Below are 121,896 nucleotides of genomic sequence, written 5' to 3' on the forward strand. Positions count from 1 at the left end.
TCTTCCCTCCTTTCCCGTCTCTTCCCTTTGGACCGCATGACCATTTCTTCCGGCTGTGACTTGACTCTGTAAAGTTTAAAAGACAGACATCTTTGACTCCACACTTCTCCATGCACCCAACCCCTCTATCTATCTATCTATCTATCTATCTATCCCACTTAGCTACTTCCCTTTACCTAATTCACATAATTTAGGTTACTTACCTTGCTTTTCTAAGTATATCTTGGGGTATCTTGGCTAGACCTGTATGTAGATTTGGATGGATGACAGGAGCTGCAGCTGAAGTAGGCACATCTCTGTGTCGACAGGACAAGAATGCAGCAGGTGCACTGTGTGTGCGGAATACAGAATGTGGCATTATGACATCACATCAAGAGCTAATAGTTGATGATGTTCTTAGTAGCTGAGCTCTGATTGGTCACTGTGGGCAACATATTTCTTAGCTTAGCTCTGATTGGTCACTAGGCAGCAATGGCAATATTACTGTTTTGGCACATCCAGACATGTAACATGCACATTTTCTGCCAGGCACAAAATCTTTAGCATTATTACAGTGTTGTATAGCGGCTTAAAAGGAGTCTATCATTAGAAAAACACATATTTTACTAATGGCACATTCAAATAGCCTTTAATGGGATCCTATCATTCACAAGGTATTTTTTCTTCCTAAGGGTGCATTCACACTAAGTATACGCTGAGCTGATTCTGAACGTGAAACACGTTCAGAATCAGCGCGTACAAAGCAGATCCCATTCATTTCAATGGGAGCCGACATATGTGCGCTCCCCATAGAAATGAATGGGCTGCTTTTTTCCCTATTGGTTTCAATGTGATACACTTATAGCAGGAGCTTTGCTGCCCCTCCCTGCACACAGTATTATGTCCCCATAGTGGCCTCTGCACACAGTATTATGTCCCCATAGTGATCCCTGTACACAGTATTATGTCCCCATAGTGGCCCCTGCACACAGTATTATCCCCCATAGTGGCCCCTGCACACAGTATTATCCCCCATAGTGGCCCCTGCACACAGTATTATCCCCCATACTGACCCCAGTACACAGACCCGAGACTGCCTTCCTCAGACGCCTCCGCAGATCCCGCCCGAGACAGCCTTCCTCAGACGCCTCCGCAGATCCCGCCCGAGACAGCCTTCCTCAGACGCCTCCGCAGATCCCGCCCGAGACAGCCTTCCTTAGACGCCTCCGCAGATCCCGCCCGAGACTGCCTTCCTCAGACGCCTCCGCAGATCCCGCCCGAGACAGCCTTCCTCAGACGCCTCCGCAGATCCCGCCCGAGACAGCCCTTCTCAGACGCCTCCGCAGATCCCGCCCGAGACAGCCTTCCTCAGACGCCTCCGCAGATCCCGCCCGAGACAGCCTTCCTCAGACGCCTCCGCAGATCCCGCCCGAGACAGACTTCCTAAGACGCCTCCGCAGAACCCGCCCGAGAATGCCTTCCTCAGACGCCTCCGCAGATCCCGCCGAGACAGCCTTCCTCAGACGCCTTCGCAGATCCCGCCCGAGACAGCCTTCCTCAGACGCCTCCGCAGATCCCGCCCGAGACAGCCTTCCTCAGACGCCTCCGCAGATCCCGCCCGAGACTGCCTTCCTCAGACGCCTCCGCAGATCCCGCCCGAGACTGCCTTCCTCAGACGCCTCCGCAGATCCCGCCCGAGACTGCCTTCCTCAGACGCCTCCGCAGATCCCGCCCGAGACAGCCTTCCTCAGACGCCTCCGCAGATCCCGCCCGAGACAGCCTTCCTCAGACGCCTCCGCAGATCCCGCCCGAGACAGCCCTTCTCAGACGCCTCCGCAGATCCCGCCCGAGACAGCCTTCCTCAGACGCCTCCGCAGATCCCGCCCGAGACAGCCCTTCTCAGACGCCTCCGCAGATCCCGCCCGAGACAGCCCTTCTCAGACGCCTCCGCAGATCCCGCCCGAGACAGCCCTTCTCAGACGCCTCCGCAGATCCCGCCCGAGACAGCCTTCCTCAGACGCCTCCGCAGATCCCGCCCGAGACAGCCCTTCTCAGACGCCTCCGCAGATCCCGCCCGAGACAGCCTTCCTCAGACGCCTCCGCAAATCCCGCCCGAGACAGCCTTCCTCCGACGCCTCCGCAGATCCCACCCGAGACAGCCTTCCTCAGACGCCTCCGCAGATCCCGCCCGAGACAGCCTTCCTCAGACGCCTCCGCAGATCCCGCCCGAGACAGCCCTTCTCAGACGCCTCCGCAGATCCCGCCCGAGACTGCCTTCCTCAGACGCCTCCGCAGATCCCGCCCGAGACAGCCTTCCTCAGACGCCTCCGCAGATCCCGCCCGAGACAGACTTCCTCAGACGCCTCCGCAGAACCCGCCCGAGAATGCCTTCCTCAGACGCCTCCGCAGATCCCGCCGAGACAGCCTTCCTCAGACGCCTCCGCAGATCCCGCCGAGACAGCCTTCCTCAGACGCCTCCGCAGATCCCGCCCGAGACTGCCTTCCTCAGACGCCTCCGCAGATCCCGCCCGAGACAGCCTTCCTCAGACGCCTCCGCAGATCCCGCCCGAGACAGACTTCCTCAGACGCCTCCGCAGAACCCGCCCGAGAATGCCTTCCTCAGACGCCTCCGCAGATCCCGCCGAGACAGCCTTCCTAAGACGCCTCCGCAGATCCCGCCCGAGACAGCCTTCCTCAGACGCCTCCGCAGATCCCGCCCGAGACAGCCTTCCTCAGACGCCTCCGCAGATCCCGCCCGAGACAGACTTCCTCAGACGCCTCCGCAGAACCCGCCCTAGAATGCCTTCCTCAGACGCCTCCGCAGATCCCGCCGAGACAGCCTTCCTCAGACGCCTCCGCAGATCCCGCCCGAGACAGCCTTACTCAGACGCCTCCGCAGATCCCGCCCGAGACAGCCTTCCTCAGACGCCTCCGCAGATCCCGCCCGAGACAGCCTTCCTCCGACGCCTCCGCAGATCCCGCCCGAGACAGCCTTCCTCAGACGCCTCCGCAGATCCCGCCCGAGACAGCCTTCCTCAGACGCCTCCGCAGATCCCGCCCGAGACAGCCCTTCTCAGACGCCTCCGCAGATCCCGCCCGAGACAGCCTTCCTCAGACGCCTCCGCAGATCCCACCCGAGACAGCCTTCCTCAGACGCTTACGCAGATCCCGCCCGAGACAGACTTCCTCAGACGCCTCCGCAGAACCTGCCCGAGAATGCCTTCCTCAGACGCCTCCGCAGATCCCGCCGAGACAGCCTTCCTCAGACGCCTCCGCAGATCCCGCCCGAGACAGCCTTCCTCAGACGCCTCCGCAGATCCCGCCCGAGACAGCCTTCCTCAGACGCCTCCGCAGATCCCGCCCGAGACAGCCTTCCTCAGACGCCTCCGCAGATCCCGCCCGAGACAGCCTTCCTCCGACGCCTCCGCAGATCCCGCCCGAGACAGCCTTCCTCAGACGCCTCCGCAGATCCCGCCCGAGACAGCCTTCCTCAGACGCCTCCGCAGATCCCGCCCGAGACAGCCCTTCTCAGACGCCTCCGCAGATCCCGCCCGAGACAGCCTTCCTCAGACGCCTCCGCAGATCCCGCCCGAGACAGCCTTCCTCAGACGCCTCCGCAGATCCCGCCCGAGACAGACTTCCTCAGACGCCTCCGCAGAACCTGCCCGAGAATGCCTTCCTCAGACGCCTCCGCAGATCCCGCCGAGACAGCCTTCCTCAGACGCCTCCGCAGATCCCGCCCGAGACAGCCTTCCTCAGACGCCTCCGCAGATCCCGCCCGAGACAGCCTTCCTCAGACGCCTCCGCAGATCCCGCCCGAGACAGCCTTCCTCAGACGCCTCCGCAGATCCCGCCCGAGACAGCCTTCCTCAGACGCCTCCGCAGATCCCGCCCGAGACTGCCTTCCTCAGACGCCTCCGCAGATCCCGCCCGAGACAGCCTTCCTCAGACGCCTCCGCAGATCCCGCCCGAGACAGCCTTCCTCAGACGCCCCTGCAGATCCCGCCCGAGACAGCCTTCCTCAGACGCCTCCGCAGATCCCGCCCGAGACAGCCTTCCTCAGACGCCTCCGCAGATCCCGCCCGAGACAGCCTTCCTCAGACGCCTCCGCAGATCCCGCCCGAGACAGCCTTCCTCAGACGCCTCCGTAGATCCCGCCCGAGAATGCCTTCCTCAGACGTCTCCGCAGATCCCGCCCGAGACAGCCTTCCTCAGACGCCTCCGCAGATCCCGTCCGAGACAGCCTTCCTCAGACGCCTCCGCAGATACCGCCCGAGACAGCCTTCCTCAGACGCCTCCGCAGATCCCGCCCGAGACAGCCTTCCTCAGACGCCTCCGCAGATCCCGCCCGAGAGAGCCTTCCTCAGACGCCTCCGCAGATCCCGCCGAGACAGCCTTCCTCAGACGCCTCCGCAGATCCCGCCCGAGACAGCCTTCCTCAGACGCCTCCCCAGATCCCGCCCGAGACAGCCTTCCTCAGACGCCTCCGCAGATCCCGCCCGAGACAGCCTTCCTCAGACGCCTCCGCAGATCCCACCCGAGACAGCCTTCCTCAGACGCCTCCGCAGATCCCGCCCGAGACAGCCTTCCTCAGACGCCTCCGCAGATACCGCCATGCATTATTACAAGTTACAATTTTACTTTTCGTTATACTTTTGTATATTAATATATGCAAGAATGATTATATTACAGAAATGTGTTATATACAATACTGTCATGGTTATATTAAATATATGTGTAATATAGTCTACTGTACAATTTATATTATTTAAATGTATTATATACACCACTATACTGATCATGTCTGGAAACACACGTGTCTATGATGTCACACGGTTGCAACAATTACTTTCATGGTTGTCATAGCAACCAGTCAGAACACTGCTTTATCTAAAAGCTTGCAATGAAAAAGTGAACCTGGATTCTGATTGCTATAATATAGGCACATTTTCTTACACCAGAGTTTATACTTGTCATATGTTTTAGAAAATGTTCTACTTAGTTGCACAACTGTTGGTGATGGTACATCTGAAGCTATAACCATGGATACCTGAAGATCCAGTAAGGGTCTGTTCACACGGTGGAAAATGAAGAGGCAATTCCTCTTCATTTTCTGCCGTCTGCATTTTCGCTGCGGTCTAGGCACGGCGGAATTCCAGTGCAGTTCATCAGCATTCCGTTGCGGCACTCTGCTGCTGATTAGGCCAGGATGGATGGGCCCAATGAGCAGAGAGTCTCGAGATGAGGATACCCACAGGTGGAATCCACGGCAAGATTAAGCAGGACGCTTCTTTTTTCCACGTCCTACTATGATCTCTACCTCCCATTGTAAACAAGGGGAGAAATCTGCTCTGGATTTTGGTCTGAAATCTGCCCCTAAATCAGCAGCAAATTTCACCATGTGAACTGACCCTTAGACAGTGGTGAACCTAGCCTCACTGCTGCCTGAGGCGCACAATTAAACAACGCCCCCCCCATATTAAGTTTGGGGCGGGGGGCAGGTGTTGTTCATCTATTGATCGTCCGCCTCAGACAGCAGGGGGGTTGGGGATGCTAGCGGTAACATTACAATAAATATAATGCAGTAACATTATGTGCAGTAATAATCACAGGAGACGTCTTCCCTCCTTTCCCGTCTCTTCCCTTTGGACCGCATGACCATTTCTTCCGGCTGTGACTTGACTCTGTAAAGTTTAAAAGACAGACATCTTTGACTCCACACTTCTCCATGCACCCAACCCCTCTATCTATCTATCTATCTATCTATCTATCTATCCCACTTAGCTACTTCCCTTTACCTAATTCACATAATTTAGGTTACTTACCTTGCTTTTCTAAGTATATCTTGGGGTATCTTGGCTAGACCTGTATGTAGATTTGGATGGATGACAGGAGCTGCAGCTGAAGTAGGCACATCTCTGTGTCGACAGGACAAGAATGCAGCAGGTGCACTGTGTGTGCGGAATACAGAATGTGGCATTATGACATCACATCAAGAGCTAATAGTTGATGATGTTCTTAGTAGCTGAGCTCTGATTGGTCACTGTGGGCAACATATTTCTTAGCTTAGCTCTGATTGGTCACTAGGCAGCAATGGCAATATTACTGTTTTGGCACATCCAGACATGTAACATGCACATTTTCTGCCAGGCACAAAATCTTTAGCATTATTACAGTGTTGTATAGCGGCTTAAAAGGAGTCTATCATTAGAAAAACACATATTTTACTAATGGCACATTCAAATAGCCTTTAATGGGATCCTATCATTCACAAGGTATTTTTTCTTCCTAAGGGTGCATTCACACTAAGTATACGCTGAGCTGATTCTGAACGTGAAACACGTTCAGAATCAGCGCGTACAAAGCAGATCCCATTCATTTCAATGGGAGCCGACATATGTGCGCTCCCCATAGAAATGAATGGGCTGCTTTTTTCCCTATTGGTTTCAATGTGATACACTTATAGCAGGAGCTTTGCTGCCCCTCCCTGCACACAGTATTATGTCCCCATAGTGGCCTCTGCACACAGTATTATGTCCCCATAGTGATCCCTGTACACAGTATTATGTCCCCATAGTGGCCCCTGCACACAGTATTATCCCCCATAGTGGCCCCTGCACACAGTATTATCCCCCATAGTGGCCCCTGCACACAGTATTATCCCCCATACTGACCCCAGTACACAGTATTATACCCCATAGTGGACACCCATAAACAATTATTATACTCTGGGGTCTTTTCAGACCCCAGAGTATAATAATCGGAGACCCGGGGGAATAAAAACATAAAAAACTACTGTTACTTACCTGTCCCCCAGCTCCTACGTGGTCTTCTCCGCTGCCTTCCTTGTTCAATGACGTCGGACGTCACATGACCCGGGACGCAGGCCGGGTTCATGTGACGTCAGAGACGTCAGGAAGGAGGCCTGGCAGGATCGTAGAGAGGTAAGTAACATATTTTTTATGTTTCTTACCTCTCCCGGTCCGCCAATCATTATACTCGGGGATCCGGCATGTGGTACTGTGTGCAGATGTGCGTATCTAAAACTACGGCATGTGGTACTGTGTGCAGATGCGCGTATCTAATCCTCCCCTGTGTGGTATTGTGTGAAGAGGTTTGCATCTAATCCTACGGCGTGTGGAACTGTGTGTAGACGTGTGTATCTAATGCTACGGCTGGGTCGGACTGGCCCGCCAGGGAATTTCCCGGTGGACCTACGGCATGTGGTACTGTGTGCAGATGCGCGTATCTAATCCTCTGGTGTGTGGTACTGTGTGCAGACGCATGTATCTAATTCTCTGGCTTGTGGTACTGTGTGCAGAGGCATGTATCTAATCCTCCAAAGTGTGGTACTGTGTGCAAAACACGTATCTAATCCTCCCCTGTGTGATATTGTGTGTAGATCCGCGTATCTAATCCTACGGCATGTGGTATTGTGTGCAGAGGTGCATATCTTATGCTCTGGTGTGTGGAACTGTGTGCAGATGCATGTATCCAATCCTTTGGCATGTGGTACTGTGTTCAGACGCATGTATCCAATCCCCTGGAGTGTGGTACTGTGTGCAGACGAGTGTATCTAATCCTTTGGCACATGGAACCATGTGCAGATGCATGTATCTAATCCTTCGGTGTGTGGAACTGTGTGCAGAAGCGCGTATTTAATCCTCTGGTGTGTGGGACTGTGTGCAGACGCGTGTATCTAATCCTATGGCGTGTGATACTGTGTGCTGATCTGTGTATCTAATCCTCTGATGCGTGTATCTCAGTTTGGATACCAGTGTTGTATTGTGTATGTGGAGTGACCGTGTGTATTGCAGTTGGAATATGAGTGAAAGACTTGCAGGTTTGTGGGACATACTAAAAAGAATGAAGAAAAAGAATAAAGAAAAAGAATGAACATTATTACCAATGGGGAAAGATGTAAAATAAAGATTTAGTGAGCTTTCTAGGTTTAAAAGAACTGGAATGAACAGGATATATATGTAGTCTCTACTGGAATGAACATATATTCCATAGAAACAGGTGTATAATACTTTTCCTGTGCTAAATAGAGTAGGAATGAATAGGATATATCTGTAGCCTATAGTGGAATGAACATATATTCCATAGAAACAGATGTATAACACTTTTCCTGCGCTAGATACACCAGGAACGAACAGGATATCTCTGTAGTCTATAGTGGAATGAACATATATTCCATAGAAACAGATGTATAACACTTTTCCTGTGCTAGATACACCAGGAATGAACAGGATATATCTGTAGTCTATAGTGGAATGAACATATATTCCATAGAAACAGATGTATAACACTTTTCCTGTGCTAGATACACCAGGAAAACAGGATATATCTGTAGTGTATAGTGGAATGAACATATATTCCATAGAAACAGATGTATAACACTTTTCCTGTGCTAGATACACCAGGAATGAACAGGATATATCTGTAGTGTATAGTGAAATAAACATATATTACATAGAAACAGATGTATAATACTTTTCCTGTGCTAGATACACCAGGAATGAACAGGTTATATCTGTAGTCTATAGTGTAATGAACACATATTCCATAGAAACAGATGTATAACACTTTTCCAGTGCTAGATACACCAGGAATGAACAGAATACATCTGTAGTGTATAGTGGAATGAACATATATTCCATAGAAACAGATGTATAACACTTTTCCTGTGCTAGATACACCAGGAATGAACAGGATATATCTGTAGTCTCTAGTGGAATGAGCATATATTCCATAGAAACAGATGTATAACACTTTTCCTGTGCTAGATACACCAGGAATGAACAGGTTATATCTGTAGTCTATAGTGTAATGAACACATATTCCATAGAAACAGATGTATAAGACTTTTCCTGTGCTAGATACACCAGGAATGAACAGGATATATCTGTAGTCTATAGTGGAATGAGCATATATTCCATAGAAACAGATGTATAATACTTTTCCAGTGCTAGATACACCAGGAATGAACAGAATACATCTGTAGTGTATAGTGGAATGAACATACACTCACCAGCCACTTTATTAGGTACACCATGCTAGTAACGGGTTGGACCCCCTTTTGCCTTCAGAACTGCCTCAATTCTTCGTGGCATAGATTCAACAAGGTGCTGGAAGCATTCCTCAGAGATTTTGGTCCATATTGACATGATGGCATCACACAGTTGCCGCAGATTTGTCGGCTGCACATCCATGATGCGAATCTCCCGTTCCCCCACATCCCAAAGATGCTCTATTGGATTGAGATCTGGTGACTGTGGAGGCCATTGGAGTACAGTGAACTCATTGTCATGTTCAAGAAACCAGTCTGAGATGATTCCAGCTTTATGACATGGCGCATTATCCTGCTGAAAGTAGCCATCAGATGTTGGGTACATTGTGGTCATAAAGGGATGGACATGGTCAGCAACAATACTCAGGTAGGCTTTGGCGTTGCAACGATGCTCAATTGGTACCAAGGGGCCCAAAGAGTGGCAAGAAAATATTCCCCACACCATGACACCACCACCACCAGCCTGAACCGTTGATACAAGGCAGGATGGATCCATGCTTTCATGTTGCTGACGCCAAATTCTGACCCTACCATCCGAATGTCGCAGCAGAAATCGAGACTCATCAGACCAGGCAACGTTTTTCCAATCTTCAATTGTCCAATTTCGATGAGCTTGTGCAAATTGTAGCCTCAGTTTCCTGTTCTTAGCTGAAAGGAGTGGCACCCGGTGTGATCTTCTGCTGCTGTAGCCCATCTGCCTCAAAGTTCGACGTACTGTGCGTTCAGAGATGCTCTTCTGGCTACCTTGGTTGTAACGGGTGGCTATTTGAGTCACTGTTGCCTTTCTATCAGCTGGAACCAGTCTGGCCATTCTCTTCTGACCTCTGGCATCAACAACGCATTTCCGCCCACAGAACTGCCGCTCACTGGATGTTTTTTCTTTTTCAGACCATTCTCTGTAAACCCTAGAGATGGTTGTGCGTGAAAATCCCAGTAGATCAGCAGTTTCTGAAATACTCAGACCAGCCCTTCTGGCACCAACAACCATGCCACGTTCAAAGGCACTCAAATCACCTTTCTTCCACATACTGATGCTCGGTTTGAACTGCAGGAGATTGTCTTGACCATGTCTACATGCCTAAATGCACTGAGTTGCCGCCATGTGATTGGCTGATTAGAAATTAAGTGTTAACGAGCAGTTGGACAGGTGTACCTAATAAAGTGGCCGGTGAGTGTATATTCCATAGAAACAGATGTATAACACTTTTCCTGTGCTAGATACGCCAGGAATGAACAGGATATATCTGTAGTCTATAGTGGAATGAACATATATTCCATAGAAACAGATGTATAACACTTTTCCTGTGCTAGATACACCAGGAATGAACAGGATATATCAGTAGTCTATAGTGGAATGAACAAATATTCCATAGAAACAGACGTATAACAAATTTCCTGTTCTAGATACACCAGGAATGAACAGGATATATCTGTAGTGTATAGTGGAATGAGCATATATTCCATAGAAACAGATGTTATAACACTTTTCCAGTGCTAGATACACCAGGAATGAACAGGATATATCTGTAGTCTCTGCTGGAATGAACATATATTCCATAGAAACAGATGTATAACACTTTTCCTGTGCTAGATACACCAGGAATGAACAGGATATCTCTGTAGTCTCTGCTGGAATGAACATATATTCCATAGAAACAGATGTATAACACTTTTCCTGTGCTAGATACACCAGGAATGAACAGGATATATCTGTAGTGTATAGTGGAATGAGCATATATTCCATAGAAACAGATGTATAACACTTTTCCTGTGCTAGATACACCAGGAATGAACAGGTTATATCTGTAGTCTATAGTGTAATGAACACATATTCCATAGAAACAGATGTATAATACTTTTCCTGTGCTAGATACACCAGGAATGAACAGAATATATCTGTAGTCTATAGTTGAATGAACATATATTCCATAGAATTAGATGTATAACACTTTTCCTGTGCTAGATACAGCAGGAATGAACAGGATATATCTGTAGTCTCTGCTGGAATGAACATATATTCATTAGAAACAGATGTATAACACTTTTCCTGTGCTAGATACACCAGGAATGAACAGGATATATCTGTAGTCTATAGTGGAATGAACATATATTCCATAGAAACAGATGTATAATACTTTTCCTGTGCTAAATAGAGTAGGAATGAATAGGACATATCTGTAGTCTATAGTGTAATGAACACATATTCCATAGAAACAGATGTATAATACTTTTCCTGTGCTAGATACACCAGGAATGAACAGAATATATCTGTAGTCTATAGTTGAATGAACATATATTCCATAGAATTAGATGTATAACACTTTTCCTGTGCTAGATACAGCAGGAATGAACAGGATATATCTGTAGTCTCTGCTGGAATGAACATATATTCATTAGAAACAGATGTATAACACTTTTCCTGTGCTAGATACACCAGGAATGAACAGGATATATCTGTAGTCTATAGTGGAATGAACATATATTCCATAGAAACAGATGTATAATACTTTTCCTGTGCTAAATAGAGTAGGAATGAATAGGACATATCTGTAGCCTATAGTGGAATGAACATATATTCCATAGAAACTGATTTATATAATATTTTTCATGTGGTAAATAGACAAGGAATGAACAGGATGGAATATATGTTCATTCCACTATAGACTACAGATATATCCTGTTCATTCCTGGTGTATCTAGCACAGAAAAAGTATAATAAATCTATTTCTATGGAATATATTCTCATTCCACTATAGACTACAGATACAGTCCTATGAAAAAGTTTGGGCACCCCTATTAATCTTACTCATTTTTAGTTCTAAATATTTTGGTGTTTGCAGCAGCCATTTCAGTTTGATATATCTAATAACTGATGGACACAGTAATATTTCAGGATTGAAATGAGGTTTATTGTACTAACAGAAAATGCGCAATATGCATTAAACCAAAATTTGACCGGTGCAAAAATATGGGCACCTCAACAGAAAAGTGACATTAATATTTAGTACATCCTCCTTTTGCAAAGATAACAGCCTCTAGTCACTTCCTGTAGCTTTTAATCAGTTCCTGGATCCTGGATGAAGGTATTTTGGACCATTTCTTTCTACAAAACAATTCAAGTTCAGTTAAGTCTGATGGTCGCCGAACATGGACAGCCCGCTCTCAAATGATCTGAAAACAAAGATTGTTCAACATAGTTGTTCAGGGGAAGGATACAAAACGTTGTCTCAGAGATTTAACCTGTCAGTTTCCACTGTGAGGAACATAGTAAGGAAATGGAAGACCACAGGGACAGTTCTTGTCAAGCCCAGAAGTGGCAGGCCAAGAAAAATATCAGAAAGGCAGAGAAGAAGAATGGTGAGAACAGTCAAGGACAATTCACAGACCACCTCCAAAGAGCTGCAGCATCATCTTGCTGCAGATGGTGTCACTGTGCATCGGTCAGCAATACAGCACACTTTGCACAAGGAGAAGCTGTATGGGAGAGTGATGAGAAAGAAGCCGTTTCTGCACGTACGCCACAAATAGAGTTGCCTGAGGTATGCAAAAGCACATTTGGAGAAGCCAACTTCATTTTGGAAACAAAGATTGAGTTGTTTGGTTATAAAAAAAGGCGTTATGCATGGCGTCCAAAAAGAAACAGCATTCCAAGAAAAACACTTGCTACCCACTGTAAAATTTGGTGGAGGTTCCATCATGCTTTGGGGCTGTGTGGCCAATGCCGGCTCCGGGAATCTTGTTAAAGTTGAGGGTCACATGGATTCCACTCAGTATCAGCAGATTCTTGAGAATAATGTTCAAGAATCAGTGACGAAGTTGAAGTTACGCCGGGGATGGATATTTCAGCAAGACAATGATCCAAAACACCGCTCCAAATCGACTAGAGGCTGTTATCTTTGCAAAAGGAGGATCTACTAAATATTAATGTCACTTTTCTGTTGAGGTGCCCATACTTTTGCACCGGTCAAATTTTGGTTTAATGCATATTGCACATTTTCTGTTAGTACAATAAACCTCATTTCAATCCTGAAATATTACTGTGTCCATCAGTTATTAGATATATCAAACTGAAATGGCTGCTGCAAACACCAAAATATTTAGAACTAAAAATGATTAAGATTAATAGGGGTGCCCAAACTTTTTCATAGGACTGTATATCCTGTTCATTCCTGGTGTATCTTGCACAGGAAAAGTGTTATACATCTATTTCGTTGGCATATATGTTCATTCCACTAGAGACTACAGATATATCCTGTTCATTCCTGGTGTATCTACTGCAGGAAAAGTATTATACATCTGTTTCTATGGAATATATGTTCATTCCACTATACACTACAGATATATCCTGTTCATTCCTGGTGTATCTAGCACAGGAAAAGTGTTATACATCTGTTTCTATGGAATATATATTCATACCACTATAGACTACAGATATATGTTGTTCATTCCTGGTGTATCTAGCACAGGAAAAGTATTTTACATCTGTTTCTATGGAATATATGTTCAGTCCACTATACACTACAGATATATCCTGTTCATTCCTGGTGTATCTAGCACAGGAAAAGTATTATATATCTGTTTCTATGGAATATATGTTCATTCCACTATACACTACAGATATATCCTGTTCATTCCTGGTGTATCTAGCACAGGAAAAGTGTTATACATCTGTTTCTATGGAATATATGTTCATTCCACTATACAATACAGATATATCCTGTTCATTCCTGGTGTATCTAGCACAGGAAAAATGTTATACATCTGTTTCTATGGAATATATGTTCATTCCACTATAGACTACAGATATATCCTGTTCATTCCTGGTGTATCTAGTGCAGGAAAAGTATTTTACATCTGTTTCTATGGAATATATGTTCAGTCCACTATACACTACAGATATAGGCGGAGGAATTGCAATATTTGTCAATGAGAGATGGTGTAATCCAGGACATATTGTGGTTAAGAAACAATTGTGTGGAAAGGATATTGAACTGCTAGCCGTGGGCATGAGACCTTTTTACCTGCCAAGGGAACTATCACATGTTATTGTACTAGCTGCCTATGTCCCCCCCTCTGCTAAAGCTGACGCTGCCTGTGAAGTCCTCCATGCTGTTGTGAGTGAGCTGCAATCATCTCACCCCCATGCCCTGCTCCTAGTGTCTGGAGACTTCAACCATGTCTCAGCATCCACTCTACCAGGCTTCACACAGTATGTAACCTGCCATACAAGAGACAACAAGACGCTGGACTTGCTCTTTGCCAATGTAAGGGATGCATATAACTCATCTGCCCTACCACCCCTAGGCAGATCAGATCACAACCTGGTACATCTGCGACCCACATACATTCCACTGGTGCGCAGAGAACCGGCGGTTACCCGTACCGTGAAGATTTGGTCAGAGGGAAGTGTCGAGTCTCTAAGGGACTGCTTTGATATAACTTTATGGGAAGTGTTTCAAGACTCATTTCCAGAGGACATTGAGGGACTCACACATTGCATAACGGACTACATTAATTTCTGTGTGGACAGCACGGTACCAACTAGGAAGGTGAGGTGTTTCTCCAATAACAAACCATGGATTAACTCTGAGATTAAAACTCTCCTCAAGCAAAAAAAGAGAATTTTTAGGTCTGGGGACAAAGATGGCCTGGGGGCGGTTCAGAAACAGCTGAGACAATTGATCAGGGAAGGGAAAGCCAACTACAGACGGAAGATGGAGCTACAGATGGGGGAGGGTAGAATCTCTGAAGTGTGGGACAGCCTTAAGGCAATTTCAGGACACAAGGAAAAGACAAGGCACCGAACAGTAGGGGACAGGAAGTGGCTTAACGAGCTTAATCTATTCTTCAATAGATTCGACTCCAAGCAAATGCTCCCTCCACCAGCATGTCAGCCAACCGCCCTCCCCTCACACACCAAGACCCAACCCCCACCGACCTGCGGTCAACTGCAATCTGACTATCTGATCCTGCAGGAGTCTCAAGTGTGTAAGGAAATGAAGAACATTAGAGCGAACAAAGCGGGGGGACCTGATGGTATAAGCGCAAGAGTTCTTAAAATGTGCAGTGACCAGCTGTGTGGTATTATAACGCACATGTACAATATGAGCCTGAAGCTGGGGGTGGTACCTCAACTGTGGAAAACATCTTGCGTGGTACCAGTCCCGAAGAAACCCAACCCGATGGGCTACAATGACTACCGACCTGTAGCACTGACATCACACCTAATGAAGGTCCTAGAGAGACTGGTCCTGACACACCTACGCCCCCTAGTGAGCTCCGCTCTGGACCCCCTCCAGTTTGCCTACCGGCCAGGCATTGGGGTAGATGACGCCATCATCCACCTTCTTCACAGAGCTCTCTCTCACCTGGAGAAACCCGGGAACACTGTGAGAATAATGTTCTTTGATTTCTCCAGTGCGTTCAACACCATTCAGCCAGGGCTACTGAGGGAGAAGCTGAACCTTGGTGGTGTGGACCATCACCTGTCCAACTGGATCCTAGACTACCTGACAAACCGCCCTCAGTATGTGAGAGCCCAGGACTGTGTGTCTGACACTGTGATCTGTAATACGGGGGCACCTCAAGGTACAGTTCTTGCCCCATTCCTCTTCACACTGTACACTGCTGACTTCAGGCACAACTCATCCAGCTGTTACTTACAGAAGTACTCCGATGACTCTGCTATAGTCGGCCTTATCACTGATGGCGATGATAGGGAATACAGAGACTTAAACCGGGATTTTGTTGAATGGTGCCAGCAGAACCAGCTCAGGATTAATGCTGGGAAGACCAAGGAGATGGTGGTGGACTTTAGTAAACGGAGAGGTGCTCCGACCCCGGTGGAGATCCAAGGAACATGTATTGAGATAGTCAGGACCTATAAGTACCTGGGCGTGCTCCTCAATAATAAACTAGACTGGGCTGATCACCTGGAGGCGCTGCACAGAAAGGGCCACAGCGGACTCTACCTGCTCAGGAGGCTGAGGGCCTTCGGAGTCCAGGGGACACTTCTTAGGGCCTTCTTCAACTCTGTGGTTGCCTCAGCCATCTTTTTCGGTGTGGCCTACTGGGGAAGCAGTATATCAACCAGGGACAGAAATAGACTTGACAGGCTGATCAGGAGGGCCAGCTCTGTCCTGGGGAGCCCCTTGGACCCAGTACAGGTGGTGGATGACAGAAGGATACTGTCTGTGGTGACCTCCATGCGGGAGAACAAATCCCACCCCATGTATGGGACCCTGATGGGACTTGGCAGCACTGTAAGCGACCGTCTGCTTCACCCCAAGTGTGAGAAGGAGCGCTATCGCAGGTCCTTCCTTCCAACCGCGACCAGGCTGTATAATCTACATCAGACCAAACGAAGAGCTCTCCGCACAGAGAACTAATGATTATGAGGATGACCATGAGGTCTTCCTCTTTCTCTTCTGTTTTTCCTTAGCTGCCATGGACTCCTAGTATATCTTCTCTTCTCAGCTTATCTGTGTCTACGTCTGTAACATATTACTCTGTATTATCCTGTATCTGTATTACTATGCTGCTGTAACACGCTGAAATTTCCCCAAGGTGGGACTATTAAAGGATTATCTTATCTTATCTTATCTTATCCTGTTCATTCCTGCTGTATCTAGCACAGGAAAAGTGTTATACATCTGTTTCTATGGAATATATGTGCATTCCACTAGAGACTACAGATATATCCTGTTCATTCCTGGTGTATCTAGTGCAGGAAAAGTATTTTACATCTGATTCTATGGAATATATGTTCATTCCACTTTACACTACAGATATATCCTGTTCATTCCTGCTGTATCTAGCACAGGAAAAGTGTTATACATCTGTTTCTATGGAATATATGCTCATTCCACTATAGACTACAGGTATATCCTGTTCATTCCTGGTGTATCTAGCACAGGAAAAGTGTTATACATCTGTTTCTATGGAATATATGTTCATTCCACTTTACACTACAGATATACCCTGTTCATTCCTGGTGTATCTAGCACAGGAAAAGTGTTATACATCTGTTTCTATGGAATATATGTTCATTAGAGATGAGCGAACACTAAAATGTTCGAGGTTCGAAATTCGATTCGAACAGCCGCTCAATGTTCGTGTGTTCGAACGGGTTTCGAACCCCATTATAGTCTATGGGGAACAGATACTCGTTAAGGGGGAAACCCAAATCCGTGTCTGGAGGGTCACCAAGTCCACTATGACAACCCAGGAAATGATGCCAACACCTCTGGAATGACACTGGGACAGCAGGGGAAGCATGTCTGGGGGCATCTAACACACCAAAGACCCTCTATTACCCCAACATCACAGCCTAACAACTACACACTTTACACACTCAATACCACCTCTCTGACAGTAGGAAAACACCTTGAAACATGTGTATTTGGCACTTGCAGTGAGGAGAGCTTGTCACCAGCAGTGAATTTGGCCCTTGTAGTAAGTTGAGGTTGGCACCAACATTTGTTTTGAAAATCAGGGTGGATTGAGCCTCTAACCAGCAGAGTTTGGGCAAATTCATGGTGGAGGGAGCCTCTAAAAACCCCAGTTTGGACCAATTCATGGTGGAGGGAGCCTCTAAAAACCCCAGTTTGGACCAATTCATGATGGAGGGAGCCTCTAAACAGCCCAGTTTGGGCAAATTCATGGTGGAGGGAGCCTCTAAAAACCCCCAGTTTGGACCAATTCATGGTGGAGGGAGCCTCTAAAAACCCCAGTTTGGACCAATTCATGGTGGAGGGAGCCTCTAAACAGCCCAGTTTGGGCAAATTCATGGTGGAGGGAGCCTCTAAACAGCCCAGTTTGGGCCAATTCATGGTGGAGGGAGCCTCTAAAAACCCCAGTTTGGACCAATTCATGGTGGAGGGAGCCTCTAAAAACCCCAGTTTGGACCAATTCATGGTGGAGGGAGCCTCTAAAAACCCCAGTTTGGACCAATTCATGATGGAGGGAGCCTCTAAACAGCCCAGTTTGGGCAAATTCATGGTGGAGGGAGCCTCTAAAAACCCCCAGTTTGGACCAATTCATGGTGGAGGGAGCCTCTAAAAAACCCAGTTTGGACCAATTCATGGTGGAGGGAGCCTCTAAACAGCTCAGTTTGGGCAAATTCATGGTGGAGGGAGCCTCTAAACAGCCCAGTTTGGGCAAATTCATGGTGGAGGGAGCCTCTAAAAACCCCAGTTTGGACTAATTCATGGTGGAGGGAGCCTCTAAAAACCCCAGTTTGGACCAATTCATGGTGGAGGGAGCCTCTAAACAGCTCAGTTTGGGCAAATTCATGGTGGAGGGAGCCTCTAAAAACCCCAGTTTGGACCAATTCATGGTGGAGGGAGCCTCTAAACAGCCCAGTTTGGGCAAATTCATGGTGGAGAGAGCCTCTAAAAACCCCCAGTTTGGACCAATTCATGGTGGAGGGAGCCTCTAAAAACCCCAGTTTGGACCAATTCATGGTGGAGGGAGCCTCTAAAAACCCCAGTTTGGACCAATTCATGGTGGAGGGAACCTCTAAACAGCTCAGTTTGGGCAAATTCATGGTGGAGGGAGCATCTAAACAGCCCAGTTTGGGCAAATTCATGGTGGAGGGAGCCTCTAAAAACCCCAGTTTGGACCAATTCATGGTGGAGGGAGCCTCTAAAAACCCCAGTTTGGACCAATTCATGGTGGAGGGAGCCTCTAAACAGCCCAGTTTGGACCAATTCATGGTGGAGGGAGCCTCTAAAAACCCCAGTTTGGACCAATTCATGGTGGAGGGAGCCTCTAAACAGCCCAGTTTGGGCAAATTCATGGTGGAGAGAGCCTCTAAAAACCCCCAGTTTGGACCAATTCATGGTGGAGGGAGCCTCTAAAAACCCCAGTTTGGACCAATTCATGGTGGAGGGAGCCTCTAAACAGCTCAGTTTGGGCAAATTCATGGTGGAGGGAGCCTCTAAACAGCCCAGTTTGGGCAAATTCATGGTGGAGGGAGCCTCTAAAAACCCCAGTTTGGACCAATTCATGGTGGAGGGAGCCTCTAAACAGCCCAGTTTGGACCAATTCATGGTGGAGGGAGCCTCTAAAAACCCCAGTTTGGACCAATTCATGGTGGAGGGAGCCTCTAAACAGCCCAGTTTGGGCAAATTCATGGTGGAGGGAGCCTCTAAAAACCCCCAGTTTGGACCAATTCATGGTGGAGGGAGCCTCTAAAAACCCCAGTTTGGACCAATTCATGGTGGAGGGAGCCTCTAAACAGCCCAGTTTGGGCAAATTCATGGTGGAGGGAGCCTCTAAACAGCCCAGTTTGGGCAAATTCATGGTGGAGGGAGCCTCTAAAAACCCCAGTTTGGACCAATTGGTGGAGGGAGCCTCTAAAAACCCCAGTTTGGACCAATTCATGGTGGAGGGAGCCTCTAAAAACCCCAGTTTGGACCAATTCATGATGGAGGGAGCCTCTAAACAGCCCAGTTTGGGCAAATTCATGGTGGAGGGAGCCTCTAAAAACCCCAGTTTGGACCAATTCATGGTGGAGGGAGCCTCTAAAAACCCCAGTTTGGACCAATTCATAGTGGAGGGAGCCTCTAAACAGCTCAGTTTGGGCAAATTCATGGTGGAGGGAGCCTCTAAACAGCCCAGTTTGGGCAAATTCATGGTGGAGGGAGCCTCTAAAAACCCCAGTTTGGACCAATTCATGGTGGAGGGAGCCTCTAAACAGCCCAGTTTGGGCAAATTCATGGTGGAGAGAGCCTCTAAAAACCCCCAGTTTGGACCAATTCATGGTGGAGGGAGCCTCTAAACAGCCCAGTTTGGACCAATTCATGGTGGAGGGAGCCTCTAAACAGCCCAGTTTGGGCAAATTCATGGTGGAGGGAGCCTCTAAACAGCCCAGTTTGGGCAAATTCATGGTGGAGGGAGCCTCTAAAAACCCCAGTTTGAACCAATTCATGGTGGAGGGAGCCTCTAAAAACCCCAGTTTGGACCAATTCATGATGGAGGGAACCTCTAAACAGCCCAGTTTGGGCAAATTCATGGTGGAGGGAGCCTCTAAAAACCCCCAGTTTGGGCAAATTCATGGTGGAGGGAGCCTCTAAAAACCCCAGTTTGGACCAATTCATGGTGGAGGGAGCCTCTAAAAACCCCAGTTTGGACCAATTCATGGTGGAGGGAGCCTCTAAACAGCCCAGTTTGGACCAATTCATGGTGGAGGGAGCCTCTAAAAACCCCAGTTTGGACCAATTCATGGTGGAGGGAGCCTCTAAACAGCCCAGTTTGGGCAAATTCATGGTGGAGGGAGCCTCTAACCAGCCCAGTTTGGACCAATTCATGGTGGAGGGAGCCTCTAAAAACCCCAGTTTGGACCAATTCATGATGGAGGGAGCCTCTAAACAGCCCAGTTTGGACCAATTCATGGTGGAGAGAGCCTCTAAAAACCCCAGTTTGGACCAATTCATGGTGGAGGGAGCCTCTAAACAGGCCAGTTTGGGCAAATTCATGGTGGAGGGAGCCTCTAAACAGCCCAGTTTGGGCAAATTCATGGTGGAGGGAGCCTCTAACCAGCCCAGTTTGGACCAATTCATGGTGGAGGGAGCCTCTAAAAACCCCAGTTTGGACCAATTCATGGTGGAGGGAGCCTCTAAACAGCCCAGTTTGGACCAATTCATGGTGGAGGGAGCCTCTAAAAACCCGTTTGGACCAATTCATGGTGGAGGGAGCCGCTAAACAGCCCAGTTTGGACCAATTCATGGTGGAGGGAGCCTCTAACCAGCAGAGTTGGTGGAAATCAGGGTGGAGGGAGCCTCTAACCAGCAGAGTTGTGGGAAAGCAGGGTGGAGGGAGCCTCTAACCAGCAGAGTTGGTGGAAATCAGGGTGGAGGGAGCCTCTAACCAGCAGAGTTGTGGGAAAGCAGGGTGGAGGGAGCCTCTAACCAGCAGAGTTGTGGGAAAGCAGGGTGGAGGGAGCCTCTAACCAGCAGAGTTGTGGGAAAGCAGGGTGGAGGGAGCCTCTAACCAGCAGAGTTGGTGGAAATCAGGGTGAAGGGAGCCTCTAACCAGCAGAGTTGGGGGAAATCAGGGTGGAGAGAGCCTAGTATTAGCAGAATTGTGCAACGCTTATGGTGGATGAGTATGAGGATGCGGAGGAATTGGAGAGGTTGAGTACAGACATGGAGTTTCATGTTGGGGTGCTTTACACAGGTGGGCACAAAAATGAAGGCTCTATCCAGTGGTGGTTCATTTTTATCAAAGTGAGCCGGTCGGCACTCTCAGCTGACAGACAGGTGCGCTTGTCAGTGATGATGCCACCGGCTGCACTGAACACCCTCTCAGATAGGACGCTGGCGGCAGGACAGGACAGCACCTCCAAGGCATATAGGGCAAGTTCAAGCCACAGGTCCAACTTCGACACCCAATACGTGTAGGGCGCAGAGGGGTCGGAGAGGACAGGGCTGTGGTCGGAAAGGTATTCCCGCAACATGCGCCTATACTTCTCACGCCTGGTGACACTAGGACCCTCCGTGGCGGCACTTTGGCGAGGGGGTGCCATCAAGGTGTCCCAGACCTTAGACAGTGTGCCCCTCGTTTGTGTGGACTGGTGAGAACTTGGTTGCCTACTGGAGGAACTGCCCTCCCTGCCGCCAACGTCACATGCTGGAAACATCTCCATCATATTCTGCACCAATTGCCTGTGGCAAGCATTGATGCGATTGGCCCTCCCCTCTACCGGAATAAAAGACGAGATGTTGTTTTTATACCGGGGGTCAAGGATAGCAAAGATCCAGTACTGGTTGTCCTCCATGATTTTGACAATACGCTTGTCGGTTGTAAAGCACCCCAACATGAACTCAGCCATGTCTGCCACAGTGTTAGTTGGCATGACTCCTCTGGCCCCACCGGAAAGTTCAATCTCCATTTCCTCCTCATCCTCCATGTCTACCCATCCACGCTGCAACAATGGGACGATTCGAAGTTGCCCGGAAGCCTCCTGTATCACCATCACATCATCGGACAACTCTTCTTCCTCCTCCTCCTCCTCCATTAAACGCAGTGAAGCGGACAGATGTGTGGACCTACTCTCCAGCTGTGATGGATCGGATGCTATCCCTAACTCCTCTGTGTGATCTGAGTTATCCCTGATGTCAATCAGGGATTCTCTCAGAACACACAAGAGCGGGATTGTAAGGCTCACCATCGCATCCTCAGAGCTCACCCTCCTTGTGGACTCCTCAAAGACCCGTAGGATGTCACAAAGGTCTCTCATCCATGGCCACTCATGGATGTGAAACTGAGGCAGCTGACTTTGTGGCACCCTAGGGTTTTGTAGCTGGTATTCCATCAAAGGTCTCTGCTGCTCAACCACTCTATTCAACATCTGAAACGTTGAGTTCCAGCGTGTGGGGACGTCGCACAAAAGCCGGTGTTGTGGCACATGCAGGCGTTGCTGGAGAGATTTTAAGCTAGCAGCGGCTACTGTCGACTTGCGAAAGTGGGCGCACATGCGCCGCACTTTCACCAGTAGCTCTGGAACATTGGGGTAGCTCTTTAGGAAACGTTGCACCACTAGGTTGAAGACGTGGGCCAGGCATGGAACATGTTGGAGTCCGGCAAGCTCCAGAGCTGCTACCAGGTTCCGGCCGTTATCACAAACGACCATGCCTGGGCCCAGGTGCAGCGGCTCAAACCATATTGCCGTCTCATCGAGGAGGGCATCCCTCACCTCGGAGGCAGTGTGCTGTCTGTCCCCCAAGCTGATCAGCTTCAGCACAGCCTGCTGACGTCTACCAACGCCAGTGCTGCAACGTTTCCAACTCGTAGCTGGGGTCAATCTAACAGCGGAGGAGGAGGCGGTGGCGGAGGAGGAGGCGGTGGCGGAGGAGGAGGCGGTAGAGGAGGAGGAGGAGGGGGGTGTTCTTCTCGTGTCCCTGCCAGGAATGTTAGGCGGGGAGACGAGGTACACCGGGCCAGTTTGGGAAGCAGTCCCAGCCTCAACTACATTCACCCAGTGTGCCGTCAGTGAAATGTAGCGTCCCTGTCTGCATGCACTTGTCCACGCGTCGGTGGTCAAGTGGACCTTTGTGCAAAGCGCGGAACTAAGGGCCCGCCTGATGTTGAGTGACACGTGCTGGTGCAAGGCGGGGACGGCACACCGGGAGAAGTAGTGACGGCTAGGGACGGCATAGCGAGGTGCCGCAGTTGCCATCAGGTCCAGGAAGGCGGGAGTTTCAACAAGCCGGAACGCCAACATCTCCTGGGCCAGCAGTTTAGCGATGTTGGCGTTCAAGGCTTGCGCGTGTGGGTGGTTAGCAGTGTATTTCTGCCGCCGCTCCAATGTCTGAGAGATGGTGGGTTGTTGTAAAGAAGCGCTTGATGGTGCCTTTGATGGTGCAGGAGAAGGAGATAAGACAGGAACAGGGGAGGATGAGGGAGAAGTCAACAAAGTGGCGGAGGCAGATGAAGTGGTGTCCTGGCTCGTCCTCTGGAGTGCATCGCCAGCACAGTCAGCAGTGGCAGTTGCAGAGGCAGAGGCAGTGGCAGAGGCAGTGGCAGTGGCGTGAACGGCAGGCGGCCTTTGTCCTGCCGTTGCTGCCTGCCACTGATTCCAGTGCTTGGATTCCAAATGACGGCGCATTGAAGTGGTGGACAGGTTGCTCTTCTCAGAGCCCCTAATCAATTTCGAGAGGCAAATTGTGCAGACAACACTATATCTGTCCTCGGCGCATTCCTTGAAAAAACTCCACACCTTCGAGAAACGTGCCCTCGAGGTGGGAGTTTTTCGGGGCTGGGTACGAACTGGAACATCTTGGGAGATTCCGGGTGTGGCCTGGCTTCGCCTAAGCTGCTGACCTCTGCCTCTGCCTCTAGCTACCCTTTTTGGTGCTGCACCTGCCTCAACATCCACACTACTTTCCCCGCTTGACATCCCCCCTGTCCAGGTCGGGTCAGTGTCCTCATCATCCACCACTTCCTCTTCCAACTCCTGTCTCATCTCCTCCTCCCGCACAATGCACCGGTCAACTGGATGCCCTGACGGCAACTGCGTCACATCATCGTCGATGAGGGTGGGTTGCTGGTCATCCACCACCAAATCGAACGGAGATGGAGGAGACTCTAGTGTTTGAGCATCTGGACACAGATGCTCCTCTGTTAGGTTCGTGGAATCGTGACGTGGAGAGGCAGGTTGAGGGACAATGAAAGGAGCGGAGAACAGCTCTGGGGAGCAGGGACAGTTGGGGTTATTGTTCTGTGAAGCTTGGGAATTTTGGGAGGAAGGAGGACAAGACTGTTGGGTAATAGGAGGAGAGGAGGCAGAGTCTGACTAGCTGCTGGACAATGTGCTGTTAGCGTTCTCTGACAGCCATTGCAAGACCTGTTCCTGGTTCTCGGGCCTACTAAGGTTTGTACCCTGCAGTTTAGTTAATGTGGCAAGCAACCCTGGCACTGTGGAGTGGCGCAATGCTTGCTGCCCCACAGGAGTAGGCACGGGACGCCCTGTGGCTTCACTGCTACCTTGCTCCCCAGAACCATTCCCCCGACCTCGCCCACGGCCTCGTCCACGTCCCTTTGAGCCTTGCGCATTTTGAATTCCCAGTTAGAAATTGGCACTATATACCAGTAGCAAAAATTGTGGGTGCACGTAACCCCAATATATTCTTTGAATTCCCAGTCAGACAATGGCACTATATACCAGTAGCAAGAAATGAGGGTATTTATAACCCCAATATATTCTTTGAATTACCAGTCAGAAACTGGCACTATATGGCAGTAGCAAGAAATGAGGGTATTTATAACCCCAATATATTCTTTGAATTCCCAGTCAGACAATGGCACTATATACCAGTAGCAAGAAATGAGGGTATTTGTAACCCCAATATATTCTTTGAATTCCCAGTCAGACAATGGCACTATATACCAGTAGCAAGAAATGAGGGTATTTGTAACCCCAATATATTCTTTGAATTCCCAGTCAGACAATGGCACTATATACCAGTAGCAAAAATTGTGGGTGCACGTAACCCCAATATATTCTTTGAATTACCAGTCAGAAACTGGCACTATATGGCAGTAGCAAGAAATGAGGGTATTTATAACCCCAATATATTCTTTGAATTCCCAGTCAGACAATGGCACTATATACCAGTAGCAAGAAATGAGGGTATTTGTAACCCCAATATATTCTTTGAATTCCCAGTCAGACAATGGCACTATATACCAGTAGCAAGAAATGAGGGTATTTGTAACTCCAATATATTCTTTGAATTCCCAGTCAGACAATGGCACTATATACCAGTAGCAAAAATTGTGGGTGCACGTAACCCCAATATATTCTTTGAATTACCAGTCAGAAACTGGCACTATATGGCAGTAGCAAGAAATGAGGGTATTTGTAACCCCAATATATTCTTTGAATTCCCAGTCAGACAATGGCACTATATACCAGTAGCAAGAAATGAGGGTATTTGTAACCCCAATATATTCTTTGAATTCCCAGTCAGACAATGGCACTATATACCAGTAGCAAGAAATGAGGGTATTTGTAAGCCCAATATATTCTTTGAATTCCCAGTGAGACAATGGCACTATATACCAGTAGCAAAAATTGTGGGTGCACGTAACCCCAATATATTCTTTGAATTACCATTCAGAAACTGGCACTATATGGCAGTAGCAAGAAATGAGGGTATTTGTAACCCCAATATATTCTTTGAATTCCCAGTCAGACAATGGCACTATATACCAGTAGCAAGAAATGAGGGTATTTGTAACCCCAATATATTCTTTGAATTCCCAGTCAGACAATGGCACTATATACCAGTAGCAAAAATTGTGGGTGCACGTAACCCCAATATATTCTTTGAATTACCAGTCAGAAACTGGCACTATATGGCAGTAGCAAGAAATGAGGGTATTTGTAACCCCAATATATTCTTTGAATTCCCAGTCAGACAATGGCACTATATACCAGTAGCAAGAAATGAGGGTATTTATAACCCCAATATATTCTTTGAATTCCCAGTCAGACAATGGCACTATATACCAGTAGCAAGAAATGAGGGTATTTATAACCCCAATATATTCTTTGAATTACCAGTCAGAAACTGGCACTATATGGCAGTAGCAAGAAATGAGGGTATTTATAACCCCAATATATTCTTTGAATTCCCAGTCAGACAATGGCACTATATACCAGTAGCAAGAAATGAGGGTATTTGTAACCCCAATATATTCTTTGAATTCCCAGTCAGACAATGGCACTATATACCAGTAGCAAGAAATGAGGGTATTTGTAACCCCAATATATTCTTTGAATTCCCAGTCAGACAATGGCACTATATACCAGTAGCAAAAATTGTGGGTGCACGTAACCCCAATATATTCTTTGAATTACCAGTCAGAAACTGGCACTATATGGCAGTAGCAAGAAATGAGGGTATTTGTAACCCCAATATATTCTTTGAATTCCCAGTCAGACAATGGCACTATATACCAGTAGCAAGAAATGAGGGTATTTATAACCCCAATATATTCTTTGAATTCCCAGTCAGACAATGGCACTATATACCAGTAGCAAGAAATGAGGGTATTTATAACCCCAATATATTCTTTGAATTACCAGTCAGAAACTGGCACTATATGGCAGTAGCAAGAAATGAGGGTATTTATAACCCCAATATATTCTTTGAATTCCCAGTCAGACAATGGCACTATATACCAGTAGCAAGAAATGAGGGTATTTGTAACCCCAATATATTCTTTGAATTCCCAGTCAGACAATGGCACTATATACCAGTAGCAAGAAATGAGGGTATTTGTAACCCCAATATATTCTTTGAATTCCCAGTCAGACAATGGCACTATATACCAGTAGCAAAAATTGTGGGTGCACGTAACCCCAATATATTCTTTGAATTACCAGTCAGAAACTGGCACTATATGGCAGTAGCAAGAAATGAGGGTATTTGTAACCCCAATATATTCTTTGAATTCCCAGTCAGACAATGGCACTATATACCAGTAGCAAGAAATGAGGGTATTTATAACCCCAATATATTCTTTGAATTCCCAGTCAGACAATGGCACTATATACCAGTAGCAAGAAATGAGGGTATTTATAACCCCAATATATTCTTTGAATTCTCAGTCAGACAATGGCACTATATACCAGTAGCAAGAAATGAGGGTATTTGTAACCCCAATATATTCTTTGAATTCCCAGTCAGACAATGGCACTATATACCAGTAGCAAGAAATGAGGGTATTTGTAACCCCAATATATTCTTTGAATTCCCAGTCAGACAATGGCACTATATACCAGTAGCAAGAAATGAGGGTATTTGTAACCCCAATATATTCTTTGAATTCCCAGTCAGACAATGGCACTATATACCAGTAGCAAAAATTGTGGGTGCACGTAACCCCAATATATTCTTTGAATTACCAGTCAGAAACTGGCACTATATGGCAGTAGCAAGAAATGAGGGTATTTGTAACCCCAATATATTCTTTGAATTCCCAGTCAGACAATGGCACTATATACCAGTAGCAAGAAATGAGGGTATTTATAACCCCAATATATTCTTTGAATTCCCAGTCAGACAATGGCACTATATACCAGTAGCAAGAAATGAGGGTATTTATAACCCCAATATATTCTTTGAATTACCAGTCAGAAACTGGCACTATATGGCAGTAGCAAGAAATGAGGGTATTTATAACCCCAATATATTCTTTGAATTCCCAGTCAGACAATGGCACTATATACCAGTAGCAAGAAATGAGGGTATTTGTAACCCCAATATATTCTTTGAATTCCCAGTCAGACAATGGCACTATATACCAGTAGCAAGAAATGAGGGTATTTGTAACCCCAATATATTCTTTGAATTCCCAGTCAGACAATGGCACTATATACCAGTAGCAAAAATTGTGGGTGCACGTAACCCCAATATATTCTTTGAATTACCAGTCAGAAACTGGCACTATATGGCAGTAGCAAGAAATGAGGGTATTTGTAACCCCAATATATTCTTTGAATTCCCAGTCAGACAATGGCACTATATACCAGTAGCAAGAAATGAGGGTATTTATAACCCCAATATATTCTTTGAATTCCCAGTCAGACAATGGCACTATATACCAGTAGCAAGAAATGAGGGTATTTATAACCCCAATATATTCTTTGAATTACCAGTCAGAAACTGGCACTATATGGCAGTAGCAAGAAATGAGGGTATTTATAACCCCAATATATTCTTTGAATTCCCAGTCAGACAATGGCACTATATACCAGTAGCAAGAAATGAGGGTATTTGTAACCCCAATATATTCTTTGAATTCCCAGTCAGACAATGGCACTATATACCAGTAGCAAGAAATGAGGGTATTTGTAACCCCAATATATTCTTTGAATTCCCAGTCAGACAATAGCACTATATACCAGTAGCAAAAATTGTGGGTGCACGTAACCCCAATATATTCTTTGAATTACCAGTCAGAAACTGGCACTATATGGCAGTAGCAAGAAATGAGGGTATTTGTAACCCCAATATATTCTTTGAATTCCCAGTCAGACAATGGCACTATATACCAGTAGCAAGAAATGAGGGTATTTATAACCCCAATATATTCTTTGAATTCCCAGTCAGACAATGGCACTATATACCAGTTGCAAGAAATGAGGGTATTTATAACCCCAATATATTCTTTGAATTACCAGTCAGAAACTGGCACTATATGGCAGTAGCAAGAAATGAGGGTATTTATAACCCCAATATATTCTTTGAATTCCCAGTCAGACAATGGCACTATATACCAGTAGCAAGAAATGAGGGTATTTGTAACCCCAATATATTCTTTGAATTCCCAGTCAGACAATGGCACTATATACCAGTAGCAAGAAATGAGGGTATTTGTAACCCCAATATATTCTTTGAATTCCCAGTCAGACAATGGCACTATATACCAGTAGCAAGAAATGAGGGTATTTATAACCCCAATATATTCTTTGAATTCCCAGTCAGACAATGGCACTATATACCAGTTGCAAGAAATGAGGGTATTTATAACCCCAATATATTCTTTGAATTACCAGTCAGAAACTGGCACTATATGGCAGTAGCAAGAAATGAGGGTATTTATAACCCCAATATATTCTTTGAATTCCCAGTCAGACAATGGCACTATATACCAGTAGAAAGAAATGAGGGTATTTATAACCCCAATATATTCTTTGAATTCCCAGTCAGACAATGGCACTATATACCAGTTGCAAGAAATGAGGGTATTTATAACCCCAATATATTCTTTGAATTACCAGTCAGAAACTGGCACTATATGGCAGTAGCAAGAAATGAGGGTATTTATAACCCCAATATATTCTTTGAATTCCCAGTCAGACAATGGCACTATATACCAGTAGCAAGAAATGAGGGTATTTGTAACCCCAATATATTCTTTGAATTCCCAGTCAGACAATGGCACTATATACCAGTAGCAAGAAATGAGGGTATTTGTAACCCCAATATATTCTTTGAATTCCCAGTCAGACAATGGCACTATATACCAGTAGCAAAAATTGTGGGTGCACGTAACCCCAATATATTCTTTGAATTACCAGTCAGAATCTGGCACTATATGGCAGTAGCAAGAAATGAGGGTATTTGTAACCCCAATATATTCTTTGAATTCCCAGTCAGACAATGGCACTATATACCAGTAGCAAGAAATGAGGGTATTTGTAACCCCAATATATTCTTTGAATTCCCAGTCAGACAATGGCACTATATACCAGTAGCAAGAAATGAGGGTATTTGTAACCCCAATATATTCTTTGAATTCCCAGTCAGACAATGGCACTATATACCAGTAGCAAAAATTGTGGGTGCACGTAACCCCAATATATTCTTTGAATTACCAGTCAGAAACTGGCACTATATGGCAGTAGCAAGAAATGAGGGTATTTGTAACCCCAATATATTCTTTGAATTCCCAGTCAGACAATGGCACTATATACCAGTAGCAAGAAATGAGGGTATTTGTAACCCCAATATATTCTTTGAATTCCCAGTCAGACAATGGCACTATATACCAGTAGCAAGAAATGAGGGTATTTGTAAGCCCAATATATTCTTTGAATTCCCAGTGAGACAATGGCACTATATACCAGTAGCAAAAATTGTGGGTGCACGTAACCCCAATATATTCTTTGAATTACCATTCAGAAACTGGCACTATATGGCAGTAGCAAGAAATGAGGGTATTTGTAACCCCAATATATTCTTTGAATTCCCAGTCAGACAATGGCACTATATACCAGTAGCAAGAAATGAGGGTATTTGTAACCCCAATATATTCTTTGAATTCCCAGTCAGACAATGGCACTATATACCAGTAGCAAAAATTGTGGGTGCACGTAACCCCAATATATTCTTTGAATTACCAGTCAGAAACTGGCACTATATGGCAGTAGCAAGAAATGAGGGTATTTGTAACCCCAATATATTCTTTGAATTCCCAGTCAGACAATGGCACTATATACCAGTAGCAAGAAATGAGGGTATTTATAACCCCAATATATTCTTTGAATTCCCAGTCAGACAATGGCACTATATACCAGTAGCAAGAAATGAGGGTATTTATAACCCCAATATATTCTTTGAATTACCAGTCAGAAACTGGCACTATATGGCAGTAGCAAGAAATGAGGGTATTTATAACCCCAATATATTCTTTGAATTCCCAGTCAGACAATGGCACTATATACCAGTAGCAAGAAATGAGGGTATTTGTAACCCCAATATATTCTTTGAATTCCCAGTCAGACAATGGCACTATATACCAGTAGCAAGAAATGAGGGTATTTGTAACCCCAATATATTCTTTGAATTCCCAGTCAGACAATGGCACTATATACCAGTAGCAAAAATTGTGGGTGCACGTAACCCCAATATATTCTTTGAATTACCAGTCAGAAACTGGCACTATATGGCAGTAGCAAGAAATGAGGGTATTTGTAACCCCAATATATTCTTTGAATTCCCAGTCAGACAATGGCACTATATACCAGTAGCAAGAAATGAGGGTATTTATAACCCCAATATATTCTTTGAATTCCCAGTCAGACAATGGCACTATATACCAGTAGCAAGAAATGAGGGTATTTATAACCCCAATATATTCTTTGAATTACCAGTCAGAAACTGGCACTATATGGCAGTAGCAAGAAATGAGGGTATTTATAACCCCAATATATTCTTTGAATTCCCAGTCAGACAATGGCACTATATACCAGTAGCAAGAAATGAGGGTATTTGTAACCCCAATATATTCTTTGAATTCCCAGTCAGACAATGGCACTATATACCAGTAGCAAGAAATGAGGGTATTTGTAACCCCAATATATTCTTTGAATTCCCAGTCAGACAATGGCACTATATACCAGTAGCAAAAATTGTGGGTGCACGTAACCCCAATATATTCTTTGAATTACCAGTCAGAAACTGGCACTATATGGCAGTAGCAAGAAATGAGGGTATTTGTAACCCCAATATATTCTTTGAATTCCCAGTCAGACAATGGCACTATATACCAGTAGCAAGAAATGAGGGTATTTATAACCCCAATATATTCTTTGAATTCCCAGTCAGACAATGGCACTATATACCAGTAGCAAGAAATGAGGGTATTTATAACCCCAATATATTCTTTGAATTCTCAGTCAGACAATGGCACTATATACCAGTAGCAAGAAATGAGGGTATTTGTAACCCCAATATATTCTTTGAATTCCCAGTCAGACAATGGCACTATATACCAGTAGCAAGAAATGAGGGTATTTGTAACCCCAATATATTCTTTGAATTCCCAGTCAGACAATGGCACTATATACCAGTAGCAAGAAATGAGGGTATTTGTAACCCCAATATATTCTTTGAATTCCCAGTCAGACAATGGCACTATATACCAGTAGCAAAAATTGTGGGTGCACGTAACCCCAATATATTCTTTGAATTACCAGTCAGAAACTGGCACTATATGGCAGTAGCAAGAAATGAGGGTATTTGTAACCCCAATATATTCTTTGAATTCCCAGTCAGACAATGGCACTATATACCAGTAGCAAGAAATGAGGGTATTTATAACCCCAATATATTCTTTGAATTCCCAGTCAGACAATGGCACTATATACCAGTAGCAAGAAATGAGGGTATTTATAACCCCAATATATTCTTTGAATTACCAGTCAGAAACTGGCACTATATGGCAGTAGCAAGAAATGAGGGTATTTATAACCCCAATATATTCTTTGAATTCCCAGTCAGACAATGGCACTATATACCAGTAGCAAGAAATGAGGGTATTTGTAACCCCAATATATTCTTTGAATTCCCAGTCAGACAATGGCACTATATACCAGTAGCAAGAAATGAGGGTATTTGTAACCCCAATATATTCTTTGAATTCCCAGTCAGACAATAGCACTATATACCAGTAGCAAAAATTGTGGGTGCACGTAACCCCAATATATTCTTTGAATTACCAGTCAGAAACTGGCACTATATGGCAGTAGCAAGAAATGAGGGTATTTGTAACCCCAATATATTCTTTGAATTCCCAGTCAGACAATGGCACTATATACCAGTAGCAAGAAATGAGGGTATTTATAACCCCAATATATTCTTTGAATTCCCAGTCAGACAATGGCACTATATACCAGTTGCAAGAAATGAGGGTATTTATAACCCCAATATATTCTTTGAATTACCAGTCAGAAACTGGCACTATATGGCAGTAGCAAGAAATGAGGGTATTTATAACCCCAATATATTCTTTGAATTCCCAGTCAGACAATGGCACTATATACCAGTAGCAAGAAATGAGGGTATTTGTAACCCCAATATATTCTTTGAATTCCCAGTCAGACAATGGCACTATATACCAGTAGCAAGAAATGAGGGTATTTGTAACCCCAATATATTCTTTGAATTCCCAGTCAGACAATGGCACTATATACCAGTAGCAAGAAATGAGGGTATTTATAACCCCAATATATTCTTTGAATTCCCAGTCAGACAATGGCACTATATACCAGTTGCAAGAAATGAGGGTATTTATAACCCCAATATATTCTTTGAATTACCAGTCAGAAACTGGCACTATATGGCAGTAGCAAGAAATGAGGGTATTTATAACCCCAATATATTCTTTGAATTCCCAGTCAGACAATGGCACTATATACCAGTAGAAAGAAATGAGGGTATTTATAACCCCAATATATTCTTTGAATTCCCAGTCAGACAATGGCACTATATACCAGTTGCAAGAAATGAGGGTATTTATAACCCCAATATATTCTTTGAATTACCAGTCAGAAACTGGCACTATATGGCAGTAGCAAGAAATGAGGGTATTTATAACCCCAATATATTCTTTGAATTCCCAGTCAGACAATGGCACTATATACCAGTAGCAAGAAATGAGGGTATTTGTAACCCCAATATATTCTTTGAATTCCCAGTCAGACAATGGCACTATATACCAGTAGCAAGAAATGAGGGTATTTGTAACCCCAATATATTCTTTGAATTCCCAGTCAGACAATGGCACTATATACCAGTAGCAAAAATTGTGGGTGCACGTAACCCCAATATATTCTTTGAATTACCAGTCAGAATCTGGCACTATATGGCAGTAGCAAGAAATGAGGGTATTTGTAACCCCAATATATTCTTTGAATTCCCAGTCAGACAATGGCACTATATACCAGTAGCAAGAAATGAGGGTATTTGTAACCCCAATATATTCTTTGAATTCCCAGTCAGACAATGGCACTATATACCAGTAGCAAGAAATGAGGGTATTTGTAACCCCAATATATTCTTTGAATTCCCAGTCAGACAATGGCACTATATACCAGTAGCAAAATTTGTGGGTGCACGTAACCCCAATATATTCTTTGAATTACCAGTCAGAATCTGGCACTATATGGCAGTAGCAAGAAATGAGGGTATTTATAACCCCAATATATTCTTTGAATTCCCAGTCAGACAATGGCACTATATACCAGTAGCAAGAAATGAGGGTATTTGTAACCCCAATATATTCTTTGAATTCCCAGTCAGACAATGGCACTATATACCAGTAGCAAGAAATGAGGGTATTTATAACCCCAATATATTCTTTGAATTCCCAGTCAGACAATGGCACTATATACCAGTTGCAAGAACTGAGGGTATTTATAACCCCAATATATTCTTTGAATTACCAGTCAGAAACTGGCACTATATGGCAGTAGCAAGAAATGAGAGTATTTATAACCCCAATATATTCTTTGAATTCCCAGTCAGACAATGGCACTATATACCAGTAGCAAGAAATGAGGGTATTTATAACCCCAATATATTCTTTGAATTCCCAGTCAGACAATGGCACTATATACCAGTTGCAAGAAATGAGGGTATTTATAACCCCAATATATTCTTTGAATTACCAGTCAGAAACTGGCACTATATGGCAGTAGCAAGAAATGAGGGTATTTATAACCCCAATATATTCTTTGAATTCCCAGTCAGACAATGGCACTATATACCAGTAGCAAGAAATGAGGGTATTTGTAACCCCAATATATTCTTTGAATTCCCAGTCAGACAATGGCACTATATACCAGTAGCAAGAAATGAGGGTATTTGTAACTCCAATATATTCTTTGAATTCCCAGTCAGACAATGGCACTATATACCAGTAGCAAAAATTGTGGGTGCACGTAACCCCAATATATTCTTTGAATTACCAGTCAGAATCTGGCACTATATGGCAGTAGCAAGAAATGAGGGTATTTGTAACCCCAATATATTCTTTGAATTCCCAGTCAGACAATGGCACTATATACCAGTAGCAAGAAATGAGGGTATTTGTAACCCCAATATATTCTTTGAATTCCCAGTCAGACAATGGCACTATATACCAGTAGCAAGAAATGAGGGTATTTGTAACCCCAATATATTCTTTGAATTCCCAGTCAGACAATGGCACTATATACCAGTAGCAAAAATTGTGGGTGCACGTAACCCCAATATATTCTTTGAATTACCAGTCAGAATCTGGCAATATATGGCAGTAGCAAGAAATGAGGGTATTTGTAACCCCAATATATTCTTTGAATTCCCAGTCAGACAATGGCACTATATACCAGTAGCAAGAAATGAGGGTATTTGTAACCCCAATATATTCTTTGAATTCCCAGTCAGACAATGGCACTATATACCAGTAGCAAGAAATGAGGGTATTTATAACCCCAATATATTCTTTGAATTCCCAGTCAGACAATGGCACTATATACCAGTAGCAAGAAATGAGGGTATTTATAACCCCAATATATTCTTTGAATTACCAGTCAGAAACTGGCACTATATGGCAGTAGCAAGAAATGAGGGTATTTATAACCCCAATATATTCTTTGAATTCCCAGTCAGACAATGGCACTATATACCAGTAGCAAGAAATGAGGGTATTTGTAACCCCAATATATTCTTTGAATTCCCAGTCAGACAATGGCACTATATACCAGTAGCAAGAAATGAGGGTATTTGTAACCCCAATATATTCTTTGAATTCCCAGTCAGACAATGGCACTATATACCAGTAGCAAAAATTGTGGGTGCACGTAACCCCAATATATTCTTTGAATTACCAGTCAGAAACTGGCACTATATGGCAGTAGCAAGAAATGAGGGTATTTGTAACCCCAATATATTCTTTGAATTCCCAGTCAGACAATGGCACTATATACCAGTAGCAAGAAATGAGGGTATTTATAACCCCAATATATTCTTTGAATTCCCAGTCAGACAATGGCACTATATACCAGTAGCAAGAAATGAGGGTATTTATAACCCCAATATATTCTTTGAATTACCAGTCAGAAACTGGCACTATATGGCAGTAGCAAGAAATGAGGGTATTTATAACCCCAATATATTCTTTGAATTCCCAGTCAGACAATGGCACTATATACCAGTAGCAAGAAATGAGGGTATTTGTAACCCCAATATATTCTTTGAATTCCCAGTCAGACAATGGCACTATATACCAGTAGCAAGAAATGAGGGTATTTGTAACCCCAATATATTCTTTGAATTCCCAGTCAGACAATGGCACTATATACCAGTAGCAAAAATTGTGGGTGCACGTAACCCCAATATATTCTTTGAATTACCAGTCAGAAACTGGCACTATATGGCAGTAGCAAGAAATGAGGGTATTTGTAACCCCAATATATTCTTTGAATTCCCAGTCAGACAATGGCACTATATACCAGTAGCAAGAAATGAGGGTATTTATAACCCCAATATATTCTTTGAATTCCCAGTCAGACAATGGCACTATATACCAGTAGCAAGAAATGAGGGTATTTATAACCCCAATATATTCTTTGAATTCTCAGTCAGACAATGGCACTATATACCAGTAGCAAGAAATGAGGGTATTTGTAACCCCAATATATTCTTTGAATTCCCAGTCAGACAATGGCACTATATACCAGTAGCAAGAAATGAGGGTATTTGTAACCCCAATATATTCTTTGAATTCCCAGTCAGACAATGGCACTATATACCAGTAGCAAGAAATGAGGGTATTTGTAACCCCAATATATTCTTTGAATTCCCAGTCAGACAATGGCACTATATACCAGTAGCAAAAATTGTGGGTGCACGTAACCCCAATATATTCTTTGAATTACCAGTCAGAAACTGGCACTATATGGCAGTAGCAAGAAATGAGGGTATTTGTAACCCCAATATATTCTTTGAATTCCCAGTCAGACAATGGCACTATATACCAGTAGCAAGAAATGAGGGTATTTATAACCCCAATATATTCTTTGAATTCCCAGTCAGACAATGGCACTATATACCAGTAGCAAGAAATGAGGGTATTTATAACCCCAATATATTCTTTGAATTACCAGTCAGAAACTGGCACTATATGGCAGTAGCAAGAAATGAGGGTATTTATAACCCCAATATATTCTTTGAATTCCCAGTCAGACAATGGCACTATATACCAGTAGCAAGAAATGAGGGTATTTGTAACCCCAATATATTCTTTGAATTCCCAGTCAGACAATGGCACTATATACCAGTAGCAAGAAATGAGGGTATTTGTAACCCCAATATATTCTTTGAATTCCCAGTCAGACAATGGCACTATATACCAGTAGCAAAAATTGTGGGTGCACGTAACCCCAATATATTCTTTGAATTACCAGTCAGAAACTGGCACTATATGGCAGTAGCAAGAAATGAGGGTATTTGTAACCCCAATATATTCTTTGAATTCCCAGTCAGACAATGGCACTATATACCAGTAGCAAGAAATGAGGGTATTTATAACCCCAATATATTCTTTGAATTCCCAGTCAGACAATGGCACTATATACCAGTAGCAAGAAATGAGGGTATTTATAACCCCAATATATTCTTTGAATTACCAGTCAGAAACTGGCACTATATGGCAGTAGCAAGAAATGAGGGTATTTATAACCCCAATATATTCTTTGAATTCCCAGTCAGACAATGGCACTATATACCAGTAGCAAGAAATGAGGGTATTTGTAACCCCAATATATTCTTTGAATTCCCAGTCAGACAATGGCACTATATACCAGTAGCAAGAAATGAGGGTATTTGTAACCCCAATATATTCTTTGAATTCCCAGTCAGACAATAGCACTATATACCAGTAGCAAAAATTGTGGGTGCACGTAACCCCAATATATTCTTTGAATTACCAGTCAGAAACTGGCACTATATGGCAGTAGCAAGAAATGAGGGTATTTGTAACCCCAATATATTCTTTGAATTCCCAGTCAGACAATGGCACTATATACCAGTAGCAAGAAATGAGGGTATTTATAACCCCAATATATTCTTTGAATTCCCAGTCAGACAATGGCACTATATACCAGTTGCAAGAAATGAGGGTATTTATAACCCCAATATATTCTTTGAATTACCAGTCAGAAACTGGCACTATATGGCAGTAGCAAGAAATGAGGGTATTTATAACCCCAATATATTCTTTGAATTCCCAGTCAGACAATGGCACTATATACCAGTAGCAAGAAATGAGGGTATTTGTAACCCCAATATATTCTTTGAATTCCCAGTCAGACAATGGCACTATATACCAGTAGCAAGAAATGAGGGTATTTGTAACCCCAATATATTCTTTGAATTCCCAGTCAGACAATGGCACTATATACCAGTAGCAAGAAATGAGGGTATTTATAACCCCAATATATTCTTTGAATTCCCAGTCAGACAATGGCACTATATACCAGTTGCAAGAAATGAGGGTATTTATAACCCCAATATATTCTTTGAATTACCAGTCAGAAACTGGCACTATATGGCAGTAGCAAGAAATGAGGGTATTTATAACCCCAATATATTCTTTGAATTCCCAGTCAGACAATGGCACTATATACCAGTAGCAAGAAATGAGGGTATTTATAACCCCAATATATTCTTTGAATTCCCAGTCAGACAATGGCACTATATACCAGTTGCAAGAAATGAGGGTATTTATAACCCCAATATATTCTTTGAATTACCAGTCAGAAACTGGCACTATATGGCAGTAGCAAGAAATGAGGGTATTTATAACCCCAATATATTCTTTGAATTCCCAGTCAGACAATGGCACTATATACCAGTAGCAAGAAATGAGGGTATTTGTAACCCCAATATATTCTTTGAATTCCCAGTCAGACAATGGCACTATATACCAGTAGCAAGAAATGAGGGTATTTGTAACCCCAATATATTCTTTGAATTCCCAGTCAGACAATGGCACTATATACCAGTAGCAAAAATTGTGGGTGCACGTAACCCCAATATATTCTTTGAATTACCAGTCAGAATCTGGCACTATATGGCAGTAGCAAGAAATGAGGGTATTTGTAACCCCAATATATTCTTTGAATTCCCAGTCAGACAATGGCACTATATACCAGTAGCAAGAAATGAGGGTATTTGTAACCCCAATATATTCTTTGAATTCCCAGTCAGACAATGGCACTATATACCAGTAGCAAGAAATGAGGGTATTTGTAACCCCAATATATTCTTTGAATTCCCAGTCAGACAATGGCACTATATACCAGTAGCAAAATTTGTGGGTGCACGTAACCCCAATATATTCTTTGAATTACCAGTCAGAATCTGGCACTATATGGCAGTAGCAAGAAATGAGGGTATTTATAACCCCAATATATTCTTTGAATTCCCAGTCAGACAATGGCACTATATACCAGTAGCAAGAAATGAGGGTATTTGTAACCCCAATATATTCTTTGAATTCCCAGTCAGACAATGGCACTATATACCAGTAGCAAGAAATGAGGGTATTTATAACCCCAATATATTCTTTGAATTCCCAGTCAGACAATGGCACTATATACCAGTTGCAAGAACTGAGGGTATTTATAACCCCAATATATTCTTTGAATTACCAGTCAGAAACTGGCACTATATGGCAGTAGCAAGAAATGAGAGTATTTATAACCCCAATATATTCTTTGAATTCCCAGTCAGACAATGGCACTATATACCAGTAGCAAGAAATGAGGGTATTTATAACCCCAATATATTCTTTGAATTCCCAGTCAGACAATGGCACTATATACCAGTTGCAAGAAATGAGGGTATTTATAACCCCAATATATTCTTTGAATTACCAGTCAGAAACTGGCACTATATGGCAGTAGCAAGAAATGAGGGTATTTATAACCCCAATATATTCTTTGAATTCCCAGTCAGACAATGGCACTATATACCAGTAGCAAGAAATGAGGGTATTTGTAACCCCAATATATTCTTTGAATTCCCAGTCAGACAATGGCACTATATACCAGTAGCAAGAAATGAGGGTATTTGTAACTCCAATATATTCTTTGAATTCCCAGTCAGACAATGGCACTATATACCAGTAGCAAAAATTGTGGGTGCACGTAACCCCAATATATTCTTTGAATTACCAGTCAGAATCTGGCACTATATGGCAGTAGCAAGAAATGAGGGTATTTGTAACCCCAATATATTCTTTGAATTCCCAGTCAGACAATGGCACTATATACCAGTAGCAAGAAATGAGGGTATTTGTAACCCCAATATATTCTTTGAATTCCCAGTCAGACAATGGCACTATATACCAGTAGCAAGAAATGAGGGTATTTGTAACCCCAATATATTCTTTGAATTCCCAGTCAGACAATGGCACTATATACCAGTAGCAAAAATTGTGGGTGCACGTAACCCCAATATATTCTTTGAATTACCAGTCAGAATCTGGCACTATATGGCAGTAGCAAGAAATGAGGGTATTTGTAACCCCAATATATTCTTTGAATTCCCAGTCAGACAATGGCACTATATACCAGTAGCAAGAAATGAGGGTATTTGTAACCCCAATATATTCTTTGAATTCCCAGTCAGACAATGGCACTATATACCAGTAGCAAGAAATGAGGGTATTTGTAACCCCAATATATTATTTGAATTCCCAGTCAGACAATGGCACTATATACCAGTAGCAAAAATTGTGGGTGCACGTAACCCCAATATATTCTTTGAATTACCAGTCAGAAACTGGCACTATATGGCAGTAGCAAGAAATGAGGGTATTTGTAACCCCAATATATTCTTTGAATTCCCAGTCAGACAATGACACTATATACCAGTAGCAAGAAATGAGGGTATTTATAACCCCAATATATTCTTTGAATTACCAGTCAGAAACTGGCACTATATGGCAGTAGCAAGAAATGAGGGTATTTATAACCCCAATATATTCTTTGAATTCCCAGTCAGACAATGGCACTATATACCAGTAGCAAGAAATGAGGGTATTTGTAACCCCAATATATTCTTTGAATTCCCAGTCAGACAATGGCACTATATACCAGTAGCAAGAAATGAGGGTATTTGTAACCCCAATATATTCTTTGAATTCCCAGTCAGACAATGGCACTATATACCAGTAGCAAAAATTGTGGGTGCACGTAACCCCAATATATTCTTTGAATTACCAGTCAGAAACTGGCACTATATGGCAGTAGCAAGAAATGAGGGTATTTGTAACCCCAATATATTCTTTGAATTCCCAGTCAGACAATGGCACTATATACCAGTAGCAAGAAATGAGGGTATTTATAACCCCAATATATTCTTTGAATTCCCAGTCAGACAATGGCACTATATACCAGTAGCAAGAAATGAGGGTATTTATAACCCCAATATATTCTTTGAATTACCAGTCAGAAACTGGCACTATATGGCAGTAGCAAGAAATGAGGGTATTTATAACCCCAATATATTCTTTGAATTCCCAGTCAGACAATGGCACTATATACCAGTAGCAAGAAATGAGGGTATTTGTAACCCCAATATATTCTTTGAATTCCCAGTCAGACAATGGCACTATATACCAGTAGCAAGAAATGAGGGTATTTGTAACCCCAATATATTCTTTGAATTCCCAGTCAGACAATAGCACTATATACCAGTAGCAAAAATTGTGGGTGCACGTAACCCCAATATATTCTTTGAATTACCAGTCAGAAACTGGCACTATATGGCAGTAGCAAGAAATGAGGGTATTTGTAACCCCAATATATTCTTTGAATTCCCAGTCAGACAATGGCACTATATACCAGTAGCAAGAAATGAGGGTATTTATAACCCCAATATATTCTTTGAATTCCCAGTCAGACAATGGCACTATATACCAGTTGCAAGAAATGAGGGTATTTATAACCCCAATATATTCTTTGAATTACCAGTCAGAAACTGGCACTATATGGCAGTAGCAAGAAATGAGGGTATTTATAACCCCAATATATTCTTTGAATTCCCAGTCAGACAATGGCACTATATACCAGTAGCAAGAAATGAGGGTATTTGTAACCCCAATATATTCTTTGAATTCCCAGTCAGACAATGGCACTATATACCAGTAGCAAGAAATGAGGGTATTTGTAACCCCAATATATTCTTTGAATTCCCAGTCAGACAATGGCACTATATACCAGTAGCAAGAAATGAGGGTATTTATAACCCCAATATATTCTTTGAATTCCCAGTCAGACAATGGCACTATATACCAGTTGCAAGAAATGAGGGTATTTATAACCCCAATATATTCTTTGAATTACCAGTCAGAAACTGGCACTATATGGCAGTAGCAAGAAATGAGGGTATTTATAACCCCAATATATTCTTTGAATTCCCAGTCAGACAATGGCACTATATACCAGTAGCAAGAAATGAGGGTATTTATAACCCCAATATATTCTTTGAATTCCCAGTCAGACAATGGCACTATATACCAGTTGCAAGAAATGAGGGTATTTATAACCCCAATATATTCTTTGAATTACCAGTCAGAAACTGGCACTATATGGCAGTAGCAAGAAATGAGGGTATTTATAACCCCAATATATTCTTTGAATTCCCAGTCAGACAATGGCACTATATACCAGTAGCAAGAAATGAGGGTATTTGTAACCCCAATATATTCTTTGAATTCCCAGTCAGACAATGGCACTATATACCAGTAGCAAGAAATGAGGGTATTTGTAACCCCAATATATTCTTTGAATTCCCAGTCAGACAATGGCACTATATACCAGTAGCAAAAATTGTGGGTGCACGTAACCCCAATATATTCTTTGAATTACCAGTCAGAATCTGGCACTATATGGCAGTAGCAAGAAATGAGGGTATTTGTAACCCCAATATATTCTTTGAATTCCCAGTCAGACAATGGCACTATATACCAGTAGCAAGAAATGAGGGTATTTGTAACCCCAATATATTCTTTGAATTCCCAGTCAGACAATGGCACTATATACCAGTAGCAAGAAATGAGGGTATTTGTAACCCCAATATATTCTTTGAATTCCCAGTCAGACAATGGCACTATATACCAGTAGCAAAAATTGTGGGTGCACGTAACCCCAATATATTCTTTGAATTACCAGTCAGAATCTGGCACTATATGGCAGTAGCAAGAAATGAGGGTATTTATAACCCCAATATATTCTTTGAATTCCCAGTCAGACAATGGCACTATATACCAGTAGCAAGAAATGAGGGTATTTGTAACCCCAATATATTCTTTGAATTCCCAGTCAGACAATGGCACTATATACCAGTAGCAAGAAATGAGGGTATTTATAACCCCAATATATTCTTTGAATTCCCAGTCAGACAATGGCACTATATACCAGTTGCAAGAAATGAGGGTATTTATAACCCCAATATATTCTTTGAATTACCAGTCAGAAACTGGCACTATATGGCAGTAGCAAGAAATGAGAGTATTTATAACCCCAATATATTCTTTGAATTCCCAGTCAGACAATGGCACTATATACCAGTAGCAAGAAATGAGGGTATTTATAACCCCAATATATTCTTTGAATTCCCAGTCAGACAATGGCACTATATACCAGTTGCAAGAAATGAGGGTATTTATAACCCCAATATATTCTTTGAATTACCAGTCAGAAACTGGCACTATATGGCAGTAGCAAGAAATGAGGGTATTTATAACCCCAATATATTCTTTGAATTCCCAGTCAGACAATGGCACTATATACCAGTAGCAAGAAATGAGGGTATTTGTAACCCCAATATATTCTTTGAATTCCCAGTCAGACAATGGCACTATATACCAGTAGCAAGAAATGAGGGTATTTGTAACTCCAATATATTCTTTGAATTCCCAGTCAGACAATGGCACTATATACCAGTAGCAAAAATTGTGGGTGCACGTAACCCCAATATATTCTTTGAATTACCAGTCAGAATCTGGCACTATATGGCAGTAGCAAGAAATGAGGGTATTTGTAACCCCAATATATTCTTTGAATTCCCAGTCAGACAATGGCACTATATACCAGTAGCAAGAAATGAGGGTATTTGTAACCCCAATATATTCTTTGAATTCCCAGTCAGACAATGGCACTATATACCAGTAGCAAGAAATGAGGGTATTTGTAACCCCAATATATTCTTTGAATTCCCAGTCAGACAATGGCACTATATACCAGTAGCAAAAATTGTGGGTGCACGTAACCCCAATATATTCTTTGAATTACCAGTCAGAATCTGGCACTATATGGCAGTAGCAAGAAATGAGGGTATTTGTAACCCCAATATATTCTTTGAATTCCCAGTCAGACAATGGCACTATATACCAGTAGCAAGAAATGAGGGTATTTGTAACCCCAATATATTCTTTGAATTCCCAGTCAGACAATGGCACTATATACCAGTAGCAAGAAATGAGGGTATTTGTAACCCCAATATATTATTTGAATTCCCAGTCAGACAATGGCACTATATACCAGTAGCAAAAATTGTGGGTGCACGTAACCCCAATATATTCTTTGAATTACCAGTCAGAAACTGGCACTATATGGCAGTAGCAAGAAATGAGGGTATTTGTAACCCCAATATATTCTTTGAATTCCCAGTCAGACAATGACACTATATACCAGTAGCAAGAAATGAGGGTATTTATAACCCCAATATATTCTTTGAATTACCAGTCAGAAACTGGCACTATATGGCAGTAGCAAGAAATGAGGGTATTTGCAACCCCAATATATTCTTTGAATTCTCAGTCAGACAATGGCACTATATACCAGTAGCAAGAAATGAGGGTATTTATAACCCCAATATATTCTTTGAATTCCCAGTCAGACAATGGCACTATATACCAGTAGCAAAAATTGTGGGTGCACGTAACCCCAATATATTCTTTGAATTCCCAGTCAGACAATGGCACTATATGGCAGTAGCAAAAATAGTGGGTGTATATAGCCCCAATTCTATTGCTAGGGGACTTGCAGTGTATTTCTGGGGTGAAGGTGGGGGGGCACACCGTTGGAACGGGTATCGGGGGTATATATCGGGTATACGGGAATACACTGTCAGTGTATTCCATTCAGGATCCTGGGAAAGCTGGGTTGCGGCGATTGAGCCCGTCAGTGCCACGTTACACTGACAAGCGTCTCCCTGGAATTGAAGTTATATGTAAGCCCAATATATTCTTTGAATTCCCAGTGAGACAATGGCACTATATGGCAGTAGCAAAAATAGTGGGTGTATATAGCCCCAATTCTATTGCTAGGGGACTTGCAGGGTATTTCTGGGGTGAAGGTGAGGGGGCACACCGTTGGAACGGGTATCGGGGGTATATATCGGGTATACGGGAATACACTGACAGTGTATTCCATTCAGGATCCTGGGAAAGCTGGGTTGCGGCGATTGAGCCCGTCAGTGCCACGTTACACTGACAAGCTTCTCCCTGGAATTTAGCTCTTACAAGAGCTGTTGGTTGTCTTCTCCTTCCTATCCTAGCCTGTCCCTGCCTACCCAGAATCTAAGCCCTAGCTAACTGGACGGAAACCTCCATCCCCGGTGAATTGCAAGCTCAGAATGACGCGAAGCTGGGCGTCGCTGTTCTTTTAAATTAGAGGTCACATGTTTTCGGCAGCCAATGGGTTTTGCCTACTTTTTTCAACGTCACCGGTGTCGTAGTTCCTGTCCCACCTACCCTGCGCTGTTATTGGCGCAAAAAAGGCGCCAGGGAAGGTGGGAGGGGAATCGAGTAATGGCGCACTTTACCACGCGGTGTTCGATTCGATTCGAACATGCCGAACAGCCTAATATCCGATCGAACATGAGTTCGATAGAACACTGTTCGCTCATCTCTAATGTTCATTCCACTAGAGACTACAGACATATCCTGTTCATTCCAGTTCTTTTAAACCTAGAAAGCTCAGAAAATCTTTATTTTACATCTTTCCCCATTTGTAATAATGTTCATTCTTTTTCTTTATTCTTTTTCTTCATTCTTTTTAGTATGTCCCCAGGTTTGTATTGGCTAAGGGAGGGGGGGGCATTGTGTTTGGAATGCTGTATCTCAGCAACGGTATGTCTGAGTGAGTTGGAGTCTAGTGTTAAAACTTCCCGGATACCTGAAGTATCTCTGTACCAAATTTGGTGAAGATCGGTCCAGTCGTTTGGTTTGCATTAGAAGACAGACAGACAAGAATTCATTTTTATTATATATCCACAAATGGTTGAGACTGCACATCCCAGTGTGAACAGGTGCTCACTGTGAAGCAATATATGTAAAAATACAAAAAAAATTGCAGGGCTCTCCTGACACGGCTCAAGGGCATGTAAAAACACTAAAGGGCAACACTAATATAAAACACCTAATATGCTATATAATATAGAGGTACTTAGTTATACAAATTTGATCAAATAGTATGAAGCCCACCTGCCACAACAAGGCGACCTCATTTAGATGGGAACCTACACTAAACAGACATGCCTGTCTTGGACCTGGACAGGTCTACAGTATGAACACAGGGTGAGTAGGATCCAGAGCACACTGTACTTCAAAATAGCCTAAGGCAGATGGGGGAAGTGAAGAATATATATACTACTAGTAGAATACCTGCGGCTTCGCTCGCGGAAAATATGTTGAATTGTTGGTTATGCTAAAGTAAAATTTTCAGTATCACACTGAAATGACATTTTCAGAGTGCTACAGTAAATCTCCCACTTTACATTTTTATTTTGAATTTTACTAATTTACTCATTTGTTGTAACATTGATGTGAACGACTTTTTTTTTCTCCATTTCAACATTTTTATTGATTTTACATATTCAATACATATTATGTAGCATAAATTATTACAACTATATTAACTATTTTTTGTCAAAAATTTAAATTTATGCACATTACACAAACATAGAAAACATTTACACCCAATTAACAACTTAGTACAGTGATGGCGAACCTTTTAGAGATCGAGTGCCCAAACTGCAACCCAACACCCACTAAGTTATCGTGAAGTGCCAACACAGCAATTTATCCTTAATACTATTGCAGACAGAAAGAAAAGATTTTTCTGGCACTCAAATTGGAAGTATAATATATTTATTACAAGCATCAAAAGTTACACTAATAGACGTTTCGGTCCAAAGACCTTCATCAGTATAACTGAAAAAAATATATACATATAATCCGTGAAACACATAGACAAAGTCCACAATAATAATAAAAAAAGCTTGACGTCATTTCCGGTTTCTCGGCATTTTAGATGCATTTATGCATCTTTCTGACTTCTCCTGCTCTCCCAACTCTCTGCCTTTTGACACCACTGTCTACCAATGCTTTCCCCATCTTCTATATATCTCTCACCCACCATTTTATGTATTTACAGCCGGGTATCCTTGGACCGGGGGTGGCGCCACCCGTTGTGACGTCACTTCCGGTCTGATGATTTCCTGACGCCCCTCTCTCCCTATTTAAAGACCCTTGGCTCTTCCTCTCTCCACTGGACTTTCTCCCCATTGGACTTTCTCCATACACCATGTGTTCACTTTACCTGCATCTGGTGAGATTGTATAGGTTGCTTATTTTTTCCTCAGATGACCATTGTACTAGAAAGCTGGGCACCACCCTCTAGTCTGAATTTGGAAAACCATCACTTTTTGTCCATATGTTTTTTGCCTATTGATATATATTTCATGGTACATATGTCCTGCTCATTTGTATATAGTCTTTTGTTTTGTACTCATGACGAATACACTTTCATCACTTTTGTATAATGCCCTCCCCCATCCCCCATAATACTACTTTGATGTATTTATCCTCTGTGATATTATACCGTGTACTTTTTGTTTTTATTGTGGACTTTGTCTATGTGTTTCACTGATTATATGTATATATTTTTTTCAGTTATACTGATGAAGGTCTTTGGATCGAAACGTCTATTAGTGTAACTTTTGATGCTTGTAATAAATATATTATACTTCCAATTTGAGTGCCAGAAAAATCTTTTCTTTATGGACTATGGCGGTGAGATGCCTTTTCTGAGCACCTAATCCCCTCATACCGAGTGACGGATCATTATATCCAATCTACTATTGCAGAAAGTCACAGAATCACAAATTACAGTTGTGTGAATAGGGCTTTACAGAGCTTCTAATAATACAAACAACTTTGTACTGAAATGTAAAGGTCTCTGCATTTGGTACTTTGAACAATTAATGTTCACTATTTACATCGCACAGGATCTCCGTGCAATGTTATTACATCTTGTATTAATAGCACGTCTGCTATAAAACTTATAATGTGTGAAATAAATAGTGAGGGGACCCCAGATAGTATTATATGCTCTGCATTCCCCCCCCCCCCCAGTATTATATGCTCCACAGTAGGCCCACCACACAGTATTATATTTACCACAGTAGCCCCCCACAGTGTTATATGCACCACAGTAGCCCCCCACAGGATTATATGCTCCAGTGGCACCCACACACAGTATTATATGCTTATCAATACTCCCCCCAGTATTATATGTTCCTCAGTACCCCCCCACACACAGTATTATAGGCTCTTCAGTTTGACTGACAGACACACTCACACGCACTCTTATACTTACCCATGAAGAGCTGCCGGCGTTCACCTCCTTTTGACTGCGAGCGCTGATGAGTCACGTCATCGCGCCTGCATCGGGGCAGAGGTCAAACTCTGCAGTCAGTGTAGGCCGCAGTCGCGTGATCTGTGGCCTACACTGACTGCTTTCAGCTGTCAGAACTGAAGGCAGCGATTGCTCATCAATGGGGAATCCTGTACCGGATTCCCTGTTAGTGATCGATCTGGGCGACCGCACACGTGCCAGCATAGAGAGCTCTGTGTGTCCTCTCTGGCACGCGAGCCATAGGATCGCCATCACTGACATAGTGCAACCCTCCTTCCAGTATAATCTATAAGTAGTTCACAGACAAAAGAGTAAAATTGGTTTACAGTTACACTATCTATTGTAGTTCTTCAGTGATGAAAGCTCCATGTATAGTCAGCAATAATGACAATCTTACTATGAGGCAGTTTTCGCCTGACCAATATTGCTGCTCAGTATGGCTGCTTGCACACTACAGTAACACTATAGCCGGGCCGTGGATCTTACAGCTCCATAGACTTCTATGGAGCCTGCAAATTTCACAGCTTTGCGCACAAATAAGTCTATGGAACCTCCAAATCCAAGGCCCGGAGGCCAAAATACTGTAGTGTGCAAGCAGCTACTAAAGATACCAGACGTGTGTGTGTGTCCCTCTCCCTGCTCTTACTTACTTCTGGTGACATATATCCTAATCCTGTACCTCCCCAGCAAATCTCCACTGTCGGCCTTTTCCCCATACCTGGCGTTAGCCCACGGAACCCCTGAAATCTCTGCCTTTTTCCCATACCTGGCGTTAGTCCATGGAACCCCCGAAATCTCGACCTTTTTCCCATACCTGGCGTTAGCCCACGGAACCCCTGAAATCTCAAACCAATCTCACTCACTCCTACCCCTCCCCGATGCACTATGGAATGTCCCCTCCGTATGTAATAAACTAGACTATATCCAGGACCTTTTTATTGTTAACCGGTTAAGGACCAGGCCCAGAAGTACATTAAGGACCGGGCCTCTTTTTTCAAAACTGACATGTGTCACTTTAAATGGCAATAACTTTGAGACGCTTTAACTTACACAAGTGATTTTGAAATTGTTTTTTCGTAACACATTATACTTCATGTTAGTGGTAAACACTAATCAATATTTTTGTATTTATTTATAAAAAAACTAGCAAATTTGATGGAAATTTGGAAAAAATTGCAATTTTCAAAATGTGAAATTCTCTGCTTTTCAGGCAGATAGTCATACCATCCAAATACATGAATAAATATTATCTCCCATATCTCTGCTTTATATCGGCATCATCTTTTGATCGTCTTTTAATTCATTTTGGACGTTACAAGGCTTACAAGTGTAACAGCGATTTTCCAGATTTACAAGAAAATTTCTCAAACTAATTTTTTAGGGAACACTTCAGTTCTGAAAGGAATTATAAAGGCCTATATAATAGAAACCCCCATAAATCACCCCATTTTCAAAACTACACCCCTCAAATTATTCAAAACAGCATTTGGGATGTTTGTTAACCCTTTAAGCATTTCATAAGAATAAAAATAATATGGAGGTCAAATTTAGACATTTCATTTTTTTTCACTAATACATTCCTTTAGACCTAAAATTAACACATTCACAAAGGGTTAAAGGAGAAAATGCATCTCACATTTTGTTATACAATTTCTCCCGTGCACAGAAATACCCCACATGTGGGTGTAAACTGATTTTTGGGCACACGGCAGTGCACGAAAGGGAAGGAGTGACACTGGGTGTTTGAACAGCATATTTTGCTGGAATAATTTTCAGGCACCATGTCACATTTGCAGAGCCCTTAGCGTACCAAAACAATGGAAACCCCCCAAAAGTGACCCCATTTTAGAATCTACACCCCTCACAGAATTCATCAAGGGGTATAGTCAGCATTTTGACCCTACAGTTGTTCCACAGATTTTACTAACATTGGAATGTGTAAAAGAAAAATTACTAAAATGTCACTTTATCCCCAAAGTTTTCATTTTCACAAGGGGTTAAAGGAGTAAAAGCCCCCCAAAGTTTGTTAAACAATTTATCCTGAACACGGCAATACCCCATATGTGGCCATATTCTGCTGTATGGGAACATGGCGGGGCTCAGAATGGAAGGAGCGCTATTTGGCTTTTGGATGGCAGATTTTGCTGGAATAATTTTAGGTGCCATGTCTGATTTGCAGAGCCCCTAGAGAACCAATACAGTGGAAACCCCCTAAAAGTGACCCCATTTTGGAAACTACACCCCCCACAAAACATATCAAAGGGTAGAGTGAGCATTTTGACCCTACAGCTGTTTCACAGATTTTATTAACATTGGGACATGAAAATGAAAATTTACTTTTTTTCCAACAAACTGTCAATTTAGCCCCAAATTTTTCATTTTCACAAGAGGATAAAGGAAAAAAAAGCTCCCTAAAGTTCGTTACACAATTTCTCCTGAACACAGAAATGCCCCATATGTGGTCATAATCTACTGTATGGGAACATGGTGGGGCTCAGAATGGAAAGAGCGCTATTTGGCTTTTGAAGGGCAGATTTTGCTGGAATATTTTTCAGGTGCCATGTCGAATTTGCAGAGCCCCTAGTGTACCAATAAAGTGGAAACCCCCTAAAAGTGACCCCATTTTGGAAACTACACCCCTCATAGAATTTATCTAGGGGTTTGGTGAGCATTTTGGCCTCACAGCTGATTCACAGATTTTATTAACAATGGGACGTAAAAATGAAAAATTACTTTTTTTTTCCAATTAATCGTCCATTTAGCGCCATATTTTTAATTTTGCAAGTAGCTGAAGAATTAAAAGCCCCCCAGAGTTTGTTACACAATTTCTTCTTAACACGGCAATACCCCATATGTGGCCATAATCTGCTGTATGGGTATACGGTGGGGCTCAGAATGGAAAGAGCGCTATTTGGCTTTTAGAAAGCAGATGTGGCTGGAATAGTTCTCAGGTGTCATGTCGCATTAGCTGAGCCCCTAAAGTATCAATACAATGGAAACCCCCCATTGTGACCCCATTTTAGAAACTACACAGGTGACAGTAAACTGGAATTCACCAAGAAGTGACCCCATTTTGTAGGGACAATTTTAGGGCCTCTGCAAATGTGACGTGGTGTCCAAAAACAAAGAATCTACATCTGCACTCCAAAAGCACATATCGCTCCTTCACATCTGCGCCCTGCTGGGTACCCAAATAGCGGTGTATGCCCACATGTATGACACTGGTGTACCCCGGATAACGGACTTAATGCCATATGTGGGTATAAATGGCTGTTTGGGCACAGCCGGGCACAGAAGGGAAGGAGCGCTATTTTGGTTTTTGGAGCACAGTTTGGTTTTAGGACACCATGCCACTTTTGCAAAGCCCCTGAATTGCCAATAAAGTGGAATCCGCAGACATGTCACCCCATTTTGGACACTAGCCCACTGATGGGATTTATGAAGTGTTGTAACGAGCGTTTTTAACCCTTGAGTGTTGCATTTATTTAGTTTCCAGAAATGAAATCACAGCTGATAATGAGAAGTTAAAAAAGAAAAATTTCCAGAGATTCGCCATTTTAGTGCCCGATATGTTGTGCCCAACTTATGTCAGCAGAGACACTCCAAAAACTGGTAAGCGGGTATCCCGGGCACAACAGCTTTTAGAGCGTTCATCTCTGATACAAGGCGGGCACAACATATTGCGCACTGAAATGACGTATTCCTGGAAAAATTGTCATTTTCACCTCTCACAATCAGCTTCGTATTCATTTATGGATAATAAGTTATAGCAACACTTGGGGGTTAAAAATGCTCTCTGTACCCCTGGAGAAATCCTTCAGGGGTGTAGTTTCCAAAATAAGGTCACATATCAGGGGATTCCACTTTACTGGCGTTTCAGATCTACAAAAGTGTCATGGCATCCAAAAACCAAACCGTCTGTGCTCCAAAAACCCAATAACCCTTCTTCCCTTTTGCGTCCAGCTGTGCCCTAATATCAGTTTATACCCACATATGACATTACGTCCGTTATCCTGGGTACACCAGTGTCATACATGTGTCATAAACTGCAGTTTGGGCGCACAGCAGGGCGCAGAAGCGATGGAGCGCGATGCGGCTTTTGGAGTACAGATTTTGATGTTTGGTATCTGGACGCCATGTCATGTTTGTAGAGCCTGTAAGGTACCAGAAAAGTGGATTCCCCAAAGGAGTGACCCCATTTTGAAAACTGCACCCCTCAAAGAATTTATCAGGGGGTGTAGTGAGTATTAGTATCCCAGACGTGACTGCACAGCGGATGGCGAAGAGGGAATGTATAAGCTGTGCGGAGAACATTGCAGACACCAAATTCCCTACTATGTCCCAGTAGCTCCTATGATTGGGGGAGTCACTCTGGGGGTCACTTTGGGGGTCACTTCTGGTGTTTTTTCGCTCATAAGCTGTAAATCTGGGGTGTCCCCTGATATTCGCTCGCACAGCTTATATATTCCCTATCTGTCGCAGCCAGTTGTGTTCTAATAATTTGGCGATTTTTGGGGGGTTTTGCCTTGACATTGCTAGATGCTATATTTTCTTTATTTTTCTGGTGACGTGGCCATATAAGGGCTTGTTGTTTGCAGGATGAGATGCATTTTGTAATGACACCATCTTTGGGTGCCTACAACTTACTGATTACATTTTATTAACTCTTTCTTGCTGGATTAAAAAAAAAAAAAATCAATCCTGCATTGAGTTTTACATTTTAAATTTTTCGCCATGCAGCGTACAGCATAAGTAACATGTGTCCTTTATTCTGCGGGTCGGTACGGTTACGGCGATACCTCATTTATGTTATTTTTTTATGCGATACTAAGTCTGCAGAACAAAAACACATATGGGGACATAAATCAATGTTTTTTGCATCGCCATCTTCTGAGACGTAACATTTTTATTTTTCGGTTGACAGTGTTGGTTGAGGGCTTATTTTTTGCGGGAAAATGTGCGCTTTTTATTGGCACTGTTGTGGGGTGAATATGACTTTTTGATCACTTTTTATAGCATATTTTGTAGGATGAGATGGCAAAAAATCATTATTTCCGGCGAGTTTTTTCCGGTTTTTTTTTCCGACGTTCACCGTGTACATTAAATATTATTTCAGTTTTATTGTACAGGTTGTTACGGACGCGGCGATACCAAATATGCATTGCTTTTTTTAATTTTTAGTGCTTTTTTTTATATAATTCATTTTGTATAGAAAAAAAGGGATTTTTGGACTTTAGAACTTTATTACTTTTTTCATACACTTTATTTTTTTTTTTTTAACTTTTTTTTTACTTTTTCATGTGTCCCTTTAGGACACTTGAATCAGTTGATGCTTTGATGAAAGCATCAGCTGATTCTACACAGTAGCAGACAGGACACGAGCAGGACATGAGCCTGCTCGTGTCCTGTAAGCTGCAGAGGAAGTGAGCTGCATCGCTCACTTCCTCCACCGCCTGGCAGGATCACCAGGTATGTGGGGGCTCCGGTAGTCTGGGGTCACTGGCCAGACTCCAGACTACCTGTTACTGACATCGGCACCCCTCGATCTCGCCGCGGGGGGTGCCGATCACTTTAAATTATCGGCGGATCCCTTTCGATCGCGCCGTGATGTTTCACGGCGCGATCGAAAGGGTTAACACGTCCAGTCGGACTGAGTTCCGACTGGACGTTATGGAGGAAGGGGTTAGGTGTTAGTAACACCTAACCCCTGTCCCCCCCGCACCCCTCCCCCCGCCAGAAAGGTACCTAAAGGCCGGACGTATTTTGACAATAGTCCGGTCTTTAGGTACCAGCACATGAGGCCGTAAATTTACGTACGGCGGTCCTCATGTGGTTAATGAATTTACATTTCTCGGTCTCACAGAAACATGGCTGACACCCTCAGACACCGCCCCTCCCGCCGCCCTATCCTATGGAGGTCTGCAATTCTCACATATCCCCACCCCGACAACAAACCTGGTGGAGGTGTAGGCGTCCTCCTGTCAGACAAGTGCTCATTTGCCCCTATCCAAGCGCTATCTGCCCTCACCCCCCCCCTCCTTTGAAGTGCACTCTGTTCGTATCTACTCAACCTCCAACCAGCCGTCATATACCGACCGCTGCCTTTATCGACCACTTCACCACCTGGCTCACACACTTCCTAGCCTCAGACACCCCCACCATCATCATGGGTGATTTCAACATCCCCCATCAACACAGACTACCCCCCTGCTTCCAGCCTCCTGTCCCTCACCACCTCCTTTGGTCTCTCCCTTTGGTCATCCTCTGCCACCCACATAAAGGGGGGCACACTAGACCTCATATTCACCCGCCTCTGCTACATATGCAGCCTCTCTAACTCTCCGTCTATGCTCTCTGACCACAACCTGCTGACATTCTCTGCCCTATCCTCTCCAATAGACCCCCCCCCAATCTCTAAACCACCACGCCCCTGCAGGAACCTCAACCGCTTTGACACCTGCACCCTCTGAGACTCTCTCCTACCACTCGCTGACATATCCTCACTCCAGGACACAGATGCCGCTGCTGCCTTCTATAATACCACCATTACCTCAGTACTTCCCTCTGTGGCCCCCTACGCAAACACCAGAGCCCGACTGATCAATAGAAAACCCTGGCACACCGACCTGACTAAAAAACTGAGACGTGCCTCGCGGGTTGCATAACGCCTCTGGAAGAAAAGCCACTCCCAGGAGGATTTTCTCAGTTACAAAGAGGCAGTTCTCACATTTAAGAACACACTCACTTCCGCCAAGCAGGTCTACTTTACCACACTCATATCTGCACTCTCTCGCAACCCCAAACAGCTATTCTCCACCTTCAACTCCCTCCTCCGTCTTCCTGCCCCCCCCTCCAACATCACTTATCTCAGCTGACAACTTCGCCTCTTACTCTAAAACTAAAATTGACACCATCAGAGACAGTCTCACCCTACTCCCCCGACAACCCCTCTACTCAACTACTCGCTGCTCCCCATCCCTGACCTGTTTCTCATCCATCACTGATTAAAAACTCTCCTACCTAATCTCCAAATCCCACCTCACCTCCTGCGTGCTTGACCCGATCCAGTCACATCTCATCCCCAAGCTCACTGAAGTCATTACTCTGGCCCTAACCCATCTCTTCAACCTATCCCTAGCCAATGGATCCTTCCCCTCCGCCTTCAAACACGCCACAGTCACACCTATACTTAAGAAACCGTCCCTCGACCCGTCCTCTCTAGCCAACTATCGTCCCATCTCACTGCTCCCGTACGCCTCAAAACTACTTGAGCAACATGTCCACTCCGAACTCTCCTCCTATCTCTTGTCCAACCTGCTCTTTGACAGACTAAGTCAGGCTTCAGACCCCGGCACTCCACTGAAACTGCCCTAACAAAAGTCACTAATGACCTGCTAACCACCAAAGCCAAGCGCCATTACTCTGTCCTCCTCCTCCTTGACCTCTCCTCTGCCTTTGACACAGTTGACCACTCCTTCCTATTAGAAATTCTCTCATCCCTTGGCATCTCAGACCTGGCCCTTTCCTGGATCTCCTCATACCTCACATTCAGCGTCTCCTACTCACACACCACCTCCTCACCGCGCCCACTCTCTGTAGGTGTCCCCCAAATCTCCATCATAGGACCCCTCCTGTTCTCCATCTACACCCTTGGCCTGGGCCAACTCATAGAATCTCATGGTTTCCAGTACCACTGTTATGCCGACGACACCTAAATCTACATCTCTGGACCAGATATTACCTCCCTGCTGGCCAGAGTTCCAGATTGTTTAGCGGCCGTAGCCTCCTTCCTCTCCTCCCGCTTTCTCAAACTCAACATGGAGAAAATAGAGTTCATCATTTTCACCCCATCCCGTATGGCCCCTTCACCCGACCCATCTATCAAAGTTAACGGAACCCCACTTACCCCTGTCCCACAGGCCCGATGCCTTGGGGTAACCCTGGACTCTGACCTATCCTTCAAGTCACATATTCAAACCCTCAATACCTACTGTCGCCTCCAGCTCAAGAACATCCACCTAATCCGCTCCTTCTTCACCCTGGAAACTACCAAGATGCTCGTCCAGGCCCTCATAATCTCCCACTTAGACTACTGCAACACCCTTCTCCATGGACTCCCAGCTAACACCCTCAGCCCCCTCCAGTCCACCCTAAACTGTGCTGCTCGCTTAATCCACCTCACCCCCCCCCCCCCCCCCCGATCCTCATCGGCTGCTCCCCTCTGCCAGTCCCTCCACTGGCTACCCATAGCCCAGCGAATTGAGTTCAAGCTACTAACGTTAACATACAAAGCGATCCACAACCTGTCCCCTCCATATATCTCTGACCTCATCTCCCGCTACCTGCCCACACGTAACCTCAGATCCTCCAATGACCTCCTACTCCACACTGCTCTCATCCACTCCTCACACAACCGCCTCCAAGATTTCTCCCGTGCATCCCCCATACTCTGGAACTCCTTACCACGACACATAAGACTGACCCCCACAATCACAGGCTTCAAGAAGGCCCTGAAGACTCACCTATTCAGGAAGGCCTACAACCTCCAATAACACTATCACCTCACTGCCATCTGTACAGTCTCCCCCTCTCCTTCTGTCTCTACCCCCCTTCCCTCATCGATTGTAAGCCCTCGCGGGCAGTGCCCTCTACCCCACTGTGCCAGCCGATCACTGTTAGTATTATATCTACCTGTATATTTTGTGTATTGTATGTAAACCCCCAAACGTAAAGCACCATGGAATTAATGGTGCTGTATAAATAAACAATAATAATAAATAATAATGTGCTAAGTTTGTCCGTGTGCATAGTGTGCATCCATCTGAGTGTGTGTGTGTGTATGCGCGTGTGTGGTGTACATGTGGTATTTATGGGGTGATGTGGTATTTGTGGGGTGTTGTTTGTGGTGTGTGTGTGTCTAGAGTGGTCTGGTATTTGTGTGGTGTGTTGTGCTATTTGTGTGGTGTTGTGGGTTGGTGTCTGTGTGATGTTCATATGGTGTTTGTGAAATGTTTGTTTTGTGTGTGGTGGTTCGGCCCCTTTAGCAGCAACTGGCGTCATTGCTATAATCCATCCCTGTCAGTCACAACTGTTTTCCCCATTACATGTATAGGGCTTTTACACTTTTTACTCATTTATTACACGTATAATAAAACATTTAAAAAAACACGTCACTTTTTTTACGTGTTTTTTTACATGTGTAAAAAAAAAATGTAATTGAAGTCAATGGGAGTCTTATTTTTTTACATGTGTATTTTGTCAAAATGAGCACGCGTTTACTCCGTGTGAATGGACCTTCACTATGTAATATAAACAAAAATGGTTAAGACTGCACATCCCAGTGTGAACAGGTGCTCATTGCGAACTAATATATGTAAAAATACAAAAAATTGCAGGGCACTACGCACACAGCACAAGGGCATGTGGAAACCCTAAAGGGCAACAGTAATATAAAACACCTAATATGCTATATACCGTATTTTTCGGACTATAAGACGCACTGGACTATAAGACGCACCCAGGTTTTAGAGGAGAAAAATAGGGAAAAAAAATTTTCAGGCAAAAAATGGTAAAATATGTAATATATGGGAGTTGTAGTTTTGGAACAGCTGCAAGGCCACATTGACAAGTGACCCTGCAGCTGTACAGGGATGTATAGGGCGTATTTTTTGTGGGGCCAGGTGTAGACCGGGCATTTTCAGACACAGGGATACCTAATGTATATGTTTCACAGTAATGTTATACTTTTATATGTATTCTAGGGAAAGGAGGTGAACTTTTATTTATTTTATTTTTTATTATATTTTTTTAAGTGTTTTTTTTTTTTTTTTACTATTTTAATATCCCCCGCCTAGGGGGCTTGAACCTGCAATCATTTGATTGCAAGTCCCATAGACGGCAATACAAGTGTATTGCCGTCTATGGGAGATTCTATACATTACTATCGCGGAGGGTCATAGACCAGCCGCGATAGTAATATATATCTATGACAGGCCTGGGAGCCTTCATTAGGCTCCCGGCTGTCATCGGAACAGGCCGGCTCCTGCGGCCTCGCCGTGCAGGAGCCGGCCTGCATCACTAAAGGTATGGGGCCGGGGGGGGGGGGCTAACTAACTGTCGGGACCTGCGGAGGAGCAGTGGGTTTGCAGCATGGCCGTGCTACTGCCACTGCTGGTTTTCTTCAGCGGCAGTAGCGCGGCAATCCGCAGGCCCCGGCAGCTAAGACAGTCCCCGGCATCTGCTGTAATAGACTGGCGGATGCCGGGGAGTGTCTTAGCTGCCGGGGCCTGCAGTATTGTCACACTCCTGCCGCTGAAGAAAACCAGCGGTGGCAGTATCGCGGCAATCTGCAGGCCCCGGCAGCTAAGACACTCCCCGGCATCCGGTCTATTACAGCAGATGCCGGGGACTGTCTTAGCTGCCGGGGCCTGCGGATTGCCGCACTACTGCCGCTGAAGAAAACCAGCGGTGGCAGTAGCGCGGCCATGCTGCAAACCCACATTCAGACTATAAGACGCACCCTCATTTTCCTCCGAAATTTGGGTGAAATTTGCGTCTTATAGTCCGAAAAATACGGTAATATAGAGGTACTTAGTTATACCAATTTGATCAAATAGTATGAAGCCCACTTGCCACGACAAGGCGACCTGTCCAGGTCCAAGAGAGGCATGTCTGTTTAGTGTAGGTTCTAATCTAAATGTGGTCGCCTTGTTGTGGCAGGTGGGCTTCATACTATTTGATAAAATTGGTATAACTAAGTACCTCTATATTATATAGCATATTAGGTGTTTTTATATTAGTGTTGCCCTTAAGGGTTTTCACATGCCCTTGTGCTGTGTGCGGAGTCCCCTGCAATTTTTTGTATTTTTATATATGACATTTTCAGAGTGCTACAACTAAATCTTTTTTTCCAGTTTACATTTTTATGATTTTGGCATTTTACTAATTTGTCGGAATATTGATGTGAACAACTTTTTTTTTATTTCAACATTTTTATTGAGTTTACATATTCAATACATATTATGTAGTATAAACTATTACAACTATTTTTTTAACTTTTTTTTATCAAAAAAAATTTATGCACCTTACACAAACATATAAAACATTTCAAGCTGCAAGTCATGTTATTCACTTGTCGCAGCTATTTGACACAATTTTGCAGTCTTTGCTTTTGGATGAACTTGCCCAATAGGTGGTCGAGTTTTGGGCGGCATTTTAAAAAACAGTCCGTAGTATTATGACCCTTTAGCCTTTAGTATTCAGCTGACACTGATAAGAAGAAATTGTCAAAAGACAGGATCACCATAAAAATATTGTATTTATTAGTAATCAAATATAAAAAAAATCAGAATTGTAGTTCATATAAATATCAAAATACTGGCTAGATATAGGAGGACCAACACACCACAAAATACGGTGAGTGGCAGGCAACAATAAACAGTAAAATATAAACATGCAAAAGTGTAACAAAGTGTATAAAGCAATAATATTATAATAATGTGTCAGCTAGCTGAAAAATATATGCACAAAAAAATAAAATAATTAAATATATAGTAGCAATACCCCTAAATAGAGATAGAACTCAGTGTAGGTGCATAAGGGAATACACACATGTAGCCATATACACAAGTGGAAGCATGGTATCTAAATAATGAAGTGAGTGCAAGGCTGAAAAAACATTACAAGTAAGGCATGACACAAAGATTAACAGATGAAAGACTTTGAACACAATATATTGCAAAAATAATAATGAATATGCCTACCAAAGACCGGAATGCCCGACGCGCGTTTCACCATGGATGGCTACACTGAGTTCTAGCTCTAGTAAGGGGTATTGCTACTATATATTTATTTATTTTTTTTGTGCATATATTTTTCAGCTAGCTGACACATTATTATAATATTATTGCTTTATAAACTTTGTTAAACTCTTGCATGTTTATATTTTACTGTTTATTGTTGCCTGCCACTCACCGTATTTTGTGGTGTGTTGTGCACAGAGCACAGTGTTGTTATCCATTCCAGTGCCGCCTCTGTCTTCTGCGTCTCCTCCTTTTTAATCCTCTTCTTACTCAAGACCACCACTGTCTGACCACAATTACTATAATGAAGAAAAGAATTAAATTTCAAAAACGGCGATGGATACATGCGTAGTATAGATGGATTGCTATCTCTACTACGCATGTCTTGAACTCACCTCCAGACTTTGCAGGTGCTGGAAGAGGAGGACCCGTTCCGGACACAGGAAGACATGTAAGCATTGATGGGGGAGGGGGGAAGTACTGGTGATGTTACGTTTCAGAAGCGGTGAAAGGCAACATCAGCGGATTATCAGAAAGTGTCCCTGGGGCTGTCACATGACCACCTCAGGAATATAATTATACATTTTTTTTAATTTTTTTTTAATGTAAATAAGAGGTTAGGTGGGGAGAGAGTTTAGTTTATAGGTAGAATTTATGTTTATCCCAGACAACCCCTTTAATCCAAAATGTATATTTACCCATATGACCGCCCCGTCCCAGTACTGTCTGAGCGCTGGGGCCCACCCCCAGTGCTGCGAGACAGCTAATTTACATACTGACAAGAACCAGGATTGTAGGCGAACGGTGTGGAGAAGACGACAAAAGGTATTAGACGAATAGCCTTTCTTAAGGCTATTCCGACGTGGTATTTAGAAAGAATGACGTCCAAGTTATAGGATCCCTTTAAGTGGGCCTTTAGCCCACTAGGATTTAGGATTCTTATATAGAGCAGCCTAAGTCCTTCTGCTCAAAACTAGCTATGTGACATGAGCTGCTATCAGGTCATGCGATTTACGTCATAGGGAGCGGGTCTCTGCGAGCGCCCCTGCAGCTTCAAACAGCTGATCAAAGCCCCACAGATCTTATAAGTCATCATTAAGCCTGAAAAAAATCAAGACCCTGAAAAGCGCTTTGGAATACATTGGCGCTATCCAAACATACTAATAAATATAAACCATTTTTATGTGAAAAACACAACACTATTATACTTCTGTATATATTACATGTCCTTTAGCCTGATTGGATTTAGTTTTCTAGTGTGTCTGATAAGCGGGTCTTATCCCAATAGCCGTACAATGAGTCAGCTGTGTACACAAGTATCGGTATAAGAACAAACAAGGCTGTACATCCACATAAGTATAGACTGATGTGCAGCAGCCATGTTATAAGGCCCGGAGGCTCCTACAGTAACAGCTGACACCGTGCAAAGGAATGAGAAGGAATGACTGACAGGCGGACTTCCGTTTCTGGCCGTCTCCATGGTGATTACATTTCCCTCGACTGCTTGACTGAACCGGAAGATGTCCGTGTTCTTTTCCTTCCCCTATTGGATGCTCTGACTTTAGTTCCTAGCGGAGTTCTGTCTTCCTGCTGTTTATGCGGTGTGGATTCCAGGCAGCCTCGGAAGAGGTTAGTGCCGGGGATGTAGCCGGGGGGCAGGGGGTCCTGTACATGGTGGAGATGGGGAAAGGGGACGTGTGGTTAATGTACTTAGGGCATGTCCGGAAGTCTGCAGTGACTACAGCTGTCACCTCTACAACCCTGCAGTACATGTATTCAGAACCATGGGAGGATATCATATACATACAGCAGTGTACAGTGAGGGCCTCCTGTATACACAAGTGCTGTCACCTATACAACCCTGCAGTATATGTATTCAGAACAGTGGGAGGATATCATGAAATACCTCCTGCATATACATTCAGCAGTGTACAGTGAGGGCCTCCTGTATACACAAGTGTTGTCACCTACACAACTCTGCAGTATATGTATTCAGAACAGTGGGGGATATCAATAAGTACTGCCCATTTATGCACAACAATGTATAGTGATGGCTTCCTGTATATACTACAAGTGCTGTCATCTATACAACCTCAGTATATGTATTCAGAACCATGGGGGGATATCATGAAATACCTCCTGCATATACACAGCAGTGTACAGTGAGGGCCTCCTGTATACACTACAAGTGTTGTCATCTATACAACTCAAAATAGAAAAAACATTGTATGCTAAAATGTAACTTTTAATGATATGCATTATATTTAACCACTTAAACACATCACACCCAAGTGTCACATCCGTGATGAGTTTAAAAGGAAGGCTTGGAGTTGCTGTAATCCCCACTGGGCTTCGCAAATGCACCCAATGGCTAATAATGGCATGCACTGATTTCTATGGATCTGGACTGTTGTCTAAGTATATAGCAAAAGACAGCTATCTGTTTGTGCCCCAAAGTTAGTCTTATAATATCTGGGTTAATATATTGGCGTACATCTCAGTATTATCAGTATGGCCAATAAACTCACATTACACTCTGCTCCCCATTTAGATTAAAGATAATCTCCCCACCTGAAGTTTTTTTTTTGCTGGTACACATAAAAAAACAGCTCATCAGAGGTATTTTTTAGAATCAGTCATTTGCTATAAGTATCTACGTGTTCTGCCATGATGGCCATGTAAGCTCTCCTCGGGGCATGTGGCTGTATTTGTGTGAGCCACATTTTATCTGTAGATTTTCGTGTGTGGGATAGCCAGCAGATAGGTGGTGAGTGCATTATCAATAGTCCAACCTGGCTGTAAATACCACATTGAATCCTTCAGCTTCAGTAAGGAGCTTGTGCTGAGAGTTTAGAATCATGGGGGAATATCATGAAATACCTCCTATATATATATATATATATATATATATATATATATATATATATATATATATATATATATATACACACACAGAGCAGTGTACAGTGAGGGCCTCCTGTATGCACTACTAGTGTGATCACCTATACAGCACTGCAGTATATGTATTCAAAACATTGGTGGAATATCATGAAATACCTCCTGTATTTACACAGTGGAATGTATAGTAAGGGTTTTCTGTATTCCCTACTAGTGTGAGCAACCAACAAGACTGTAAATAGACATATGAAAGCAGGAATGTGATTGGTTGCTGTGAGAATGCAGTTCTAATATTTGCACTAATTTTCCTACATGTTATGCTGGGTTCACACCTGTGCCCCGGTCTCTGTTCTCAGGTTTCTATCTTCTGCAGACAGAAGATGGAAACCTGTCAAGTTCTATTGTATTCAGTGTAGGAAAAACATGTGTTCTGTTGGATGCCATGAATTTTGTGGATGATTTATATGCAGTCTGTGTCTCAGGACTCCCTGCTTTTTAGGCCCACTCATCTTGGAAACACCATGTTCTGCATCAGCATTCCTCCTAGGAGAGGCAGAAAATTAAGAGCCATCTTTGGTGGACCGTCACATCAATTCCCTCCTCTTTTTCTGTACTACAAATGTAGCCTTAGTGCCATATCCTTTAACCAGTGGCATTATAAGTCAGGATGACATTGATGCTAAATAATTCATGTGATTCAAGTTCATATCTATTAATCGAGCTCACTTTCATTTGGTTTGTGATTAATTTCCTAACTGTAGGACAGACATCGACTTCGCTGATTCTAAGTCTTTCTCTTGTAGGTGGATTACTAAGAAAGGGCAGTAATGGCATCAGAGCGACTAGATGCTCCAGAGCTTCCTGATTTCACCATCCTAAAGAGGCTGGCACGAGACCAGCTTATTTATCTTCTAGAGCAGGTAAGTGTCTGTTTAGAGTCATGCATATGTCATGAAGTTTTCTTCACTTGGCGTCCACATGCATAATACGGTGTTCTCTTCACACCTGCTATTTATATAGACGCTTTTGTTTCCTGTTGTCTTATACTATCAACATCATTACTGGCAATCCGGGTCTGAGGAAGGTCCATCAGAAGGACCGAAAAAACGTTTAACCCTTTTTATGGGTTGCATGTTCTTGGCTTTAATAAAAATTGGATTCACTTTTTGCACAAAATATTGAGTGCCTGATATAATTTTTTTTCTACTATATTTTGGGTTGAAACCCTGTCAGTGCACCTACTTCATAGGAGTGCCGTGGTTCTCTACAAAAAAAATATACTGTGAGCTGGAGAAGAGAAAAAAAAAAAAAAAACGCGGCAAAAAAGTGTCCAAAAATGCATCATGTTATAAAAAAGTTTCCTAATTCCTGAAGCAGGTTTTTTTCATCTTACAAAAAACTCCATAAGTTTTTACTTATGCTTTTGCCTACAGCTCCCTGGAAAAAAAGACTTGTTCATTGAACCTGAGTTGATGAGCCCATTAGACCGGATAGCAAATGTCTCCATTTTAAAGGTACCATAAAATACATTTGGGATGGGACATTCACTGAAGTCGGTGAACATAACATAATATTAAACCTGAGAAATTAAATGTGTATTTTCTTTTATCACCTTTCAGCAACATGATATTGACAAACTGTATAAGCTGGAGAACAAACCTATTTATTCCAATGCTGACCAGTAAGTAATAGCTATTTATTTATCTTCTTCTAATATTCTATGACATAAGTATTGCATGAGCTGTATTCCTAAATAACTGGAAAACACAACTAAAGCACCAATAAAAGAGGTTTTGAAATTTTGACCAAAAAGCTCACAATGTTATAAGATAACAAACTGTACTTCTCACCTTGCCAGTTCTTCATTGCTCCCTTGTTGTTGCTTCCCATGTCCCCATCATTCTCCTGGCCTCCAGCAATGAGGTCTCAACATGGACATGTAACTGTTACAACTAATCTATAGTTACAGTGGAAACGTCTGAGATTACCACTGCAGTTAGTGTGTCTAAAAGTAATGGCTGGAGGTAGTGGTTGGTAATTAAAAAAAAATATATATATATATATATATATATATATATATATATATATATATATGTATGTATATAGATCAGCATGTTAAGCAATTCCTTTAAAGTGGTTATCCAGCTTTCAAAAATATCTCAAAATATATCCTCACCAGTGCTAAAGCTTCACTGTTTCCTTTGCTTGGCTTTGTTTTACTTTCTACTCCTTGTACCACTATTATTTACATGCAGTGAATATGTGGACAAACTACATCTCCCATGATTCATCTGCCTGATCTCCCTCTCTGTGTTTGCTGCTCACAAGAAGGATAGGAGTGAGCTTGCAAACTAAGCATCACAGCAGTATGTGACCTCAGATGTGTTGTTTCATTGTAGGAGAGAGACGGAGAAGAGGGGCACACAGAGAGTGAAATCAGGCAGATGAGTCATGGGTAATGTGGTTTGTCCACGGATTCACTACATATCAATAACAGTGATACAGGGAGCAGAAAATGAAATAAAGCTAATAGATAACAGATAATTTTTGGAAGCTGGATAACCCCTTTTATTCTTTTAAGGTTGATAAGTTGTCCTCATTAGAGATGAGCGAGTACTGTTCGGATCAGCCGATCCGAACAGCACGCTCCATAGAAAAGAATGGATGCACCTAGTACTTCCGCTTTGACGTCGGCCGGCCGCTTAACCTCCCGTGTGCCGGCTACGTCCATTAATTTCTATGCGAGCGTGCTGTTCGGATCGGCTGATCCGAACAGTACTCGCTCATCTCTAGTCCTTATGTTTAAAGGGTACCTGTCAGGGCTATTTGTGACACTAAATTGCTCACAGGTCCTTATGGATCAGTAGTTTAGTGCCCTAAATAGCCCTATACTAATGCTGTCCATGGTCGGGATAAAATAAAACTTTATATCCTGATGTTAGGCCATACAAAAATTAAGGCTGGACAACTGCTGCATGTGAAAAGCCACGCAGGGACTAGTAGCACCACAGATGAGTCTGATGAAGCTCCTTGGATTCATGTCTAGTTTAAGTGTTAAAGGGGTATTCCCACCTCACATACTCATCAGTCTTTACTGCTGTAAAATCTTCTTTCTTCCTGGTTTCTTGCATCATTTGGTGGGCGGGGTTTCACATGCAACCTGCTGTTTAGCTCCGCCGCCCAAATTTGTGTGTAGCTCCGCCCACCCATGTTGGACTATGAAGTACAGGCAGCAGCAACTCCATTCTGTGTTACATACAGAGACTGCCTGTCTCTGCCATAATGAACACAACTGAATTAGCTAGCCTGATAACTGGGAGAACAGAAGAAATGAAAGCAGCTCCTCTCCCCTATCTGAGATCAGGGAGCTAGGTCACGTGGTGTAGACACAGGAATAGCTAGAAAAACAGGCTCGTTCCTGTGCACTTAGCCCCTCCTCCCTCCCCCCTGAGAGCAGGCAGCTACATCACTTGACTCATGAGCAGCTAAGTCAGGGCTGTTGCCACAAAGAATTGTGGACAAACAAAGCAGTTTTGCTGAAGCAGTGTATTTAGGAAAAGTCTTACATCCACATTAACAAGCAGTATAGATAGGATCCTTGTGATGGGACAACCCCTTTAAGGTTTGTTTGTTTGTTTTTTGAATATGGCCACAAACAGAACTAGTAGATTATTTGAGACACTAAGCCACCTGTCTGTAAGAAGGGTCGGAGAAGTTTTGTACTCGTACATACACCAGACTTGTCAATTTTGTTTGGTGTCTATTTTTATCAGTTATGTTAGCTGAAAGGCATAATATATATTTTAGGAAAACAGACCAATCCCCATTCTATGTTACCTTCATATAGATCAGCATTGTTTTATCTGCTCCCTTCTTCTGCATGATGAAGCAACACTTGCACGTTATGTACCATTAAAATGCACTGTAATTTGCTAAAAGTGTGATTCATTGCAGTCAAATCAGGACGTTTATTAAAATTTTCTGGTTTACTCTGTAAGTTAAGTTTTTTATTAAAGTTGTTTGCAAACAATCTTCTTCTCACTAGCATGGCTGGTGTTCACACACATCCTGTTCTCTCTGCCAACAATCCATCTTTACAACATCTCACACAGCCTCCCACCACTGCCGTAAGTGGTGGCATTTTACTCCTAATGCTGTATCTCCTAGCCTTAGAGACCTGCTGCTGCCCACTGACACATCATTGTCAACCAGAGCAGACTAATGTATTGTGAGAATGGTGCAGGATTCCTAAGTGGATTGTAGTATATCTTGACATTGAAAGCCTGCAGAAACCAATTTTAATAATAAGGAATAACTATTTAAGTATTTGTGAATGTGATATACAGTGTCTTTGACTGAGAATACTGAAAACCTTATGCTGTATGTATTCTGCCAACTGGTGTTCAGTCCATGTGGGATTGTAAACATTGTTTTTACATCATATTATGGATTTTAATGAAACCTTTATGGCCAACATCTCGTATAGGTCTGAATAGCCACAAATAAACCACATTATTTTACTATTTTATAGCATACTTTGCTGTGTCTGTTATTTATAATTCTGATATGTGTATGATACCTACACATTACACTAGCAAGAACTTTTATGACATCCCATTCTAAATCCATAGGCTTAAGCAGGAGTCCCATTTTTGCAGATAAAACATCTTCCACTTTCTACAAGATTCCAGATTTGGCCAATTTATGTAGAAGAACATTGGTTAGAGGGCACACTGATGATAGATGAGGGGGCCTGTCTTAATCTTCATTCTAGTACATACCAAAAGTGTTCTTTGGGGTTGTGATCATGGCTCCGGACAGCACTGGTCCCGCACACTCATTTTAATGGCGGTGGTGCTTGTGGAAGGGTTCTCTAACCCACTATGCACTGGTAGAAAGTCATAGCACATGAATGCTTAATCAAATGGTGTTCTTTATTTTCAATATTATAAGTAGTTGTAAAGTAATCACATCACAAAGCTATGTGTTGTAATTAGAGAGGAGCGAATAGTATTCGATCGAGTAGCTATTCGATCGAATACTACGGTATTCGAAATATTCGTATTTGGTCAAATACCACACGTAAAAAATCGATTCCTTTCCCACCTTCTCTGGCGCATTTTTTACACCAATAACTATGCAGGGGAGTTGGGACAGGAACTAGGACAACGTAGGCATTGAAAAAAAAACGTATACAGTGTTTATTTATAGTGTGAATTTTTACTGCGTTTACCACGTGGTATGCGACCGAGTACAAGTATTTTGAATATCGAAGTATTTGATCGAATACCTACTCGATTGAATACTATTGGCTCATCTCTAATTGTAATATAAGCCTGTACAAGCTTAATTGCAGATCAAAAATTATTGTTAACATTTAACTCTATCACCTTCTTCTGGCTTGATCTGGAAACATAATATACAAAAAGAATAATAAATATCCTGGCGTATGATGCAAATGATGATAAACATAGGAAAAATCGATGATAAACACAGAGAAAAAGTCAAGGAAGCACCAAATAAAGACAGAGGTGGAGTGAGGAGGAAATATCAAATAAATATGAAAAGAAAACTTAGGAGTAAAATAGAGAATATAGTAAAGAGGGAGAATATAAGGAAGAAGGGGAAGAAAAATAATGGTAGGGTCAAATACAATAGGAGTGCCTGGAATGGGTAAACGGACTAAGGATAAGATATGTGTAGAAACAAATATTAAGAGTATTGGCTATCCAACACTTGGTATTGTATTTGGCTTGCATGCTGCTTCTCAGCCAAAGAACCCATAACACGAAGTTCCAAGCACAGTTTTTGTGCTATTGTTAATACAGTATTAGAGAAGATTTGGTGCTCTGCAGTTACTGAGTCTGTACTGCGTCAGCGACTTCTACGTGCTTTGCACTTGGTGCTGGGTTTTATACACCTATGGTCATTAGAACTGAATAAAACCCCTGAACTCTGTTAATAAGCGGTGTGTCTCAATGCTTTTCTCAATATAATGTAATATTTGACTATAGATTGGATTGTTATTACATATGTAACCTGGCTTATTACATAACTGCAGCACAGCATTGTTTCATACTGTGTAATAACTTGTTTTATGGGTATGTCTATTTCTAGATTGTGCTTTCTGATCAGACCACGTGTCAAGCATGTGAAGTATATTGCAAGTAAGTTGTCCTTCTTCCTCCAGAATATGGTGCTTGTATTGCTTTCACATGTCCTTTCCAAGCAAAGGAGTAATTAAGAAGTATAAAAGACAAGATCATGACATGCAATGTGGCAATATAATGCAAAAGGTTTGAAAAAGTGTTTACTATATCAAACCTGAACCTTCAGAAGATGGCATTACGTTGTCACATTGTCACAGGTTGTTTTCGTTAGAAATTCTGCACATAATAATAATAATAATAATTATAATTAATAATAATTTATTATTATTTATTAGTTAAAACAAGACTGACAAATTTTGGTTTGGTTCCTGCATTGGTGTTTTTAGATCTTTTAGCCAGATTTTCCTGTGGTATATTGAAGTTTTATTAGAAGCATTTTATAAGTTTTTACACCTTTGACAAATACATCAAGTTTATGCAAATACTCAATATTTACAGTATTGTCCCTTATTTTTCAAGACTTCTGCAATTCGCAGAAAAGGTGAGCGTTATCATCCTGTGTCCTTTTAGAGTCCTGTGAAATGCCAGCAGTAAACTGTAATAAACTGCAAGTGCTGACTAGAATAAGTTGCCATCAGCCAGGATTTGGCTCAGCTGATATTCAGCATTCCAGGGGTGAATTGCAGAAGTTTTCAAAAATAAGGGCCAACACAGCAAATATGGAGGCTTGAGTGTTAACTTCATGTATATGTCAATAAAAGACTAAAGACTTATACTGGGGGTAACACACACACACCAGAAATAGTGGTTATGTCCCATTTCAAGCTAGAAAGCTCATAGCAGCCCAATAGATTCAATCTACACCACCCACACTTAAAGAGGACCTTTCATCACTTGGGGCACATGCGGTTTTATATACCGCTAGAAAGCCGAATTCAACGCACTGTTGACTTTCACAATCTGTGCCCTAGGTAACGAGCTTTCGCTGCTGGTACTGTAGCTCTTCACCATCAGAAGGGTGTTCCTGACAGTCAGTCAGGAATGCCCTTCCTCACAGCAGCGCCTATAGAGCTGTACGGGGGAGCGGTGAGGAACGCTTCCTCCCTCTCCTCACAGTACTCGTCCAAAGACGAGTACTAGGGGGCGTTCCTCCCCGCTCTCACAGTACAGCGCTATAGGCGCTGCTGTGAGGAAGGGCATTCCTGACTGAATGCCAGGAACACCCTTCTGACAGTGAAGAGCTACTGTATCGGCACCGAAAGCTCTTCACCTGGGGCACAGATCGTGAAAGCTGGATTCAGCGCACTGTCAGCTTTCTAGCGGTATATAAAACCGCATGTGCCCCAAGTGATGAAAGGTCCTCTTTAAATGGAGACTGTCAGCATGAAATTGCAATATAAACTACACACAGTACCTTGCTGGCCATTGTATGCAGTTTCCAAAGCTGTTTTTATCTTCTTTGCCTGCCACTGTATTAGTCTTAAAAAAAAGTTTTATAGATATGCAAATTAGTTGTAATGGATTATTGGGGCCTGTAATTTGTGTTATGGGCTTTTGTGACTTGTTTACTACACGCCCCTAAAGTCCAGTTAGAAACCATGTAGTTCCTTCTTTCAGGAAGCTGAAGGCCAGCGCTTTGTCTGAGCTCCAGCTTTGGAAAACCTTGTCAGGCGCAATGTCTACATTCTTAAATGGAGTGGTGGTCCCACATGCACACTATTATTCCATTCAAGTTCTATGGGCTACAGAAACAGTTGGCTATCCCTATTAGCCCTAACAACATTTCTGGACATTTATTTAATGGACCGCAGGGTGCAGGTGTGATCAGTGCTCTGTTCAGACTCCTCACTACACATTTATGTAGTCTTGAGAAATGGGATCCTTGAGATCCCTGTTCTTGTGATCCCAGAGATTGTGCATTTAGCAATTCCTCTATGGATAGGTGATAAATGTTTTTTCATGGAATAACCCCTTCCTACGCCATACTATTATGTCATGCTGATCGTATAGTTAACACTCAGTGCAGTAATAGTACGGTACGCACTGTAATGCCGTGGGCACAGGAGCAATATAACAAAGCCGAGGCCTGGGACTAGTCACCAGAGTCAAAGGATACTCAATAGCGCTCATGGCATCCAGGGGGTCTGGGAGCAAGATCGCCCACCCCTGCCAACTTGCCCTAGCAGAATATGGTGACCCAAAAGTTACATTTTATTTGTAAAAGTGGTAAAATATAATAAAACCAATATAAATATGGTATTGCTGTAATCGTAATGACCCGCAGGACATAGTTGCCATGCCATACTTAATGCAGAGTGAATGCCATAAATACAAATTGCTAAAAATTATGATAATTGTTTTGTTTTTTAACATGGACCCCCAAAAAACATTATTAAAAGCTAATCAAAATACTATCTGTACTGCAAGATGGTGGCAAATAAAAGTACAACTTGTTGCACAAAGAATATATAGCCATGTTGAGAGAAAATTAAAAAATTATGAATTTTGAAAAGCATGGAAGGAAAATAAGAAAAAAGTCACCGAGGAAATGTATAAACATCTTAACGAATCTTCATATTAACGTGTGTTATACGGCCTGCTATATCCTTCAATTCACATACTGCTAGCATAGTTGGTTGTGAACTATCTGCTTGACTGGCGTATGGCCATCAAAACTGCTCTCTGTAGAAAATATTAAATGAATTCTTAATGTATTATTATTTTCTCTAAAGGCCTTGTAAATGCAGATAAGAAAGCAGGAGTGAGTCGCAAGTACAAGATCATTTTCAGTCCCCAGAAGGTAAACATAATACATGTTCTATTTCTGATCTGATACCTCTTTATTATTGGAATTAATAGGCAAAAATTGATTTCTTCCATTTTTCCTTTAGTTTTACACATGTGATATGATTTTGGAGCAGGAAGGCATTTATGGTGGTAAGTGTGAAAACGCTGAATTTTTATTTTATTTTTGGTAAGACAAAAATTGTCTCAGGGAGAACATCTCATATTATTTTCTGTGTGTTATATGACAATAGGATTTAATCAGAAAAAAATACTAGTACCATTATCCTCCACTATTTGGCTGCAACCTCTTATTTCCTCTTTTTCAATAAATTATTCTGAAAAAGAAGGTGACTGAAGGGTTCAGTGCTTGGATTCCGTTCGGGGACTATGTCTCTGAATCTCCTTGAAAAATGTGGCCAGTAAGCCTCTGTAAGTGGACTGGGTTTCTATTTTTTGGGTCCCCAAATGGACCCGAAGAACAGAAACACAAGTGCAAGTGTGAACCTAGAGTTAATCATGACGTACAAAGTAGTAGAATAAAATATAATACATTCACTTGAATTAGGGCTGAGCTATACTACAAGATACAGCCGATAGACTCGAATGGTGCATTTTAAAGGGACAAAAAAAAATAAATTCAGTTTTGATGAAATCCATTTAAAGAGTACCTCCAATTATTAAACAACTCTTCCTAAATGAATGGTACAAGAGAATATAGGAAACATAGTAATATATCTTGCAGTCTGATGGAAAAAGAAGAATTTTTCTTTATTTAGCTATATCACAAAATTTGACCTGTTTTATCTGTTTTTGTAAAGCTGTTTTAAATTGTGAGGATATAAAGAGGTATTCCCATCTCAAGGATCCTATCTACACTGGTGGCTGATATAAATTGAAGACTTTTCCTAAATATATTGCTGTAGAAATGCTGCTTTGTTTTCCTGCTATGTGAACTCATTCCTCCCATTGTTTACACACACTACCATAACCAGGACCTGTGAGATAGGACAAATGAGGGCGCTCACTGCTCTTTTGGCAGGACAGTCAGTTCAGCTAGTTGCACTTTGCTGATAAAGCCAACTCTGTTATCTCTATGCAAACACACAGATAACACAGTCCATTCTCTACAAGCATGTGTGTATTACATGATCTATATAAGTATTGTGATACCTAATAGTGTTCTGTTCAGCAAGCTGGGGGAGGGGGACAAATACAGTAAGTGAGAGGGAGAAACAGCAGGCAAGCTGCTGAAACAGGGTGATGGGAAAACCCTTTAGGCTAAGGCCCCAAGGGCTGTAAACGCAGCGCTTTGAAGAGAAAGTTCACAGAGTTTTCCTCCATGGACTTTCTCTTACCATTATATGTACGGGAAAGCTGCCGGCGTTTCTGTAGATATAATTGACATGCTGCGATTTTCAAAACCGCAACGGTTTTGGGAGCTGCGATTTTCTCTGCAAAGTGAGGATGGGATTTGCATGAATCCCATCCACTTTACAAGTACTGTATAATGCCGCAATTTTTTCCGTGGCATTTCCAGCCCGTGGGGCCAAGGCCTAAATGTTGTGATGACGCTTCTGTAAATGCGAATGGGACTGTATTGTTATGTCAGTCCAGGTAGCTGCAACGGGGCTAAGGGATAGCAGTAGGGAATCTCGCCCTGCACTACTCCCACTAGCTATCCCGGTCCCTGCCTCACGGGTGTGGGTCGGCTGTACTCAGGCTAAGCCTGACCCCGACAGCTCCTCTCTCACTGACACCGTAGGCCTAGAGGGAAGTGGGAGAAGGAATGCCCTATAAGATCTCTAGGGACTGGAGACTAAAGGGGGTCACCCCTAACGAACAAGTGAAGCTGCTACTGACAGGGACTGACAAGGGTGTGCGCTGACTAACAACACAAGCAGCACACAGGAAACATGTGGGAAAGGATTCCCCCAAACCAATATGGGAAGGAACCATACACTAGGAAACAAACACAGGGAAACTGAGTAGAAATCAAAGGATAAGGCAATTCACTCACACAGTCAATTATACACAGAGGGAGGATTGGTGAACACAGAAGGGAAAACACACACACCAACTTGTTCACCCAAAACCTCCCAAAAACCAACCACGGAACTTCCTCTATCCAAGATAACCACCTACTCCTCCTGCTAAGGCCTAGCTCTGTAAAAGCGACACTCAGCACAGAACCATGGGAGGCATGGGTTTAAATACAGAGTAGAGACCACTCCTCCCAGGTGCAAATGGGAGGACAGACTAATTAACCAGGAAATCAAGCTGCCTACCAACAGTGCGTGCGAGCAAGTCAGAAGGTGTGCACCAATACCCACGACACAAAATACTCCTAACAGGATCCTCCCCTCAAGGAGAAGACTCCGGATTCTCTAGGAGCATCCTTCTTCGGGAACTCCTTGTGGAATTTCTCCACGAGTCTGGGGGCTGACATATCCGACTCCAGAACCCAAGAATTATCTTCAGGACCGTATCCCTTCCATGCCACCAGATACCGTAGCTTCCCCCGAACATATTTGCTATCCAGAACTCGGGATATCTCATACTCCCCGGACTCAGAAACTGGTGGAACTTTAACTGGAGACGTTCCCTTCTTGGCCTTCTTTAACAAGGAGACATGGAACACCCGGTTTATCTTCCACCTTTTAGGTAGTTGCAGCTGCGCCGCCACTTCATTTACCATCTTGATGATCTTAAAAGGACCCACAAACCTGGGACTCAGCTTCTTGCTAGGAACCTTCAACCTGATATTCTTGGTGGACAACCAAACCATCTCACCAGGGAAGAACTGCAACTCTCCTCTCTTCCTATCCGCCTGGACCTTAGCCTGGTGCGACGCCCGCACCAGATTCTCTCGGATACGGGACCATACCCCTTGCAGCTTTTTAGAAAATAGCTCCTCCTCCGGAACTGGGGACGAAATGGAAGAAAATACTCCGAAAACAGGATGTCTACCACCGGAGCAAAAAAAAGGTGTGGTACCTGTGGCGTTGGAATCATGGTTGTTTAAGGAAAATTCTGCCAGGGGAAGAAAGTCAGCCCAATTATTCTGATTCTCTCGAACAAAACACCTCAAAAACTGTTCCACATCCTGATTCTTCCTCTCTGTTTGCCCGTTAGACTCCGGGTGAAACCCGGAGGAAAACGACAGTGTAACTCCCAACCTGCTGCAAAAAGCCCGCCAGAATTTAGCCACAAATTGCGGACCCCTGTCTGAAACGATCTCCTCGGGAAGACCATGCAACCTTACAATTTCTTTAATAAATGCCCCTGATAGTGTCTTGGCACATGGCAGCCTGGAAAACGGGATCAAATGGCACATTTTCGTGAAGCGGTCAACGACTACCCAAATGACCGTGAAACCCTTAGACACTGGAAGGCCCGTGATGAAATCCATAGACAGATGAGTCCAAGGTGCCTTAGGAGGTTCTAACGGATGTAGAAGACCGTGGGGACGGGTATGCGACGCCTTGGCTCTTGCACAGACCGAACAATTTTGAACAAACTGCAAGACATCCTTACTCCACCCTGGCCACAAAAAATTCCTAGACACCAACCTCATGGTCTCTGAAACCCCCGGGTGACCAGCAAGAACCGACTCGTGACACTCCCTCAGGAGACTTTGTCGGAGAGTAGTTGGGACAAACAGCTTGTTTCTAGGTATCTTGGAAGGTGCAGCGTGTTGCGCTTCGATCAAGGCTTTCTCCAATTTCGTGCCCAATACTGCTACCACCACTCCATCCCCAAGAATAGTGGCAGGCGCCTCTCGTTCCTCATCGGTCGACATATACCGGGATAAAGCATCAGCCTTAACATTCTTTGAACCCGGCACATAAGTCACGGTAAAATGGAACCGCGCAAAAAATAGAGCCCATCTGGCCTGCCGTGCATTTAATCTCTTCGCCGACCCAAGATAAACCAAATTCTTGTGATCGGTAAATACCTGGACTGGCCTTCTGGCCCCCTCCAGGAAATGACGCCAATGTTCGAACGCTAGTTTTATTGCCAGTAGTTCTCTATCTCCGATGTCATAATTCCGTTCAGAGGCAGAGAATTTCTTAGAAAAGAAGGCACAGGGATGCGTACCCTCCTCGAACTCCTGAGAAAGTACTGCACCCACCCCCACCGAGGAGGCATCCACCTCCACACGGAAGGCCAACCTCTCATCCGGCTGTCTCAAAATGGGAGCGGAGGAGAATCGCTTCTTCAATTCTTCAAACGCGGCTAGCGCCTCTGGCGACCACTTAGCACAGTCAGCCCCCTTCTTAGTCAAGTCCGAGATGGGTTTCACAACCTCAGAAAATCCCTTAATAAACTGGCGATAATAGTTGGAGAATCCCAAGAACCGTTGGACCGCCTTTAGGTTCTCAGGTCGCGGCCACTCCAAGACTGCCCTGACCTTCTCAGGATCCATCTCGAACCCCTTGTCCGATAGGATATAGCCAAGGAAACATAATTTATTGACCGCGAACACACATTTCTCCAGCTTAGCACTTAATTGGTTAACCCTCAGGAGATTTAAAACCTCTCTCACTCTCTCCCAATGAGTCTCCAAATCCGGGGTGTAAATGAGTATATCGTCCAGATAGACCACAACCCCCCTCCCTATGACGGCACTTAGTACATCATTAATAAAATTCTGAAAAAACGCGGGCGCATTGGTTAGACCGAAAGGCATCACCAGATTCTCAAAGTGTCCTAGGGGTGTGTTAAACGCTGTTTTCCACTCATCCCCCTTCTTGATTCTCAGCAAGTTATACGCCCCACGTAAATCTATTTTACTAAACCAGCGGGCTCCCGTAATCTGGCTGAAAAGATCCGAGATCAACGGGATGGGATAGGGATTCCGCACCGTGATTTTATTAATCTCCCTAAAATCCAAACAAGGGCGCAACCCTCCATCTTTCTTCTTTACAAAGAAAAACCCCACTGCTACTGGGGACTTAGATGGGCGAATATGCCCCACCTCTAGACTCCCCTCAATATACTCTTTGAGCGCCTCCCTCTCCGGAATAGTGAGATTGTACAACCGTGTCTTGGGTAGCACTGCATTAGGTATAAATTTAATCGAGCAATCATAGGTGCGATGTGGTGGTAATGTCTTGGCTGCCCTTTCCTCAAAGACCTCCCTGAACTCACATATTTCTTGAGGCAAATTGTCTATAGACAAAGACATAACGGATATGGGCAGACATCGACCATTACACCCATGACCCCAAGAAACTACTGTCTCGGTCTCCCAGTTGATAATAGGGTTATGTTGCTTCAGCCAGGGCCACCCCAACACTACTTGTGCTGGTAACTTAGATAACAAGAACAAGTCAATCTCTTCCCTGTGGCCACCCACAATAAACTCCAGACCCTCCACCTGTTTGGAGATGACAGATTGCTGTAGAGGGGTCTTATCAATAGCCCACACCGGTATCTGAGACTTCAAGACCAAAGGACTCACCCTTAGTTGCTCGCAAAACTCTGAGTCAATAAGGTTGACTGCCGAACCACAATCAACCAGAATCCGGCACTTCTGCCCATTTACCCATCCATCAAGGGTCAACCCGGCAGTCTGAGTACAGGAAATATGCACACCTCCCTCCTTAGTAGGTTTTCTCCCTTTACTCTCAATAGACCTGGGGTTATTACCCTCCTTGGCGAACCATTCTCTGGAGGGGCATACCCTTGCTACATGTCCCATCCCTCCACACACAAAACAGCGTACTGTGCGGGACCCTTCACTCTTGGGTCTAGCACTTCGCACAGTGGCCCCAATCTGCATGGGTTGGTCCCCCGGGTCCTCTCCAAAAACAGAGAATTGAGGAGGGCTAACCCCCCCAGGACTCCTGTCTCCACGCTCCCGGAGGCGCCGTCCAACTCTAATTGCCAGCTGCATGGCCTCATCTAGATCTCCCGGAACAGGGTGAGAAACTAGATGGTCTTTAACCTGGTCCGAGAGCCCTGTCTCAAACTGACTAAGTAGAGCGGGGTCATTCCAGTGTACTTCTGCTGCCCACCTACGAAACTCTGTGCAATATTTCTCTATAGCGTGATCCCCTTGCACCACACGTCGTAGGTTATACTCAGCCGTGCGTACCCTGTCTGGGTCGTCATACAGTAACCCCATTGTGGAGAAAAACGCCTCTACAGTTAGTAAGCAAGCTGAGTCGGCTGGTAACGAATGTGCCCAGATGAGGGGATCATCTCTCAATAAAGTAATAATAATCCCAACTCTCTGTACCTCAGAACCGGAGGAAAACGGCCGTAGCCGGAAATACAAAAGACAGTCCTTTTGAAATCGGAAAAAATCTGACCTCTTACCTCGGAAGGGTTCAGGTAAGCTGACTTTTGGCTCCAGAGGCCGACCCACAGGGGCGCTACTCACCTGCCTCTGTATGCCCTCCACCTGAGAGGCTGTGTGTTGAGCCAACTGCTGTACTTGAGATACGCCAGAAGCTTGGATGGCATCCATTCGTAGCTTGATCCCCTCCATTTCAGTGGAAATCTGCTGCACCGCCTGGTACAACTGTTTCAGGTCCGTCATAATGCAAACGAACCTTTTTTTTTTTTTTTTTTTTTTTTACCGGCTGAGTGTACTGTTATGTCAGTCCAGGTAGCTGCAACGGGGCTAAGGGATAGCAGTAGGGAATCTCGCCCTGCACTACTCCCACTAGCTATCCCGGTCCCTGCCTCACGGGTGTGGGTCGGCTGTACTCAGGCTAAGCCTGACCCCAACAGCTCCTCTCTCACTGACACCGTAGGCCTAGAGGGAAGTGGGAGAAGGAATGCCCTATAAGATCTCTAGGGACTGGAGACTAAAGGGGGTCACCCCTAACGAACAAGTGAAGCTGCTACTGACAGGGACTGACAAGGGTGTGCGCTGACTAACAACACAAGCAGCACACAGGAAACATGTGGGAAAGGATTCCCCCAAACCAATATGGGAAGGAACCATACACTAGGAAACAAACACAGGGAAACTGAGTAGAAATCAAAGGATAAGGCAATTCACTCACACAGTCAATTATACACAGAGGGAGGATTGGTGAACACAGAAGGGAAAACACACACACCAACTTGTTCACCCAAAACCTCCCAAAAACCAACCACGGAACTTCCTCTATCCAAGATAACCACCTACTCCTCCTGCTAAGGCCTAGCTCTGTAAAAGCAACACTCAGCACAGAACCATGGGAGGCATGGGTTTAAATACAGAGTAGAGACCACTCCTCCCAGGTGCAAATGGGAGGACAGACTAATTAACCAGGAAATCAAGCTGCCTACCAACAGTGCGTGCGAGCAAGTCAGAAGGTGTGCACCAATACCCACGACACAAAATACTCCTAACATGTATTGCATCTAAGCATTTTTATGGCGATAGATATTTACTTACTGGAATTCCCAGGCCAAAGCATCTATTTATTTTTTTGTACAGACGTAACCAGTGATGAATGGGCTTTTTATCTTCTACCTTTGGATGATGATATCATTAGTATGGAGCTACCAGAATTTTATCGGGACTATTTTCTTGTGAGTAATACCAAGTACTGTATTTTGTAGAGAAAATGTACAGGATTTATAGAAGAATCGTAGCAAAAATATAGTAATTGAGAAATATCAACAGACATCATAATAGAAAGCAAATAACACCATGTTACATAAAGACTGTAATACTGTAAATGTAGTAAATGGAACCTAGATAATGCTCTGAATTACTAGGCAGTCATGAAAAGCTCCATGTGAAAGGAGAGATCTTTTTTTATTCTGCTGTTCTGTGCTAGATTATGACATTCTGGATTATTACAAAATTCCTTCTACAATATACTGTAGATATAAACAGTCAGTATATACGAATGTACATTTAATTTACATTTCTATTTGTTTTAATTCAGTAAGGCTGATTTAAAAAAAAAGTGATTTATTCCATTTTACTAGTTGAAGTATATTGCCACATATGTGATTTTTCTATTTGAATTTTTATTTATTTTTTAAATATGTAACATACTGTGTAGCCATAAAACCCCATTGGATATATGTGATTCTCATCTGCACTAATAATGCCCAGTGTGAATTGGCTCTGAGAGTTCTCTATGTTTCATTTGTAAATTACTGTGTAGCATCTTTGGTGGCACATAAAATGATGCTTTCTTATATTTTCCTTTCCAAGGAGGGAGACCAACGATGGATTGGGACTGTGGCAAGAGCTCTCCATTTACTCAATTCTATTTTTGGACCAATGTCAAAGGTTTATGGGATAGGAAGGTGTTCTAAGGTAATGAGTCTAATATACTATTGTTCACTTTAAGTCACATGTGGCTGCTTATGAAGCAAAACTTGCCCACAAATGGTCTAAGTTTTGCTTACATTGTGTTTGAGGCTTTGGTTTGATGCATGTTGGAAATCCACCGTTTGGCATATTGGATATAAGGAGCTGATGTGAAAGGGAAGCCAGGCCTTGAATGTTAGATTTCTGAATGCACAAATTTCACTAAACATTTATCAAGTGTTGTGTCCTATGTATTTATTATAGATGACGTATGATTTGTGTAAAGAGCTTCTTGATGAGGAGGACAATATTCAGAAGGGGAGGAAACCAGATCTCGGACTTGTCTTCATGATTGACCGAGGTTAGGATTGCCTTCATGAATATATTTTTCTAAATGGTCTATTCAGAACTGCAGACAAAATCACAAGTTTGATCATTCAGTGTTTGCAAGGTCCAACTTAGAGTAACACACATATATACCCATTATGTAATTCCTACTGCATGGCTTGAGGGGCAGTGAATGAAAAAGAATGCAGGAACCCTGCATGCAGGATTTTTCTGTCCGCTTGAGAAGTCGGACATCTTCACTTGCGGACAGGAAAGGACGGGCACAGAGTGCAAAAGAACGCACCCGATGCCCATTCAAGTGAATGACAGGTGTCACGGACACAGCTAGTGTCCGCTCCTAGTGTCTGTGACAGATTTTGAGCGGACACTAGGAGCGGACACTACATGTCGGACACCGACGGTAGTGTGAACGCCCCCTTAATAGATTTCACAAACTTTCAGTGAATCCATGATTGGTTGGGTTGAGAATGATGTAACTCAAATTAGTTCAAATATGTTGTTGTTTTGGTCTTGCAGATGTGGACTACATCACTCCTCTGTGTTCTCAGGTTGTATACGAAGGTCTTGTTGATGATATTTTTCGGATTAAATGTGGTAAGTAGAAGTGTGAGATGTTAACCACTTCAGTACCGGGCCAATTTGTGGTCCAGGACCAGACACATTTTAGGTTTATTTTGTATGTGCGGTTTTGAGGGCTGTAACATTTTTCCCGTATGTCTCAGTCAACTAATTTTTGCGTCTTTTTTCGGAGACACATAGGGCTTTATTTTTATGTTGTTTTTATTTTAAAATGTGTTTTAATTTTTTTATATCCGGGAAAATATAAACATAATAGGAGGGAAATTGTGTCTGGTTTTCAATTTATTATTATTTTTTATTTAATAACACAAAGTGTCACTGAAAAACTTTCTAAAATAGTTTTTCCTCTCCATTACGGTAATTTTTAATTTGTATGGTGTCGTCGGGGTTGGGGCTATAACCTTTAATAACGGTGTTTTATTAGCATATTATTTTATTATTATTATTTTATTTACATATTTTTAAAACTTTTTTTTATTATATTTTTATTTTATTTTATAGTCTATGGGCGGTCCGGAAGTGGTTAAAGGGGTGGGCCACTTTCAGACCAATATTGAGAGACATATCTTAAGGTTTGTTTAATAAAAAGTTGTACAATTTTCCAATATATTTTCTGTATCAATTCCTCACAGTTTTCTAGATCTCGGTTTGCTGTCATTCAGTCTGTTACTTCTAGAGGATAAAACTCTGACCATGGTCATGTGATTTACGGTCCATGGTCATGTGATGAGCACACAGGTGTTGCTTGTTATAGTCCCAGCACAATAATCAGACATCTGCCTGGTAATCAGCTGTGCACCTGTGTGCTCATCACATGACCATGGACCGTAAATCACATGACCATGGTCAGAGATTTATCCACTAGAGGTAACAGAATTAATGACAGCAAGCAGAGATCTAAAAAACTGTGAGGAATTCATACAGTAATTATATTGGAAAATTTTATGTCCTTTTATTGTACAAACAATAACATTTGTTTCTCAATATTGGTGTGAAAGTGGCCAACCCCTTTAAGCTTAAAACATGTATTTACAATTATCTGATTGAATGAACCATAGTTATATGTTATCCATGCTCTGTGAAAAATTACTGGGGCACACCTACACTGTGTCAAAATGTGCCAGATTTATCACAGTGGCTCATGCTAGATTATACAGATATAGTAGTGTTAACCGAAATTTCTGCAGTAGGCAACAAAAGCCAATTAAAAGTCAATGATCAACAGTTTTTTTTGGATGATTTTGCATTGGATTCTGTTGTCTTCTATGATAAGAGATCATGCTGGGGTAATTTATCCTGCTGCAGAATGTCAGGTTCTATTTACTACATCTGTATATTTGATGCACTTTTAAAATTAAAGAGGACCTTTCACGATCTCCACCAAATCAAGTTCTTAGCATCTGTTAATAGCTGCTGCTCCACTGATTCCTGCACAGTTTTAATTTTCTCTCTAACTCCCACCGTACCCGAGCAACAAGTGAAGGTATTTTTGGTGCCTGATGTACTATTTAAGCTGCGTAATGTCAGAAGGGGGCGGTGTCAGGCAGAGTGTGTGTTTTAGAGCTCCAATCAGAGGCAGGCAGTGTCAGAGCCCAGAATCACACCCCTTGCCTGCTCCTGTCTGACACCGCCCTCCTAACAGTACAGAGACTAAATAGCATATCAGGGGACAAAGCTATCAGCATTGATTGCTTGGAAATAGTGGAGGCTAGAGAAAAAAATTCTAACTGTGCCGGAATCAGTGGAGCAGCAGCTATTAAAATATGTAAAGCGTTGGACTTGTTGGAGGTGGTGAAAGGTCCTCTTAAAAACTGTGGTTTTGATTTATTTACCATTTTTATTAGTAAATCTACCCTTTTATTTTTAATTTAGAACAAAAATTGTATCTCTAGATTCTGATATATACTATGTTATATGTTTTAGGGAGTGTGGAGTTGGGTCCTGAGGTGACCTCATCTGATAAAAGTGTGAAAATTCTTCTGAACTCTCAAGATAAGGTAACACAGTATTCTGTGAAGCTTCTTTTTAGTTAACACAATCATTCTAAATCCTGCTGTATGTAGATCTTATTTTATCTAAAATATTTTATTGCATTGTTACTTGGAAAGCAGATCTGCTTATATTGGTGTGACTGGGAGTCTCCGTATGGAATTCAGTACACTCCAGTGTTGTAATCTCCTCCACATTCCTAAGATTGTAACACTCCCTCAACAATCTGTACAGTATATGCCGCATGAAGTGGGAAAGACTTACATCAAGACATACAACCTACCAACAGCAACCAACCATCTTCCAGTTTGTAATTTATGGGGACTATCCAATCCAATGATTATTTTTTAAATCTGCTGATAATTATAAAAAAATAACAAAATGAGTAATGCTCATATCCCCTGCCAATCATGTACCAGTGCTATCCTGCTCCGCCAGCGATCTCTATTTACAAGACTCCTGTGATGACTTTGCATATTAAAGGGGTTGGCCACTTTCAGACCAATATTTAGAAACAAATGTTATGGTTTGTATAATAAAAAGTTGTACAATTTTTCAATATACTTTCTGTATCAATTCCTCACAGTTTTCTAGATCTCTGCTTGCTGTTATTCATTCTGTTACTTCTAGGAGATAAAAGTCTGACCATGGTCATGTGATTTATGGTCCATGGTCATGTGATTAGCACACAGGTGCACAGCTCGTTAACAGGCAGATGTCTGATTATTGTGCTGTGACTAAAACGAGCAGCACCTGTGTGCTCATCACATGACCATGGACCGTACATCAACACTGACGCTTGGTTGTTGCTCATCGGGATAAGGTGAGCAAAGTGCGGGGTTGAGCCGGAACCCGCTGTATGTCCAGGATTCTAGTACTATGCAGGACATGCAGCGGGTCTTGGCTCCACCCCGCACTCGCCTACCAAACTTTAGGCAACTACATTACACGTCACTTGTCCCTGTGACGTGTAATGTAGCTGTAGTGAAGTTAATAGCAGCATATGGAGTTATATCCGTCATCAGTATCCATCTTCATAACAGTGTCCATCATTAGTAGCCATCTTCATAACCGGCAGTGTCCGTCAGTTTGCACTTTCTCTTGTGTTTTCATATGTACATGATTCTAATCTACACCCCCATGCTTAACCCTGCCCCCAACCACACCCCTTCCCCACCGCCATCCACACCCCTTCCTGCCCCCACCGGGCCATAGAAAAATTGTCTTGCTGAAACTGGGACCACTGCCTTAATCCTATTATATGGCAAATATGCATTTACTAAAATATTTGCATTGTCAATTCTGGACTGAATTGACAATTTAAAACCCAGTCACATGGTGGAGAAAATTAGTAATTAATTTCCTACTTTTAGTCCACTGACACAGCACTACATGACTAAGAGCTGCCTCCTCCTTCTGTGTGCACCAATCACAGGACCACAAAGTGCTGGCACTCTGACTGCTCCGTACAAAAGCCAACCGCTTTCTTGATTCTTGCTGATTTACAGAGGTAAACAGTAGGTGGATGAATCCCATCGAGAGAAAAACATATATTAAGTGTTCAATGAAAAATGAAAATCCACCTGCTAACCAAATAGCCATTAAATTGTTTGTAGTAGATGTTGAATCCATTGTGAGCTGAACTGATGTATTATGAGGATTTTTTTAAGTGTTTTTTTTTTTTGGGGGGGGGGGGGGGGTTGTGGATTTTTTGAATTATATTTTGAGCATTAAACAACACTTCAGTGCAGGTCTTTAGACTCAAAAAAAACTTCAGGTCAAATATATTAACTAAAAAACTTTCCATTAATGTCTATTAAGTTAGCAATCGCTTTCTATGTTCGTTATCTATTGCTTAAAGTATTATTTGCATAATTAAAATTATGATTTACTGTTCCCTAGTGGTAAAATAAATAATATTTTTAAGTATATGCAATTGACAAAAATGACTTTTTTTCTAGCCGGCACCACTCAAAATAGCACCTGGTTTCCAGTAGTTACATCCAGTAATATTACTTGTTCAGGCAGTGTTTTTGCAGTCATTGCCTGATGATGTACAATGTACACCAGAGGGAGCTGAGAACAAGTGAAAGAAAATGTAGTTTCCTACAAGCAACCGGTGGTGACATGCTTTACAGCAGAGCCCATTAGTTAGTAAATGAACAATGGAACATGACCAGACAAAACAAAGCCAGAATAGCTAGATGATACATACACAGTATGGTTTCTCATTTTATGAGCGTACAAATTTTATTTTTCTTTTACATAGTGGCTGAATCTGGAATTATCCCTTTGAAGGGGTTTCCTATCTCCCTCACTCACCAGTTTACCTGCTGTCTCTACTTCTAACTTCATGTATTCTTTCACAATCTGATGGGCCACATTGATTGTTTGATGGAATGGACACTATGAAGTATCACTAGATAATGTGTATATATATATATATATATATATATATATATATATATATTTCCTTTACCATGAGAGATTATTTATTATGATTACTAGAAATTGATAATAATGCATATCAAGTAAAATGTGCATTACATCTATATTACATTACACTGGTTTGTAGAAAACAATTGCAGAGACAATAAACTTGAAGTAAACTCAGTGTTAAGCTGGGTTCAAACTAGCGTCGGTGTCTGATGCTAATGTCCGTGGAAAATTTTAGCATCGGACAATAGCTGTGTCCATTTGCAATTTGCATGATTTTAAATTGGACATCATGTAGTGTCTTTTGGTGTCCTTAAGTGTGCGTTTACAAAAATGTCCGATTTTTGAAGCAGACAGCAAAATCCTTCATTGCTAAAGCAATGTATTTAGGAAAACTCTTGAATTTATGTATGCTAGCAGTATAGATAGGATTCTTGATATGGGAAAACCCCTATATCACCAATTGTTTTCTCACCTAGTTTATGTAGAACAACTTACATCTACTTCTACACTGTAAATTGTTCTATACTCTGTACCTTTTTACATGTATTCTGACTTCTTATATGCATCCATGTAAAATATTAGATAATGTATAATGTTATATATGATATTCCTGTATCTCTAGGTATTTGAAGAAATTCGGAATGAGCATTTTTCCAATGTGTTTAGCTTCCTGAGTCAGAAAGCTCGCAACTTGCAAAGCCAATATGATGTAAGTGGATTGTATGGATTCCATGTTCAGTGCAGTAAAGTCATTGATGGCAGTTTAGTTTACCATCTGAACAAGATGAAATGTTTCCATTATACAGTATGCTGCTTCTACTTTACGTTTTGTCTGTCTTTTTAACATGAGTCCTACAAAATATCCTGGCACATATGCTAAACAGACACATAAAACGGATGCCATGTTGAAAAGATACAGCATATACCGTAGAGCATTTTTTGTGATGGATGCCCTTGCATGGAACAGCACAGCCTTCAGTACAATTTCATGCCGCAAAAAAAGTGAAAACTTGGATGTGAACCACCTGAATAGAGGTCTATGGATCTGTTTAACATACAAGGCAAGAGTTTAACTGGAGCATATGTTAAAGGAAGGACATTATCCTTCCTTTATCCACAGCCTTAGCAGACCATGTTCAAGGAAAGTGATCTATAGAGTAGGAGAAATCTTTTTACCAGCAGAGATTTGATTTCTTGGCCTCAACAAAGAAGGCAGATGGGATAAAATAATGTACGTGAATAGATTAAAATCGTATATACTGTACCATAAGCCCTGATAGATTGTTTTTCATAATCACATTGTTTGTTACTACTAATATTTTATGTATTCTAGAAACGCAGAGGAATGGACATCAAACAGATGAAGACTTTTGTTTCACAGGAACTGAAAGGATTAAAGCAGGAGCATCGCATGCTGAGTTTACGTATGGAATCACCCATTTCTTTACATTATATTCATGTCTTTATTTGTTAGTATAAGGTATAATTACTTTTTAACAACAAAAGCAGATGCATCCCAAAGCTACCGACCTGGAACTTGTCATTGGAGCAGTTACAGACACCTGCACTCCTGATTGGTGGAGGTTTAGCAGTCATACATCATCTATCTATAAGTTACTAGCTTTTACCCACGACTTAGTCTGCGGTGATTTGAGAATTGGACGGACACAGACGTGTGAAACTGTAAAAGTGCTTTAAAAAGTTTGGTGGGCTAGCAAATGTGATGTGATGTGTTATATTGTGTATGTCGTGATACAGACAATGTGATGTGTTGTATTGTGTATGTCGTGGTACAGACAATGTGATGTGTTGTATTGTGTATGTCGTGGTACAGACAATGTGATGTGTTGTATTGTGTATGTCGTGGTACAGACAATGTGATGTGTTGTATTGTGTATGTAGTGATACAGACAATGTGATGTGTTGTATTGTGTATGTAGTGATACAGACAATGTGATGTGTTGTATTGTGTATGTCGTGATACAGACAATGTGATGTGTTGTATTGTGTATGTAGTGATACAGACAATGTGATGTGTTGTATTGTGTATGTCGTGATACAGACAATGTGATGTATTGTGTATGTAGTGATACAGACAATGTGATGTGTTGTATTGTGTATGTAGTGATACAGACAATGTGATGTGTTATATAGTGGAAAGCTATATGTAAATGTAAGTGAGTAGAGTGAGGGCTACTCCTGAGGTGACAGTAAGGAGTGTGCAGACAGGTTGAGCCAGGAAATGCCAGGCAGTGTGTGTGAGTCTATAGCTGGGGCTAGGAGTCCTGCTTTTGTGAGTCTCCTGCTAGGAAGTCATGTTGGTTAGTGGCACCAAAAATAGCCTGTGACTCAATCCTAAGGGAAAACTATGTTTGTGGAAAATTGCACACAAATCCGTCCAGGCGTTTTAGCGTGATTGAGGAACAAACATCCAAACTCACAAACATCCAAACATCCAAACACACAAACTTTCACACTTATAATATTAGTAGGATTAATGAATAGGAATCAAATTGATTGTACTGGAATATCCCCTTAAAATTCTTAAGTGCAAGGTCCTCTATTGACAGTGCAGTACATCAGCTGGAATAGTTGTGCAATTTCCGCAAATTCCTTCAAAGACATCTATTAACTGCTAATGTTATAGAGAGTATGATCACGTGTGTGTGTGTGTGTGTGTGTATATATATATATATATATATATATATATATATATACAGTCCTATGAAAAAGTTTGGGCACCCCTATTAACCCCTTCCCGACATGCGCCGTAATAGTACGGCGCATGTCGGGTCTGTAACTATGGCGACCGCTTTAGGCAGTAGACAACCGGCTCTAATGCCTCCGGACCGATCGGAGGCATTAACCCCTCCGGCGCCGCGGTCAAAGGCACCGGAGGCGCCATTTTCCCGGTGGCGCATGGGCGCCGCCATTTTGGCCGGGATCACCGGCTCCTGGAGCATGCTCCAGGGCTGACGTCCCGTTGCCATGACAGTCGGGAGCCTTGTACAGGCTCCCAGGCTTGTCTGCAAATCCTCTCTTTTGCAGGCTGGTCTATGCAGCCTGCAAAAGAAAGGATGCTTTTTTGCAATGCATTGTAATGCATTGCATTAGTGATCAGACCCCCTGGGGTTCAACACCCCTAGGGGGTCTAATAAATGCAAAAAAAAAATAAAAAAAAAAGTTAAAAAAAATATAAAAAGAATTAAAAGTTCAAATCACCCCCCTTTCCCTAGAACACATATAAAAGTAGTTAAAAACTGTGAAACATATACATGTTAGGTATCCCCGCGTCCGAAATCGCCCGCTCTACAAATCTATAAAAATATTTTTCCTGTTCGGTAAACGCCGTAGCGGGAAAAATAGTCGAAAGTGCCAAACCGCCGTTTTTTCGTTTTGATTCTGATAAAAATTTGAATAAAAAGTGATCAAAGCGATAACATTTCCCGAAAATGGTAGAACTAAAAAGTACACCCGACCCCGCAAAAAAAGACGCCCTATGCATCCCCGTACACTTACGTATAAAAAAGTTACGGCCGTCGGAATATGGCGACTTTTAGAAAAAAAATTTTTTAACACAGTTTTGGAATTTTTTTTAGGGGTCAAAATGTAAATAAAACCATATAAATTTGGTATCCCTGGAACCGTACCGAAACACAGAATATAGGGGACATGTCATTTTGGCTGCACAGTGAACACCGTAAAACCAAAGCCCCTAAGAAAGTCGCAGAAATGCATTTTTTCTTCAAATCCACCCCATTCTGAATTTTTTTCCTGCTTCCCAGTACGTTATATAGAATAATTAATGGTAGCATCATGAAGAAAAATTTGTCCCGCAAAAATTACGACCTCATATGGCTCTGGGAGCGGAGAAATAAAAAAGTTATGGGGTTTAGAAGGAGGGGAGTCAAAAACGAAAATCAAAAAATGCCATCGGCGGGAAGGGGTTAATCTTAATCATTTTAGTTCTAAATATTTTGGTGTTTGCAGCAGCCATTTCAGTTTGATATATCTAATAACTGATGGACACAGTAATATTTCAGGATTGAAATGAGGTTTATTGTACTAACAGAAAATGTGCAATATGCATTAAACCAAAATTTGACCGGTGCTATGAGGCATGCAAAAGCTGGATTTGTTTCTTCAGCAGTTATACCTAGTTTGCCTGTACAGCAGCATGCATAGTTTAGGTTAGTTAATAGCCGTGCCAGTAGCTGCCTGTGTGGTTGATAAGATAATTTAGCATTGCAGTTAGCCTGTAAGGGCGTGTGCTAGATATAATGTTCTTTGAAGTGGTTTTAGAGGAATAAAACTAAAGATGTCCTTATACATAAGACTTATCATAATATGAAAAGAGATCATTTCAACCATATTGAATGTTCATTGGGTGTAATTTCACTGCAGGTAATTTTTTAGCCCACCAGTGACACAATGTCATCATCTGGAATGAAGTAAGCTATGGAGTTGGATTTTTTTTTTATCCGTAAATGAATTTTCTTTTTACCTCTACGTGCTCCAGGATGTCGATGTACATCCTGGGCCATGTAGTGTTGTACGGTGCCAGCTCAGGAGCTCAGCAGGCACCATAATTATTAGTTCTCTGCTGGTTTACATAGTACTGACCTAGCATCAGAGTTTGTAATTCAATACCACTCTAATCAAGGCCCATTAGCCCCTCAGATGCCTTGGTCAGCTGCGACCATGGCACCTGAGTTTTATTTTACTTTCACTTCTGTTTTCAGAAATGGAATGGGCGTCCTGCCGGGATATTGCTGGAACCATTCTGTTCCTGTGGCAGGGCTCAATGGTAATAGAGTGATTCACATTAGATTTCAGTACTATTGTACTGTATTGCTGTCTATGGTATAAACAATCTAGGGAGGATAAAAAAAAAATATTTAAAAAAAAAAGCTTAAAAAAAATCAAATCGCCCTTTCCCTAGATCACATATAAAAGTAAATAAATAAATAAATAAACACACTCCTGTTAGTTTCCTTGTACTAGTTATGGGGACTTTCTGCCACTAGTAGGCGAGTGTTTTTTTTACTGTATTGGTATCCTTTGTTATCTTTGTGAAAATTTCACAAATCGAGAAATAAATAAAATAAAAAATAAACACGTTATGCCAAATGTCAATGCTATTGAAATCTAAAAATATTTATTCCACATGATAAGCGGAAAAATATCGGAAATGGGAAAATAATTAAAATGCCCAAATGACCATTTTTTCACCACTTCACCTTCCAAGGAGATGTGATAAAAATTGATCAAAACATCAGACATTCCCCAAAAATGTATGGCAATTGGAACGACTGTAAGAGCCAATATGAACTAAAGTGTGTATGGCTGTGTCTCTATTTAATATGTACGGCCATATTAAAGCAGTTATCGACTTTAATAAAATTGAGTACCTATCTTAAAGGGAATATATCACCACACTTTTTTTTTAATTTATTAAAACCAGATAATGAAATATATCATATATTTTTTAATGTGTTTATTTTCTGATTGAAGATTTTTTTTTTCTTTCCATGACTATTGAGGCTATCACCTCATCCCAGGTTGTCCTCTGCTCTGTTATCAGCACTTGGTCATACACTCTAGTCTACAGCATAGTCATGGCCATAGGCCGCGGTAGCCGAGAGCTGACTCTCTGATGTTTTTTGGAAGTTTTCTAAACTTGCTTTGTGCAGAGAGGGCTAGTAAAGAGTAGCTGTGACATCTTTTTCTCACTAGTGAATGAAATGGTGAGTCAATGTGGGAGTTATCTATAGAGGTGTCAACTTCTATTGTAATACTGTTTGTCTTATCTGTAATGTAAATGAAGGAATTCCTCCAAACATAAGCCTGTGGAATTTGCAATTGTCAGTCTATTAATAGGCTTAGTGGCCAGAGAAAAACTTGCAGTATTTAATGTTTATTTTTAACTATAGATATTGATAAGGAAAAGTTTTAAAAATATCATCAGAAACCTGTTTTTCAAAATAGATGATTTTGTGGTGACACATTTCCTTTAAGATAGGCTATCAACTTTAGCTCTGCGGTGGTCCAAATGGCAGGGACCAATGAAGATAAGCTATTTTTGTGAGATCACACACTGGTTTTTATAGGAGTGGATATTGGATTCTGCAGTAGTGTCACATGAATGGGACACCACTATGTTACTTATATCCACTTCTATGAAAGAGATGGCAAGTGGGCACTGCAGATTCCAGCATAAAAACAATACTGGAAGCCAAGGTCCCATAAATACAGCTGATCTGCAGAGGTCCTGACAGTAAGAACCTAGCCAACCTTAAAGATAAGCTATCAATTTTATTAAAGCAGGTAAGTTTTTCCTTTCATAAAATGGTTATTTATCACTCAGTATAGCAGGAGATAAATGGATGTTTTCTGATATTTTGGTTATAATAAATAACATAATCCATAAATGCTTTGTGTAATGAAAAACATGAAGTAACCTTCATTTTCTTGTTCATGAATTAAATTGGACAGAGATTATTAGAAAAATAAGATTGGTCAAGGTACTGCCAAAGTGGTATAACTGACCTTTTGCTCACTTAGTAAATAATAATGATAATAAGATGTATGGGGTTTTTTTTCTAAAAGATATTGGAGCCTGTGAATCTATCATGAAGAAAAAAACCAAACAGGACTTCCAGGAGCTGCTGAAAACTGAGCACTGTAAGTAGGTTGCCTCTATATTTTGCTTTCCAAATGTTCACAGTTGTTTTGTGATCTCTTCAGCTCTAGACTATGCTACATACACACTACATTACCCACTACAGTATCCCCAACACTAACTAGGGTCAGTTGTTTTTACAACAATCCTTATATACTTTTCTTAAGGCCTTGTGTAGACTGTTGTAAATACCAACTATTATGTCCATTGTCCAATAGACATAAATGGCAATATGAAAAAAAACCCAAAAACCTTGTTTTCCAGTATTGGTGTAGGACCCAGAAATCGCATCCCCACCGATCAGTAAGTCTTTACCAATCCTGTGGATAGTCGATAACTTCTAACACAATAGAAGTGAGAGCTTTGCTCGTAAGAGCTTTCAGTTTCAGGTAGAAGGGATGGCACAAGAGGTAGAAGTGCTTATACAGTGGACCAACTGTATAAATACTTTTCTTTGTTATGAAAAAGGTTACATTAAAGCGTTCCTCCACTTATAAACAACTTTACATAAATGAATAGTATAGGTGAAATTTTTTTTTTGAATATTCCAGTAGATAGGACACTCAAATAAATACTGCTGTAACACTCTGCTACATTTCATTTATTCACCTGCACTATCCATTCATAGAAAGTTGTTTATAACTGGAGGTACACTTTAATTATACAAATAAGTCCAAGACTGGGATCATTTTGAGTGGTTTGTGGCTAAGCCAGACCCCCTCAGTTTAGTAGCTAAGTCAGGTCCTTTTTCTGGCTCTGTATCAGCTGTGACAGATAAAGGGACTGTCTTAGTTCATGAACTGGGAGTCAGACAGCCGACCTTCTTTAAGAACATCACTAACAAAGCGAGACAAAGATGAAGATGTGTCGGAATGACAGTAAAAGTAGTTGTCTTGAGACCGAAAGAGAGAGAGTCTGAAATTATTCCAGTGGTGCGGTATTCAGAGTTAAAGGATAAATATGTATAAATTACATTTTATTCATTTATATTTGGACAATAAGCAAACAACTTGTCTCCGAACATCCCCCTTTAAATCTAATAATTTTCTTGCTACTATACACATAGCTTTACTGGAGGGATTTGATATTCGAGAAAGCATCAGTTTAATAGAAGAGCACATAAACAGGCAGGTGAGTCTGTCACATTTACCTTTTTGTATAGCAATAAATTGCTCATATTTTAGATACATGTAAACTAATATTTCTTAATTTTCAGGTTTCGCCCATTGAGAGTTTACGTTTACTATGTCTGCTGTCACTGACTGAAAATGGTAAGGCTTGTCTCTACTGCCACTAAGATTCAACCCCTAGTTACTTCTACAGAGAAAATTCTATATTATAATGGTATGATTCGTAGAAATGGATGTGGGTTTTCTTTTCTTTTTTTTTTCTTTTTGTAAAGCGTAACACTAAAATGGTATGCGTGGTATATTCTAAGCGATGATATTGTTAAGCAGTAAATACTGCTCTATTACACTTCGCAACTGGTTGTTTCTATTTTAGAGAAAGGGAAAAGAAGAGTGATTTTGCTCTTTTGTACAATCTATCTAATGTAAATGCTTTCTTTTTTATAGTTAAAATGAAGTATTTGGGGGCAATAACAAATTTTATGAAATTCTATATTTTTTTTTTCCTCTAGGTTTAATAACAAAAGATTACAGATCTCTGAAGACTCAATACCTACAGGTCCGTGTAATTGTATATGTACATAGTACTAACAGTTTTTGGTCCTCTGATATTGGGTCAATTATTTAGCCAATTAGTACAAATTACTGTTTCTGGAAATAGTTATTTCTGATAAATAGCCCATAAAGGGACCAACACATCACATCTTCTGTGACATCCGAATTCTTTAATCATTTTAAATTCAAAAACATAACATAACAGCACATCACAGGTAAGTGTAATAATGTGCCAAAATGGCAGATAACACTGTCAGACTAAAAAAATACAGGTGGGCAGCTACAAACCGAAAAAACATAATGCAATAAAAAAAGAGAAAAAGGGGGTACAAAGGAAGAATAAAGGGTAGGAATTGAGAAGGGGTGATGAGGAGGAATAGGATACTGATCCTTACGGTTTTTTACTGACCATGGCCGCCATCCATCTCATAGATTGTAAGCTCTTGCAGGCAGGGGCCTCTACCCCACTATGCCAGTCAGTCACTGTTAGTTTTATATCTACCTGTATATTTTGTGTACTGTATGTAACCCCCAAATTTAAAGCACCATGTAATTAATGGTGCTATATAAATAAACAATAATAATAATAATAATAATAATAATCCATTTATGTTGGTGTTGGGCAAAATAGATGAGTCTGAGTTTTTGGTTTGGCCTACCAACTCCACGGCCCTGACTAAACAAAAATTGATGGTGTGTCGAAAGTAATGGGTGGTCACACCAAATATTGATGTAATTTAGATTTCTCTTTTATTTATTCACTTGTATTAATTACCAAAAATAAACAACACTTCTATTTTTTAAAACATTATCACTTTACAGCATTTTTCCACAATTGCCTAAAACTTGTGCACAATACTGTGCAGTTATGATATTCACACTCCTTCAAAAGTTATCTGCAAACAGCTATTCCTTCTACCCCACCCTTGCCCCATACATATGCACATTGGGTTTGGAGAAACTTTTTTTTTTTTTTTTTATTCAGTGGAGAAAGATGATGACACGCACCGAATATAGAGTATACTGAAATTCTACATGCCCAATTATTCTTTACCTGACCATCATCTGTTGCAAGAGATGTCAAGATGCCCCCATTAGTATAAGACAGTCAGGTGGCCCCACTGAAATTGATGCGTCCAGACAACTTTGCTGTTATGTTTAACACGGTGCCCTGTGAATATAATATATAACTGGTTGTATGCACATAAGGCCCTTCACAGAATTTGTTGTGCATGTCAATGCTGTGAGGGTAATGCTAATCCTTTTTATATAAGCTTAATGGACATGGCACTGAACTTGGCTGCCTAGTTTATTATAAAAGGGTTGAATGAGTTCACTTAGTACATAGTTTATAGATGGAAAGAACCTTAAAATACAATACTAATACTTTTAGGGAACATGGAAGAAACCATTAATTAACATTAGGAAACACAGAACTTCCACATTTCCAGCTCCTATGTCTCACATCATTACAGAAACATCATTAACTCCATTACATTGATTTGTTCTAGTTTAAATATGTTATGAAATAAGATTCTGTATTGATATGCTCCTCAAATAACTTTACTTGTGTGGAATTGAATCCTTTTTCCTTATGCTTCATCTAGAGCTATGGCCCTGAACATCTGCTGACGTTTTCCAACCTGAAGCGCGCTGGTCTGCTCACTGAACAAGCTCCTGGAGAGGCTTTAACTGCTGTGGAGAGTAGAGTGAGCAAACTGGTCACTGACAAAGCTGTAGGTGAGGCCGTCTTTACCAGTCACTTCAGACATGGGCAGTCGTAGTATCTATAACCTCTGTTGTTAAACTTATGTATGTCCTCATATATCTTGTAGGAAAACTTACTGATGCTTTTTCATCTTTGGCAAAAAAGAGTCATTTCAGAGGGATCAGCAAAAAGCTGGGACTAGTGAGTAGTGTGCTTGTACTATTACTGTTTGTTGTGCTAAGATGTTTAAATTAGCGCTAGGGCTCTGTATATACATGTAATAAAGAAGTTTTCCAGGACTTAAGTTTTTGCAACTTATCTCCAGGATAGGTGATCAAAATAACGTTTGTGGGAGTCCACATCCAGCATCCCCACTGTTTAGTTGTTTAAAACAGCACTCAGGTTAGCACTGCTTCCGTTCATCAATCAAATGATTTGTTTGCAACTCAGTCTCATTAAAGTTGATGGGGCTGAGCTTCAATACCAAGCACGTCCACTATATAATGTACATTGCTGTCCATGGAAAACACTAAAGAGGTTGAAGAAATTGTCTGAATGCTATGGCCTCCTCGAACAGCTGATTGGTAGAACATCCAGTACCTGCACCGATCTGATAAGCCATCAATATATCATAATCATGGAAAACCCATTTAAGGTGACCATATATATTGGACAAAATAGCTAAATCCACCATTGATCATATGGGGAGCAAATCTGGAGGGGGGGGGTCCAGAATAATTTAGCTTGCTACACTATTCTGTCCAGGAACAGAGAAAAACCTACAAATGCCTTATCAGTCAGTAAGGAAAGAGGATCATCATATATTCTGTAAAAATAGAACAGAGCTCTCCATAAATAAGAAAACTTTATGTAAAGTGCTGCCGACTTATACTATGGTGTTGCTGCTTCAGTTAGTTAGTATATTTGTGAAGTATTAGCAGAACATAGTCTGCTTGGTATTTAAGAAAAATACTACTCTGCATTGCTGCATGATCTGTAAGGTTTATTGGAAGGGGAAGAAAGCTAAAATATCAAGAAGCAGGTGTTTCCTGGCTATGAGGGGTGCAGATGATAAGAATAATAAGCATTAGATGAGTTATATGTCAGTCAATGAGTTTTAATGTTTTTAAGCCAAGCAACACCATCAATGTAGCCCCAAGGTTAAAGTCTATGGTCATACACTGTGCTGTGCCTGGATGAGGATGGTATTTGCTAGAGCTATGTTGTGTATAGCCTAGGCCAGGGAGCCTTTTCTTGTCAGTGGACCACATTGCCAAATTCGGGTTCTTCCTATGTCTCCACTGTGTTAGGCCCAGCACAGAGGCTGCAATGCCATCAAAGATATATTTCATTCATGGTCAGAACTAGGCGTGACACATTAACTGTTTTGCCATGCTAGCTCTTTTAAGTTGTTTAAAATATAAATTCTGCTGAGGATCACATAGAATGACATTGTGGGGCTGCATGTTGTGCACCTGTGTCCTTGGCAATCTCTGTAATGGAGTGAATCTGTGCAGTATGATTATTATTATTTGGTACAGGTATTTGCCTAATTTTTTTGCTCAACATTTTGTTAATGAATATTGTGTACAAGCAGTTTCCTTATACTGGGCCTGAATATAAAACTTTTTTTGCCAGATACCACGTGTAGATGGAGACTATGACCTGAAGACCCCAAAGGACATGGCTTATGTTTTCAGTGGTGCTTACACACCACTAAGTTGCAAAATAATAGAACAGGTAAGTCACTCACCCGCTGTTTTGTGTGCCATTGTGTGTGTGTGTGTATATATATATATATATATATATATATATATATATATATATATATATTCAGTATTGTAAAACAAATGCCAATAACCTATGTTACACCATCTACAGTTGTGCTAAAAACGCGAGGGAATAGAGAAAAACAAATGGGTGGCACTCACCTGGGCATCATTTTCATAATAGGCAGTCTTTTATTCCATTGAGATAAAATTAAAAAAAAACATGGGATAGAGTGATACACAACAATAAGGCAGGCAATGAAAGTTTTGTGCCATATTAGCACTTTTTCAAGCCATGGAGTACATACTCTCCCTTGTTTTTTTATTTTATCTCAATGGAATAAAGGACTGCTTTTTGCTTTACTATTTCATGCCTATATAAGGGATGTAGAGCACCACTATAAGGGTTTCTTGGACATTTTCTGTTCTCCTACATTTTTTACTTGCAATTGCATTCTTACATATATTTGCTTTGTGAATAGTTCTCAGTATTTCCACCTTATGTTTTTCTTTATTTGCGGTTGAGCTAAAAAGTTTACATACCCCAGCAGATTTTTTTTTGGCCTTTTTTCAGAGACTATGAATGATAACACAAAAACTTTTTCTCCACTCATGGTTAGTGGCTGGTTGAAGCCATTTATTGTCAAACTTGTGTTTTCTCTTTTTGAATCATAATGACAATCAAAAACATCAAAATGACCCTGTTCAAAAGTTCACACACCCTGGTGATTTTGGCCTGATAACATGCCCAGAAGTTGACACAGTTGTCCACGGATCTATAGGAAAAGGTAGTTGAAATGTATAAAACAGGAAAGGGATGCAAAACGATATCTAAGGAATTGCTAATGCCAGTCTGCAGTGTTCAGACTGTGATTAACAATTGGAAACTTAGGGACTCTGTAAAAACCAAACCACGCTCAGGTAGACCAACCAAAATTTCGTCCACAACTGCCTGGAAAATTGTTCGGGATGCAAAGAAAAACCCCCACATAACATCAGCTGAAATACAGGACTCTGAAAACTATCGGTGTGGCTGTTTCAATATCTTACATAATTGGGACACTACATTAAGTAATCGCTCTGTACTATTTCGGTATATCAGTATGTGTTGTGTTTTTATAAGTGTTTTACTTTGCAGGTTTTGATGCGTAAAGGATGGACAGGTCTTGAAGAAGTGACACGTCTACTCAATAGCATTGAATTTGCAGGTATTCGTCTTTTGTGTATCATTTTGATGTTAGAAATGTAACAGCCTGAACCTATTTAATATTGTATTGTGAACCTATTTCATGTTTGATTGTGAACCTATTTCATGTTGTATTGTGAACCTATTTCATGTTTGATTTTGCTTTCTTATATAGAACAACTCGCGGAGAAGAATTCTTTCTCGGATTCTCATAGGACCATTATTGTTGTTTTCCTTGGAGGATGCACATTTTCAGAAATCTCAGCTTTGAGATTTCTAGGAAAAGAAATAGGTACAATATATGTGATATACAACATTAAAATGTATTTCATTGAATTCACATGTACTCACATGATCAGGACAGAGAGATCTAAAACCAAAATACCTCTATACAATATACAGGATTTATTTTAGGAAAACGCAATAGTATTTGTGGACTATTTTAGTTTCAAAGGTATTTATTAGAGATGAGCGAACAGTGTTCTATCGAACTCATGTTCGATCGGATATTAGGCTGTTCGGCATGTTCGAATCGAATCGAACACCGCGTGGTAAAGTGCGCCATTACTCGATTCCCCTCCCACCTTCCCTGGCGCCTTTTTTGCTCCAATAACAGCGCAGGGTAGGTGGAACAGGAACTACGACACCGGTGACGTTGAGAAAAGTAGGCAAAACCCATTGGCTGCCGAAAACATGTGACCTCTAATTTAAAAGAACAGCGCCGCCCAGGTTCGCGTCATTCTGAGCTTGCAATTCACCGAGGACGGAGGTTTCCGTCCAGCTAGCTAGGGCTTAGATTCTGGGTAGGCAGGGACAGGCTAGGATAGGAAGGAGAAGACAACCACAACAGCTCTTGTAAGAGCTAAATTCCAGGGAAAAGCTTGTCAGTGTAACGTGGCACTGACGGGCTCAATCGCCGCAACCCAGCTTTCCCAGGATCCTGAATGGAATACACTGTCAGTGTATTCCCGTATACCCGATATATACCCCGATACCCGTTCCAACGGTGTGCCCCCCCACCTTCACCCCAGAAATACCCTGCAAGTCCCCTAGCAATAGAATTGGGGCTATATACACCCACAATTTTTACTACTGGTATACAGTGCCATTGTCTGACTGGGAATTCAAAGAATATATTGGGAATACAAATACCCTCATTTCTTGCTACTGCCATATAGTGCCAGTGTCTGACTGGTAATTCAAAGAATATATTGGGGTTACGTGCACCCACAATTTTTACTACTGGTATACAGTGCCATTGTCTGACTGGGAATTCAAAGAATATATTGGGAATACAAATACCCTCATTTCTTGCTACTGCCATATAGTGCCAGTGTCTGACTGGGAATTCAAAGAATATATTGGGGTTACGTGCACCCACAATTTTTACTACTGGTATACAGTGCCATTGTCTGACTGGGAATTCAAAGAATATATTGGGAATACAAATACCCTCATTTCTTGCTACTGCCATATAGTGCCAGTGTCTGACTGGGAATTCAAAGAATATATTGGGGTTACGTGCACCCACAATTTTTACTACTGGTATACAGTGCCATTGTCTGACTGGGAATTCAAAGAATATATTGGGAATACAAATACCCTCATTTCTTGCTACTGCCATATAGTGCCAGTGTCTGACTGGGAATTCAAAGAATATATTGGGGTTACGTGCACCCACAATTTTTACTACTGGTATACAGTGCCATTGTCTGACTGGGAATTCAAAGAATATATTGGGAATACAAATACCCTCATTTCTTGCTACTGCCATATAGTGCCAGTGTCTGACTGGGAATTCAAAGAATATATTGGGGTTACGTGCACCCACAATTTTTACTACTGGTATACAGTGCCATTGTCTGACTGGGAATTCAAAGAATATATTGGGAATACAAATACCCTCATTTCTTGCTACTGCCATATAGTGCCAGTGTCTGACTGGGAATTCAAAGAATATATTGGGGTTACGTGCACCCACAATTTTTACTACTGGTATACAGTGCCATTGTCTGACTGGGAATTCAAAGAATATATTGGGAATACAAATACCCTCATTTCTTGCTACTGCCATATAGTGCCAGTGTCTGACTGGGAATTCAAAGAATATATTGGGGTTACGTGCACCCACAATTTTTACTACTGGTATACAGTGCCATTGTCTGACTGGGAATTCAAAGAATATATTGGGAATACAAATACCCTCATTTCTTGCTACTGCCATATAGTGCCAGTGTCTGACTGGGAATTCAAAGAATATATTGGGGTTACGTGCACCCACAATTTTTACTACTGGTATACAGTGCCATTGTCTGACTGGGAATTCAAAGAATATATTGCGAATACAAATACCCTCATTTCTTGCTACTGCCATATAGTGCCAGTTTCTGACTGGTAATTCAAAGAATATATTGGGGTTACGTGCACCCACAATTTTTACTACTGGTATACAGTGCCATTGTCTGACTGGGAATTCAAAGAATATATTGGGGTTATAAATACCCTCATTTCTTGCTACTGCCATATAGTGCCAGTTTCTGACTGGTAATTCAAAGAATATATTGGGGTTACGTGCACCCACAATTTTTACTACTGGTATACAGTGCCATTGTCTGACTGGGAATTCAAAGAGTATATTGGGAATACAAATACCCTCATTTCTTGCTACTGCCATATAGTGCCAGTGTCTGACTGGGAATTCAAAGAATATATTGGGGTTACGTGCACCCACAATTTTTACTACTGGTATACAGTGCCATTGTCTGACTGGGAATTCAAAGAATATATTGGGGTTATAAATACCCTCATTTCTTGCTACTGCCATATAGTGCCAGTTTCTGACTGGTAATTCAAAGAATATATTGGGGTTACGTGCACCCACAATTTTTACTACTGGTATACAGTGCCATTGTCTGACTGGGAATTCAAAGAATATATTGGGAATACAAATACCCTCATTTCTTGCTACTGCCATATAGTGCCAGTGTCTGACTGGGAATTCAAAGAATATATTGGGGTTACGTGCACCCACAATTTTTACTACTGGTATACAGTGCCATTGTCTGACTGGGAATTCAAAGAATATATTGGGGTTATAAATACCCTCATTTCTTGCTACTGCCATATAGTGCCAGTTTCTGACTGGTAATTCAAAGAATATATTGGGGTTACGTGCACCCACAATTTTTACTACTGGTATACAGTGCCATTGTCTGACTGGGAATTCAAAGAATATATTGGGAATACAAATACCCTCATTTCTTGCTACTGCCATATAGTGCCAGTGTCTGACTGGGAATTCAAAGAATATATTGGGGTTACGTGCACCCACAATTTTTACTACTGGTATACAGTGCCATTGTCTGACTGGGAATTCAAAGAATATATTGGGAATACAAATACCCTCATTTCTTGCTACTGCCATATAGTGCCAGTTTCTGACTGGTAATTCAAAGAATATATTGGGGTTACGTGCACCCACAATTTTTACTACTGGTATACAGTGCCATTGTCTGATTGGGAATTCAAAGAGTATATTGGGAATACAAATACCCTCATTTCTTGCTACTGCCATATAGTGCCAGTGTCTGACTGGGAATTCAAAGAATATATTGGGGTTACGTGCACCCACAATTTTTACTACTGGTATACAGTGCCATTGTCTGACTGGGAATTCAAAGAATATATTGGGGTTATAAATACCCTCATTTCTTGCTACTGCCATATAGTGCCAGTTTCTGACTGGTAATTCAAAGAATATATTGGGGTTACGTGCACCCACAATTTTTACTACTGGTATACAGTGCCATTGTCTGACTGGGAATTCAAAGAGTATATTGGGAATACAAATACCCTCATTTCTTGCTACTGCCATATAGTGCCAGTGTCTGACTGGGAATTCAAAGAATATATTGGGGTTACGTGCACCCACAATTTTTACTACTGGTATACAGTGCCATTGTCTGACTGGGAATTCAAAGAATATATTGGGGTTATAAATACCCTCATTTCTTGCTACTGCCATATAGTGCCAGTTTCTGACTGGTAATTCAAAGAATATATTGGGGTTACGTGCACCCACAATTTTTACTACTGGTATACAGTGCCATTGTCTGACTGGGAATTCAAAGAATATATTGCGAATACAAATACCCTCATTTCTTGCTACTGCCATATAGTGCCAGTTTCTGACTGGTAATTCAAAGAATATATTGGGGTTACGTGCACCCACAATTTTTACTACTGGTATACAGTGCCATTGTCTGACTGGGAATTCAAAGAATATATTGGGGTTATAAATACCCTCATTTCTTGCTACTGCCATATAGTGCCAGTTTCTGACTGGTAATTCAAAGAATATATTGGGGTTACGTGCACCCACAATTTTTACTACTGGTATACAGTGCCATTGTCTGACTGGGAATTCAAAGAGTATATTGGGAATACAAATACCCTCATTTCTTGCTACTGCCATATAGTGCCAGTGTCTGACTGGGAATTCAAAGAATATATTGGGGTTACGTGCACCCACAATTTTTACTACTGGTATACAGTGCCATTGTCTGACTGGGAATTCAAAGAATATATTGGGGTTATAAATACCCTCATTTCTTGCTACTGCCATATAGTGCCAGTTTCTGACTGGTAATTCAAAGAATATATTGGGGTTACGTGCACCCACAATTTTTACTACTGGTATACAGTGCCATTGTCTGACTGGGAATTCAAAGAATATATTGGGAATACAAATACCCTCATTTCTTGCTACTGCCATATAGTGCCAGTGTCTGACTGGGAATTCAAAGAATATATTGGGGTTACGTGCACCCACAATTTTTACTACTGGTATACAGTGCCATTGTCTGACTGGGAATTCAAAGAATATATTGGGGTTATAAATACCCTCATTTCTTGCTACTGCCATATAGTGCCAGTTTCTGACTGGTAATTCAAAGAATATATTGGGGTTACGTGCACCCACAATTTTTACTACTGGTATACAGTGCCATTGTCTGACTGGGAATTCAAAGAGTATATTGGGAATACAAATACCCTCATTTCTTGCTACTGCCATATAGTGCCAGTGTCTGACTGGGAATTCAAAGAATATATTGGGGTTACGTGCACCCACAATTTTTACTACTGGTATACAGTGCCATTGTCTGACTGGGAATTCAAAGAATATATTGGGGTTATAAATACCCTCATTTCTTGCTACTGCCATATAGTGCCAGTGTCTGACTGGGAATTCAAAGAATATATTGGGGTTACGTGCACCCACAATTTTTACTACTGGTATACAGTGCCATTGTCTGACTGGGAATTCAAAGAATATATTGGGAATACAAATACCCTCATTTCTTGCTACTGCCATATAGTGCCAGTTTCTGACTGGTAATTCAAAGAATATATTGGGGTTACGTGCACCCACAATTTTTACTACTGGTATACAGTGCCATTGTCTGACTGGGAATTCAAAGAATATATTGGGGTTATAAATACCCTCATTTCTTGCTACTGCCATATAGTGCCAGTTTCTGACTGGTAATTCAAAGAATATATTGGGGTTACGTGCACCCACAATTTTTACTACTGGTATACAGTGCCATTGTCTGACTGGGAATTCAAAGAGTATATTGGGAATACAAATACCCTCATTTCTTGCTACTGCCATATAGTGCCAGTGTCTGACTGGGAATTCAAAGAATATATTGGGGTTACGTGCACCCACAATTTTTACTACTGGTATACAGTGCCATTGTCTGACTGGGAATTCAAAGAATATATTGGGGTTATAAATACCCTCATTTCTTGCTACTGCCATATAGTGCCAGTTTCTGACTGGTAATTCAAAGAATATATTGGGGTTACGTGCACCCACAATTTTTACTACTGGTATACAGTGCCAATTTCTAACTAGGAATTCAAAATGCGCAAGGCTCCCGGAAAGGGACGTGGACGAGGCCGTGGGCGAGGTCGGGGGAATGGTTCTGGGGAGCAAGGTAGCAGTGAAGCCACAGGGCGTCCCGTGCCTACTCCTGTGGGGCAGCAAGCATTGCGCCACTCCACAGTGCCAGGGTTGCTTGCCACATTAACTAAACTGCAGGGTACAAACCTTAGTAGGCCCGAGAACCAGGAACAGGTCTTGCAATGGCTGTCAGAGAACGCTTACAGCACATTGTCCAGCAGCCAGTCAGACTCTGCCTCCTCTCCTCCTATTACCCAACAGTCTTGTCTTCCTTTCTCCCAAAATTCCGAAGCTTTACAGAACAATAACCCAAACTGTCCCTGCTCCCCAGAGCTGTTCTCCGCTCCTTTCATTGTCCCTCAACCTGCCTCTCCACGTCACGATTCCACGAACCTAACAGAGGAGCATCTGTGTCCAGATGCTCAAACACTAGAGTCTCCTCCATCTCCGTTCGATTTGGTGGTGGATGACCAGCAACCCACCCTCATCGACGATGATGTGACGCAGTTGCCGTCAGGGCATCCAGTTGACCGGCGCATTGTGCGGGAGGAGGAGATGAGACAGGAGTTGGAAGAGGAAGTGGTGGATGATGAGGACACTGACCCGACCTGGACAGGGGGGATGTCAAGCGGGGAAAGTAGTGTGGATGTTGAGGCAGGTGCAGCACCAAAAAGGGTAGCTAGAGGCAGAGGCAGAGGTCAGCAGCTTAGGCGAAGCCAGGCCACACCCGGAATCTCCCAAGATGTTCCAGTTTGTACCCAGCCCCGAAAAACTCCCACCTCGAGGGCACGTTTCTCGAAGGTGTGGAGTTTTTTCAAGGAATGCGCCGAGGACAGATATAGTGTTGTCTGCACAATTTGCCTCTCGAAATTGATTAGGGGCTCTGAGAAGAGCAACCTGTCCACCACTTCAATGCGCCGTCATTTGGAATCCAAGCACTGGAATCAGTGGCAGGCAGCAACGGCAGGACAAAGGCCGCCTGCCGTTCACGCCACTGCCACTGCCTCTGCCACTGCCTCTGCCTCTGCCACTGCCACTGCTGACTGTGCTGGCGATGCACTCCAGAGGACGAGCCAGGACACCACTTCATCTGCCTCCGCCACTTTGTTGACTTCTACCTCATCCTCCCCTGGTCCTGTCTTATCTCCTTCTCCTGCACCATCAAAGGCACCATCAGGCGTTTCTTTACAACAACCCACCATCTCTCAGACATTGGAGCGGCGGCAGAAATACACTGCTAACCACCCACACGTGCAAGCCTTGAACGCCAACATCGCTAAACTGCTGGCCCAGGAGATGTTGGCGTTCCGGCTTGTTGAAACTCCCGCCTTCCTGGACCTGATGGCAACTGCGGCACCTCGCTATGCCGTCCCTAGCCGTCACTACTTCTCCCGGTGTGCCGTCCCCGCCTTGCACCAGCATGTGTCACTCAACATCAGGCGGGCCCTTAGTTCCGCGCTTTGCACAAAGGTCCACTTGACCACCGACGCGTGGACAAGTGCATGCGGACAGGGACGCTACATTTCACTGACGGCACACTGGGTGAATGTAGTTGAGGCTGGGACTGCTTCCCAAACTGGCCCGGTGTACCTCGTCTCCCCGCCTAACCTTCCTGGCAGGGACACGAGAAGAACACCCCCCTCCTCCTCCTCCTCTACCGCCTCCTCCTCCGCCACCGCCTCCTCCTCCGCCACCGCCTCCTCCTCCGCTGTTAGATTGACCCCAGCTACGAGTTGGAAACGTTGCAGCACTGGCGTTGGTAGACGTCAGCAGGCTGTGCTGAAGCTGATCAGCTTGGGGGACAGACAGCACACTGCCTCCGAGGTGAGGGATGCCCTCCTCGATGAGACGGCAATATGGTTTGAGCCGCTGCACCTGGGCCCAGGCATGGTCGTTTGTGATAACGGCCGGAACCTGGTAGCAGCTCTGGAGCTTGCCGGACTCCAACATGTTCCATGCCTGGCCCACGTCTTCAACCTAGTGGTGCAACGTTTCCTAAAGAGCTACCCCAATGTTCCAGAGCTACTGGTGAAAGTGCGGCGCAAGTCGACAGTAGCCGCTGCTAGCTTAAAATCTCTCCAGCAACGCCTGCATGTGCCACAACACCGGCTTTTGTGCGACGTCCCCACACGCTGGAACTCAACGTTTCAGATGTTGAATAGAGTGGTTGAGCAGCAGAGACCTTTGATGGAATACCAGCTACAAAACCCTAGGGTGCCACAAAGTCAGCTGCCTCAGTTTCACATCCATGAGTGGCCATGGATGAGAGACCTTTGTGACATCCTACGGGTCTTTGAGGAGTCCACAAGGAGGGTGAGCTCTGAGGATGCGATGGTGAGCCTTACAATCCCGCTCTTGTGTGTTCTGAGAGAATCCCTGATTGACATCAGGGATAACTCAGATCACACAGAGGAGTTAGGGATAGCATCCGATCCGTCACAGCTGGAGAGTAGGTCCACACATCTGTCCGCTTCACTGCGTTTAATGGAGGAGGAGGAGGAGGAGGAAGAAGAGTTGTCCGATGATGTGATGGTGATACAGGAGGCTTCCGGGCAACTTCGAATCGTCCCATTGTTGCAGCGCGGATGGGTAGACATGGAGGATGAGGAGGAAATGGAGATTGAACTTTCCGGTGGGGCCAGAGGAGTCATGCCAACTAACACTGTGGCAGACATGGCTGAGTTCATGTTGGGGTGCTTTACAACCGACAAGCGTATTGTCAAAATCATGGAGGACAACCAGTACTGGATCTTTGCTATCCTTGACCCCCGGTATAAAAACAACATCTCGTCTTTTATTCCGGTAGAGGGGAGGGCCAATCGCATCAATGCTTGCCACAGGCAATTGGTGCAGAATATGATGGAGATGTTTCCAGCATGTGACGTTGGCGGCAGGGAGGGCAGTTCCTCCAGTAGGCAACCAAGTTCTCACCGGTCCACACAAACGAGGGGCACACTGTCTAAGGTCTGGGACACCTTGATGGCACCCCCTCGCCAAAGTGCCGCCACGGAGGGTCCTAGTGTCACCAGGCGTGAGAAGTATAGGCGCATGTTGCGGGAATACCTTTCCGACCACAGCCCTGTCCTCTCCGACCCCTCTGCGCCCTACACGTATTGGGTGTCGAAGTTGGACCTGTGGCTTGAACTTGCCCTATATGCCTTGGAGGTGCTGTCCTGTCCTGCCGCCAGCGTCCTATCTGAGAGGGTGTTCAGTGCAGCCGGTGGCATCATCACTGACAAGCGCACCCGTCTGTCAGCTGAGAGTGCCGACCGGCTCACTTTGATAAAAATGAACCACCACTGGATAGAGCCTTCATTTTTGTGCCCACCTGTGTAAAGCACCCCAACATGAAACTCCATGTCTGTACTCAACCTCTCCAATTCCTCCGCATCCTTATACTCATCCACCATAAGCGTTGCACAATTCTGCTAATACTAGGCTCCCTCCAACATGATTTCCCCCAACTCTGCTGGTTAGAGGCTCCCTCCACCCTGATTTCCACCAACTCTGCTGGTTAGAGGCTCCCTCCACCCTGCTTTCCCACAACTCTGCTGGTTAGAGGCTCCCTCCACCATGAATTTGCCCAAACTGGGCTGGTTAGAGGCTCCCTCCACCATGAATTGGTCCAAACTGGGTTTTTTAGAGGCTCCCTCCACCATGAATTGGTCCAAACTGGGGTTTTTAGAGGCTCCCTCCACCATGAATTGGTCCAAACTGGGCTGTTTAGCGGCTCCCTCCACCATTAATTGGTCCAAACTGGGCTGGTTAGAGGCTCCCTCCACCATGAATTTGCCCAAACTGGGCTGGTTAGAGGCTCCCTCCACCATGAATTTGCCCAAACTGGGCTGGTTAGAGGCTCCCTCCACCATGAATTGGTCCAAACTGGGTTTTTTAGAGGCTCCCTCCACCATGAATTTGCCCAAACTGGGCTGTTTAGAGGCTCCCTCCACCATGAATTGGTCCAAACTGGGCTGTTTAGAGGCTCCCTCCACCATTAATTGGTCCAAACTGGGCTGGTTAGAGGCTCCCTCCACCATGAATTTCCCAAAACTTGGCTGTTTAGAGGCTCCCTCCACCATTAATTGGTCCAAACTGGGCTGGTTAGAGGCTCCCTCCACCATGAATTTGCCCAAACTGGGCTGTTTAGAGGCTCCCTCCACCATGAATTGGTCCAAACTGGGTTTTTTAGAGGCTCCCTCCACCATGAATTGGTCCAAACTGGGCTGTTTAGAGGCTCCCTCCACCATGAATTTGCCCAAACTGGGCTGTTTAGCGGCTCCCTCCACCATTAATTGGTCCAAACTGGGCTGTTTAGAGGCTCCCTCGACCATGAATTTGCCCAAACTGGGCTATTTAGAGGCTCCCTCCACCATGAATTTGCCCAAACTGGGCTGGTTAGAGGCTCCCTCCACCATGAATTGGTCCAAACTGGGGTTTTTAGAGGCTCCCTCCACCATGAATTGGTCCAAACTTGGCTGTTTAGAGGCTCCCTCCACCATGAATTGGTCCAAACTGGGGTGGTTAGAGGCTCCCTCCACCATTAATTGGTCCAAACTGGGCTGGTTAGAGGCTCCCTCCACCATTAATTGGTCCAAACTGGGCTGGTTAGAGGCTCCCTCCACCATGAATTGGTCCAAACTGGGGTTTTTAGAGGCTCCCTCCACCATGAATTGGTCCAAACTTGGCTGTTTAGAGGCTCCCTCCACCATTAATTGGTCCAAACTGGGCTGGTTAGAGGCTCCCTCCACCATGAATTGGTCCAAACTGGGTTTTTTAGAGGCTCCCTCCACCATGAATTGGTCCAAACTGGGGTTTTTAGAGGCTCCCTCCACCATGAATTGGTCCAAACTGGGCTGTTTAGCGGCTCCCTCCACCATTAATTGGTCCAAACTGGGCTGGTTAGAGGCTCCCTCCACCATGAATTTGCCCAAACTGGGCTGTTTAGAGGCTCCCTCCACCATTAATTGGTCCAAACTGGGCTGGTTAGAGGCTCCCTCCACCATGAATTGGTCCAAACTGGGTTTTTTAGAGGCTCCCTCCACCATGAATTGGTCCAAACTGGGCTGTTTAGAGGCTCCCTCCACCATGAATTTGCCCAAACTGGGCTGTTTAGCGGCTCCCTCCACCATTAATTGGTCCAAACTGGGCTGTTTAGAGGCTCCCTCGACCATGAATTTGCCCAAACTGGGCTATTTAGAGGCTCCCTCCACCATGAATTTGCCCAAACTGGGCTGGTTAGAGGCTCCCTCCACCATGAATTGGTCCAAACTGGGGTTTTTAGAGGCTCCCTCCACCATGAATTGGTCCAAACTTGGCTGTTTAGAGGCTCCCTCCACCATGAATTGGTCCAAACTGGGGTGGTTAGAGGCTCCCTCCACCATTAATTGGTCCAAACTGGGCTGGTTAGAGGCTCCCTCCACCATTAATTGGTCCAAACTGGGCTGGTTAGAGGCTCCCTCCACCATGAATTGGTCCAAACTGGGGTTTTTAGAGGCTCCCTCCACCATGAATTGGTCCAAACTTGGCTGTTTAGAGGCTCCCTCCACCATTAATTGGTCCAAACTGGGCTGGTTAGAGGCTCCCTCCACCATGAATTGGTCCAAACTGGGTTTTTTAGAGGCTCCCTCCACCATGAATTGGTCCAAACTGGGGTTTTTAGAGGCTCCCTCCACCATGAATTGGTCCAAACTGGGCTGTTTAGCGGCTCCCTCCACCATTAATTGGTCCAAACTGGGCTGGTTAGAGGCTCCCTCCACCATGAATTTGCCCAAACTGGGCTGTTTAGAGGCTCCCTCCACCATTAATTGGTCCAAACTGGGCTGGTTAGAGGCTCCCTCCACCATGAATTGGTCCAAACTGGGTTTTTTAGAGGCTCCCTCCACCATGAATTGGTCCAAACTGGGCTGTTTAGAGGCTCCCTCCACCATGAATTGGTCCAAACTGGGCTGGTTAGAGGCTCCCTCCACCATGAATTTCCCAAAACTTGGCTGTTTAGAGGCTCCCTCCACCATTAATTGGTCCAAACTGGGCTGGTTAGAGGCTCCCTCCACCATGAATTTGCCCAAACTGGGCTGTTTAGAGGCTCCCTCCACCATGAATTGGTCCAAACTGGGTTTTTTAGAGGCTCCCTCCACCATGAATTGGTCCAAACTGGGTTTTTTAGAGGCTCCCTCCACCATGAATTTGCCCAAACTGGGCTGTTTAGCGGCTCCCTCCACCATTAATTGGTCCAAACTGGGCTGGTTAGAGGCTCCCTCCACCATGAATTTGCCCAAACTGGGCTGTTTAGAGGCTCCCTCCACCATGAATTTGCCCAAACTGGGCTGGTTAGAGGCTCCCTCCACCATGAATTGGTCCAAACTGGGGTTTTTAGAGGCTCCCTCCACCATGAATTGGTCCAAACTTGGCTGTTTAGAGGCTCCCTCCACCATGAATTGGTCCAAACTGGGGTGGTTAGAGGCTCCCTCCACCATTAATTGGTCCAAACTGGGCTGGTTAGAGGCTCCCTCCACCATTAATTGGTCCAAACTGGGCTGGTTAGAGGCTCCCTCCACCATGAATTGGTCCAAACTGGGTTTTTTAGAGGCTCCCTCCACCATGAATTTGCCCAAACTGGGCTGTTTAGAGGCTCCCTCCACCATGAATTGGTCCAAACTGGGCTGGTTAGAGGCTCCCTCCACCATGAATTTCCCAAAACTTGGCTGTTTAGAGGCTCCCTCCACCATTAATTGGTCCAAACTGGGCTGGTTAGAGGCTCCCTCCACCATGAATTTGCCCAAACTGGGCTGTTTAGAGGCTCCCTCCACCATGAATTTGCCCAAACTGGGCTGTTTAGAGGCTCCCTCCACCATGAATTGGTCCAAACTGGGTTTTTTAGAGGCTCCCTCCACCATGAATTGGTCCAAACTGGGCTGTTTAGAGGCTCCCTCCACCATGAATTGGCCCAAACTGGGCTGTTTAGCGGCTCCCTCCACCATTAATTGGTCCAAACTGGGCTGGTTAGAGGCTCCCTCCACCATGAATTTGCCCAAACTGGGCTGTTTAGAGGCTCCCTCCACCATGAATTTGCCCAAACTGGGCTGGTTAGAGGCTCCCTCCACCATGAATTGGTCCAAACTGGGGTTTTTAGAGGCTCCCTCCACCATGAATTGGTCCAAACTTGGCTGTTTAGAGGCTCCCTCCACCATGAATTGGTCCAAACTGGGGTGGTTAGAGGCTCCCTCCACCATTAATTGGTCCAAACTGGGCTGGTTAGAGGCTCCCTCCACCATTAATTGGTCCAAACTGGGCTGGTTAGAGGCTCCTTCCAGCATGAATTGGTCCAAACTGGGGTTTTTAGAGGCTCCCTCCACCATGAATTGGTCCAAACTTGGCTGTTTAGAGGCTCCCTCCACCATTAATTGGTCCAAACTGGGCTGGTTAGAGGCTCCCTCCACCATGAATTGGTCCAAACTGGGTTTTTTAGAGGCTCCCTCCACCATGAATTGGTCCAAACTGGGGTTTTTAGAGGCTCCCTCCACCATGAATTGGTCCAAACTGGGCTGTTTAGCGGCTCCCTCCACCATTAATTGGTCCAAACTGGGCTGGTTAGAGGCTCCCTCCACCATGAATTTGCCCAAACTGGGCTGTTTAGAGGCTCCCTCCACCATGAATTTGCCCAAACTGGGCTGGTTAGAGGCTCCCTCCACCATGAATTGGTCCAAACTGGGGTTTTTAGAGGCTCCCTCCACCATGAATTGGTCCAAACTTGGCTGTTTAGAGGCTCCCTCCACCATTAATTGGTCCAAACTGGGCTGGTTAGAGGCTCCCTCCACCATGAATTGGTCCAAACTGGGTTTTTTAGAGGCTCCCTCCACCATGAATTTGCCCAAACTGGGCTGTTTAGAGGCTCCCTCCACCATGAATTGGTCCAAACTGGGCTGGTTAGAGGCTCCCTCCACCATGAATTTCCCAAAACTTGGCTGTTTAGAGGCTCCCTCCACCATTAATTGGTCCAAACTGGGCTGGTTAGAGGCTCCCTCCACCATGAATTTGCCCAAACTGGGCTGTTTAGAGGCTCCCTCCACCATGAATTGGTCCAAACTGGGTTTTTTAGAGGCTCCCTCCACCATGAATTGGTCCAAACTGGGCTGTTTAGAGGCTCCCTCCACCATGAATTTGCCCAAACTGGGCTGTTTAGCGGCTCCCTCCACCATTAATTGGTCCAAACTGGGCTGGTTAGAGGCTCCCTCCACCATGAATTTGCCCAAACTGGGCTGTTTAGAGGCTCCCTCCACCATGAATTTGCCCAAACTGGGCTGGTTAGAGGCTCCCTCCACCATGAATTGGTCCAAACTTGGGTTTTTAGAGGCTCCCTCCACCATGAATTGGTCCAAACTTGGCTGTTTAGAGGCTCCCTCCACCATGAATTGGTCCAAACTGGGGTGGTTAGAGGCTCCCTCCACCATTAATTGGTCCAAACTGGGCTGGTTAGAGGCTCCCTCCACCATTAATTGGTCCAAACTGGGCTGGTTAGAGGCTCCCTCCACCATGAATTGGTCCAAACTGGGGTTTTTAGAGGCTCCCTCCACCATGAATTGGTCCAAACTTGGCTGTTTAGAGGCTCCCTCCACCATGAATTGGTCCAAACTGGGGTGGTTAGAGGCTCCCTCCACCATTAATTGGTCCAAACTGGGCTGGTTAGAGGCTCCCTCCACCATTAATTGGTCCAAACTGGGCTGGTTAGAGGCTCCCTCCACCATGAATTGGTCCAAACTGGGGTTTTTAGAGGCTCCCTCCACCATGAATTGGTCCAAACTTGGCTGTTTAGAGGCTCCCTCCACCATTAATTGGTTCAAACTGGGCTGGTTAGAGGCTCCCTCCACCATGAATTGGTCCAAACTGGGTTTTTTAGAGGCTCCCTCCACCATGAATTGGTCCAAACTGGGGTTTTTAGAGGCTCCCTCCACCATGAATTGGTCCAAACTGGGCTGTTTAGCGGCTCCCTCCACCATTAATTGGTCCAAACTGGGCTGGTTAGAGGCTCCCTCCACCATGAATTTGCCCAAACTGGGCTGTTTAGAGGCTCCCTCCACCATGAATTTGCCCAAACTGGGCTGGTTAGAGGCTCCCTCCACCATGAATTGGTCCAAACTGGGGTTTTTAGAGGCTCCCTCCACCATGAATTGGTCCAAACTTGGCTGTTTAGAGGCTCCCTCCACCATTAATTGGTCCAAACTGGGCTGGTTAGAGGCTCCCTCCACCATGAATTGGTCCAAACTGGGTTTTTTAGAGGCTCCCTCCACCATGAATTTGCCCAAACTGGGCTGTTTAGAGGCTCCCTCCACCATGAATTGGTCCAAACTGGGCTGGTTAGAGGCTCCCTCCACCATGAATTTCCCAAAACTTGGCTGTTTAGAGGCTCCCTCCACCATTAATTGGTCCAAACTGGGCTGGTTAGAGGCTCCCTCCACCATGAATTTGCCCAAACTGGGCTGTTTAGAGGCTCCCTCCACCATGAATTGGTCCAAACTGGGTTTTTTAGAGGCTCCCTCCACCATGAATTGGTCCAAACTGGGCTGTTTAGAGGCTCCCTCCACCATGAATTTGCCCAAACTGGGCTGTTTAGCGGCTCCCTCCACCATTAATTGGTCCAAACTGGGCTGGTTAGAGGCTCCCTCCACCATGAATTTGCCCAAACTGGGCTGTTTAGAGGCTCCCTCCACCATGAATTTGCCCAAACTGGGCTGGTTAGAGGCTCCCTCCACCATGAATTGGTCCAAACTGGGGTTTTTAGAGGCTCCCTCCACCATGAATTGGTCCAAACTTGGCTGTTTAGAGGCTCCCTCCACCATGAATTGGTCCAAACTGGGGTGGTTAGAGGCTCCCTCCACCATTAATTGGTCCAAACTGGGCTGGTTAGAGGCTCCCTCCACCATTAATTGGTCCAAACTGGGCTGGTTAGAGGCTCCCTCCACCATGAATTGGTCCAAACTGGGGTTTTTAGAGGCTCCCTCCACCGTGAATTGGTCCAAACTTGGCTGTTTAGAGGCTCCCTCCACCATTAATTGGTCCAAACTGGGCTGGTTAGAGGCTCCCTCCACCATGAATTGGTCCAAACTGGGTTTTTTAGAGGCTCCCTCCACCATGAATTTGCCCAAACTGGGCTGTTTAGAGGCTCCCTCCACCATGAATTGGTCCAAACTGGGCTGGTTAGAGGCTCCCTCCACCATGAATTTCCCAAAACTTGGCTGTTTAGAGGCTCCCTCCACCATTAATTGGTCCAAACTGGGCTGGTTAGAGGCTCCCTCCACCATGAATTTGCCCAAACTGGGCTGTTTAGAGGCTCCCTCCACCATGAATTTGCCCAAACTGGGCTGTTTAGAGGCTCCCTCCACCATGAATTGGTCCAAACTGGGTTTTTTAGAGGCTCCCTCCACCATGAATTGGTCCAAACTGGGCTGTTTAGAGGCTCCCTCCACCATGAATCTGCCCAAACTGGGCTGTTTAGCGGCTCCCTCCACCATTAATTGGTCCAAACTGGGCTGGTTAGAGGCTCCCTCCACCATGAATTTGCCCAAACTGGGCTGTTTAGAGGCTCCCTCCACCATGAATTTGCCCAAACTGGGCTGGTTAGAGGCTCCCTCCACCATGAATTGGTCCAAACTGGGGTTTTTAGAGGCTCCCTCCACCATGAATTGGTCCAAACTTGGCTGTTTAGAGGCTCCCTCCACCATGAATTGGTCCAAACTGGGGTGGTTAGAGGCTCCCTCCACCATTAATTGGTCCAAACTGGGCTGGTTAGAGGCTCCCTCCACCATTAATTGGTCCAAACTGGGCTGGTTAGAGGCTCCCTCCACCATTAATTGGTCCAAACTGGGCTGGTTAGAGGCTCCCTCCACCATTAATTGGTCCAAACTGGGCTGGTTAGAGGCTCCCTCAACCATGAATTTGCCCAAACTGGGCTGGTTAGAGGCTCCCTCCACCATGAATTGGTCCAAACTGGGTTTTTTAGAGGCTCCCTCCACCATGAATTTGCCCAAACTGGGCTGGTTAGAGGCTCCCTCCACCATGAATTTGCTCAAACTGGGCTGGTTAGAGGCTCCCTCCACCATGAATTGGTCCAAACTGGGTTTTTTAGAGGCTCCCTCCACCATGAATTTGCCCAAACTGGGCTGGTTAGAGGCTCCCTCCACCATGAATTGGTCCAAACTGGGGTTTTTAGAGGCTCCCTCCACCATGAATTTGCCCAAACTGGGGTGTTTAGAGGCTCCCTCCACCATGAATTTGCCCAAACTCTGCTGGTTAGAGGCTCAATCCACCCTGATTTTCAAAACAAATGTTGGTGCCAACCTCAACTTACTACAAGGGCCAAATTCACTGCTGGTGACAAGCTCTCCTCACTGCAAGTGCCAAATACACATGTTTCAAGGTGTTTTCCTACTGTCAGAGAGGTGGTATTGAGTGTGTAAAGTGTGTAGTTGTTAGGCTGTGATGTTGGGGTAATAGAGGGTCTTTGGTGTGTTAGATGCCCCCAGACATGCTTCCCCTGCTGTCCCAGTGTCATTCCAGAGGTGTTGGCATCATTTCCTGGGGTGTCATAGTGGACTTGGTGACCCTCCAGACACGGATTTGGGTTTCCCCCTTAACGAGTATCTGTTCCCCATAGACTATAATGGGGTTCGAAACCCATTCGAACACACGAACATTGAGCGGCTGTTCGAATCGAATTTCGAACCTCGAACATTTTAGTGTTCGCTCATCTCTAGTATTTATTGAATAAAATGGTCAAGAAACAGGAGAACATAGGAGAGGATAACATTATTCAGGTACAACCTGGCATAAAATATTTTGTGGACTATTTTTCATGCACTTTTTTCGGCCTAAAACAGAAAAGGATTACAGAAGATTGGAAATTATAATATAAAGGTTCTCCTTTCTGCTGGACCCCACTTGTGGCTTTGGCTCAAAAAACTGCATCAAAACACACTGGGACTGATTTACCATCTGGGCCGCACCTAGAGAGTGGCCAAAAATGCCCCCCACCTTTACATGTTTTAGCTCCTGAACCCGTTTGCCACTTTTTTGGACATCGGGTGGGAATTTAGGCATCAGATTTTATATAGAAAACTGTTGTGCATTATACCACAGATCTTAAATTTGAGTCGAAGCGCACCTATATGAGAAAGAATTATTAAGAAGCCAGAGCCTCTTAGTAATTCTGGTGCATCTTATGTTTGTTAGGGAATTATTAAAACTGGCGTGAAAAATATTCCATCCTTAATATATTTCCCCCACTGTATGTGAGCTTACCCTTATATTGTAATAGAAAATTAGGTTATCATTGAATTACATGATCAATCCTCAGTAATAATACTATACTGGAATCAAGTATTAGGTATTTCTTGCTGATGAAAATCTGTTGCAGCATCTGAAATTCTGCAATTTCCGTTCGGATTTATTGAATACAAGTTTCTGTAACAAATCTGCTGTGTATGAATATATTATTATACCTTCAGGGAAATTTCCTAGAACCTCCTCGCTTGTACTACCTACCATATTGATGTTTATTGTGATGCTTGTAAACCGATTCAGTGTAAATCTAATGCAAGTCAGCATTACAATCTGCAAACTACACTGTATTTTGCAATTAAGAACAGGAAAATATTCCATGTGTGAATCTCCCCTTACATGACACCTATAGTGGGCAGTACAAGTCAAGCAATAAGAGGAATATTATGTCCCTGCAGACCTTTGCTTAAAGGGAATTGCATATTCTTTCCATTCTCACATTAACTTCAAAGAGATAAATGTAATTGAGAAAACGGCATGTAACAAGTCAGTATTTAGTGGTTGCATCATACACTACAGTTTTCAGTAGGAAACTATACTAGGAATATGTTCTGGACCTGTTTCATATAAAGATTTTTTATTTTTAGGTTACAGGTTTGTCTTTCTAACTACAGCAATTACAAATGGGGCACGGATACTGGAATCAATGACTGAGACCAAATCATGAGCCACAATGACTAGACTCCCCCCATGGTGTCAACGGTCAGCCACTGGGACTTATTTTATGAAGTAAAAGCTTTGACCCCACAGGAACTTTATTCTCGTCTAAAATGAGGTTTTCGGTTCACATGACCTAGTGTATGGAAAATGATTGTTCATCCAGGAAATGGCTGAAGGTATAATGGAAAATGCTACTTTGGTGATTTTTGTGGGGAACATGGGGTAAGGTTGGATTTCAACATGCTTGATCCTTTTGTGGTCACTAATTCCTCATTCCCTTATTTAGGGTACATGTATGTATATGGGGAAGTCGGGGGAGACAGCTATGTATGTACAGCCTTAAACTAGCACAGAGATGACTGATCCTGGTGTTATGTGATCACACGAGGAAATTCATCTGTCAGCTTACAGAAATGGCCAACAAATTCTAATTTTCATTAGACAATTCGCTCTTGCTAGTCTGCAGTAATTCCTGTAAATATACCATTGTATAAAGATCTATGTGTTCTGTACTGACCAATGTTTGTTCTCATGTGCCATTCGGCTACTCAGGTAAATACATGAAATCACAGTATACATAAACATTGATCCTGGAACTTCTGGATCTTTTAAAGACATTTTAATGAAATTTTCCAGTTGCCAAAAAGTCAGATGAGCAGTACCAGCATTGACATTGCCAGTCGAAACACATCTTCGTTGTGCATCAGGGCCAAGCTTGGTTTATGTTTTTGTCTGGGGTTTTTTTTTTGTTGTTCTTATTTTGTCCTTTACCTGACTAGAAAAAAACAAAAATTAGAAAAAAAAAGTGCTTAGCATATTATGAAAGTACTATTATAATACATACCTTATTGATCACTCCCCTTCCTGGTCAGTCACCTTTCAGTCTCTGTATATCGGCCTTAAGCCAAAAAATCCCAACATAGTTGTGTGACCACTGCAGCCAATAACATATTCATACTAGGACTCCATTACTGGTGGCTGAAGTATACAGAGACCTGCAGGGGGTTGAGAAGTGTTGGAACAGGAGCAGGGAGGGATTGGTAAGGCGAATATTTCTATATTGGTTCTTTTATAGCATTTTAAGCGTTTTTTTAAAAAAAAAACTTTACGTGACTGGACTACCTGCTTAAACTAAGTGTAATATATATGGGGCAAAAAAGTGATCATGTTGCACAGAAGGTTATGAAGATAACAAAATAAAGAATGCCAAATGGGTGGACATCAACTGTCTAAACTTTACATCTAGTAAACCATTTACTCTGATATATCCAAGCCTACTTACTGAGGTTGCCAGCCATCTTCAGGTTCACAGGCTGCCCATTAAGATTAGGGGTTTTTCAACAATGTCAGTTATTCCTTTTATGTGTGTATGTTTTTTGAAGCCTGAGTAGTCTATGCCAATAAGGCCTTGTTCACTTATTTGTTTCAATTCCGTTTCTTGCATAATCCATTGTCTCCCATGTTAAAAAGAAAAACTGGTGGAGATTTATGAAAATGTCTTAAAGTGATTTTCCAGGATATACATATTGATGACCTATCCTCAGGATAAGTTACTAATGCCAGACAGTTGTGTTTTTGACCCCTAGCACCTCCACTGACCAGCTGTTCTTAGCAACTGATACACAGAGAATGGAGCAGGAAGCAGACAGCGGTGTGCTCTCTGTAGTGGGTACTGAAGATCCGCTGGAATTCATTAGAATATGATGTAATCCGCAGTGACTTGGTCTAGCCACTACACCAAGAGCAGAGCTGTCTGCTTCCTGCTCCATTTTCTGTATGACAGTAGCTGAGAATAGCTGATCAGTGGGAGTAGTCGGCAACAGATCTGATATTGATGACCAATCTTTAGGATACATCAGAAATATTTTTAACCCACAAAATTTCTTCCAAGAAAATTGACTGTTGCTCATGGCAACCTGACATCTCAAAGGCTTCATTTTTTATTTTTTTGTACTACAGTGTTCTTGAAAATAATTTTCATTTGATTGTCTAAGGCCACCATTTTTGGTTGCTGTGTTTTCCAGTCCCAACAAAGTGAATGAATTCACATTTAATATCATCCAGACATTGCAAAAAAACATTGTGGAAAATGCATTGGTGTGTGCTTTTGTTTTTTTGAAAATGTAACTGTGAAAGTACTGCTTTTTTTCCTCATAGAAGGCTCTAGGGAAAAATACAGCGGCTAAGTAGCGGAAAATGGCAAAATGCAATGATTTTTGTATTGCATTTTCTTTCTCAGCATTTTTCCGTGGAGTTTCTGCAATGTGTTCCAATTTTCATAAATCTTTACCAGTGACTCTGCTAACGGCTATACTTGTTAAAGGGATCCTATCATTAAAACTAAATTTTTTGTCCCTAAGGCATAGAATTAGCCTTAAGAAAGGCTATTCGTCTCCTACCTTTAGCTGTCTTCCCCGCGCCGACGTTCCATAGAAATCCCAATTTTCGTCGGTATGCAAACGAGTTCTCTCACAGCACTGGGGGCGGGCCCAAGTGCTTAAACAGCACTGGGGGCGTCCCCAATGCTGCGAGAGAACTCTCTCCAGCGACGACTCCATCTTCTTCAGGAATGTTCTCTTCACGTGTCTTCTTTCGGCACAGGCTTCAAACTTCTAGGCCTCGGGCAGCCAACTGCGCATGCCCACTGGCCACAAGAAAATGGCCGCTTACAATACTGCGTAAGTGGCCATTTTCTTTTGACCGGTGGGCATGCGTAGTCGGCTTTGCCCTAGGCCCAAGGCCTAGAAGTTTGAAGCCACTGCCGGAAGAAGACACAAAGAGAGTCCGTTCCTGAAGAACATGGGGGCGGCGTTGGAGAGTGCATACCGTCGAAAACCGGGATTTCTACCGAACAGCGGCTCAGAAAAGACATCTAAAGGTAGGAGAAGAGTAGCTTTTCTTAAGGCTAATCCTACGTGTTAGTCACAAAAAATTGAGTTTTAATGATAGGATCCCTTTAATGTAGCTGAAAAGGAAGGTATGGCAATACATTAAATGCTGTCTGCACGGATGCCAAATGCAACTGTTGTAAGTTGCTAAAAAAAAATAGAAAACACAACACTGTTAAGAAATGGCATAATACACGGTGTGTGCTATAGTTTTATCATATAGAGCAAAGAATACATCTGATGCTGAGATTGTATATCCATTCAATGAGTTTATAGGTATGGACAGATGCAGAAGTGATATGTAAAGACAACTTGCGCTATTGCCGGTGTAACTGCTGCTTATAATGGGTGTGTTTACAGTTCCCATATATGAATCCCTGTGATGGTTGGTATGTATATATGTGACTTACAAGGGCTGCATAAAAATGCAAATATTAAATACTTCGGATATTGTGTATATCGGGGACATTGCCATGAATGATGCCTATTTTTGGATTGTGTAATAGGTATAAGACCAAATTTTTGAATGTTTTCTATATAAGTGCTTAAGTGCCAGTTTGCCGTTTTTAAGGCTGAGGCTCCAAGCAACAAGCCACAGCCAAAAAATGCTCGTACTTGGTCAAATACCACGCGGTAAACGCAGTAAAAATTAAATTCCCCTCACACCTTCCCTGGTGCTTTTTTTTTTTTTACACCAGTAACTATGCAGGGGAGGTGGGACAGGAGCTAGGACAACGTAGGCATTTTAAAAAAAAAAAGGAAACAGTAGAGATGAGCGAGTAGTGAAATATTCGAAAATTCTAAATTCGATTCGAATAGACCTCAATATTCGACTATTCGATCGAATACCTACTTGATCAAATACTACTCGCTCATCTCTAGTGCCTATCTGTTTTTAAAATTCCCATACAAGTGAATGAAAAGAGCCAGTATTAGGCTGTATTCACACAGAGTAACGCCAGGCGTTTTTTGTGTGTTTTTTGCACATAGCGCCGCGTATACGCCGCGTTAACGCCGGGCAACGCCACCGCTAAATAGCGCGGCGTAAACGCGGTGCTACGCGGCGTAAACGCGGCGCTATGTGCAAAAAAACACACAAAAAACGCCTGGCGTTACTCTGTGTGAATACAGCCTAAGGGTGAATTCACACTGAGTAAACGCTAGCTTATTCTGAACGTAAAACACGTTCAGAATAAGC

General features: G+C 42.9%; 1 protein-coding gene across 2 annotated transcripts; it reads left to right on the forward strand.

Moving 5' to 3' along the window:
* The first annotated feature begins 61,963 nt into the window (after window positions 1-61,963).
* Window positions 61,964-120,244, forward strand: VPS33B (VPS33B late endosome and lysosome associated). 2 transcript variants are annotated; one of them, XM_075273323.1, is made up of 24 exons: window positions 61,964-62,035; window positions 64,108-64,224; window positions 64,738-64,818; window positions 64,924-64,985; window positions 69,422-69,471; window positions 72,147-72,214; window positions 72,306-72,351; window positions 79,640-79,734; window positions 80,372-80,476; window positions 80,735-80,831; window positions 81,335-81,412; window positions 83,321-83,394; window positions 86,448-86,534; window positions 87,159-87,249; window positions 92,435-92,509; window positions 93,574-93,638; window positions 93,724-93,778; window positions 94,147-94,193; window positions 95,797-95,929; window positions 96,025-96,098; window positions 97,536-97,637; window positions 98,805-98,874; window positions 99,028-99,144; window positions 117,738-120,244. In XM_075273323.1, exons 2-24 carry the CDS (start codon window positions 64,132-64,134, stop codon window positions 117,815-117,817), a joined length of 1,845 nt encoding a protein of 614 aa, XP_075129424.1. In that variant the 5' UTR covers window positions 61,964-62,035; window positions 64,108-64,131; the 3' UTR covers window positions 117,818-120,244. The 2 variants fall into 2 exon arrangements, with proteins under 2 accessions (XP_075129424.1, XP_075129425.1); XM_075273324.1 differs by lacking the exons at window positions 93,574-93,638; window positions 93,724-93,778 and having other exon boundaries at window positions 94,162-94,193.
* Window positions 120,245-121,896: the final 1,652 nt, after the last annotated feature.

The sequence above is a fragment of the Leptodactylus fuscus genome, chromosome 5 (assembly GCF_031893055.1).
Source record: "Leptodactylus fuscus isolate aLepFus1 chromosome 5, aLepFus1.hap2, whole genome shotgun sequence".
Taxonomy (NCBI): domain Eukaryota; kingdom Metazoa; phylum Chordata; class Amphibia; order Anura; family Leptodactylidae; genus Leptodactylus; species Leptodactylus fuscus.

Excerpts from the sequence above, each read along its gene's own strand:
- VPS33B (XM_075273323.1), top strand. The coding sequence starts at position 64,132 with ATGGCATCAGAGCGACTAGATGCTCCAGAGCTTCCTGATTTCACCATC. Across the intron at positions 81,413-83,320 it reads TATTTTTCGGATTAAATGTG|GGAGTGTGGAGTTGGGTCCT; the intron begins GTAAGTAGAAGT and ends TATATGTTTTAG. Across the intron at positions 95,930-96,024 it reads GGTCACTGACAAAGCTGTAG|GAAAACTTACTGATGCTTTT; the intron begins GTGAGGCCGTCT and ends TATATCTTGTAG.